The sequence below is a fragment of the Lactuca serriola genome, chromosome 1, assembly GCF_051521515.1.
Source record: "Lactuca serriola cultivar US96UC23 chromosome 1, Lser_US96UC23_V15, whole genome shotgun sequence".
Taxonomy (NCBI): Eukaryota; Viridiplantae; Streptophyta; class Magnoliopsida; order Asterales; family Asteraceae; genus Lactuca; species Lactuca serriola.
In genome coordinates this window covers 48894989-49037973 of record NC_136408.1, presented here as the reverse complement: position 1 = coordinate 49037973, position 142985 = coordinate 48894989, and the positions used below count along the sequence as shown (strand labels likewise).

Sequence of the window (142985 nt, the reverse complement as noted above, 5' to 3'; positions counted from 1 at the left end):
CCACAACCCATGCCCATACCAAAATTGTTTTCCATTTTCCAATTTCGGCCCATCCTTCACAAACCTTTTTCAACCACTCCGAAACTTACACTTTTAACCCCTAACTTTTAAAACTATAACAATTAACTCCTCGAGACCAACACCTTGCTATATTATTATTGATTTTAGGTCTACTATTTATTCGTTAATTTGTATATTTATTTATTTAATAAACGGGGTGTTACACCTTCGGATTGTTATCCTGGTTGATCGTATGATCGTGTATTGTGATGATCTGTTAGATTTGTATCCTGGTAAATAGGATGTTAGCATGTGGTATTGATCTGTAAATCTGTTTGTTTGTCTATTTCCTAGTTATATGTTTATTATTTATGTGTATGTCGACATGTTGTGGTTGGTTGGGTTGAGGCGGTCCTGCTTTGTGCTGAAGGTCGAGACACCCAGAGCAGACCAGATAGAATGTAGGCCATGCGAGGCGGTCCAGTCAGGCTGAAGGCCCGAAGGACGGTGCATATAGGCTGAAGGCCCAGTGCGGTAATCCAGTCATGCTGAAGGTCCTGTGAGTGGTCCAGATAGGCTGGAGGCCTGCGAGGCGGTCCAGTCATGTTGAAGGCTCTATATGCATATGTTGTTTGTTATTGTTATATGTATTGTGTGTTGGTACTTTGGAGGAAGCTCACTAAGCATTGGCTTATAGTTTTGGGTTATGTTTCAGGTACTTCAGAGGATTGCGGGAAGGTAAAGGCGTGACCGTACACATCCTCATGTTTTGGACTTATGATTTTGGGAAAAACTATGATGTAGAACGTGTTTTGAAAACTATATTGTGAAGAATTTATATTTTGTGTGGTTTTTAAAAGTTTAATTTTTTCATGATTTTATGGATGTTACTGGCACTCTTGCCTAACTCTATCCTGACTCATAGCATGCACATCATATAACAATAATTCGGTCATAACATATAAAGTAAGTATGGATATTTTGGGAAATCACTTTACGAGAACCAACTGACTGTACACATCACGTCTTCTATTTTCTTCTCCTGAAATGAATCTTTTCCAAAAATGCTTAGTAAAACTCTTAGTTCCATAGTTTGAGTATGGAATCCCACAAATGTTCATCCAAACCCCTCAACCCAGAGCTCTGGTACCAATTTGAAACATCCCTTAAACCCACGCTGAATTTTTTATTTTTAAAATAGTATGACATCATAAAATTACTTTCAGGATAAACCATTTGTTCATTAACCATTATTCATAAATCAAAGTTATAATGAAGACAATACGGAATCTCCAGTCATAAAAACTATTGATGTGTGTGTGTGTGTGCAATCCCACCTTCGCAACCTGATAAGTACTTGCAAATAGTTAATCCACAATTATGAGCACAAAGCTTACTAAGTTCCCCAAAATACCCCATACAACACAATATAATAATTAGCTAAGGGTCATTAGCTGCCCTGGGATTATTAGTAGTTGTAACATACACGTTCTGAAATTGTGTATTGTTATTATTAAAAGTGAATAAAATTGAGTGTTGAGTTCTAACAGCTAGTTTTTACTAGAAATGAAGTAAAACTATGTTTAGAATCACTCATAAAATGTTGGAAGTCTTATGAGATTCCAATTAATAGTCAAATCATGAAAATTTAGCGAAAATATAAAATTTGAAATAAGTAAAATTTTATTATTGAAAGTTGTAGATAATCTCGTTAGAAACATTTAGGCGAAAACCTCATCGAATTCCGAGTTATAACGAAGAAGTTATGACCAAACGAAGATCCGTGATAAATCCGGAAAATACCTTGTCTCGTAAAAATTTAGTTTTCGATAAACTAATTTTTAGCCTTAGTAATGTAAATGAAAGTTGTAGAACTCGTGAAAATAATCAACTTTCATATAAAGACCGTTTGAATCTGACTTCGTATGAGTAAGTTATAATTTTTCGAAGTTTCAGCTTAACAGTAGACAGCTAAAAACTCGAATTTTAGATCGAGTGATTTTTAGCCGACACAACCTAAACGAGAATTGAAGGTCTCGTCATTAGTAGTGCAACGGTAAAAAGTCTGACGAAAACGGACGTCGGATGAAGAAGTTATGAATTTTTAACGGATTTTCCTGTCCCGGTCTGTTAAAAATAATAATATTAAAATTAAAATCAAAATTAGCCGACGAAGTCTAAACGAAAGTTGTAGAGCATAATTCTAGCTTCGCGTGCATATAAAGAACGTCAAAAACGGAGCTCGTATACGAAAGTTATGGATTTTAGAAGTTTTTGCACATTTTTCGAGAAAATTCGTATGAATAGTGAAATGTCACGTCACCCTCGTATGCGAGGCTTCCACGTGTCGGACAGATGTTCGCTTCTGATTAGACCGCAGCCTTGCGTGTTGCCTTCTGATTGGACCAAGCCGAGGACCACTAAGCCCGGAGCACCTTCGCATGAGACACCCCCTTGATCACCCTCGCATGCGAGACCCACGTGCGAGCCACCTGCTGTCCGAGCCGAAGACCCAGCCGAAGACCCAGCCGATGACGCGCCTGAAGCTGATGACTCCTCGCATCCGAGCCTCGTTGGAGCCCTGCGAAGCTGCCATCTGGTCCAAACCTCGCAGCCACCGTCTCCTTCCCTTCGCTTCGGATCCGAAGCTCAGCCCTATATAAGGGGTGCGAGCCCTCTCGGCTAGTTTTTAGAAATTTGGCATTTTCACCCCCTCTTTCAATATTTTTACGATCCCGACATCCCCCGAAGCCCCGGTACTGATTCTAAAGCCCGAAACACACCTCGAGACTCCCGAGAATCCCGAAAAATTTATCTTTTCGGTTTTGAAGCTCTACCTTTTTAGAGTCCGGTTTTTAGCTAATTCTCCCGGTTTTCAACAAATAAAGCCATATTTGGAGCCGATATGCTGCTCAAATTACTATTTTAACCCCCGATTATTTTAAGGTGAGTTATATGTGCTATGTGCTTTTCAGTGTTATTATTCCAGGTTATTTTCCCAGGTTATTTTTATTCGCTATTTTTAATAGCAAAGTTATACCTTTGACCATGTGATCAGTAAAAGGACTTAGATTCACGTTGGTACTGGTATGTAGCCTCTGGCCATGTAGAACATGTCTCGTAAGAGAATGACTTCTATTCTATGGCATTGGCAGAAGGTTAGATAGGACTGGTATGTAGCCTCTGACCATGTAGAGCATGACTCCGTAAGAGAATGAACTCTATTCTATGGTATTGGCAAATGGTTAGACAGGGCTTTAAGCCTGAAATCTACCAAAATGTTAATCCGAAGTTGTATATCTTCTGTGCCGTTTGGGCCAAAAAGCTTTATTCATGCATATCAAGCATGGAAATTGTTATGTCTCATTGATCGTAAATCTTTGAATCAAATCTTGAGTTGATATTGAAAGCGTGACATATGATACGCATATGCTATTGTTGTTCTTGTTCCCTTTTGCTTCTGTCATATTGATATATATATAAGGCATAAGATTATATTGTATCTATTTATTGAATTCACTAAGCATTATCGCTTATCCCTCTCAATATTTAACAATTGCAGGTGATGAGTATCCAATATAGTTTTATACTGCTGAAAGATTTAGAATAGTTAATACTATTTCTATGTATTTTAATGTTCATGTATGTATATGAATAGTAGATTCCTGGGTAGATATGAAATGTAATAAAACTTAGTCGGTTTGTATCCAATCCTTTGTAATCACTTTATCTATATAAAATATTGTTTTATAAATATGCATGTAGCATGTTTCGAGGAAGTAACTTAAGAATAATGTTGGAATAGTATGAAAGTTTGGGTCTTTCATAAATACGAAAGTTGGGGTCTTTCAGTAGTCCTGAACATCACATACAACACAACAATATAAACAACTATGGCTTATCAACAACCTTGGGGGCTATCAGCGGTCCCAATGGGCCAACAGCACACCTTGTAGATTAATAGCACACCTCACAGGTTATTAGCAACCCTGGGGACTATCAACAGTCCAGGAGTTATCAACAACTCAATTCACACATAACAACAATCAACAAATAAGACCTAGTTGGTCAGCATGCATATACTACCACACACGCAAGTATAGTGAGAAGACTTACCTCGCAAGCAACGACTAACACCATAGCTCTCACCCAACAAGGACTGATCCGAATTGGCACTTAACAACAATAAAGATTAACCTCTCAATCTACACACTAAAACCCTTAGTTTGACCAAAAGCCAAACCAATTCAACAAACCAATGGTCAAAGTCAAAGTCAACAACCATCAATGTCAACCAACGATCCTCACGTCGTGACCAGCCCTTGGTCACGTCGTGAGAGTACATTCGATCCGATTCCAACTCGACTTGCTCTAACTCAGCCAACTCAGTCACAAATAATCCTTTGGGCTGACCTCACGACGTGAACATCCTTTTTTCACGTTATGAGCCCCAAAAGACTCAGTGGAAACGGGATCTTTTGTGGTCACGTCGTGACACACCTTGTGTCACGTTGTGACTACAGTTTGAAGCATGAATCCAAAAAATTAAGACCTTAATCCATTAATTCTTTCACCCTAAATCTTCCAGAAGCGAAAGTGGACTCCAAAGGTCCATACTCGTGCATATCCTCTATCCATTCTAGGTCAAAATGAAGAAATTAAATCGAAACTCACATGCATGGATCCAATAATCAACCAACTTCTAGATCAAAACATTATCATACTCAAGGGACCCTTAGAATGCATAAAGTTGCCAACTTTATGTATTCCTTCCATTCAAACTTGCTTAAACATGAAAGACATGGGGCAACAACTTAGATCTAACCAATTTAAGTAATAAAGTTTGAGCCTTCAACACTTACATAGGTCCATAAACAATATGATATAATGATGTTATTGTTTCCTTGCAAGCTCCACCAATAGAACACCTTATTCTCTTATTCTTCAAGCCAACAAATGCTCCAAAAGGCCAAGAATCACCAATGTAATTAGGGTTAGGGTTTTTCTATGGTAAAAGAGTGTTGGAGGCTGGTAATGCACCCTAAAAAATGACTTAGAGGGGCTTAAATACGAATAAAACCAAAAAGATCAAGGGCTTGGGCAACAGCAGGTTTCACGTTGTGACACCTTGTGCCTCACGTCGTAAGAATGGTCCGAAACACGTTTCTCGTATTTTGTTTGTCATGTCATGACCACCCAATGGTCACGTCATGACACGTGATTTTCTAAAAAAATCAACCTTTGACTCCTTGAAATCCTAAATTGATCTATCCTGGAAACAGGTGTTAAATATAAAATTGTAAATAGGAAGTATTATAACAATAATTATAAAGGTGACTAGAGGAGAGTAATTATTAATGACGAAAATGAATATTAATATTATCTTGTAATATTATAGTGATGAATGAAGTAATAACTAGTTACAAAGATGAATAAAGAAGTGTAACTAAATGTAATGGCTTTAGAAGAAGAAAAATATTATTTGAGCAATATTGTGTTGGTTATATGATGTATTTGATGCCATGCCACATGAGTGTTGGAATGCATGTTTCTATGATGCTTTGTTTGAACTATTTGGGATATATACATTCCATAACACCATACTTATGATTGACCCGCTTAGCGTATGCTGGCAGTTGTTTATTTGATTCTTACTTTTACCTTGCATTGGTACATATAGCATGCTATGATGCATTGGAGAGGATGGGGGATTTTAGGTAGTTACACTTAGTATATCTTTAGTGATGATACCATTTTGGACTTGTGGATAGGTTTTCATCTACTTTTGGTTTTGAAAACTTGTTTGGTGATTTTAAAACTTTTGAAAGAGGTTGTTTTTGATATCAAAGTAACATTTATGATGTTTTTCAAACAAACTTTTAATAATACGTCCGTTGTATTATTCTTTTAAATGACGTTTTAAAAATAAAAAATAGGTGAAAATCACAATGTTACACCAACATTTGAAAGTCACACCCATCCTAGTATGAATATGCACACATAGGGTAATGAAAATATTTTTCCAAGATTTCAAGCTCTTTAGCTTCAATTATCAAAACAGCTCAAAAATAACATTTCATGGATGCATAATTAGGTCACTTAGCAATCAATAGGTACATAAAGTACCATGCAATGAAAATCAAGTAAAACTTATCAAATAAAAATGACTAAGTAGTGTTTTGGTAAAAAAAAAATTACACTAATAACTTTGCAACCAAATTAGTAAAAGATGGTGTGGTGTTTTAGGTGAAGATTTAAGAAGAAGATTTGTCAGGTGCTTAATATTTTGGAGGATGTTGAAAATATTGGACGTGCCCAACATCCTACAAATAAGACAATAATATTAAGATTTTTATATAAAGAAAATAAGTTAAAGAATGTTGACTTAATCGAAGATATGAGTATGTATATATTTGTAAATTGGGATAAAAACAATGGTAAATATGTAGAAAATGTTGAAAAGGATAATCATACATTCAAAAAGGTCAATATACTGTATACTATCCCAAGATAAATGTTGTACACCAAAGATGCAGTTAGATATAAATACGCTTAATAAATCGTATAAAAGCAATGAAAAATGAGAAAGATCAGTGTAAACCTAAATGTAAAAACAAAAACACAAGAATATACGAGGAAATCCCTTGATCACTCAAGATCTCCGACATAAAACCACGGGAGGTGATGTAATCACCTGCCTTAGAACTTAAATTAATAGAAAATGTTTACAAGTGCTAGCTGATCGTGATGTAAGTGTAAAAGAGCTTAAGTTTTATCAAAGAGTAAGTGAGAGCAAAAGAGAAAACGAGTGTGAGTATTGGATCAATTAGGATTTTATACATGTGTATATTAATAAACATGTCTAAATTACAGGGATCCTACTTGATCCATGCTTGAACCGGTTCTTTAGGATGACTTCAATGTTATTATGCTTTGACCACGCGTCTTTTAACCTGGTCTATTTCTTTTTTATAGAGTCTTCAATTTTAGCTTAAAAGATAACAAGAAACACGATGACAGTCCCGAAGATATTAACTAAATCCAAGATCTTATGCTACCATGGATGTTAGCATTAATTCAAGATGTTGGGCATAATAAAATAAATGTCAAAATTTTACCCACAACAAATAGGGGATGTATGTTCCTGGTAACTCACCTTAGCTCCCAACTTCTTACACCACTTTTCTTTAACGAGTAACCACCCTCAATCACTACCTATAGGAATTGAAATTACATTACTATTTTGTTCAAAGTAACTTAAGACTTAGAAGTACAAGTATCAAAAATCTAGATTATAAGTCACCAAAAACATAAGGAAGGTATAAAACTGGAATTAAGCTCAATAGAAGGACAAATCAACATCAAAACGAAGTTTGTTTGGCCGAGTGCACCGCGCTAGGGAGTGGCCACACGACACTTTATGTGCAGATAGATTCATGCCTCCAATTTTTATTTCATTCCTAAAGACAACTCCAATTACATTCAGTAATTAATTACATTAAGTACTTAATCACTCATCAACCAAAAATATCAATACCAATATGTAATCATTAACCCACATCTATAAATTTGACTTAATCCATAAGGCTTTCCCAATGATTTGGCATCAATTGGTCATTAAGCTCCAATTTATGGATGGGTACTCAATTGGATAAATGACTTAATAACATTAATAAGAACTTCCACCATGCACATTGATTCTAATACCACATCATAAACATGTATGGTAAGTTTCTCAACCATCCAAATTATAGAATCGATCCAAAATATATAAGACTATTATTATTTATGTCAAACACATAAGTAAGTTGGTCATGGTGCACTTTAAACATGTAAACAAATACTTTGTAAATGGGTATGGTCAGTTTCTCAACCATCCAAACTATAGAATTGACATCAAGAACATGATTTCTCTATTTTATTCTCATTTTACCCTTTTGTCTCAACAATCACTAGAACCACACTAGGGTGTGATGATTCTTCATGTTGACCTCCAATATATAAACCAAAACATAGAATCCGTGAATCTAATCTAAATACTCCTTATAACACCATTAATCGACATCAAAGTTCATAAACTCATTGTTTTGAGTTGTGATCTTCCATGAAGGATTTGCAATTAAACTTCTTCAATGGTTATGGAATTATATAAGGGTTAGATTATCACATCATCATTATCATTGGAAAATCTAGGGTTTATGGGGATTTAGAAATTCCAACATCAAATCTACATGAAATGGTGAATTTGAGTTCAAAACCAACATAATCCACTTAACTTTTCTTAAAACACAAAACCCTCGTCCTCAAATGAGATAAAAATCGGATTTAACTCCCAAACTAAATGTTAACTTCAGATTTTTACATAAAAAGGGAAAAAAAGTATACCTTGAACCACTATATTACTTGTTACCTTCAACCAAATGTGAAATTTGTTCATTGTGGTTTGTAAAAAACTTTGGATGGGGTGCAAAATCTTTTCGAATTGCATGGATAGTCCAAAACCAGAAACTTTATGTGGCTTTGGTCCTCTCAAACTCTATTATCTGTGAATTTGGTCCACATACAACCTAAAATGATTGATATACCCTTTCAATGATTCTTTTTAATTTCCTTTCCTTTTCTTTTTGTATATTTATGTTAATCCCTTCTCTCTCTCTCTCTCTCACAAATGTCGCATGCTTATGCAGGATTCCATGGACGAGTTCCAGTTTTATTGTCGACAGCTTCTCCAAATCGATCTACAATGAAGACTCATCATCACAATGAAGATTTTCTGATGATGACCTGTATGAGGATGAGCAGTTAATGTGAAAATGCTACCTCATCGACTAAATCCTCTTCCAAAATCGGTACTCCGCTAACCCTGTGAGTGATTCCTTACAAAGGGTATCATATTGTTTTACAATAGGGCTAAAATCAAGACTCACCCATCTTCACTAATAAGAACACTAGCATAAACAAAACTCGTCTGGAGGGGATTCAGCTATGAACATCAGTGTGGATGAATGAAGGTTAGCAAGAAATCAACCAACACCGTTTTCGATACCCCAAATCGGAAACAATAGCATCACTGCCTCTTCCTTATCCATTCAGTCGATCTAAACTCTGAATTGTTGGGTTTTGAGCAATCTAACACTTCCTAAGTGTGCATGAAACCCTAATAAACCTTGGATCTATGTTTGTCTAAATACATGCAAAATAATAATTTTCCAAGGTTCATAACCTATCTAACATGGCATGGGGGTACTTTTAAACATAAAAGAATTAGATGAGATTACATACCTTTTGATGATGAGTTCAATCCTAAGGAGTTTGAGGGCCAAGCACCAATAGTGTGAATGCCTCAAATGGAATCACAAATCACCACAAACTCTTGGAAAACTTTGAGAGAGTACACACACTTGTAATTTTCGGCCACACACAAAACTCACACAACTAGTGCCACTAGTGGCTATTTCATGCAACATAAGCATGCTTATATAGTGTACATGATTAGGGTGAAACCCTAATAACCCATGACCTTTCCTTTTCCAAGGATCCATGGGTTAAAAGCTCCATGGATCATCCATGGACTTCCATATAAGCCTAGCCCATTAACAAATGAATGTTAGTCCACACTATATAATACCAATAGCCCACAATCTAATTAGTCTTCCTTTTAATCTCTAAATTAATTCATAATTAATTTAAGACTAAGACTAATTAAATAACATGACTTCATATTAATATATTATAACTTATAATATATTAATAAACATATGTGTATAACTCTCATAAAATTATCCATAAATAGTTTGGATGAAATGCAACCCAAATGGAACATGCCGGGTCGGGTCAAGTATATACCAAATAAGTTATGGACTTAGACACCTTATCCAACAGACTCCCACTTGGATAAGTCTAATAACTATATTTGCGTATGTTACTTCAGGAACCAACCAACAATCGTAGCTCTTGAAAACTCTATTGAACTATGAAGCGCCATTTTAGATAAGTGATCATATAATCCTCTGTTCTCATGATATCAGTCGGACAAATACATGGAACAACGTCGTACTTATTGTCCAACAGTTTGTTTCCCGATTTTCGATTTGTTTGACAAAGAACTTAATCGAACACATCAATTTAGTTCTGACCAGCCGGTACATAGGTCACAACAAAATCATCGAGGGGCCCAGATATCGCTTCTATTTTTAGAAGGAACAGATAAACTTCGACTCATATGCTTGTTCTACTACTTGTTGAATTGTACACAAAGGCACGTTTTATAACATCAAGTTACTGATGCGTTTACGTGCAATCAATGCACAACCAACTCATAGGTAACAACTCATATCTCTAGGTTTGAAGATTTATATGATATTACCGTCTCACGATCACTCGAGATAAATTCCATGAAGTGATACAAGTGAGCGTGGGTTTATTCCAATACTCATAACTTATGAGCACTCATGAATGTTGTAACAACCATTGCTATGACTAAACCCATTTAGCCATCTACAAGATTCATGACAGTCTTGATTCATACCTACTTCCAACATATGAACGACTGTGGAGTGTTTAAATAACTTAGTCATTTGGAAAGAATAACCTAGCTATTTTGGAAGTCAAAACATGCAAAGTGAAACACAATAATAATCGAATCCAATATGGTCTCAGAACCCTTTTGAATATAAATAGAACCACCTTTTATTTATCACCATATTGATTACACATTATTAATTGTATAATGTTTCAAACAATCAACTTAAGACTTGAATAAAACAACAGTCGTCCCATGCTCCTAGCATGTACACTTTGTTTTTTCTAAACAATCGTTATGCCATACTCCAAGTATGCACACTATGTTTGTCTATGATCCTTACATTGTGATGTAGATCAACTGAACATGATTCCATTGATACTCATTTCACAATCCCAAATCCTTATTGTAAATGTGAGAATCCCCGATTCCTATCATTTACCAAAAAATTTGTTAGATTTTAAACTTTTATGCAATGTTCCTCTTGTAATGATTATGCACAAAGTCACCAAAACCTTGTCACCAGTCATTACAGAGTATTCCAAAGAAGGTCAACTTCTATGGAACGGAAGTCTCATATTCAAAGTACATTGCTTTGAACATCCTTCTTGCATTAAGGTTTTCTAATCTTACATAGATTGAATAACTTCCACCTATGGAGACATTTCCATAGTCCCATTTTGACTATCACTTCCGAATAAGAGTTACTTCTTTTCCGAACATGTCAATACGGTCCTTTCCGACAACTTACATCATACTTCCAACTTTCCCTGAGCAACCAATCTTTGGCGAACCTCATATTTGTCCTCGACAATTGCTTAATCACTTTAGTCATATCCAAATTCTATACTTTTCCCTTCTTAATGCCTTAAGCATTTGGAAAATTTAGAAAGGATGAATATTATAGCACATGCAATCGATCCTATATCCGAAGCATATGGGACACGATTCATGATGTTTGACATAAAGACATGATACTAGACCAGTCTTTTGCTACAATATTTTTATTAATTTGCCATGTTTTTAAAATTTAACTATAAAGAGGGATGCCGTAATCATAATCGAATTTTGAAAACGCAATATATATAGAATTTCTTCAAGTTGAACCATTCCAACATAAAATTCATATATATATATATATATATATATATATATATATATATTGACTAAAGATGATTAAAATCTCAATCTAAGCTTTAGAATTGAAATGAAGTATAATTTCCTCTCCCTTAATTATAGCAAAACAACTTTTCAACCCCTGCAACTTCACGAATTGAAACTTTGTTTTCTATAATTAACATTGCTAACTTGCAACACTAAACGTAATAATCATGCTCCCACTAACATGATGATTATCAGCATAACACTTATGCTCCCACTAGCTCTGACATATTTCCAGAAATCTGCTGGACTTCTGAAGTTTAGATTCATACACCCTTTCTTAGATAGCTCACATGTGTGTCTAAACAATTTTCAGAACTATGAAAAAGGATACCGTAATCATAGTCTCAATTTATTAGACGTTTGCCATTTCTCACAAGTCCATGTTAGTGTTCCGGTTAACCACACACGCTCCACTAACGACTTTTGAAAATGCAAATAACACAATTGATATCTACGTAAAATCTACTTAGTGAAAGCGTTTCCTCACCATCATTTTCATGAATCGGAGAGAAACCTTATGACACTTAGATTTTATAGTGTATGAGTTCCTATCCATGTGAATTTGTCAAAACCATAATCACAAGATAAGATTAGTTCCTATCCATGTGAATTTGTCAAAACCATAATCACAAGTTGAACTCTGATAACTCACATGCAAATTCAACTTATTTGAAGTAGGTACAAAAATAAGAATTATGTCAACACGATAGGTTGCAAACCTTAAGTCGTGTGCTAGTGATAAATTACAGGTTTTACTCTTGATTAAATCTTGAAACTCTTTCAGGATCTTTAAGGCTCCCACTGTCCCCTTGACATATAAGTTTCCCCAGTCAAGAACCATTCCTTGACAAAACAAATATTCAAGGGACAATGCGGATTCTTATCAAGACTAACACTTCACACAATTGGTCTTAGTTGGTCTTTGTCTCATCCAAGACATCACAACTTACCAATCTCAAATGTACAAGGGTAGAAACATTTTACTCTTACATTTGACTAGTGTTAATAAATCTTCCTTTATGTCACTCAATGTTACAATCTTGGAGTATGACTATAAGAATTGTTTTGGAACGAAGTATGACTCATCTTCTTGACTTTAACCAATCCAACAATTCATGACCTCTCTTCTTAGCCATAACAATGCACTAAGACGTCCTTAGAGTATGGATTTGTGATATGGTTTCATAATCATTAAGATGATCATGAAATACGATACTAAAGTACTCTCCCATCCTTTCAGATTTGAGAAACTTTTATCTTTCTGCCTAATTTGATTCTTCTCATTTGTTTTTCCATACATTGTAACCTTTCCAATGTTACAGAATTATACTTAACCTCATAAGTATAATCATATTTACTAATCTTTAGTAAATCATGACAAATCAATCTTTGTGGTGGACGTTGACCAGCAAACACCCAGTGTACCTAATTCCTTAGTCCTTCAATTGACTCACATATACATGTGATCAAAGAATTAGTCTTAATTTTCAAAGATGAAAATTCTCATTCATCATACAATACAACTTGTATGATTCCAAGTTTCTGTCCAATTGAAACTTGGGTGATGAAAAACTTTCTTCATTCGGTAAATTCAGACACTACCACAAATGAAGGAATCAAATCCACTTTCCAATATTGCTATTACTGGAAACATATAAGCAACAATTTTCCACAGATGCCATTGTAAGGATATTTTTAAAATAAATAAAATTAAAACCCTTTTTTCTTTTATTTCAAAACTTGGTGGAAAAACTTATCCTTACAATCCACATGAAAACCTTGTTGTTATCTATTCATAAGCAATATGTTATAACTCTTAAGCAACAGCTCAAAATTCTGATTGTCGAACCATGCGATCGAAACCCACCTTTGCAATCAGAATCAACATATACTTACTTTAAGCTTCCTATCTTTTCTTTGATTCTTAAAACATCAACAAGTGACCCATTCACATTATGTAATAAGAATCTCCAAATAGAAACTTAATAGAGTTAGTCAGTGGACTTTACCCGAAGTAGAGTCAAACCTCTTGACTTGATCAACCTTATGACCTTTCAGGTGAATAGGGCAGCTTTGCAACCAATGCCCCTTCCTTTGGCAACAAAACACATGGACCCTTTGGTAATGGCACATGAGACTATCTCAGACTTAGCCTTTCTCTTTACCATTTGGTCAACCGAGTTGACTATGGTCGATCCCTTTCCATTGGGAAGAGAAATCCTTTTCCAGATATCCAATGCTACCATTGTCAATGTCTATGTAGACTTGGGAAGTTGTTCTTTTAATCAAATTTGCTTTACTGGTGTTCCAAATCATTGCTGATTCCACAACACCAAGCAAATAGATAACATCATTAGGGTCATGTCATAGTCTGCCTCATAGTAGTCCCAAAGAGACTCACTATGTTTCTAAGAAAGTGATTGAACATCCAACTTTCACGAGACTTTTACACCCAACTCTCCCGGCTTGTCAATATGTGACTTTATCTCCAAGATGTGAGCACACATAGACTATGCTTGCCAATAGGGATTGATTGACTTTAAACATTTCAAGAACTTGTGGGTGAGGGAGAATAATTAGAGGAGGTGGAGGAAGTGAAGCATGATGTTGAGGGACACCATCTTCAAGAGATTTGGGAAGATCATAGTTGTCTGAACCAGGCATCTATAATGGGAGAAAATCAAGTTAGTTGATTCAAAGTCCTAAATATAACACCCAATATGAAATATTAAGGTTAGGACCCAACACAATATTTTATAATTTGGAAGAGGGATGTCGTAATCCAAGCTATAAAATATTTGAAGGTAGGCGAATGACGATTCACCAATTTCCACCATGAAAAACGAAATAATTTATTAGGTTTTAATTGGATTTGAAATTCCTAGATCTTTTGAGATTCATTGAACTTTTCAATGGCATGTTTCAATCTCGAGTGTGCCCTCTCAAATTTTGTGACTGGGATGCCGAGGATCACAAAACAAGGTGTGAATAACCATACCAATTCACTTGGTACCCTTAATATTATCACCTAATCAATGTGCCGGTTAACCACACACGCTCCGTTGATCTATGACAAACATTAAGTTACCCTTCGTGATCCTTACTAGTCCAAGTTAGTGTGCCGGTTAACCACACACGCTCCACCAACGACTTGGTAAGGTACAAAGTGTGAATTCCATGGGCTAGCACCAAATTCACATTTTTCCTAAAGTAACTAAGATTGGGAATTTAAATAAAAATATTTAGTTACTTTATAATAATCATTATACTTTTAATGAGAATTTAAAGTCATTGTCCTACCCGTTCGGCTAACGACCCTCCACCGATCAAGCAAGCGGTGGGTGAGACTGGACACCCATTAAGTCGCCATTTTATAGGCAACAACCTTATACCCACCTTATAGACCGGCTTCGTGAATGAGGCCTACTAACGGTAAAACGACTTGTTCTTATACATATATATAATCATTAACCATTAATCTTATAATAGTATAAGGGTAGAATTTTAGCTTTTAAAACTTCTAAGTGTTGGAATTAAAGTTTATTAAAGTGTGTGAAACTTTTCCAAATTCCAAAACTTAAGGGCAAGTTTTGTAACTCTTCAAAACTTTTCATTTCATAACTTATGAATTAAAGGTTCATAAAATGAAGACTCTTCATTTTATGTAACTTATGTGTTTTTAATGTGGGTTAAAGAAAAGTGACCTTTGGATATCCATAACTTGAGGACAAATTATGGACTCCATTAAAACACATAAATGATCAAGAATTAATCCTAAACAATTAAGCAAATAATTCCTATCATCTTCTAAATTCATAAGAACATGAACGTGATCATCAAAATTTCAAGAATTATATGAACACATAAAAAACATGGAATTTTGATATATGCTATTGTAAATGGATTAGAACAACCATTACACCAACTAAAACAAGTTTTAAAACACCAAAACAGTTTAGGGTAATGTTTCTAGTCCATTTCCAGCAGCAAAAGTCGAAATTCTGCATTCTGATCATTCTACTCGCCGAGTGCACGAACCTACTCGGCGAGTAGGATGAGTTTTGCCTTGGACTCGGCGAGTCCCCCCATGGACTCGGCGAGTCCATCATGCAGACAACAAAAATTTCAACTTTTTTCACTATTTTGCATCAAGTATCAAACAAGCAAGCCTAGGCTCTGATACCACTGTTGGGTTTTGAGCAATCTAACACTTCCTAAGTGTGCATGCAACCCTAATAAACCTTGGATCTATGTTTGTCTAAATACATGCAAAATAATAATTTTCCAAGGTTCATAACCTATCTAACATGGCATGGGGGTACTTTTAAACATAAAAGAATTAGATGAGATTACATACCTTTTGATGATGAGTTCAATCCTAAGGAGTTTGAGGGCCAAGCACCAATAGTGTGAATGCCTCAAATGGAATCACAAATCACCACAAACTCTTGGAAAACTTTGAGAGAGTACACACACTTGTAATTTTCGGCCACCCACAAAACTCACACAACTAGTGCCACTAGTGGCTATTTCATGCAACATAAGCATGCTTATATAGTGTACATGATTAGGGTGAAACCCTAATAACCCATGACCTTTCCTTTTCCAAGGATCCATGGGTTAAAAGCTCCATGGATCATCCATGGACTTCCATATAAGCCTAGCCCATTAACAAATGAATGTTAGTCCACACTATATAATACCAATAGCCCACAATCTAATTAGTCTTCCTTTTAATCTCTAAATTAATTCATAATTAATTTAAGACTAAGACTAATTAAATAACATGACTTCATATTAATATATTATAACTTATAATATATTAATAAACATATGTGTATAACTCTCATAAAATTATCCATAAATAGTTTGGATGAAATGCAACCCAAATGGACCATGTCGGGTCGGGTCAAGTATATACCAAATAAGTTATGGACTTAGACACCTTATCCAACATGAATCTCATATTATCCGTCGCATATCCCACAACACCTCTGTTTCCTGGCTCTCGGAAACAGTCCTGCTGCGTAACCCTACTTGTAGCCTCGTCGCATATCCCACAAAACCTTTGTTTCCTGGATCTCGGAAACAGTCCTGTTGCGTAACCTTACCTGTAGCCTAGTCGCATGTCCCATAACACCCCTATTTCATGGCTCTCGGAAATGGTCTTGCTATGAAACCCCAACTTATAGCCTCACTGCCTATCCCTCAACAATTCTATTGTCTGGCTATCGACAATAGTCTCACTACGTGACCCTCGCTAGCAACCTAATCTCCCAGCTCTTAGAATCTTTCCCACTTATATTATGGTCAGCAACCTTACGGTTTATTGGTTTGATGACATAGCCTGACGCGGCTACCTACGCTACCCACATCAGACTGGGGGGAATCCAGCTAGGTGTAGCCCAAGCAAGAAATACCTCTAAGGCGGTTATTAATGCAGACTATGTAGATGGTTATCGGTGATATTCCATTTACACGTACCTACAACAACAATCGTTTCGAATAACAATCTCAAAGACTGAATGGCGAGGTTACGCTTCTTAGCTACCCCGGTCCGACATTTTATCAACATCAGTGTCGCGCAACACTCTTTAGCAGCCCCGCTGCACATAACATTGCCAACAACAGTTATGCCGCATCTCACCGACGGATCACGCTCCTCTCAGTGAAGGAGCACCAAGCTAACTCAAACTGCATAAGCAATGTTTGGCTCATCACACAGCCCCACGACTCTCGTGGGCGAGGTTCGATCATTCTCTCTATTATTTAATGTATTGGTGCTTTATCTAGGCCGATCCGATTGTCAGCAACCCAATCGCATCAGACTAGGGGGACTTGACGACACACAGTTCATATGACTAGTTCCAGTCCGATGTCATTGGCCGCGTACCAATAACACTGGACTGGGGGGACTTGATGATATATGGTCCATTAGCATGGCCCAGACTGCTCTAGCGCGCCGACCTGGCCTGGCGCGCTCCTGCCAACCTTGCTGGGTACTCCCTTGCCAGCCTCGCTGGGGACTCTCCTGTTAGTTTATATGACTAGTTCCAGTCCGATGTCATTGGCCACATACCAATAACACCAGACTGGGGGGACTTGATGATATATGGTCCACTAGCATGGCCTAGACAACTCCGGCGCGCCAGCCTCGCCTGACGCTCCCTTGCCAGCCTTGTTGGGGACTCCCTTGCCAGCCTTGCTGGGGACTCTCCCGCCGGCCCGGCCTGACTCTCCCTTTCCAGCCCTGCAGGGGACTCTCCTGTCGGCCTAGCCTGGCGCTCCCTTTCCAGCCTTTCCTGGTGCACGATCGCCAGCCTTGCATGGTGCGCGCCCGCTAGCCCCGCCCGACACCTCCAGGCGGCCTCGCCCAGCTCCTTGCTAGTTGGGCCTGAATTGGGCTAGCCCAAGGCCTGACCTAATTGCCCTTATATAATGAATAGTATCTCCTCCATGGAGAGAAAGCTTTTCCATCAGGCTTCTCCTAGACCTTTTCCCTAGGACCTTTCCCATAGGACTCTTCCCCATGGCTCAGCCGCCACACTATACTCCGTCCGGGTGGCTCAGCCGCCACCCGCCGCCGTCAACCACCGTACACCACCACCAGCACCAAGATGGTTCTCTCCAGTTATGGAGGACCATCTCAGATCTTCTAGCTGATCTAATTTGACCGCCAGAGTCCGCTCTCGGGGCACAGTCCCTGGGACGGCTCTAACGCGTCTCTCTGATTGTGACTAGCAGATATCCATCGCAGCCGAAGACCAGAAGGATCGCCGAAGGTCGATGTCACATCACTAGCATTGCATAAGCCAAAGAAAATTTGTACCTACAACCATGTTTGTTCTTGATTGTGCATAAAACCCCCAAATTGGATGTCATAATTGCTAGGGTCGACAGTGATAAGAAGGTCGTTGGACCTGTTCTACCTAGAGATGCATCTTTGATAAAGAGGTCGTCGAATTTACAGCTAGAGGAAGAAGAAGATACAGGTAGAAGAAAATGATGATCTTAGAGAACCTATATAAAGTTCATGCTCATTAATCTGAAGCTACGACTGACGATGCGTCGATTGGAAGGACGGTGTAGGCAGCAATGCCGACGGTGGGGGTAGGCCGCAGGAAAATATAAAGATGAGGGTGGTGGAGATGGAGGGGTGTGGTGGTGGTGGTGGTGAATAAGTGAAATTAGGATGGGGTGGTTGCATGGTTAGTGTCGTTTGGGGAGAGAGAGAGAGAGAGAGATAAAGAGATAACGAGCTAGGGGGAGTAGTTGTCATACCCCCGAACCAGACGGCGGAAACGTCTGAGGGCTCGCGTGACTTAAATTGAATATCATCACAATGAATATACATGAGTCATAACATAAACATCACCATGCATCAATATATTACAACTGGAATTGTTCACATCAAGTACATTGTTTTAACATTACATATCTATACATAAATTATGTCACAACTAGGAAATTCGATGCCTTGTTAACATTTAACAATGATAACAAATGGGAACCAACAATGTGAAAGCAGGCATGATGCTTATTATATAACGACAAAACCTCATCAAATAATTCATTATAGCACTACAAATGGTCAGCAAAGAATTGGAAACCTTTGAAATCCCGGTTTAAGTCCATTTTGGACTAGGATTTCCTTATTGGGCCTAATGGACTAATAAATTTCCAATTTGTCTATCTTGAACCTAGAACTCTCTAATGGGCCCTAATTGGACTCATATACATGAAACATCATATTTTGGGCCTTAATGGGCTACAACCAACCAAACTTAGCCCTAATGAGTCATAAAGGTTACACCTTGATTTATTTGGGCCAAGCACTATCTAAATTATCTATAATGTGGGCTTAAGGGCAAAAAGCCCAAAACTTCTTCTTTTTTCTTCTCTCTCTCTCTCGGCCCAAACTTCAAACCCAAGAAGAAAGGGGTTGAGTTTAGGAGGTGCCACCTCCTTATTACACACCATGCACCCATGCATGGACTACCATGTATCTAAGCAAGTCATCTCATCTTTTCTCTTCCCCTCTCTTCTTCCTTCGGCCGAGAACACACCACACACCTTCACCTTCTTCCAAATTCTCTCAAACTCTCACTAGAACATCCTTACACTCCCCCTCAAAAATTTCGAGAATCACAAGGGCTGCAAGGAAATCTCTTCTTAATATCACAAATCTAAGGTAAGTTGTTGTTTGATCCATGCTTTAACTCACTCCTTTTCATCAAAAATCATCTCTTAATCCATTCAAATTCATGATCTTACATCTTAGAACCCACTAAGTTCGAGATCCATCCAAGGAACTTGCTAGGGCCGAAAATAACACCAAACTTCTCCAAATCTTCTTCAAAACCGAAACCACAACTCAAGGTGAGCTTCATACCCCTCTATTTTCGGTTTTCAAGTGTTTTATGGGGGAGAATACAAGAAAATGTGTATATCTATATGTATGTGTACGCTATGTGTGATTTTATGGATGTATGTGTGTGATTTCATGTATGTTTGTGATGAATATGTTACCAAAAGGGGTGTAAACCCGAGATCTATGACATAAGAAAGGAAACAAACATAATCTAAGCTATTTTACACTAAAAAAAGTCAAGAATAATAACTTATAAGGTTATGATGAACATATTCTAACATAAAACCCATTTTAGGGCTTAAATTGTCAAAAATACAAAACTTGGGTTACAAATCGACAAGTCACGTTTTCTTGAGGGTCAAAAGGGTCAAAACAGTTTCTATAATCATTTTTCTGAATAATAAAATTTTCAAGGGACTCAAAATGTAATTTTTTAGCTTATTGGGCTAATTTAGGGCTTTTCGGCCCAATAAACCTCAAAATGCGAAAAATGATAAATTTAAGGGGCTGAAATGAAACTTTCTTTAAAACAGGGGGTACTTAGCATAACAAAGTCATTTTAAGAGTCAAAAATGCTTTCACAACCAAAAAGGACCAAAAATGTAAAGTTTTTAGATTTTGGGCCAAAACTATAAAAGTTGTGAAAAATGGGTTTCTAACCGAGAATCACCATTCAAGAAGGACTGAAGCTGTCAACAAAATAAATTTTGGATTAAAACTGTGTTCTCATCAAATAAATGATACAAAAGTGTCAAGAAAATGTTTTAAGGACTAAAAATGAAATTCTTTTATACAAAGGACCAAGTGTTATTTTTATAAACAAATTAATTCATTAATACAAAAATACAAGATCCACGACTACCGACGAAACGGAAAACAAATACACTTTCAACAACAAATATCGTTACAAACAAAGTGATTCGGTCTCGAATCAATACAAAACAACAAGCGTTGAACCAAACCATCTAAATAAATACGCGATAACTATGATGAGCAAACTTGCAAACTTTGGGCTTGGAAGTTTCAAATCATGCTTGTTGGGCCTTGCAAGCCCATTAACATGATCTTTGGGCCTAAAGGGAATATGCTTATGTGCTATTGGGCCTCATATGACCCGATTTCATGTAAAAGGACTTTCAATGGCTCTAATGTGCTATTGGGCCCTAGTGGCCCATTAGTATTGCTAGTGAGGTCAAGAAATCAAATGCGAGTTGGGCCAACGTGCCTTTCGCATTCCAGACAGCCTAAAATAACTCATGGAAATAACGGGACTTTGTACTCCCCTTTTCCTCATTTGTTAGGCTTATGAGTAACAAAGGTAAACAGATTCAGGACATTAATCAAGAGTAATCATGGTTGTTGGATTAAGTGAGTAATAACGGGCGACGCCTTTAAGGATCGTTCGAAATCAGTAGTTATGAACTAGTCATTTTCTAATGCGTGATTATAACAACTCACAAACCCTGATTAATCCAACGCCACCCGAGTAATCAAAATCATTCGTCGTGACAGTATAACAATTAAGAAATCACTGTATTTTGTGTATTGGGAAAACATCGGGTTTTCCTAGGAAGTTCAACATCTTCACTAGCGCGATTAACACTAAAGTTCAACAATTATACATGTTTTGAAAATCAACAAGCATATATTCACGGATCTTCACACTTTTTATAAACAATTATCTTTTCAGAAAATATCGGATTTTATGGGTTTTACAAACTACATCAAATCGTTTTATCCCAACATTGCTTATGAACTCACCAACATTTCATATGTTGACGTTTTTCAAAATTAACTTGTATTCTCAGGTATCAGGTAAACCGAAGAATAAGTACCAAGTAACGTCAGGGTGTTTTGTTTATGATATCTATCAGACAATTATGTTATGAATTTGTAATGTTTAAAATAAAGTACTGGATGTAAACAATATCAGTTGTACTATTTTAATACATGGTGATGATTTTATGTTATGATTCATGTATATTCATTGTGATGATATTCAATTTAAGTCACAAGAGCCCTCGGACGTTTCCGCTGTTTGGTTCGGGGGTGTGACAAATTGTTTAATAGATATCATAAGCAAAACACCCTAACATACTTGGTACTTATTCCTAGGTTTACCTGTTACCTGAGAATACAAGTTATTTTGAAAAACGGTCAACATATGAAATGTTGGTGAGTTCATTAGTATGTTGTGTTAAAATGATTTGTGTAGTTTGTAAAACCCAGAAAATCCGATATTTTCTGAAAAGACCATTGTTTAAAAAAAAGTGTGAAGATCCGTACCATATGCATGATGATTTCAAAACATGTATAATTGAAGAACTTTAGTATTAATCGTACAAGTGAAAATGTTGAACTTCCTCGGAAAACCCGATGTTTTCCAAATACATAAAAATTTACATTTCAGGTCCTTTGAAAATTTTAATATACATAAAAACAATTTTTGAAACTGTTTTGACTCTTTTGACCCTTAAGAAACCGTGATTTGACAACTTTTAACCCAAATTTTTGTATATTTGACAATTTAAGCCCAAAAATGGGTTTTATGTTGAAGTACGTTTAACACAATCTTATAAGTTATTATTCCTGACTTGTTTGGTGTAAAATAACTTAGATCATGTTTGTTTACTTTCTCATGTCATAGATCTCGAGTTAACACCCCTTTTTAGTTACATGTTCATCACAAAAACACATAAAATCATACATACATGCATAAAATCACACATCGCATACACATACACATAGATCTACACATTTTCTTGTATTCTCCCCCATAAAACATATGAAAACTGAAAAGATAGGGGTATGAAGCTCACCTTGAGTTGTGGTTTTGGTTTTTGAAGGAAGAGATGAAGAAAGTTTCGATCCTAGCAAGTCTTCTTTGAGGATCTCGAACTTAGATGTTTCTAAGAGGGTGATCATGAGTTTGAATATATTAGGAAGAGATTTTTGATAAGCAAAAGAATCAAGATCATAGATCCAAGCAATAACTTACCTTAGATGATGAATTTGTGGAATAATCTCCTTGGAAAGCCTCCTAAATCTCGAAAATTTGGTGAAGAGTTAAGAGAGTTTCTTTGAGAGTGTTTGAGTGAAATGTGTGTGTGTGTGTGTTTGTGTTGGTTTCGGCCGAGAGAAAAATCGAGGAGGGAAGAGAGACTTTTGAGTTGACATGCATGAAAACATGAGATTTTTGCATTGGTTTCCAATGGTTAAATGTGAGGTGGCAACTTAAAGTCAACTCCTTCTCTTTTGGGTTGTTGGGCCGAGAAAAGGAGAGGGGAAAGAAGGATTTGGGCCCTTAAATGCTCAAGCCCAAATTGTAAACTCATTAGGTGATTTTTGGTCCAATTAAATCAAAGGATGATTTTTATGTTCCATTAGGGCTAATTAGATTTGTTATGGCCCAATAAGGCCCATTTAAGATAAATTAGTTCATTTTAGGTTTGTAAGGCCCAAAATATTAAGTTTCATGTATAGGGGTCCAATTAGAGCCCATTTAAGAGTTCTAAAACCCAAAAAAAATCAAATTGGAAACTTATTGGTCCATTAGGCCCAATAAGGAAATCCTAGTCCAAAATGGACTTAAACCGGGATTTTTAGGGTTTCCAACCTTTTGTTGACTATTTGATGCGCTCTTATAAAGTGTTTGATGGAAGTTTTGTTGTTATTGAATAAGCATCATACATGCTTTCATATTGTTGGTTCACATTTGTTATCATTGTTCAATGTTTACAAGACACCAAATTCCTAATTGTGACAGTAGTTGATTTTATTTTTTATTTTTTCATAATTATTAAAGAGGGTGATTTTTTTTACGATTATTTCAACACTAAAACAAATATAAAAAATGTAAAACAGAAATAATAAGGGCAAAAAAACCATTTTAACCTTTTTAGGACTAAAATCACGGAAAGTTTCTGATTTTAGATAGGGGTGGCAAATTGTGCTATCGTTTTGTGTTTCTGTCTGACACGACACGACGCGACAAAGTTTTTTGTAACACGAACACGACAAGACATGATGTCGTGTTTTTTTTAATTAACACGAAAACGAACGAATTAAAAAACGACAAACACGACACAACACGACAAATATACATATACTAAAAACTAGTTTATTTAATGAATATTTTATCAAATATAACACGATAGACACGAAAAACACGAAAAACACGATAAAGAATTGCTAAATTGTGTCAATTTTGTGTCGAATTTTGAACACGAACACGACACGACATCGTGTTTTTTTACAACCAACACGACACGAACACGAATTCAAATTTTAGTTTCGTCCCAATTTCGTTTCGTGTCATGTATTTTTGTCGTGTCGTTTCATAAATTGTCACCCCTAATTTTAGACTATTTATGCAAGCTGAAAAGCATTTGAACCTCATCCAAAGTTTTTTACAAACCACAAGGACCAAATTTGCAGTTTGTCCCAAAAATATCAATACCAATATGTAATCATTAACCCACATCTATAAATTTGACTTAATCCATAAGGTTTTCCCAATGATTTGGCATCAATTGGTCATTAAGCTCCAATTTATGGATGGGTACTCAATTAGCTAAATGACATAATGACATTAATAAGAACTTCCACCATGCACATTGATTCTAACACCACATCATCAAGAGGTATGGTAAGTTTCTCAACCATCCAAATTATAGAATCGATCCAAAATATATAAGACTACTATTATTTATGTCAAACGCATTAGTAAGTTGGCCTTGGTGCACTTTTAAACATGTAAACAAATACTTTGTAAATGGGTATGGTGAGTTTCTCAACCATCCAAACTATAGAATTGACATCAAGAACACGATTTCTCTATTTTATTCTCATTTTACCCTCTTGTCTCAACAATCACTAGAACCACACTAGGGTGTGATGATTCTTCATTTTGACCTCTTGTCTCAAAAGGATTCTTCATTTTGACATCCAATATATAAACCAAAACATAGAATCCATGACTCTATTAGTAAAACACTCCTAATAACACCATCAATCGCCATCAAAGTTCATAAACTCATTGCTTTGAGTTGTGCTTTTCCACGAAAGACTTGCAATCAAAGCTCTTCAATGGTCATGGAATCATATAAAGGGTTAGATTATTACATCATTATTATCATTGGAAAAATCTAAGGTTTATGGAGATTTAGCAATTCCAACACCAAATCTACATGAGATGATGGATTTGAGTTAAAAACCAACATAATCAACTTCACTTTGCTTAAAACACAAAACCCTTGTCCTCAAATAAGATAAACATCAGATTCAACTCCCAGACTAAATGTGAAATTCAAATTTTTACATAAAAAGGAAAAAAAAAGTATACCTTGAACCACAAGTAAACTATATTACTTGTTAGTTGTTACCTTCAACCAAATGAAACTAAGAAAGCTTGAGATTGTTTTCTTATAATGAAATGAGAAATCTCCAGAAAAGTCCTAATGTAACACCGTAAAATTTAAAACATTTTTTTGCTTTTTAAAACCATACAAATTCATTCATAATTACTTTTAAGAAAACATTGTATTAACATTATCTCATTACAAATCCCAAGGTCAAATCATAATAAACTCCACGAGTGTGTGTACAGATCATGTTGGCGCCTTCCCGAAATCATCGCTGGTACCTGAGACACATAACACAAAACACTGTAAGCACGAAGCTTAGTGAGTTCCCCAAAATACCACTCTAACACATATTAGCCACTCAAAGCTATAACTCTGCTGACCCTCTGGTCAGTGTCTCAGTGGGACCCTCCAGTCCCAACTCTTTGTGGGCCCTCTAGCCCTAACTCTATGGACCCACTGGTCCTATCTCTGGAAACTCTAAATCATACATATCACATATCACATATCACAATAACACATAAATAGCATACAGATACACTGGCACATAACTCAACAGTACACTAACACATAACTCTGTTACCACTCTAGGTAAAGTATAGTGAGAAGACTCACCTCAGCTGTCTCGGTAAATCTCTGACTCGGTAGAAATATGATATAGCCTCCACCTAATCACATAACGTAAATACTCTCATAAATATAACTCTCGAGACTAGACTCAACCCTCTCTTGGCACCCTCAGAAGGGTAAAAGACCATCTTACCCCTCACTCGACACAAAGGCCCCATTGTTGACCAAACCCTCAAAGTCAACAAAGTCAACGGTCAAACTTTGACCCGACTCGCCGAGTGCACTTGGCCGACTCGGCGAGTCTACGCGTGTCCAAAGACCCCCTAGACTTGCATGACACGTCGAGTCTTTCCCCCGCTCGACGGGTTACACCTGGCATGAATCGCGGGGCCACCCCGACTCAACTCGCCGAGTCCCATTATGAACTCGACGAGTTCCGCCTTGAACTCCAGTCCTCTAATCCCCTATGACTCACTGAGTCATTCCCCCGACTCGACAAGTACTCACTGAGTGAACTATGGGGAAACCCTAACCCTACTCATCAAGTCTGCTCTTGGTACTCGGTGAGTTCATGTCATGCTCGAACTCAAATGACCTCCTGAGGTCAGATACGTTCCTCTAACTCATAGATTTGGCCTCCTTAAGCAATATAAATACGTAAAGTTTGGATCTTGATGCCCATGCAAAGACCCAAGGGCTCTATTTGAAGAAATGGTCTCAATATGTCACCCTAAGCTCATATTACCCAATGTCACCCCATAAAAATCAAGGGGCTTAGGTCTCTGGACCTCTTTGGATCCAGATCCGAAGCCTCAACACAAGAAGGGACCAATTGTACCATCATTCATACTCTAAATGGGCTAGAAACCCTAACTCTTAAGGATTAACACCCAAAACTGAAGAATGATCGAATATATACCTCATAATGAAGTCCTTAGGCTCTGAAATCCACAGAATAGCACCCTCTTCAGTTCCCTCTTGCCTTGGTCACCTTCTTCTTGCAAAAACACCCACACAAGGATCAAAAATGGCCTCTTCCTCCTCACAAACGTTCTAGATCGCTAGGGTTTCACTCAGGGGTCTGGTAGCCGCAAATGGTGGCTATAAGCCCCTTTAAATAGGCCTCAAACCCCGAGGATTAGGGTTTCATTAAACAACATGGACTCGCCGAGTCCACTAATCGACTCGCCGAGTCCGGTCATTAACCCGGATGGAATTCGCGACTCTACTCTGCGAGTCTAAGCATCAACTCGCCGGGTCTCTCCAAAATCTACAAAATAAATGAATAAATAACGTACCTGGAAATCCGGATGTTGAAATTCTCCCCCACTAGAATCAGACTTCGCCCTCGAAGTCTCTTTCCATAAATAACTCTAGATACTGCTTGCACATCTCTAACTCCGACTCCCAGGTCATCTCGGAACCCTTCCGATGTTGCCTTTGGGCCTGAACCAATGGCACCTCCTTGTTTCTCAAAGTCTTGATCCTTCTATCCCGAATCGCGATCGGCCTCTCAACATAGTTCAAGCTCGCATCCACCTGAATGTCCTCTAATGGAACCACCGCCGACTCATCAGCGATGCAGTTCCTCAACTGAGACACGTGGAATGTATCGTGAATCTGACTCAACTTCGCAGGTAGCTCCAAACGGTACGCTACCCTACCCACCCTGGCGGTCACCCTGAAAGGACCAATATACCGAGGCCCCAACTTGCCTCTCTTCCTGAATCGGATTACTCCTTTCCTAGGAGATACCTTCAGGAGAATGAAGTCACCAACTTGGAACTCGAGCTCCGAGCGACGCCTGTCTGCGTAGCTCTTCTAACGACTATGAGCCGTCAGTAACCTCTGCCAGACCTGTTGAATCTGCACAGTCGTCTGAAGTACAATCTCGGTACTACCCATCACACGCTGACCGGCCTCACCCCAACAAATGGGAGTCCGACACTTCCTCCCATACAACAACTAAAAGGGTGGCATACCGATGCTCGAATGATGGATGTTGTTATAGGAAAACTCCGCCAAAGGCAAATATGTGTCCCAACTCCCTCCGAAGTCCAGTACACTTGTCCGAAGCATGTCCTCGAGCGTCTGAATCGTTCGCTCACTCTGCCCGTCGATCTGTGGGTGGTATGCAGTGCTAAAATGCAGCCTCGTACCCAACTCCTCATGAAATTTCTTCCAGAACCTGGAAGTGAAACACACATCTCGATCTGAGACGGTCGAGATCAGCACTCCATGCCGTGATACCACCTCCTTCACGTACAACTCTGCCAACCTCTCAGCGGAAGAGTTCTCACTGATAGCAAGAAAGTGAGCGCTCTTCGTCAACCGGTCCACAATCACCCAAATTGCATCGACGCCCCTAGAAGTCCTTGGCAATTTGGTGATAAAATCCATGGTAATTTGTTCCCACTTCCACTCGAGAACCTCCAACGGCTGCAACTTACCATGCGGTCTCTGGTGCTCTGCCTTAACCCCGCGACATGTCAGACACCTCTCAACAAACCATGCAACATCCCTCTTCATACATGGCCACCAATATTCTCTCTTCATGTCCAAATACATCTTAGTGGCCCCGGGATGGATCGAAAACCTCGATCTATGTGCCTCCTCCAACAAGATGGTACGCGTTACTCCCACAAACGGTACCCAAATCCAACCCTGAAAGGTCATAAGCCCTTGGTTATCGGTGACGAACTCCGATACCTTCCGATAACCCGCTCTCTCTTACGATTCTCCGGTCTCATGGCCTCAGCCTGGGCCCCTCGAATGGCGTCAAACACTGGGGTCATCACAATCAGCCTCATACAAACATCTCGTATCCGGGCACCCTCCGCCCTACGACTCAGGGCATCGGCTACAACGTTAGCCTTGCCCAGGTGGTATAGGATCTCACAATCGTAATCCTTCACCACATCCAACCATCTCCTCTGGTGCATGTTCAGGTTGGGCTGATCCATCAAATCGGTCTTTTCATGGCCAGAAAAGACTGATTTGTTTATGCTTTGTTTTTTTTTAAATCAGAGTAATCTTTTAAAGAAAACTGTTGCGGAATTTGTTCCCAAAACATGATAAAGATTTATCAAAGCATTTCTTTAAAGAAATGTATTTTCATTTTATAACAAAATCTTGGGATGTCATATTCAATACAGACCAAAAGCATAAACAGAACAAAATAGACCTTACAACATTTATTCATAACTACTGGCCTGTAATCCAAAATCTCTCGTTATGTCAGCCAACTTATGCTCTAGTGCCATAACCTGTAATACAAAGAAAACTAAGAGGGTCAGGCTTGGGAGCCAGGTGAGCATATAGGATTTTCAACCCACAATAATATAATTATTATATTTAATTATCAAATAATCAATCCAATTACCCACCCCCTTTATCTCCATTTATTTCTTAAATATTTATCCTAAGAACCGATTACTCTTCTCCCATTCATTCCTAAGGATTGCCCTAAGGAATTGGCACAAATTTTAGTGATGCAAAGGTTCTTAGATTACCTATAGTGAACTCGCAATTCCCGATAATTAATGAACACCTAGTTCAAAAACACCTAATGAACTCCTAGTTCAAATATCCCTGGTGAGCCCAATCATCGAAGGAACACAGAGTACGAAAGCTCTTAGTTCAAACAGTGATGATAATAATGTATATCTCGATCCTGAAAAACCACTAATATTATTAACGCATATAAACCATATTTCTAAAACGATCTATCCCATCCCGTCGATCCCCACATACTGACCCTATACAACGATCTTACGAGATCTAGCCTAAGGAAATCGATATGAACAATAACTGACGAAGCTGCTTCGGAAATTCCCTAGCAGCAAACGAGGATCAATAAAGACATCAAATGAGGGGAATGGAATAAGTTTCACCACGAACCTTTGTTCGTAAAAGAAAGAACCACAAGACATTTTAAGTCATGGGTAGTTATCTAGATAACAATGCCTAGGCGTGGTCCGACTATCATGAGGTATTATACCTCTAGACTCTCCCTATCCAGCATGGAACTTTGCCTAGCAGTGGCCTGAATACATGAGGTATTTCACCCCCAGACGCATCCTATCCAGCAATATAACACCAGACATACCTAGCAGTGGTCTATTACCGACACACTTTATTAGGCAGTCTACGAAGTCCCCTTAATTACTTCGTGAAAGAAAATGCTGACATATGAAGCTCGGTCGATCACTTCATAAAAGAAACGCTGACATATGAAGCTCGGTCGATCACTTCATAAAAGGAACGCTGACTCCAAAGCTCTCTCAAAATAAAAGTATGGGGAAATACTACTAGAGTACTCCCGTACGCTCTCGTAACCGACACACAAAATTGTCAAAAAGACTTTGTAAATGATAGTAGTTCCGGCACATTATAGTACTCTGGTATGCGAAAGTCTTGTACCCGAGAACATAATAGTACCCTGGCACAAGCAGCACCCAAGACACAGAGCTTTGAAAAGGACTTCGTACATAAAATGTACTTCTGTACGTAGGACGTACTCCACGATCATCAATCTCACCCCACATGTACTCTTAATAAGAGACTACCCAAAGTCCAATCTTAATTGAACTAAACATCCCTATTTAAGTCTTAACCCATCACTAGGCAAGCCTACAATGCCTATATTCAATTTTTGATACTATCCCCGTTTAGGCAACGCCAACTAGTGTATACTTAACACAAGGTTTTAAGTAATAATATCATATATACACATCTTAACACATATTGAACCATATCTGATTCGCACATTGTATATCATCAAATATATCTAACACGTATTTTGGATAATAACAAATACTGCACATACATATGTATATTTCATACTTTAATCAATACTCTTATTAAAATCACGTTCCTAAAAGGGACTATACACATGATACCTTATCGAATGAACACGTAGTTCAAAAATACATAATGCGTACTCCCGGATCTTAAATTTGCCTCATTACCTAATCATATTCTCGGACCTAAAACTAACCTCTTGATCTGATCCATACCCTTGGATCTAAAACTAACCTCCTGCTCTGATCCATACTCTCGGATCTAAAACAAGTTTATCTCTTTATCCTTTTATCTCATGGTCCTACCCACCTTTTATCAAATACCAACAACCTCATCTACTCATGTTCTACCCAACATATTTTTAGATACAAAATACATATATAGTTTAACTCATTAAAACTTATATAATTCATCCATTCCACAATCATCTCAAATAAGCAACAATATATTATACACATAGCACGTATTTCATAGCAAATACTTAATATTTATGTGTTAGAAGAAAGTGACCACACACTCACCTGATCAAAAGATGATCGGGCAGCACAAAGGATTGTAGAAGTAGTATTCTTCGGTAGATCTGGAAGATCTTCACACACCGGGTTTCTCGCGGACAGAGCTCCGGCTCGGAAACTCTTCACTTCTCGGGATCTTCGGCCTTTGAGACTTGATTCGGGTCTCGGGATGAAACCGGGGCTTCGGGGGTACTTCGGGATGGCAATAGATGGTATCGGGAGTGAGAGAGAGGAGCTGGAGCAACCCAAACTCATCTGAACCTCGATTTCTATTTATAGGGCCATTTTCAGGTCTCACGTCGTGAATCTCAAATATTCACGTCGTGAGTTCAGTCGTCGCTGCATGCGTCATCGCAAGTTGCATCTGTCAGGATCCAGAAGTCATAAATACTGAGTTCATGTCGTGAACACTGTATTCACGTCTTGAACTCTGACAGTTTTGGAGTTTCGCGCCCCGAACTTCAGAAATTAATAACTTTCGCATATGAACTCCGTTTTCGACGTTCTTTATATCCACGCGAATGTGAGATTATGCTCTACAACTCTAGTTTAGACTCCGTTGGCTAATTTTGACTTTAATTTTAATATATTATAAATATATTACTTTTATATTATTTTTAGCAAGCCGGGACAGGAAAACTCCGTTATAAATTCATAACTTCTTCATCTGACGTCCGTTTTCGCCTATCTTTTTATCGTTTCACTACTATCGATGAGATCTTCGATTCTCATTTAGATTGTTTCCGCTAAAAATCACTCGATCTCAAATCGAGGATTCGGGCTGCATATTGCTAAGTCGAAACTTCGAAAAATCATAACTTCCTCATACGAAGTCAGATTTAGACGTTCTTTTTATGCACGCTCTCGGTTTAACGTATTCTATGACTTTCATTTAGATCGATAAGGCCAAATATCACTCTAACGTAAATTCACTATTTACGTCGCGCTGTGTCGTGTCGGTTCTGTCGCGAAATTTCGACAAGTCATAACTTTTTCGTTATAACTCGGATTTCGGCGTTCTTTATATGCACGAAAACCTTGTGACATATACTACAACTTAGTTAAGATTAATCAGTCTAAATAATCTTCCATCAAAAAGTCATTTTTGATGCTTATCGTCTCTAATTGACTAGCCAGGATATACGGGTGTTACACGGTGTGACCCATCCTTTTTCTTGACAAAGAGGATAGGCGCTCCCGACGGCGAACTGCTCGGCTGAATAAACCCCTTCCCAGCAGCTCTTGAAGCTGCGAGGATAACATCTCTGGAGGTGCAAGGCGATAGGGCGCCTTGGCGATAGGTGCTGCCCCCGGAACCAAATCGATACGAAACTCCACTTGCCTCTCAGGTGGCACGCCCGGAAACTCCTCCGGGAAAACATTCGGAAACTCTTGCACTATCGGAACCTCATCAACTGACCTCAGCCTCCCTGAATCAACCCTCGTATCCATCACATATGCCACAAACCCACTACAGCCCTGCTGTAGACTCTGTCTCGCTCTAGCGGGCGAACAAAATGCTGACCCAGAACGTGTACCCTCGCCGTACACCGTAATAACTCCCCCACTAGGGTCTCGTATGGTCACCAGTTGTCTCTTGCAGTCGATAACCGCTCCAAATTTGATCAACCAGTCCATGCCCACAATGACACAGACATTTCCCATCGCAATAGGAACTAAATCAATCGGAAACTCAACGCCGAAAATCTCGAGTACACACCCTCAGATTACCTCGGTGTCATACACCGCCCTCTCGTCAGCTATGGAAACTCTCAGAGGTCGACTCAATGCCTCTCGACTAATACTGATGTGCTGACTGAAAGCCAAAGATACGAAAGACCGACTCGCACTCGAGTCAAATAACATCAAGGCAGGTATAGAACTCACAAGAAAAGTACCTACGCATAACATAATATAAAAAAAATATCTCAAACATCAAAATAAATACATGAAAGAATACACACCAGCCACGACATCGGGGGCTGCGCGGACCTCCTCTACTGTCAACTGGAAGGCTCTCCCTCGCGCCTTCGGTGCCTCGGCCTTTACGGGCCGACTGTCTGTAGCTCTCACTGCAGCAGGGGCAGACCCCTGAGATGCTCCCTGAGCTGTCCCTCGCAACTGTGGACACTCTGACTTCCGGTGTCCGGTCTGGTTGCAGTGAAAACATACTACAAACCCCTTGGGGCAATCCTTGGCCATATGCCCTCCTTGCCACATTTGTAGCAAGACCCTGCTCTGCACACCCCATCGTGGCTCTTGCCGCACTTGCCACAAGTGCGCCCCTTCTAACTCCCAGATCTCGAATAAGTAGGCTTGGCTCGCTTGGCTGCCGGATGAGACTGCGCCGGTCGCCGATCTCTCCCCTGAGACTCAGCCTCCTCCCTAGCCTGGGTCTCCAGCTCTATCTCCCTCTTCCGGGCATTTTCCTGAAGCTCAGCAAATGTCCGGTACGTCGAGTTCGCCACGAACTCTCATATATCCCTCCTCAAGATGCTCAGATATCGTCTCATACGTGCCTGCTCGAAGGACACGTGCTCTGGGCAGAACATCGCCCGCTCATGGAACATCCTCGTAATCACTGTAAGAGACTCAATACCCTGCTTGAGGGTCAGAAACTCCTGGGCCAAACGCTCCATCTCCACCTGGGGAACATACTCATTTCATAACATAGCAGTGAACCTCTCCCAGGTCACTACAACAAGCTCAGCAGGCGAATAATGCACTGTCACAAACTTCCACCAGTCCTTCGCTCCCAAGCGAAGCTGGTTCAACGCGAACCAGACTCTCAAATGCTCTGGAGATGAGCAAGTGAAGAAACACCCCTCGATATCTGAAATCCACCTCATCGCTGCAATCGGGTCCTGGGTCCCATCAAACTCCGGTGGTTTTGTGTTGCTGAACTCCCGAAACAGCAACGCATCACCACCCTGCGGCCTAGACGCAGCTATGGCTGCAATGGCCGCAGCAACCACAGCCTCAGAAAGAGCAGCATATCTCTCGTCAAATGTATCGATCAGGGTGGTCTTGATAGACCCTAACATCTCTGGTATCTCTGTCCTGATGGCCGCAGCCACCTCCTCATGAATGATCATACAAATCTCCTCATCCCTATCACTGCTACTCCCTGGTGTGTGGCGTGTCCCAACCATGGTCTCCCTCTGAAATACGACATAAGAATATTAAGGACTCGCTCGAGTATAACCACACTCGATGACTCCACCCTACTTGTTCCTTAGTACTCTAAGGATTCTTACTTGGGTTGCACACTGACCCGGTGCCTTCGGTAGTACGGGACCAATACTACCGTCCACACCGCATCAGCATTCATCCTAAGTCCTCCTGCCATAGTCCCAAATTCCAAGCACTCTACTCTCTTAAATCATATGCTACTCACTAGCAGATCTCTCATAAGCTCCTCGCTGCTATCTAAACACTCTCAAGCATCCATAGCAGCAAAACTCCCAGACTAAGGCATCATATATCAGGCCACTCTAGTCCTAATAAGAATACCTAGTCTACTCTAGCATGCATAGTATAGCTCAACATATAACATAACATAATATATCTCATAACACTTATTGCAAGGGTATTTTGGGAAATCACCGTTCGGGCGCTGGCTGATCGTACACACGGCTCTGCTCTGTTTGTATCAAAACTCTTTTTTACTCTTTTAAAAATGTTTTGTTATCAAAAATTTTCTCAAATCCTCAGTTTGAGTTCAGATGCGCCCGAATATGCATCCGAATCCCTCAAACCAAGGCTCTGATACCAACTTGTAACACCGTAAAATTTAAAACAATTTTTCGCTTTTTAAAACCATACAAATTCATTCATAATTACTTTTAAGAAAACATTGTATCAACATTATCTCATTACAAATCCCAAGGTCAAATCATAATAAACTCTGCGAGTGTGTGTACAGATCATGCCGGCGCCTTCCCGCGTTCATTGCAGGTACCTGAGACACATAACACAAAACACTGTAAGCACGAAGCTTAGTGAGTTCCCCAAAATACCACTCTAACACATATTAGCCACTCAAAGCTATAACTCTGCTGACCCTCTGGTCAGTATGTCTCAGTGGGACCCTCCAGTCCCAACTCTCTGTGGGCCCTCTAGCCTTAACTCTATGGACCCACTGGTCCTATCTCTGGAAACTCTAAATCATGCATATCACATATCACAATAATACATAAATAGCATACTGATACACTGGCACATAACTCAACAGTACACTAACACATAACTCTGTTACCACTCTAGGTAAAGTATAGTGAGAAGACTCACCTCAGCTGTCTCGGTAAATCCCTGACTCGGTAGAAATATGATATAGCCTCCGCCTAATCACATAAAGTAAATACTCTCATAAATGTAACTCTCGAGACTAGACTCAACCCTCTCTTGGCACCCGCAGAAGGGTAAAAGACCATCTTACCCCTCACTTGACACAAAGGACCTATTGTTGACCAAACCCTCAAAGTCAACAAAGTCAACGGTCAAACTTTGACCCGACTCGCCGAGTGCACTTGGGCGACTCGGCGAGTCTACGCGTGTCCAAAGACCCCCTAGACTTGCATGACATGTCGAGTCTTTCCCCCGCTCGATGGGTTACACCTGACATGAATCGCGGGGCCACCCCGACTCAACTCGCCGAGTCCCATTATGAACTCGGCGAGTTCCACCTTGAACTCCAGTCCTCTAATACCCTATGACTCACTGAGTCATTCCCCCGACTCGGCAGGTACTCACTAAGTGAACTATGGGGAAACCCTAACCCTACTCGTCGAGTCTGCTCTTGGTACTCGGTGACCTCCTGAGGTCAGATACGTTCCTCTAACTCATAGATCTCCTGAGGTCAAATACGTTCCTCTAACTCATAGATCTGGCCTCCTTAAGCAATATAAATACGTAAAGTTTGGATCTTGATGCCCATGCAAAGACCCAAGGGCTCTATTTGAAGAAATGGTCTCAATATGTCACCCTAAGCTCATATTACCCAATGTTACCCCATAAAGATCAAGGGGCTTAGGTCTCTGGACCTCTTTGGATCCAGATCCGAAGCCTCAACACAAGAAGGGACCAATTGCACCATCATTCATACTCTAAATGGGCTAGAAACCCTAACTCTCAAGGATTAACACCCAAAACTGAAGAAGGATCGAATATATACCTCATAATGAAGTCCTTAGGCTCTGAAATCCACATAATAGCACCCTCTTCAGTTCCATCTTGCCTTGGTCACCTTCTTCTTGCAAAAACACCCACACAAGGATAAAAAATGGCCTATTCTTCCTCACAAACGCTCTAGATCGCTAGGGTTTCACTCAGGGGTCTGGTAGCCGCAAATGGTGGCTATGTAGCACCTGGTTCCTGGTAAGTACTCCTTGTGATTAATATTTTAATTTTATGCATTTTTGCCTTGGACTCGGCGAGTTGAAGGACCAACTTGCCAAGTAGGAGCGGGATAAGGTGCGGGGTTTGAACCTTGTACTCGGCGAGTCGGTCCCCGGACTCGACGAGTAGACCCTGTTTGGACAAAAACCCTAATCTGGGCATTTGCACCCTATTTAAACGCTCTAACTTGGCCTCCTTAGTCCCTAACACTTCCAGAGAACCGTAGAGAGAAACCCTAGCCCCCATATTATTCTTGAGAGTGATTTTGGCTTTGTGGAGAAGGTTTGGAGCTTAGAGGAAGGAAGAGAAGGTTGAAGTGTGCAAGGAGGGGAGGTAGATCCGAAATCTACACTGTGAGAAGCTTCCATTAAGGTAGAAAAGTTCTTACCTTGATCATTAGTTCATTAGATCCCCTTTGTGTCCCAAATTAGTGGTTTCAAGCCCTAAAACCTCAAATTCCATGTATTTATGCTTTAAGTTCTGAAAGGACTTCAGATTGGGATCTTATGGACGTCCTAGAAGTATAAAGTCTCTGTTGTCACAGACCAAGTTTCTGGAAAATTCTACAATCGTCTAGAGAACTCCGGAACAATCAAGTATACTCGAGAAGTCTCCAAAGAGATCAGGAATCCTCTACGAGACCCTGGAAGATGCTAGAATATTTTAGATGTCCGTGGAACAAAGGAGAACGAATCGGAATATTCAAGAGGACGCTAGACGAAGCTAGAACGACTCGGAAGACTTTAGAAGGATCTAGAACATGCTAGATAATACAAGAATGATTTGGATAATGTCGGGACGACTTAGAGATTTCTAGAGCATCGTATACAAGTCTACCATATTCTAGAGTCTTGTAAAATCTATGTATATAACAGGAAGATTCTAGATTAGTCATGAATGATCGGGACCTAGAAACTTCCATTTGAGGAGGTGTAAGGTTCCTATAAACAGGGGAGGACTCATTTGTCCAAACCATCAAGAAGTTGCCTTGTAAAGAAGTTGAGTTATATAATAAAAGCTTTATTGAAGTGTCCCTTGTCGTAACTCTTGCTTCCTAAGTTCGTTAGTACATCTAGATCGTCGAAGTTAGCCTGACTTGGTCGGAGAAGCACTAAGTGGCACACGGTATTGACTAGTCTAAAAGAGTCATCCCGTGACACGTGGTATCAGAGCCAGGTTCGAGCAAGCAAGAGACCATTACGATGGAAGCAGCAAGTGAAGTATTCAACATTCCCCCTGTCGTCGAGGAGAAAGGAAGGAAGTCCAAGAAGGGGGATCAATCGGTAGATGCCTTGGCAAGCTTATAAAACAAGCTTACAAGGACATATATTAACGTCGGTGAGATCCTTGAATGAAAGGATACCGTCGATCAATTCGTTGCTGAGATAAGTGACACGAGCGATGGATTGAAGGAGACCATCGGTGTCATCAAGGAAGAAGTCCTTGGACTTATCAACACCCTGCGGAGTGAGTTCCGTGAGAAGGTAGACGCATTACAAGTCAAAGTAAACCTGTGGAAGGCAACAATCACTGGAGGGACCATTGCAAGAATGTTTCCGCACACAGAAGCACCCAAACCATTGAAGTATGGAGGTAAACGCGACCCCAAAGAACTTGACGAATTCTTTTGGTTGATGGAATGCTATTTCAATGCTAGTCAAGTGAAGGACGACAAGACGAAGGTAGATATAGCCGTACTTTATCTATGCGAGAGTGCAACTCTATGGTGGTGAAGGAAGCACGATGATATTGAAAAAGGATTGTATACCATAGACACATGGGAAGAATTCAAGAGGCAACTCAAGAGACAATTTTGCCCACATAATGTTGAAGATATAGCGATGAAGAAACTTCGTGGGCTAAAGCATACGGGATCCATCCGAGACTATATAGTCGAGTTCACAAGCTTGATGCTAGAGTTACCCGACATGCAGGAGAAGGACGCACTTTTATATTTCATGGATGGACTACAATCTTGGGCCTACAACGAGCTCAAGAGGAGAAATGTCAAAGACATTGACGAAGCTATTGTCGTGGCAGAAGATCCAATGGAATTTCGAAAAGAAAGCACGGTTAAGAAGAATAGTGGGGGAGAACAAACTATTACGGAACCGGAACCAAAACAAAACACACCCCAACCTTTAAATACGAAAGGAAAAGAAATCGAAGGAAGAAACCGAAGAGAAGAGCGAAAGGAGATCAAGTGCTACTTGTGTGATGGTCCTCACTTGATCCGAGACTGTCCGAAGAAAAAGACTTTCTATGCGATGGTTTTGCAAGAAGAAGAAAACGAAGCACAAATAAGCTCAATGCGTTTTCTGAACTCAATATCAAAAGATGAGATAAAATCTTCTAAGAAGGAAGAAAATAAAGGAGGGAGTCTCATGTTCGTCGAAGTTAAAGTGAATGCAAGGAACACTAAGGCGCTAGTAGATTCTTGAGCAACACATAGTTTCATCGCAGAGGAAGAAACAAGGAAGTTGGGTATTCATTATACAAAGGAGTTAGGTCGGTTGAAGGTTGTCAACTCTCCATCTAATCCGATCCTCGGAGTTTCTCGTGGAATACCCATGAAGATTGCACAATGGGAAAGGACCATCGACTTGATAGTGGTTCCGATGGACGACTATCACATGGTACTAGGAATGGATTTCCTGGATATGGTATGTCCTTGGTCGTTCGAAAGAGACAACACCCTGCGTATAACCAAGGGATCAACTATCCATATAATTCCCTTGGAAAGAAGAAAGACAGAAGCTCGATCCTTTTCAACTATGAAGATGTGTTATGACCAGAGCAATATAATAAAGAAGAATATGAAGCCAACAGGGGAAGTTCGAATAAGAGAGGCACGTTTGAAGGAACAGGGATCCATATCCCACATGAAGAGTTACTCAAGGTTTTACGAGGCTGAGAGAAGAAATAGGATTCAAAGTACATCAAGAAATAAAAGCACGCCTTACTCGAAGAGATACTTTAGAGAAAACGAAAAGACACGAAGTAGCCCCGTGACAAGATTGAAACATATGTATAGAAGACTTGACGAGGACGTCAAGGGTTTAAGTGGGGGAAGGTGTCACGGACCAAGTTTCTGGAAAATTCTACAATCGTCTAGAGAACTCCAGAACAATCAAGTATACTCAAGAAGTCTCCGAAGAGATCAAGAATGCTCTACGAGACCCTGGAAGATGCTAGATTATTGTAGATGTCCTTGGAACAAAGGAGAACGATCCGGAATAATCAAGAGGACGCTAGATGAAGCTAGAACGACCCGAAAGACTTTGGAAGGATCTAGAACACGCTAGATCATACAAGAATGATTTGGATAATGTCGGGACGACTTAGAGATTTCTAGAGCATCGTATACAAGTCTACCATATTCTAGAGTCTTGTAAAATCTATGTATATAACAGGAAGAGTCTAGATTAGTCATGAATGATCGGGACCTAAAAACTTCCATTTGAGGAGGTGTAAGGTTCCTATAAATAGGGGGAGGACTCATTTGTCCAAATCATCAAGAAGTTGCCTTATAAAGAAGTTGAGTTATATAATAGAAGCTTTATTGAAGTGTCCCTTGTCGTAACTCTTGCTTCCTAAGTTCGTTAGTACATCTAGATTGTCGAAGTTAGCCTGACTTAGTCGGAGAAGCACTAAGTGGCACACGGTATTGACTAGTCTAAAAGAGTCATCCCGTGGCACTGTGGTTGGGGTTATTGAGGTCCCTATTGAGTGTCTGACCCCTTAAAGAGCTTGGATTTGCCTTATTGAGCTCATAGGGCCATGCATGCACGCAAAGTTTGCAATTTTACGTGATAAGCATGCCATAGGAGCATAAATCTATGGGTTAGAAGCATTGCATGTCTCAGTTTTAGTCTGTATGGGAAGTGGGTCGAAGGGACTCGGCGAGTCCCAAAGTGGAACTCGGCGAGTTCTATGAAGATGGTCTTAGACTCGGCGAGTTGGATGAACAACTCGACGAGTCCTATGAAAATTGTCTGGAGCTCGCCGAGTTGTTCTTCAAACTCGACGAGTCATATGAACTTTCACTGAGTAAGAGGGGTTTAAGTGTTGAAGGTCCAACCCTTCGTATCTGCACGCAGAATTAGCAGTGTAACGTAGTCCCAAAACCCCAAATCCTCTTACGGGATGTTCCGGTGAGGATTGGAAGCGAGTAGGAGATCTACTCGTGGAACTCGGCGAGTTGCTCTCGGACTTAGCGAGTTGGATCACGAGTCGGTCCCATAGTCCCGAGTAGTGAGTCAAGGGTGACTCAGTGAGTGGAAAGAGAGTCTTGGCGAGTAGGACCGGGTTAGTAGGAGAAGGACCCGGCGAGTCTGTGCCACGACTCGGCGAGTCCAGTCAATTGGGAGTTGACCTTAACCAAGGAGTTGACCTTGACCAAGGAGTTGACCTTGGACCAGGGATGGGCCAGTCAATTGACCTAAGGATATTTATGAGTGGCTAATCTATGTTTATGGGTTTGTAGCCGGAGGATTACCGGTGCAGCAGCCAGACGTCTAGTAGTCGGACTTTTGGTAGCTACTCTTCGAGGTGAGTTTCCTTCCAGTAGTAACGGGTCTAAGGCACCAAGGCCGGCCCGATTAGATGATATGCTAGTGTCGGAGTGTGGGCAGAGCCCGTATCTCATAGCCGAGTTTGATTATGATATATGCCAGTATGATAGATTTGTCTACACTCGTTGTCTGTGTGATACTTGTATGTTATGGATTAGTAGCTGAGTGTGGGCGAGGCCCGTATCTCTCTTATAGTGGAGTGTGGGCGAGGCCCGTATCTCTCAGATAGCGGAGTGTGGGCGAGGCCCGTATCTCCCAGATAGCGGAGTGTGGGCGAGGACCGTATCTCCTAGCTAGCGGAGTGTGGGCGAGGCCCGTATCTCCCAGATGTTCATTGTATGTTTGTATGGTATGAGGTATTATGGGGAAACTCACTAAGCTTCGTGCTTACAGTTTTCAGTTTTGGTTTCAGGTACCTCTTCTTCGAAGGGGAAGGAGCTGGCGCGGTAGCGGCCCATCACACACATGCCTCGTATTCCGCACTATGAGATCTTCCTGGGGATTTGTACTCTGACATTATTATGTTATGAAAATGTTTTCCATACATGTGATATCTTTTATGAAATGTTATGATCGGTGAACACTTTTATTTCTAAATGCTTTAGTAAGTATATGTTTTAAAAATGAAATTTTTGGCTCGTATTTTTGGGACGTTACAGGCTGTAAGCCCCTTTAAATAGGCCTCAAACCCCGAGGATTAGAGTTTCATTAAACAGCGCGGACTCGCCGAGTCCGATCATTAACCCAGATGGAATTCGCGACTCTACTCGGCGAGTCTAAGCATCAACTCGCCGAGTCTCTCCAAAATCTCCAAAATAAATGAATAAATAATGTACCTGGAAATCCAGATGTTAAACCTAAAATTTTAGTCTAATTTATGAAAAAATCCCAAACTAAATTTTATTTATAGAAAAGCACAGAATACCGGTTAAAACTTCGAAAAAACCCTTTTTGGTCGGTTTCGCAGATTTTGTCGGTATTATGTCATTTTTCGTTAGTTTGCTTAAAATTTTGGGACTTTTCCAAAAATTACATAATAACCAAAATATTAGGACTTTTTTGAAAATTACCATGAAATTAATGGATATTATTATTAACAAATCATTTATAAACATCAAAAATATTTTTATTATAAAAAAAGAAAATATATTTGTTGCTAATTTCTAGGAATAAATTGGTGATCTAAGTACTCTATTGCTTCCTGACCACTCAAACTCTCTACGTTCTTCTTATGCATTGTTGTGGGTACGATGGTGAGATGAACTTAGTTAGCATTCCTCTAATGTTCGTGTTCCTCTTGTGTTGTTTAACCTAACTACCAACCAACATTCATACCTTACATGTTAATCACCATCGGCTAACATACATATATAAAATGTGAAAAGTGAACCGTGAATGATAATTTATCTGGAAACAATTGAAGGGTTATTATCTATTTAAAATGTCATTCAAAGTTTACTTTTCACTCTCGATAGATGTGTGTAATTTTATGGTTGTTACTGAGTAATGTTTGAAGGTTAGGTGGTAGTTAGGTTAAAGAACATAATGAAAAATCTATATGTTTGTGTAATGATATTTTCTGATAACACGTGATCATATAGCATCATGCCTAATAGCAAATATATATTTATTGATTATGTATTAAAAAATATTATCAACTCTTGTATTAGTCATGCCTAACAGAGTACTTCTCACTATGACACCCACAACGATACATAGTAAGAACATAGAGGCTTTGAAGTGGTCAACAAACAATAGAGAAGTACATAGTCGGCCATTCTATTCCTAAAAATTAGCAACAAATGTATTTCCTTTGTTTATAATAAAAAAAATTATGTTTATAAATGATTTGTTAATAATAATACCCGTTAATTCCATAGTAATTTTCAAAAAGATCCAAATATTTTGGTTATCGGGTAATTTTCAGAAAAGTCATAATATTTTCAGCAAACTAACGAAAATAAACAAAATACCGGCTAAATCTATAAAATCGGCAAAAAAAAGTTTTTTCGAAGTTTTAGCTGGTACTCTGTGCTTTTCTCCAAACAAAATAAATAATAAATTTTAGAACTTTTTGAAGATTTCTTTAATAAAATCGGCTTTTCACGACTTCCCATTTGCATGCCGATTTTAGCCTACGCGCTTTCCTAATTGGCGCATCTTAGCCGTCTTTCTTTTCGCTCAATATTACTAGTCAACAAAGCGCAATTAACACAATTGTGTTTGTAGTCTTTCTTTCTTTCTTGTTTATTACAAAAAAAAAAAAAAAAAAAAACTCAATTTTTTGAAGCAATATCGTTCACTGATTCAACCACTGCAAAAATCTTAGGTGGGTTCTTCCTTATTCTTCCCTGATAATCTTCTCTGGTCCTTCAATTTCATCAGACCCTTTTGAATTTACACGTTCTTTGAACTGTTTGCACTGCAATTTTCTTAACTTTTAGTCAATTTCCTAAACTGAATCTCCGATCTTTCTCTCTCTACATATGGTTTTAATTTACTCGATTGATCCATAGCTGGTTGAAGGTAGATCTGAATTCTGAAATTGGTTAGTCAATTCTAGTATTTAGGCATTTTTTGATTGCATAAAAGACCACATGCTTTTGTTGAACTTTGGGTCTTCTAAAGTGGGAACAACCCAACAAAAGCAATTATCTTCTCTACTATTCATTTACGAGCTTCTTTGTAGATTGTAATCGACCTAGAAAAAAAAAGTAAAAGCGAGACATGTTTCATGATTCTTAATCTTATAGAAGCTAGCTGCTGCTCGATTTGAAGTTTACCCTAATTTGGTATCTCTTTGATTGTAACCCAGCTTTGTCGCCAGAGGAAAGTAATCATGAGTTGCTTCAGCTGTTGCGGAGAAGATGACATGCATAAGTCTTACGACAATGGACCTTACATGGCAAATAACGCAGCAGGTAACTTTCTACTCTACCTTCTCCACATCTTTCTATCGGATCACAACTTAATGGGTAGAGTTTGTATTGCTTAAGGAAACAATGGAGGCTATCGCACGACTGAAGCCGCACCAAAGGACACACAGGCTGTAGCCATTCAGCCCATCGCTGTTCCTACTGTCCAGGTGGACGAATTGAAGGAAATTACTGATAATTTTGGTACAAAGTCATTAATTGGTGAGGGATCATATGGAAGAGTCTACCATGGTGTTTTAAGAAGCGGACAAGCTGCAGCTATTAAAAAGTTAGACTCTAGTAAGCAACCAGATCAGGAGTTTTTAGCTCAGGTTTGATTTACACTTGGCACTTGCTAATATCTTCTATATATAGTAAAAAAGTTAGTTTAAGTTGAATATTCTAAATTGAAATACGGATAACAGGTTTCTATGGTATCAAGGCTTAAACATGATCATGTCGTTGAGCTACTTGGATACTGTGTAGATGGTGGTTTGAGAGTACTTGCTTATGAGTACGCTTCAAATGGATCTCTTCATGATATTCTTCATGGCAAGTGTTAATCTTTTTTGACTTAACGCACTTAATATGGGCAGAATGAGTTATGGTGATGTTTGTGGGTGTAGGAAGGAAAGGTGTAAAAGGTGCACAACCAGGTCCAGTTTTATCATGGTCTCAGAGAGTTAAAATTGCAGTTGGGGCTGCAAAAGGACTCGAATACTTACATGAAAAAGCACAGCCTCATATTATTCATCGTGATATAAAGTCAAGTAATGTGCTTCTTTTTGATGAAGATGTTGCAAAGATTGCAGATTTTGACTTGTCAAACCAAGCTCCTGACATGGCAGCAAGACTTCATTCCACGCGTGTTCTTGGAACCTTTGGCTATCATGCACCTGAGTATGCCATGACTGGACAGCTCAGCTCAAAGAGTGATGTCTACAGCTTTGGAGTTGTTCTTTTGGAACTCTTGACTGGACGAAAACCCGTTGACCATACTTTGCCACGTGGTCAACAGAGTCTAGTCACTTGGGTACGTTTCATGATTCTGTTTCTTTTTTTTTTTTAAAAAAAAAGAAAAAAAAATCTAAATTTGTTTTTGAATGTGAAAATAATGTGATCAGGCAACACCAAAACTTAGTGAAGATAAGGTGAAACAGTGTGTTGACACTCGACTGAATGGAGAATACCCCCCAAAGGCAGTTGCCAAGGTGTGTAATGTTTCTTTAATGGACTGAATGAACTGTCTGAATGACCATTTTACCCTTACAACCCTGTATAGCTGTCCAGGTTAAGCTCTTAACCGGTTAAGTAATGTTTGTGTGATAATTTATTTGGTAATGACAGATGGCGGCAGTTGCAGCCTTGTGTGTGCAATATGAAGCTGATTTCAGGCCAAATATGAGCATTGTTGTTAAAGCATTGCAGCCATTGTTGAATGCTCGACATGGACCTCAAACAGAAGCACCACACTTGTGAATTCATCTTTCTATTTATGTTGAATATTATATATGTTTATTGTTTTTGAACGACATGCTGCCTAAAGGTAGCAGATATTTATGTATGATTTGTAGAATCATTCTTTTATTTGATGTTTGTCAGCAAGGTTTTAAATTTTTTAATCTTTCCAAATGTGTAAGATTTCGTGGAAACTTTCAAGGATTATTTGCAAGGGTGGAGCCAGATGAGTGCTGCTTTTCTTTGAGATTACAGAGATGTCTTGATCTTTTATTAACAAGAAGAAATGGGAAAAATTAGAAAATACAGTTTTAGTCCACAACTTTAAACAAAAACATATGACACCTTAGAGGTTTGGAAGAGTACAGAAGACTCTTTTTACAAGAACTTCTAAATGCAAACAACTCCCGTATATTTTGAACAGGGTTTTCATTCCAGACGCATGTCTCGTACATGTATTTCGGATTTCAGAATATGGTTGTCTTATCAGTCAAACATTTCCACCACAGTAATTCTTAATAACCAACATAATAATTACTATCATAGCCTAACTAATGAGAAACACTCAGGGTACTACGAAGCCAAACACTTTTCATTCCATACCAGTTCGTTGGATTCTAGACATGGGTTTCTGTTTTGAATTGAATTTTCTCATAAAAAAAATGTAAACAAGAGGTTTAAGCCAGAAGCAACATATCCAGTACACCAGAGTCTCTTCACAGACAAATTCCATTTTCTTTTGATTCAAGAGAATCCAAAATGACATTTTGAAATGTAATGGTACTACACTTCGGATTTCCTTTACAGAGGAAAGGACCACTTACACGGGTAGGCACCCATCAAATCTCGGACCCATAATGCCTCATTTTGGATTCGTAGGTCGGTTTTGTAAAATGTTATTTTCACGATTTCTAAATTAAGAAACTATCATTTTTGAAAATATCACCAACAAAAAAAAGTACAAAATCGTTTACCACAATTAAAGAGGGATGGTGTCATAATCATTTTTTGTTATCATTTATTAAGTTATTATTTATATTTTATATAATTCGGTTAGTATTTTTATATTTTCAACATAAAACATATTGGGCTTTGGAATATTATTTCAAGTTCAGGATATGTTTTTAACACTTGATATTGGATACATAAACCAATATTAATCCATCCATGACCAACGACTCCATGGAAAGTCGTTGCCCCACCCCCATAAAGCTAAATCCACCATTGAACAATCTGCACACACATAAATTGGTGGTGTTGCTTATAGGGACCAACTACATATTCCTTGCTGTAAAGCTTCCCGATTAATTGATCTTCAAAGGTAAATCACTGTTCTATCGTAATTTATACATGTATTCATTTCTCGATGTAGATAATCGCTTTTACTTTCAACAGTTTCAGGTTTCATTAGAATTTACATTACTTTACTATAGATTTAATCATATAAAGCAATTGTTTGTTCCATATTTTTCTATGAACTTCGCTATCTGCTTATGCTAGAATTAATTACTGCCTTCTACTAATAACTCCAGAGATCGAGAGCGACAGAGCGTAGTTCCTACTTCCTTGGAATCGCATCGCTATTCTACTAGGGCGGGTTGTTCCGACATTGGCAGATTTAACCAAGGCTCACAAGTACTTGTCAAAAAACTAATATTGAACATGACCCTCATTAGGATCACGTCACGAGTCACTATCATGAGTGATACTTGATAAAAGGAATTTTTTTTTGTATCCTTAATACATGAGATGCATATAAGGACTTTAGTGTAGGGAATGTTATACTTTGATGTGGTTATAAAGACTATTATCAGGTGTGGTATGAACTATACAAGAGACTTATGTAGTTAATATGAGATTTGTTCCTCTTATGTGTTGGGAACTAGACATCTAATACACATTACCCAAGTTGAACATCAAATGAGATTGATTGCGATCTAAGTCACATGTTCAACCAGATGCCTGTAACAAATGGATAATTTATAAACTTACATTATATATTAATTGTAGCTTTGAGCTTCTGGGAATTAAATGTTGATATAACGACACAAAGTCATATATTACTAGGGGCAATGAAATGTTGATAGACGTTCACCACTATTTATACCAATCTATTATAGTATTGTGCAATTGGAAGATTGAAAGATCTTTATGCTCAAGAAACATTATATGATGATATTTGCTTAGATAATAGAATTTGATCATTGATAAATATTTACATTTCTTGTATTTAATTGGAAAATATTATTTTATGAAAATAATATTTTTACCGGCATAACGATAATTATTGTTTTTATAAAATAATAATTATAGAGAACAAACTAATCATAATTCATGTGGTATGAATTTTTAAGTTATGTACAATTATTTGGACAGTTTGAGTATTTATCTAAGTGTGACATATAACTAGCTAATTAAGAAGTAAGAAGAAATGACAATCTAATATGGAATTTAAAAATATGGAACGGTACGCGGTACTCTAAAATCACGAAATTGATGGTACCAATATTAGTACCGAAAATTGGTACCATTCTCTGTATCAGTACCGATAATGTTAATTCGGTTCGGTACTCAGAATTCAATTTTGATGAAATTCGGTTTTCAAGAAATCAGGAACAATATCGGTTAATACCGGTTCAGTCCCATGCTCATCCCTATAATAAGCTACCCCTATAATAAGTTATTTTTTATAAGTTGGTTTCCTTTACTTACACCTTGTTCCCAAGTTCAATTTAACGAGAAAAAATAAAGAAAACAAATGGAAATAAAAAGAAAGTAAAAAGAAAATGATGTTCATGAAAAAAAAATTATTTTTATTTTTTTAATTTTCCTTTTAACTTCTATCAAACTCGGAGATTAAAAAAAAAAAAAAAAAAAAAAAACTCCATATTGCAACGTTTTGACGAATTGACCGATATAACCCTTTAACCTAATACACATTACACGATACAAACAGCGCCTGTAACAAAAGACGCCTCATTTGTGCTGCTTCTCTCCATCGCCTCTCTCCTGTGAAGCCACCGGCCGGAGCGCCGCACCCCACAGCTGCCGGAGACCTTCGACCTTCAACCCCACAGCTACAGGTTCGTTTCTTCCTGCATTCGTTCTATTTTTTTTCTTCTGCTGTAGCTCTTTCTTCTTATCGCCTGCTTTCTGTTACCTTCGAACCCCAGCCCATGAATTTCTCCATTGAAATCTGGACCATAAAAGTGAATTAGTGCATGCATCGTGTAAGGTGTATTATGTTAACCTTCATGGTTTTTCAGACTTTATTTCTGTGAATGCATATTCCAGAAAGGGTTTATTTCAAAATATAAGTTAATGCTTTAATTTTCTTCATTGGATATCATCTGTTGCTGTTCTTTCAATTTGCTTATTCTTCTTTCTTGGATTTTGTATTTATCGTAGTTTTCCCAACACTCAATGGGGAGAGGAAAACCTCTTCTTGTAAGCTCTGTAACAGAGCTGAAGAAAAAAGAAAAGAAAGAGAAGAAGGCAAAATCAGGTGGATTCGAATCCTTAAACCTAAGCTCCAATGTCTTCAGAGGCGTTAAACGCAAGGGATACCGAATTCCCACACCAATACAACGCAAAACAATGCCTCTAATTCTCTCTGGAGCCGATGTTGTTGCCATGGCAAGAACAGGGTCCGGTAAAACAGCAGCTTTTTTAGTCCCCATGCTTGAGAGACTGCAGCAACATGTCTCTCAGTCTGGTATCAGAGCCCTAATCTTATCACCAACACGCGATCTTGCTCTTCAAACACTTAAGTTCACTCAAGAACTTGGCAAATTCACAGACCTTCGTGTTAGTTTACTAGTTGGTGGTGATAGTATGGAAAGTCAATTTGAAGAATTGGCACAAAGCCCTGATATCATAATAGCAACTCCTGGAAGACTCATGCATCATTTAGAAGAAGTGGATGACATGTCATTAAGGTCAGTTGAATATGTAGTGTTTGATGAAGCCGATAGTCTTTTCAGCATGGGGTTTGCTGAACAGTTGCACAGAATCCTTCAACAGCTAGGTGACAATAGACAGACTTTACTCTTCAGTGCAACTTTACCAAGTGCTCTAGCCGAGTTTGCAAAAGCAGGGCTGAGGGACCCGCAACTTGTTAGGCTCGATTTGGAGACTAAAATAAGTCCTGATTTGAAACTTACTTTCTTTTCATTAAGACAAGAAGAAAAGCTAGCTGCTTTGTTGTATTTGATTAGAGAACATGTAAGATCAGATGAACAATCTTTAATATTTGTGTCTACAAAGCATCATGTCCAGTTTCTTGATCATTTGTTAAGAGAAGAAGGTATAGAACCTTCTGTTTGTTATGGTGACATGGATCAAGATGATAGAAAGATTAACGTGGCAAGATTTCGATCAAGAAAAACCATGTTTCTTATAGTGACAGATGTTGCTGCTAGAGGGATTGATATCCCACTTCTTGACAATGTTATAAACTGGGATTTCCCTCCAAAACCGAAGCTTTTCGTGCACCGGGTGGGCCGAGCTGCACGGGCGGGTCGAACGGGTACTGCTTTTTCCTTTGTGACATCTGAAGACATGGCTTATCTTCTTGATTTGCATCTTTTTCTTTCAAAACCAATCAAACCTGCACCTACTGAAGAAGAGGTTTTGAGAGACATGAAAGGGGTTATGGAGAGAATTGAGGAGGCGATGTTGAATGGTGAAACGGTTTTTGGGAGGTTTCCACAAACAGCTATTGATCTTGTTGCAGATAGGGTTCGTGAGATTCTTGATTCATCTACTGAATTGGATTGTTTGTTGAGGCCTTGTCAAAGGGCTTTTAGGTTGTATATGAAAACTAAAGAGAAGCCTTCTAGAGAGAGTATTAAAAGAGCTAAGAATATGCCACGTGAAGGCTTGCATCCCATGTTTATTAAACAATTGGGTGGCAATGAGTTATCTGCATTAGCATTTTCTGAGAGCCTAAAAGCGTACAGGTGAATTGTTTTGTTAAAGATGTGTAGTTGACTTTTTGACTTTTTGTTCCTTTTGACTCATAGCTTAACTAATTTCAGAGCAAAGCAAACTGTCTTGGAATCTGAAGGTCATGCTGCCAAAGCAAAGCATCTGCAGGTAATAACAGATTTATTCCTTGTTATATAAATTTTTAATACTAATAAGAGTTTGTTAGCATTTTCGGAGACATGAAGTTGTTTTGAAAGCATTTTGTTAGTATATTAATTTCAATTTTTGCATATATTTAATATTTTCAGGGACCTTCTAGCCAGTGGGTAGATGTAATGAAGATGAAAAGAGCTATTCATGAGAAGATCATTAATAAAGTAAATCAGCAGCACTCTAACACTCAAGCAGCAAAGGTGAATCCCATATTTATTTCTTTTCATTCAAACAAGATAGTTCAAATCATTGATTTAATTATTTTTCCAATTCTTTATTCTTTTATGTGATATGGCTTTGCAGGAAGTTGAAGATATAGATAATGCATCACTAAAGAAGGGAAAGAAAGGTTTGTGAATTGTGTATACTTGTTTTATGTACTTTTTTATATTAGAGAGCAGAGACATAGTAAAAGTTTACATTATCTAGAGTTGATAATTAATTGATATTTATGGCAGTTTCTGGTAGTAAAAGGAAGGCACAAAGCTTCAGGGATGAGGAGTTTTTTATAAGTTCAGTGCCAACAAATCAAGTAACTTTTCATTCCCCTTACTCTGTAACATTCTCTCTCTCTCTCTCTCTCTCTCTCTATATATATATATATATATATATATATATATATATATATATATATATATATATATATTTATCTTTAATAAAATTACAAGAATGATATTTTTATCCAATCTTGATATCTTTTTGCAGCATTTTGAGGCAGGTCTCTCAGTCAGAAATAACGGAGGCTTTGTTTCCAACAGGTAAATATCAATAAATAAATGCTTCTGATCATTTTTATAAAAAAAATTGGTATTATTTATGATATAAAGTTGAAAACTTGTATTGATTGATGAAATAGGTTGGAGTCTGCTGTTCTTGACTTAGCTGCAGATGATAGCAGCGGATTACAAAAACAGAAATCCTCCTTCCATTGGGATAAGGTTTGACTTTTTTTTTTTTTTTTTTTTTTCTAAATATTTATTCCACTTTTTTACTTATATCTAAACTGTTTATATGTGTGATTACAGAGGAGTAAAAAGTATGTCAAGTTGAACAATGGTGACCGTGTGTCAGCTAGTGGGAAGGTATTTTCAAATAAAAAATTATTTTTTATTTGAATTTTGGTTGTGAAAATATGTTTGTACTATTTTATTTACTTGTGTGTATGTACAGATAATAACAGAGAGTGGTAAAAAAGGGAAGGCGAATAAAACAGGAATATATAAAAGATGGAAAGAAAAGTCACACAGTAAGATATCTTTTCAAGGATCAAACAATGAAGGTAGTAGTAGTACTAGTGCTATGGAATCTACAAGTCTCAAAGGTATATCATATATAATATGCATACAGTTGACTTTTTAAAATATATATATATATATATATATATATATATATATATATATATATATATATATATATTTAAATTTTATAAAAAAATGCAGGAGGTGGAATGCAAAGGGGACGTAATAACAGAGGATTTAAAGGTCGTATGGTTCCTAATGCTCATGTGAGGTCAGAAGTTAAAAATCTTGAACAGGTTAGGAAAGATAGGCAAACAAAAGCAACTAAAGCTGCTTTTATGAAGAGTAATCCCAAAAAAGGGAAGAAAACGGGGAAATTTGGTAATAAAAGGGGAAAGGGAAGGAAGTGATTTGAAAATTTTCATGTGGTTGAGGTTTAGGAGTTTGATGTTTTGTTTGTTTGTTTGTGTCAGTTGAATGTTAATCGGGAATATTTTTTGAAATTTTTTATATAGGTAAAGTATAAGTATATTTTGCGATCACATGAAGAAAACATGTAGACTGTGAATGTTTTTGTGATGCATGCTTTACACAATTTTGTGATATTTATTTGTTAGGTGATGTTTGGTTACAATTTTTCTTGATTGTTTTTTGTAGCAATTTGAGAATTGTGGCTGAAGAATAAATTGTTAAATTATTGAAGCGTGTGATCTACAATTTGAACAAGAGTAATATTTATTTATAAAAAGAAAAGGAAAGGGTAGGGGTTGTTCAATGTTAACGAGTGAGGTTTTACTTTTTCGATTATAAAATTCAACAAGCCAACAAACGCCAGCAAAGATTATTCTACTACATTTCTTTTGTCTTCTTATATCAATTAAATATTTAAACCATTATATGAACAGGTCCATCATTTGATTCTGACAAAAAATGTTCAATTCTTTTTGGATAATCAAAATAAAAATTCAAAGTCCATTGCTTGAACAGGTCCATCATTGTATATACTACATATGTATGCAATAGTAATTAGCAATTTAACATGCAAATACTTATTATTGCTTGAGCGTAATATATTTTTTCTTAAAAGATTACATGTTTAAAATTTAAAAAAAGTTAAATTAAATAAAGGCATATAAATTATTTCTATATTTGTTAAACTTACAACTAGTTTGTCATGTTGTGAAATTATGTTCTTCAAAATCGTAGAAATCTACGTTTTATTTCATAATTAAAATATCGTATAACATTATTGAGCATAATATTCTTCCTCATTAGATTAGGTACCCATGATAGGTTGGCTAATTGGAAGTTGGAATATTATTATTTCCACCTAATAATATCCCATCTAGGGCATGTTCAATGTTCAAAACCCAAACTATTTACAAGCTTTCATATTTCATTTACAAATTTTGTAAACTCACTATCTTTTCATTATTCACAATATTTGATTATCTTATACCGATTATTCTCACATTAAAAAAAGTCATAAGTTACAACTGAATCTTTTTAGCATTTTTTTTTCTAACAATTATTAGTGATCGAATTATATTTTAGATTTTTTGAAAAGATCTTTTATGATTTATAAAATATCTATGTATATCTATATATAGTTATAGTCTACTCGATTTCCAACTTCCCATTTGCATCCCGATTTTAGCCTACGCGCTTTCCTAATTGGCTTATCTTAGCCGTCTGTCTTCTCGCTCGCTCAATATTACTAGCCAACAAAGCGTAATTAACACAATTGTGTTTGTAATCTTTCTTTCTTTCTTTCTTTTCTATTGCTTATTACAAAAAAAAAAACTCATTTTTTTTGAAGCAATATCGTTCACTGAGTCAACCACTGCAAAAATCTTAGGTAGGTTCTTCCTTATTCTTCCCTGATAATCTTCTCTGGTTCTTCAGTTTCATCAGACCCTTTTGATTTTACATGTTCTTTGAACTGTTTGCACTGCAATTTTCTTAAATTTTAGTCAATTTCCTAAACTGAATCTCCGATCTTTCTCTCTCTACATATGGTTTTAATTTACTCGATTGATCCATAGCTGGTTGAAGGTAGATCTGAATTCTGAAATTGGTTAGTCAATTCTAGTATTTAGGCATTTTTTGATTGCATAAAAGACCACATGCTTTTGTTGAACTTTGGGTCTTCTAAAGTGGGAACAACCCAACAAAAGCAATTATCTTCTCTACTATTCATTTACGAGCTTCTTTGTAGATTGTAATCGACCTAGAAAAAAAAAGTAAAAGCGAGACATGTTTCATGATTCTTAATCTTATAGAAGCTAGCTGCTGCTCGATTTGAAGTTTACCCTAATTTGGTATCTCTTTGATTGTAACCCAGCTTTGTCGCCAGAGGAAAGTAATCATGAGTTGCTTCAGCTGTTGCGGAGAAGATGACATGCATAAGTCTTACGACAATGGACCTTACATGGCAAATAACGCAGCAGGTAACTTTCTACTCTACCTTCTCCACATCTTTCTATCGGATCACAACTTAATGGGTAGAGTTTGTATTGCTTAAGGAAACAATGGAGGCTATCGCACGACTGAAGCCGCACCAAAGGACACACAGGCTGTAGCCATTCAGCCCATCGCTGTTCCTACTGTCCAGGTGGACGAATTGAAGGAAATTACTGATAATTTTGGTACAAAGTCATTAATTGGTGAGGGATCATATGGAAGAGTCTACCATGGTGTTTTAAGAAGCGGACAAGCTGCAGCTATTAAAAAGTTAGACTCTAGTAAGCAACCAGATCAGGAGTTTTTAGCTCAGGTTTGATTTACACTTGGCACTTGCTAATATCTTCTATATATAGTAAAAAAGTTAGTTTAAGTTGAATATTCTAAATTGAAATACGGATAACAGGTTTCTATGGTATCAAGGCTTAAACATGATCATGTCGTTGAGCTACTTGGATACTGTGTAGATGGTGGTTTGAGAGTACTTGCTTATGAGTACGCTTCAAATGGATCTCTTCATGATATTCTTCATGGCAAGTGTTAATCTTTTTTGACTTAACGCACTTAATATGGGCAGAATGAGTTATGGTGATGTTTGTGGGTGTAGGAAGGAAAGGTGTAAAAGGTGCACAACCAGGTCCAGTTTTATCATGGTCTCAGAGAGTTAAAATTGCAGTTGGGGCTGCAAAAGGACTCGAATACTTACATGAAAAAGCACAGCCTCATATTATTCATCGTGATATAAAGTCAAGTAATGTGCTTCTTTTTGATGAAGATGTTGCAAAGATTGCAGATTTTGACTTGTCAAACCAAGCTCCTGACATGGCAGCAAGACTTCATTCCACGCGTGTTCTTGGAACCTTTGGCTATCATGCACCTGAGTATGCCATGACTGGACAGCTCAGCTCAAAGAGTGATGTCTACAGCTTTGGAGTTGTTCTTTTGGAACTCTTGACTGGACGAAAACCCGTTGACCATACTTTGCCACGTGGTCAACAGAGTCTAGTCACTTGGGTACGTTTCATGATTCTGTTTCTTTTTTTTTTTTAAAAAAAAAGAAAAAAAAATCTAAATTTGTTTTTGAATGTGAAAATAATGTGATCAGGCAACACCAAAACTTAGTGAAGATAAGGTGAAACAGTGTGTTGACACTCGACTGAATGGAGAATACCCCCCAAAGGCAGTTGCCAAGGTGTGTAATGTTTCTTTAATGGACTGAATGAACTGTCTGAATGACCATTTTACCCTTACAACCCTGTATAGCTGTCCAGGTTAAGCTCTTAACCGGTTAAGTAATGTTTGTGTGATAATTTATTTGGTAATGACAGATGGCGGCAGTTGCAGCCTTGTGTGTGCAATATGAAGCTGATTTCAGGCCAAATATGAGCATTGTTGTTAAAGCATTGCAGCCATTGTTGAATGCTCGACATGGACCTCAAACAGAAGCACCACACTTGTGAATTCATCTTTCTATTTATGTTGAATATTATATATGTTTATTGTTTTTGAACGACATGCTGCCTAAAGGTAGCAGATATTTATGTATGATTTGTAGAATCATTCTTTTATTTGATGTTTGTCAGCAAGGTTTTAAATTTTTTAATCTTTCCAAATGTGTAAGATTTCGTGGAAACTTTCAAGGATTATTTGCAAGGGTGGAGCCAGATGAGTGCTGCTTTTCTTTGAGATTACAGAGATGTCTTGATCTTTTATTAACAAGAAGAAATGGGAAAAATTAGAAAATACAGTTTTAGTCCACAACTTTAAACAAAAACATATGACACCTTAGAGGTTTGGAAGAGTACAGAAGACTCTTTTTACAAGAACTTCTAAATGCAAACAACTCCCGTATATTTTGAACAGGGTTTTCATTCCAGACGCATGTCTCGTACATGTATTTCGGATTTCAGAATATGGTTGTCTTATCAGTCAAACATTTCCACCACAGTAATTCTTAATAACCAACATAATAATTACTATCATAGCCTAACTAATGAGAAACACTCAGGGTACTACGAAGCCAAACACTTTTCATTCCATACCAGTTCGTTGGATTCTAGACATGGGTTTCTGTTTTGAATTGAATTTTCTCATAAAAAAAATGTAAACAAGAGGTTTAAGCCAGAAGCAACATATCCAGTACACCAGAGTCTCTTCACAGACAAATTCCATTTTCTTTTGATTCAAGAGAATCCAAAATGACATTTTGAAATGTAATGGTACTACACTTCGGATTTCCTTTACAGAGGAAAGGACCACTTACACGGGTAGGCACCCATCAAATCTCGGACCCATAATGCCTCATTTTGGATTCGTAGGTCGGTTTTGTAAAATGTTATTTTCACGATTTCTAAATTAAGAAACTATCATTTTTGAAAATATCACCAACAAAAAAAAGTACAAAATCGTTTACCACAATTAAAGAGGGATGGTGTCATAATCATTTTTTGTTATCATTTATTAAGTTATTATTTATATTTTATATAATTCGGTTAGTATTTTTATATTTTCAACATAAAACATATTGGGCTTTGGAATATTATTTCAAGTTCAGGATATGTTTTTAACACTTGATATTGGATACATAAACCAATATTAATCCATCCATGACCAACGACTCCATGGAAAGTCGTTGCCCCACCCCCATAAAGCTAAATCCACCATTGAACAATCTGCACACACATAAATTGGTGGTGTTGCTTATAGGGACCAACTACATATTCCTTGCTGTAAAGCTTCCCGATTAATTGATCTTCAAAGGTAAATCACTGTTCTATCGTAATTTATACATGTATTCATTTCTCGATGTAGATAATCGCTTTTACTTTCAACAGTTTCAGGTTTCATTAGAATTTACATTACTTTACTATAGATTTAATCATATAAAGCAATTGTTTGTTCCATATTTTTCTATGAACTTCGCTATCTGCTTATGCTAGAATTAATTACTGCCTTCTACTAATAACTCCAGAGATCGAGAGCGACAGAGCGTAGTTCCTACTTCCTTGGAATCGCATCGCTATTCTACTAGGGCGGGTTGTTCCGACATTGGCAGATTTAACCAAGGCTCACAAGTACTTGTCAAAAAACTAATATTGAACATGACCCTCATTAGGATCACGTCACGAGTCACTATCATGAGTGATACTTGATAAAAGGAATTTTTTTTTGTATCCTTAATACATGAGATGCATATAAGGACTTTAGTGTAGGGAATGTTATACTTTGATGTGGTTATAAAGACTATTATCAGGTGTGGTATGAACTATACAAGAGACTTATGTAGTTAATATGAGATTTGTTCCTCTTATGTGTTGGGAACTAGACATCTAATACACATTACCCAAGTTGAACATCAAATGAGATTGATTGCGATCTAAGTCACATGTTCAACCAGATGCCTGTAACAAATGGATAATTTATAAACTTACATTATATATTAATTGTAGCTTTGAGCTTCTGGGAATTAAATGTTGATATAACGACACAAAGTCATATATTACTAGGGGCAATGAAATGTTGATAGACGTTCACCACTATTTATACCAATCTATTATAGTATTGTGCAATTGGAAGATTGAAAGATCTTTATGCTCAAGAAACATTATATGATGATATTTGCTTAGATAATAGAATTTGATCATTGATAAATATTTACATTTCTTGTATTTAATTGGAAAATATTATTTTATGAAAATAATATTTTTACCGGCATAACGATAATTATTGTTTTTATAAAATAATAATTATAGAGAACAAACTAATCATAATTCATGTGGTATGAATTTTTAAGTTATGTACAATTATTTGGACAGTTTGAGTATTTATCTAAGTGTGACATATAACTAGCTAATTAAGAAGTAAGAAGAAATGACAATCTAATATGGAATTTAAAAATATGGAACGGTACGCGGTACTCTAAAATCACGAAATTGATGGTACCAATATTAGTACCGAAAATTGGTACCATTCTCTGTATCAGTACCGATAATGTTAATTCGGTTCGGTACTCAGAATTCAATTTTGATGAAATTCGGTTTTCAAGAAATCAGGAACAATATCGGTTAATACCGGTTCAGTCCCATGCTCATCCCTATAATAAGCTACCCCTATAATAAGTTATTTTTTATAAGTTGGTTTCCTTTACTTACACCTTGTTCCCAAGTTCAATTTAACGAGAAAAAATAAAGAAAACAAATGGAAATAAAAAGAAAGTAAAAAGAAAATGATGTTCATGAAAAAAAAATTATTTTTATTTTTTTAATTTTCCTTTTAACTTCTATCAAACTCGGAGATTAAAAAAAAAAAAAAAAAAAAAAAACTCCATATTGCAACGTTTTGACGAATTGACCGATATAACCCTTTAACCTAATACACATTACACGATACAAACAGCGCCTGTAACAAAAGACGCCTCATTTGTGCTGCTTCTCTCCATCGCCTCTCTCCTGTGAAGCCACCGGCCGGAGCGCCGCACCCCACAGCTGCCGGAGACCTTCGACCTTCAACCCCACAGCTACAGGTTCGTTTCTTCCTGCATTCGTTCTATTTTTTTTCTTCTGCTGTAGCTCTTTCTTCTTATCGCCTGCTTTCTGTTACCTTCGAACCCCAGCCCATGAATTTCTCCATTGAAATCTGGACCATAAAAGTGAATTAGTGCATGCATCGTGTAAGGTGTATTATGTTAACCTTCATGGTTTTTCAGACTTTATTTCTGTGAATGCATATTCCAGAAAGGGTTTATTTCAAAATATAAGTTAATGCTTTAATTTTCTTCATTGGATATCATCTGTTGCTGTTCTTTCAATTTGCTTATTCTTCTTTCTTGGATTTTGTATTTATCGTAGTTTTCCCAACACTCAATGGGGAGAGGAAAACCTCTTCTTGTAAGCTCTGTAACAGAGCTGAAGAAAAAAGAAAAGAAAGAGAAGAAGGCAAAATCAGGTGGATTCGAATCCTTAAACCTAAGCTCCAATGTCTTCAGAGGCGTTAAACGCAAGGGATACCGAATTCCCACACCAATACAACGCAAAACAATGCCTCTAATTCTCTCTGGAGCCGATGTTGTTGCCATGGCAAGAACAGGGTCCGGTAAAACAGCAGCTTTTTTAGTCCCCATGCTTGAGAGACTGCAGCAACATGTCTCTCAGTCTGGTATCAGAGCCCTAATCTTATCACCAACACGCGATCTTGCTCTTCAAACACTTAAGTTCACTCAAGAACTTGGCAAATTCACAGACCTTCGTGTTAGTTTACTAGTTGGTGGTGATAGTATGGAAAGTCAATTTGAAGAATTGGCACAAAGCCCTGATATCATAATAGCAACTCCTGGAAGACTCATGCATCATTTAGAAGAAGTGGATGACATGTCATTAAGGTCAGTTGAATATGTAGTGTTTGATGAAGCCGATAGTCTTTTCAGCATGGGGTTTGCTGAACAGTTGCACAGAATCCTTCAACAGCTAGGTGACAATAGACAGACTTTACTCTTCAGTGCAACTTTACCAAGTGCTCTAGCCGAGTTTGCAAAAGCAGGGCTGAGGGACCCGCAACTTGTTAGGCTCGATTTGGAGACTAAAATAAGTCCTGATTTGAAACTTACTTTCTTTTCATTAAGACAAGAAGAAAAGCTAGCTGCTTTGTTGTATTTGATTAGAGAACATGTAAGATCAGATGAACAATCTTTAATATTTGTGTCTACAAAGCATCATGTCCAGTTTCTTGATCATTTGTTAAGAGAAGAAGGTATAGAACCTTCTGTTTGTTATGGTGACATGGATCAAGATGATAGAAAGATTAACGTGGCAAGATTTCGATCAAGAAAAACCATGTTTCTTATAGTGACAGATGTTGCTGCTAGAGGGATTGATATCCCACTTCTTGACAATGTTATAAACTGGGATTTCCCTCCAAAACCGAAGCTTTTCGTGCACCGGGTGGGCCGAGCTGCACGGGCGGGTCGAACGGGTACTGCTTTTTCCTTTGTGACATCTGAAGACATGGCTTATCTTCTTGATTTGCATCTTTTTCTTTCAAAACCAATCAAACCTGCACCTACTGAAGAAGAGGTTTTGAGAGACATGAAAGGGGTTATGGAGAGAATTGAGGAGGCGATGTTGAATGGTGAAACGGTTTTTGGGAGGTTTCCACAAACAGCTATTGATCTTGTTGCAGATAGGGTTCGTGAGATTCTTGATTCATCTACTGAATTGGATTGTTTGTTGAGGCCTTGTCAAAGGGCTTTTAGGTTGTATATGAAAACTAAAGAGAAGCCTTCTAGAGAGAGTATTAAAAGAGCTAAGAATATGCCACGTGAAGGCTTGCATCCCATGTTTATTAAACAATTGGGTGGCAATGAGTTATCTGCATTAGCATTTTCTGAGAGCCTAAAAGCGTACAGGTGAATTGTTTTGTTAAAGATGTGTAGTTGACTTTTTGACTTTTTGTTCCTTTTGACTCATAGCTTAACTAATTTCAGAGCAAAGCAAACTGTCTTGGAATCTGAAGGTCATGCTGCCAAAGCAAAGCATCTGCAGGTAATAACAGATTTATTCCTTGTTATATAAATTTTTAATACTAATAAGAGTTTGTTAGCATTTTCGGAGACATGAAGTTGTTTTGAAAGCATTTTGTTAGTATATTAATTTCAATTTTTGCATATATTTAATATTTTCAGGGACCTTCTAGCCAGTGGGTAGATGTAATGAAGATGAAAAGAGCTATTCATGAGAAGATCATTAATAAAGTAAATCAGCAGCACTCTAACACTCAAGCAGCAAAGGTGAATCCCATATTTATTTCTTTTCATTCAAACAAGATAGTTCAAATCATTGATTTAATTATTTTTCCAATTCTTTATTCTTTTATGTGATATGGCTTTGCAGGAAGTTGAAGATATAGATAATGCATCACTAAAGAAGGGAAAGAAAGGTTTGTGAATTGTGTATACTTGTTTTATGTACTTTTTTATATTAGAGAGCAGAGACATAGTAAAAGTTTACATTATCTAGAGTTGATAATTAATTGATATTTATGGCAGTTTCTGGTAGTAAAAGGAAGGCACAAAGCTTCAGGGATGAGGAGTTTTTTATAAGTTCAGTGCCAACAAATCAAGTAACTTTTCATTCCCCTTACTCTGTAACATTCTCTCTCTCTCTCTCTCTCTCTCTCTCTATATATATATATATATATATATATATATATATATATATATATATATATATATTATCTTTAATAAAATTACAAGAATGATATTTTTATCCAATCTTGATATCTTTTTGCAGCATTTTGAGGCAGGTCTCTCAGTCAGAAATAACGGAGGCTTTGTTTCCAACAGGTAAATATCAATAAATAAATGCTTCTGATCATTTTTATAAAAAAAATTGGTATTATTTATGATATAAAGTTGAAAACTTGTATTGATTGATGAAATAGGTTGGAGTCTGCTGTTCTTGACTTAGCTGCAGATGATAGCAGCGGATTACAAAAACAGAAATCCTCCTTCCATTGGGATAAGGTTTGACTTTTTTTTTTTTTTTTTTTTTTCTAAATATTTATTCCACTTTTTTACTTATATCTAAACTGTTTATATGTGTGATTACAGAGGAGTAAAAAGTATGTCAAGTTGAACAATGGTGACCGTGTGTCAGCTAGTGGGAAGGTATTTTCAAATAAAAAATTATTTTTTATTTGAATTTTGGTTGTGAAAATATGTTTGTACTATTTTATTTACTTGTGTGTATGTACAGATAATAACAGAGAGTGGTAAAAAAGGGAAGGCGAATAAAACAGGAATATATAAAAGATGGAAAGAAAAGTCACACAGTAAGATATCTTTTCAAGGATCAAACAATGAAGGTAGTAGTAGTACTAGTGCTATGGAATCTACAAGTCTCAAAGGTATATCATATATAATATGCATACAGTTGACTTTTTAAAATATATATATATATATATATATATATATATATATATATATATATATATATATATATTAAATTTTATAAAAAAATGCAGGAGGTGGAATGCAAAGGGGACGTAATAACAGAGGATTTAAAGGTCGTATGGTTCCTAATGCTCATGTGAGGTCAGAAGTTAAAAATCTTGAACAGGTTAGGAAAGATAGGCAAACAAAAGCAACTAAAGCTGCTTTTATGAAGAGTAATCCCAAAAAAGGGAAGAAAACGGGGAAATTTGGTAATAAAAGGGGAAAGGGAAGGAAGTGATTTGAAAATTTTCATGTGGTTGAGGTTTAGGAGTTTGATGTTTTGTTTGTTTGTTTGTGTCAGTTGAATGTTAATCGGGAATATTTTTTGAAATTTTTTATATAGGTAAAGTATAAGTATATTTTGCGATCACATGAAGAAAACATGTAGACTGTGAATGTTTTTGTGATGCATGCTTTACACAATTTTGTGATATTTATTTGTTAGGTGATGTTTGGTTACAATTTTTCTTGATTGTTTTTTGTAGCAATTTGAGAATTGTGGCTGAAGAATAAATTGTTAAATTATTGAAGCGTGTGATCTACAATTTGAACAAGAGTAATATTTATTTATAAAAAGAAAAGGAAAGGGTAGGGGTTGTTCAATGTTAACGAGTGAGGTTTTACTTTTTCGATTATAAAATTCAACAAGCCAACAAACGCCAGCAAAGATTATTCTACTACATTTCTTTTGTCTTCTTATATCAATTAAATATTTAAACCATTATATGAACAGGTCCATCATTTGATTCTGACAAAAAATGTTCAATTCTTTTTGGATAATCAAAATAAAAATTCAAAGTCCATTGCTTGAACAGGTCCATCATTGTATATACTACATATGTATGCAATAGTAATTAGCAATTTAACATGCAAATACTTATTATTGCTTGAGCGTAATATATTTTTTCTTAAAAGATTACATGTTTAAAATTTAAAAAAAGTTAAATTAAATAAAGGCATATAAATTATTTCTATATTTGTTAAACTTACAACTAGTTTGTCATGTTGTGAAATTATGTTCTTCAAAATCGTAGAAATCTACGTTTTATTTCATAATTAAAATATCGTATAACATTATTGAGCATAATATTCTTCCTCATTAGATTAGGTACCCATGATAGGTTGGCTAATTGGAAGTTGGAATATTATTATTTCCACCTAATAATATCCCATCTAGGGCATGTTCAATGTTCAAAACCCAAACTATTTACAAGCTTTCATATTTCATTTACAAATTTTGTAAACTCACTATCTTTTCATTATTCACAATATTTGATTATCTTATACCGATTATTCTCACATTAAAAAAAGTCATAAGTTACAACTGAATCTTTTTAGCATTTTTTTTTCTAACAATTATTAGTGATCGAATTATATTTTAGATTTTTTGAAAAGATCTTTTATGATTTATAAAATATCTATGTATATCTATATATAGTTATAGTCTACTCGATTTCCAACTTCCCATTTGCATCCCGATTTTAGCCTACGCGCTTTCCTAATTGGCTTATCTTAGCCGTCTGTCTTCTCGCTCGCTCAATATTACTAGCCAACAAAGCGTAATTAACACAATTGTGTTTGTAATCTTTCTTTCTTTCTTTCTTTTCTATTGCTTATTACAAAAAAAAAAACTCATTTTTTTTGAAGCAATATCGTTCACTGAGTCAACCACTGCAAAAATCTTAGGTAGGTTCTTCCTTATTCTTCCCTGATAATCTTCTCTGGTTCTTCAGTTTCATCAGACCCTTTTGATTTTACATGTTCTTTGAACTGTTTGCACTGCAATTTTCTTAAATTTTAGTCAATTTCCTAAACTGAATCTCCGATCTTTCTCTCTCTACATATGGTTTTAATTTACTCGATTGATCCATAGCTGGTTGAAGGTAGATCTGAATTCTGAAATTGGTTAGTCAATTCTAGTATTTAGGCATTTTTTGATTGCATAAAAGACCACATGCTTTTGTTGAACTTTGGGTCTTCTAAAGTGGGAACAACCCAACAAAAGCAATTATCTTCTCTACTATTCATTTACGAGCTTCTTTGTAGATTGTAATCGACCTAGAAAAAAAAAGTAAAAGCGAGACATGTTTCATGATTCTTAATCTTATAGAAGCTAGCTGCTGCTCGATTTGAAGTTTACCCTAATTTGGTATCTCTTTGATTGTAACCCAGCTTTGTCGCCAGAGGAAAGTAATCATGAGTTGCTTCAGCTGTTGCGGAGAAGATGACATGCATAAGTCTTACGACAATGGACCTTACATGGCAAATAACGCAGCAGGTAACTTTCTACTCTACCTTCTCCACATCTTTCTATCGGATCACAACTTAATGGGTAGAGTTTGTATTGCTTAAGGAAACAATGGAGGCTATCGCACGACTGAAGCCGCACCAAAGGACACACAGGCTGTAGCCATTCAGCCCATCGCTGTTCCTACTGTCCAGGTGGACGAATTGAAGGAAATTACTGATAATTTTGGTACAAAGTCATTAATTGGTGAGGGATCATATGGAAGAGTCTACCATGGTGTTTTAAGAAGCGGACAAGCTGCAGCTATTAAAAAGTTAGACTCTAGTAAGCAACCAGATCAGGAGTTTTTAGCTCAGGTTTGATTTACACTTGGCACTTGCTAATATCTTCTATATATAGTAAAAAAGTTAGTTTAAGTTGAATATTCTAAATTGAAATACGGATAACAGGTTTCTATGGTATCAAGGCTTAAACATGATCATGTCGTTGAGCTACTTGGATACTGTGTAGATGGTGGTTTGAGAGTACTTGCTTATGAGTACGCTTCAAATGGATCTCTTCATGATATTCTTCATGGCAAGTGTTAATCTTTTTTGACTTAACGCACTTAATATGGGCAGAATGAGTTATGGTGATGTTTGTGGGTGTAGGAAGGAAAGGTGTAAAAGGTGCACAACCAGGTCCAGTTTTATCATGGTCTCAGAGAGTTAAAATTGCAGTTGGGGCTGCAAAAGGACTCGAATACTTACATGAAAAAGCACAGCCTCATATTATTCATCGTGATATAAAGTCAAGTAATGTGCTTCTTTTTGATGAAGATGTTGCAAAGATTGCAGATTTTGACTTGTCAAACCAAGCTCCTGACATGGCAGCAAGACTTCATTCCACGCGTGTTCTTGGAACCTTTGGCTATCATGCACCTGAGTATGCCATGACTGGACAGCTCAGCTCAAAGAGTGATGTCTACAGCTTTGGAGTTGTTCTTTTGGAACTCTTGACTGGACGAAAACCCGTTGACCATACTTTGCCACGTGGTCAACAGAGTCTAGTCACTTGGGTACGTTTCATGATTCTGTTTCTTTTTTTTTTTTAAAAAAAAAGAAAAAAAAATCTAAATTTGTTTTTGAATGTGAAAATAATGTGATCAGGCAACACCAAAACTTAGTGAAGATAAGGTGAAACAGTGTGTTGACACTCGACTGAATGGAGAATACCCCCCAAAGGCAGTTGCCAAGGTGTGTAATGTTTCTTTAATGGACTGAATGAACTGTCTGAATGACCATTTTACCCTTACAACCCTGTATAGCTGTCCAGGTTAAGCTCTTAACCGGTTAAGTAATGTTTGTGTGATAATTTATTTGGTAATGACAGATGGCGGCAGTTGCAGCCTTGTGTGTGCAATATGAAGCTGATTTTAGGCCAAATATGAGCATTGTTGTGAAAGCATTGCAGCCATTGCTGAATGCTCGACATGGACCTCAAACAGAAGCACCACACTTGTGAATTCATCTCTTTATTTATGTTGAATATATGGAGTATATGTTTATTGTTTTTGAACAACAGGCCACCTAAACGTAGCATATATTTATGTATGATTTGTAGAATCATTCTTTTGTTTGATGTTTACCAGCAAGGTTTTAAATTTCTCAATCTTTACAAATGTGTAAGATTTCTTGGAAACTTTCAAGGATTGTTTGTAATGCAATTGTCTTGGGTTAAGATTATATTGAGATGTTTTTCATGCTAGAATGTGCTGCTTTTCTTTGAGATTACAGGTTTCTTTTATTAACAAGAAGAAATGGGAAAAATTGGAAAATATAATTTTAGTCCACAACTTTTAAACAAAAACATATTATGACACCTTCCATGTTTGGAAGAGGATAGAAGATTTTTTTTACTAGAACTTTTAAACATAAACAACTCCCGTATATATGGATGAAAAACATTAGCATTTGCATTTAGCACCCCTTCTGATTTGGGTAAATCTTAATGAATTTCCATCTAGATGAATCGATGCCAAGGAAGGTTCACACTTAACACACACGCTGAGTCACTTCTATGTAGATGAGTTGAACCGATTTGAGTTGAATTATAAAGATGAGGTTGTTTTAAGGGAGAACTAGAAGGAGACTCTTCATATAAAGAACTTGACCTTGATGATCGACTTATGAGATTGTATATCGGCTCTTGCCAAATCCTCCATGTTTATAGATAGCATCACATCTCAGTGGAAATGTTTCTTGATAAGTTTTGTCAAGCATGGATTATCAAATGGTTGAATGAGAACCGTTCTAAATCACAAACTTTGTCATCCATTCACGAACTAAATTATTGTTGATAGTCTGTGTTGCTTCTTTAAGAGTAATCTAGAAACAACATATCCGTTTATCAAAGTCTTAGTCTTTTCACCATTGATATTCCATTTACTATCGATTCAAGATAATCTGAAATGTAGTGGTACCACATTTTAGATTTCCTTTAGGTAGGTGACCACACCACTTATATCCAAAATGCCGATTTTGGATTTGTTGGTTATTTTTGTAAAAATACAAAATATTAGTTATTTTCACTATTTCCAAATGAGGAGTGATTATATAACTTTTTTCTATGCACAACGTATGTTTTATAGAATTATACAATACAATATAATATTTTACTCCACAAATTGTTATGTATATAAAAAAATTATTGTATACAAATCACTTTTCTTTCTAAATTTAGAAACTGTTATTTTTTATACTTTATATAGTTCGGTTAACATTTTTATATTTTCTGTTTATCTTTTTATGATTAAAAATTTAAAATAGATTGGGCTTTGGAATATTAATTCAATTTCAACTGGGCTTTTAACACTTGATATGGATACAGAAACCAGTATTAATCCATCCACGACCGACGACTCCATGGAAAGCCGTTGCCCCACCCCCGTAAAGCTAAATCCGCCATTGAACAGTGCACACTGCACACACACAAATTGGTGTTGCTGCTTCTAGGGGCCAGCTACATATTCCTTGCTGAAAAGCTTCTTAATTAATTGATCTTCAAAGGTAAATCACTGTTCTACCGAATATATACATGTATCCATTTCTCGATGTAGATCAGCACTTTTACTTTCAAACAGTTTCTGGTTTTCATTAGCATTTACATTGCTTTACTGTAGATTTAATCATATAAAACGATTGTTTGTTCCATATTCATCTATGAACTTCGCTATCTGCTTAATGCTAGAATTAATTACTGCCTCCGACTGATAACCCCAGAGATCGAGAGCGTAGTTCCTACTTCCTCGGAATCGCATCTCTATTCTATTAGGGTAGGTTATTCCGGCATTGACAGATTTAGCAACTTCCGATGAAAAATCGTGTCTGGATATAAACCCTGAAACTTGTCTAGTGTTCATATCCGATAGAGAAAGCCAACAAGTGATCTTTTAAGACAATTAGCTAGCTGTAATTTTATCAAAATTTTACTTCATCTAGCCACGGATTCAAGCAGTCCAGTGAGTTTAGTGTGAAATGATTTCAGATCAAGATTTTAGTTGCTGAATGTTGCTTTCTTTGACGTCTAGAAGTAGCAATTCACCATTCAAATCTTATCACTTTGTAGGGTACTACTTATGGTGCAGAAGGTGAGGTTTCCCCCTTGTTTTTGATGAGTGGGAGAGAACTCATTGTATGTTCTGAATCTGGGAACTAAAACATAAAGGGCGAAATCTTGTGAAGTAAGCAGCTACAATGATGATGAACAAGTCACTTTTCTTGACTTACCTTTACCTATTAATCTACATTTTGCTGTCATCTGGAGTTATTCTGTACAACAAGGTAATTCAACATTGTTTTCACTTGATGCCTCAACATCTAATTTTCCCTTACTTATCATCTATATATCTATTTGCAGTGGGTTCTCTCTCCAAAATACTTCAATTTTCCCTTTCCTATCACTCTCACTATGATCCATATGGGCTTTTCTGGAGCAGTAGCATTCTTTCTTGTTCGTGTTTTTAAGGTACAATTCATTTATATAATCATTAAAGAATCCCATTTAAAGCATGCCTCAAAATCAATGCCTATCTTCATGAATAAATTTAACAAGTGCTCTTTTCACTCATCTTCTTTCAATTATACTGCAGGTTGTTACTCCGGTTAAAATGACGTTTGAAATGTAAGATATCTACTTCATAATTCGATTAGTTTAGTTTCTAACAAACTTTAAGCCTCCATTAAGAATTCTTTTCTCATGGGCATTGACAGATATGCAACATGTGTAGTTCCCATAAGTGCTTTCTTCGCATCAAGTCTCTGGTAAGAATCATTTATATCATATAGACTTTTATTTTCCTCCATCTTTTATGTGAGTGTGAAGTTACTGTATATTTACATTGCAGGTTTGGCAACACTGCATACTTGCATATATCAGTGGCCTTCATTCAAATGCTGAAAGCATTAAGTATGCAAAACTGTTATCTATATATCTTATTTCTTTAAACTTTGTTTATAAATAATATAACTGAGTGAATGTTTTTTGGAATGGACACACACAGTGCCAGTAGCAACACTTATCATGGCAGTCCTATGTGGCACTGACAAGCTGAGGTGGGATGTGTTGTCGAACATGTTGCTGGTCAGTGTTGGAGTTGTGATTTCTTCATATGGAGAAATCCATTTCAATGTTATAGGGACACTTTACCAAGTAACAGGCATCTTTGCAGAAGCTTTGAGGCTAGTTTTAACTCAAGTCCTTCTACAAAAAAAGGGTTTAACCCTAAACCCTATTACAAGTTTATATTACATAGCTCCATGCAGGTATTAATTAATTATTCCATACAATGCTCACTACTACTTTTCTTGATTGATACCTTTTTTTTTTTTCATGTGTTTCCCTTTTTACCCCTGCAGTTTTGCTTTCTTGTTTGTGCCATGGTATTTGTTGGAGAAGAGTAACATGGAAGTTTCACAAATTCAATTCAACTTCTGGATTTTCTTCTCGAATGCTCTTTGTGCTTTAGCATTAAACCTGTCCATTTTCTTAGTAATTGGAAGAACAGGAGCAGTTACAATTCGTGTAGCAGGTGTCCTTAAAGATTGGATATTGATCGCTCTTTCAACTGTAATATTTCCAGAATCTGCCATCACCGGGCTCAATATTATCGGTTATGCCATTGGTATGCAAAAATGTCATCATTACCCTTGGGTTTAAATCTTTAATATCATTATTAAAATAGTAACTAAAAAGATTGATTAAACTTTGTTTGTAGCACTTTGTGGTGTGGTGATGTACAACTACATAAAGGTTAGAGATGTGAAAGCATCATCTCAAATTCCTCCTGAAAGTAGTATTATCCCAGAAAGAATGACTAATGATGATGATAATACAAGGAGTAGTAGTGCAGTAGATGAAGAGGCACCTTTAATGGCATCTTCAAGGCTCTCTCATATTGCACGTTCACAGCTTACTAGCCGAGATGCATGATGATGATGATGCATCATATGTATAAAACTAATCTCGTGAATTCATAGGGGACATACGTGTATTTGTTTTTTTTTTTTTACATGGTTTTGAGGATGGAAAATTGGATTATTGTATTGTATTTTTACTAGACAGATTTTGAAACAACACTCTGAGGATTGGTTTTGGATTTATGATTTACAATCTTAGTTTTGATCAATTAACTGATGTAAATGGGATCTGGAAAGAAGACGAAAGTATTATTTTTTGTTGTTAATGATTTAATATGATAAGATAAGAAAATGCAACAGTATGGACTAATAGATATTTTTATTTAAATATATATACTAAATAAGATATTTATGAGTCTTACTATTCATGTTCCCAACCATCAATATTTTTTGCTGACAATATTTTGCTGAATAAAGTATTATGGTCCCACTTGATTGGCTTGATCCTATCCATAAAACTAAAATCATATATTTTGGTTAGAAGTGTACTTAACATCCAAGTGTAGATTTAGAAAAAGGAGGAGATTTCACATGAGAAGCATTAATGTATGTTGGAAATTTAAGGTAAATTGCTATTTTTAGTATTTTGTCCATTATTTTGAAATATGAGAATTTTTAGGTAAATATTACTACATTACCTAATCTTAAAGATCTGCAATGTCATCGGTGGACAGTGGACACCCTTTTTATATTTGATTTATGAATTTAATTAAATGAGGAAAACATTTGTGAAGTGTTTTGCCTAATTTCATGGTTACTGCTTGCTGCATCAAAATTTATAACATATACATCAAAAAGGTTTTGAAAGTTTTAGTTTTCACATTTTAATAGCTTATGTTTTTTTTTTTTCATTGTCCATATATAATATATATAATCTAGGCCAGATTTGTTGTGGGCCGTTTAAATAATGTGGTTTACTATATACAATTTCACTTTTCCATTGATAAATTATTTTTATGATATATTATGCATAAAATACATTTTTTCCCAAAATTCCATATAAAATATTATTATTCTTTAAACCAGATCTATATAGAAAAGAAAAATACAATTTATTACTTAAAAGAAGTAAGTAATATTATAAAATTAGGCAACTATTTACATTGGACGGTCCATGCACGCACGCAAACTTCCATAAACTTTTTCCCTCATTTAAGAAAAATGTACTTTATAGCATTTTTTTAAAATAGATAATATCAATTGGTTTTGATCATAATCATATGAATAAAATGTTAATAATTATATTTTTCGCTTCGATATGCTCCAAAGTTAATGATATGTATTTATTTCTAAAAGTAACCTCTTTATATTTAGTAATTGTTAATCACAATTAGTAACTTTAACTCTTATTAAAAATATTGAAACCATAATTGAGTCTTTGTATTGAATCAAATATTGTAATGTCAATTATTTAAATTCAAGTATAGTTGGTTGAGACATTAGTGCCCCTTAATATAAGATTAAAAGAAAACCACAAACCAACACGTCCACACATGTCGTCACGAAATATACAAACAACATATAACAATTAAATAAATAACTATTAATAAGATGATTTCAATTATTAAGATGGATAACATATTAGGTTAATATAAAATCGGGATAATGTCGTTGAGACCATACAAAATTTCCGGATTCGTTTAAAAGGTCCTCCAGTGTTTTTTTTTTTTTTTTTTTTTTTTTTTTTTTTTTTTTTAATTAATTAATTAATTAATTAATTTAGGTGCTTAAACTCCAATGTTATGGTTTAAAACATCCTTCAACTCTACTATTATAGTTTAAAACGTCCATAAGCTCAATAAAGTTAATCCGGTTATCTCTACCCAATCACTAAAAGAAGCTAACAGTCACTTTTGTCAAAAATTTTATATCTTCATCGTTCCTCGATTTATGCCAAATCAATAAGTACTCAAAAAATCATGGCAGCAAACCAAACATCTTGGAAACCATCTTAATCACTGCAGACTTCCACCAATGCCCCTTTGTAAAATCTATCATTGTTGCAAAATCTTAAACTCCATAAACAAAGATGCATGCGGCGAAATATGTTTAACTATGCGTATCTTGTATCAATGTGCAAGAAACAAGCAATCTGATTCATGTCTGATTCAACACTTATTTGACATTAGCATTCCTAAAGTTGTTAAATTATGCCTCTTCAATCATTGAGATGAATACCTAATTTAAACTCTTAGAAGAAGATGTCACATGATGAAATTTTCTAAACGTAACCCCGTATCAATCTCATGGATTCCCTAATTCTTGGTCTCATTTTCGTTTTTAACATCCCATCAAAGAAATATCACATAAACTTCTATGACAAATCACAAATATTACGATTCATACACATGTATGTACATCTTGTTATTGTTTTCCAACTTGTGAAACCGATTTACCATCGATCCATTCCCTATGAAGTTTGAGTTCCAATTAATTGAATTCCAACTGTTCCCTATTGACTCTAAAGAAAATCGTGTATCGATTCCCGGGAAGGACGGCAATCATGACTCCCTCCCACCGATCATCGTTGTAGTAGGCGTTGACCTCATCAGGTCAACCGCTAAACACAAAATTACTATCGTGATTTTTGCAAAGGGAATGGGTCTTAACTAGACAACGTCAAGAGTTTTACAGAGGGGTTTAGTTATGGATCCGCCGACCTATAAAATAGTTGATTACGTGGTGTCCACCTGTAAAATAGTTGATTATGTAGTACAAACCACCAGTAACTTCAAGGTGCTATTTGTTTTTTCGAAGATAAAATTCATGAAGTCTGCAGACCACATCTACAATCCTTTATAACATAAGATGTGGAACAAACGGCTGCAGCCTATAATAAGAAGCATGTTTGTTTTTTAACATTTGCAGTAAGCTGAAATTTAAATAAACTAATTTTATAAACTGAAAATAGTTCTCAACACCGAATTTTTAATAATTTTAGCCTTAAAACATTGAAAGAATACTAAAAAGAACATGTAAAAAACAAAAATATAAAACTTAAAAAAAATATATAAAAGAAGCTAACAGTTTTATTCTAGAAAAAAACTAGCTGTAAAAAACATAAAAAATTAAGAAAGTATTGCAAACGATGTTTATAAAATTCGTAAAAATTACACATGTTAAAAAAGATGCAGCGGAAATTGAAAATATTATTAACAGAAAAGGTAAAAAAAAATTAAAAAAATCAAAGTTTTTTTTTTTTTTAAACTTTTTTTTAAATCAAGTTAAAAAAATTTGTGGAAACTATAAAAAGAAATTGTATCAAATCCGTAAATAAAAGTTTAAAAAAAATCAAAGTTTTTTTTTTTTTTAAAAAGTTTAAAAAAACTAAGTTATATCAAAATTCTAAAAAAAACACTTGGAAAAAATAAAAACTGAAAAGGCTTGAAGAGACAAGTCAAGTGCTGGGCCACGTAGCACAGATGCAGAGGTTTGGTCTGAAGCATTCCAAAAAAGAAACTGCTACGAGAGGGAAAATGTTGCACAACGCAGCAAAAAATGGTTTGAAAATGTTTTTTAGAAAAAACAAAAACACCTAAGTTAAGTGACCAAATCAATAGGTCGATATCGACTTTAATCACTTAGAAATAAATAAATAAAACCTTGGGAAAGTTTTAAACCAACAGAGAAAAGTTTGCGATACAAAATACAAATGCCAAATTAAATCATATTGGAAAGCATTAAAATTTACCCTACATTTAATAGACAGCCTATATATTACCATACACTAAGATCCAATGTCGATAAAATTACCTTAAATATATAAAGTTTAGTAGTTTACTCCAAAAAACTTTATTTTACTAGAATAGCAATAAAGGTCGCTACACCTATGCCATTGCCATAAGACACGGGCGGAGTCAAGTTACTTTGGGGAAAAATCTTGACAACCTTTCTTCTTCTTCCAGTCTCCCTCTCTCCCTCCTCTGTATTATCACATATCGACACACACACAAATTGATCTGCTGCTTCTAGGGGCTACCCTATATACATTAAGCTTTTGAATCAGTTGATCTTCAAAGGTAAATCATTGTTCTACCGTAATCTTACAAATGTATCCCATCTCTCGATGTAGATCAGCACTTTTAGTTTCTAAATTTCATCTCCTTCAAACGAATGCCTATTGACTTTAGTGTAGAATCGTAAGAAATATCTGTGTACTCCATGTGTATCTATGAACTTCATCATCTGCTTATGCTAGATGTACTAATATCCTAAGGTGTCAGGATTCCGATATGGTATTACTATTACTGCCTCCTACTAATAACCCCAGAGATCGACAGCGTAGTTTCTACTTCCTAGGAATCCATCGCTATTCTGCTAGGGTAGGTTGTTCTGGCATTGACAGATTTAACAACTTCTGATAAAAAGTCGTCTGGATATAAACCGTGAAACTACTTTACTGTTCAAATCCAACTATAAGAAAGTTAGGTAGTTGTGATTTTACCAAAATGTGGAATGATTTCACATATAGAAGTAATAGTAAACCATTTAGATCTTATTGCTTTGTAGGGTACTTATGGTGCAGAAAGTGAGTTTTCCTCCTTGCTTTTGACGAGTGCATCAGCTTTCTGGTTGGAAGAAGTCTGAAATCTGGTTATCCGTGTGGGAGAGAATCTCATTGTATGCTCTGAATCTGGGAACTAATACATACAAGGTGTAATCTTGTGAAGTAAACTGCTACAATGATGATCAACAAGTCACTTTTCTTGACTTACCTTTATCTCTTAATCTACATTTTGCTGTCATCTGGAGTTATTCTATACAACAAGGTAACTTAACATTGTTTCAAATTGACATCTCACCATCAAACATTCCCTTGCTTATCATCTGTATATCTATTTGCAGTGGGTTCTCTCTCCAAAGTACTTCAATTTTCCCTTTCCTATCACTCTTACTATGATCCATATGGGCTTTTCTGGTGCCGTAGCATTCTTTCTTGTTCGTGTTTTTAAGGTATTGTTCTTTATGAAATCTTAAAGATTCCTCATTTAGGTCATGCCTCAAAATCACAGGCTTAATTTTGCTTCCCCGCTTATATTTTTCCAATCGTACTGTGCAGGTTGTTGCTCCAGTTAAAATGACATTTGAAATGTAAGATATCTACTTCATAATTTAACTATTTTAGTTTCTAACAAATTTTAAGCTTCCATTAAGAATTCTCTTTTCATGGGCATTGATAGATATGCAACATGTGTAGTTCCCATTAGTGCTTTCTTCGCATCAAGTCTCTGGTAAGAATGATGAGTATCACATATATATATATATATATATATATATATATATATATATATATATATATATATATATTCATTTTCCTGCATCCTGTTGCATATGTGTGAAGTTACTATATATTTACATTGCAGGTTTGGCAACACTGCATACTTGCATATATCAGTGGCCTTCATTCAAATGCTGAAAGCATTAAGTATGCAAAACTGTTATCTATATATCTTATTTCTTTAAACTTTGTTTATAAATAATATAACTGAGTGAATGTATTTTGAAATGGACACACACAGTGCCAGTAGCAACACTTATCATGGCAGTCCTATGTGGCACTGACAAGCTGAGGTGGGATGTGTTACTGAACATGTTGCTGGTCAGTGTTGGAGTTGTGATTTCTTCATATGGAGAAATCCATTTCAATGTTATAGGGACACTTTATCAAGTAACAGGCATCTTTGCAGAAGCTTTGAGACTAGTTTTAACTCAAGTCCTTCTACAAAAAAAGGGTTTATCTCTAAACCCTATTACAAGCTTGTATTACATAGCTCCATGCAGGTATTATTTACTTTTTTCATTACTACATATGAATGTGATGAATACCTTTTTTTCATGTGTTTCCCTTTTGCCCCTGCAGTTTTGCTTTCTTGTTTGTGCCATGGTATTTGTTGGAGAAGAGTAACATGGAAGTTTCACAAATTCAATTCAACTTCTGGATTTTCTTCTCGAATGCTTTATGTGCTTTAGCATTAAACCTCTCAATTTTCTTAGTAATTGGAAGAACTGGAGCAGTTACAATTCGTGTAGCAGGTGTCCTTAAAGATTGGATATTGATCGCTCTTTCAACTGTAATATTTCCAGAGTCTGCCATTACCGGGCTCAATATTATCGGTTATGCCATTGGTATGCAAAATGTCATCATTACCCTTGGGTTTAAATCTTTCATATCATCAATAAAATAGCAACTAAAAAGATTGATTAAAATTTGTTTGTAGCACTTTGTGGTGTGGTGATGTACAACTACATAAAAGTTAGAGATGTGAAAGCATCTCAACTTCCTCCTGAAAGTATCCCAGAACGGTTGACTAAGGTCAGTCAAAGTGTTTTAATTTTTTTGTCAGATGTCTAGAATACCCTTCAATCTATATTTACTATGTTTCTTTAATCAGGAATGGAAGCTGGAAAAGAAGTCATCTGACAACAACATCAGTGATGAAGATAATACAAGGAGTAGCAGCAGATTTAGTTCAATGTCAGATAGTGCAGTAGATGAAGAGGCACCTTTAATGGCATCTTCAAGGCTTTCTTATATTGCACGTTCACAGCTTAATAGCCGAGATACATGATGATGATGATGCATTTAATGTATAAAACTAATCTGGTGAATTCATAGGGACATACATGTATGTGGTTCTTTTCCTTTTGGAAAGTAGTTGTGGTTGGTAGCTCCCTCTTTTGAGGTTATTTTTCTAGTTTTTACATGGTTTCAGGACACAACAATCGGTTATTGTATTATTGTATTGTATTTTTAACAAAGAGGTTTTGAATTTTGGAAGTGAATCAGTGAATGATGTTGACAAATTTCATTTGTTTTCAGCTATTCTTTATGGTTTCAAATCTTTTGGCCTCTTGTACACATGCGACACAAAAAAACTAGTCTTCTGGGATGTTATTATTGTGAACTAAGAGTGTACTTCTCATCTAGAATCCAGTGTATCATAGTAAGACGATAAACATCTGGACGATATATCACTTCATCATAGAACTTCTATAATCAGAATTGATATGTTGTCCTTGAGAAAAAAATCTTTGGTACAAAGAATCTAACGAGAATGTTTATAGAGGCATTAAACAATAGAGAAGTTGAAGTTTTGCATAGTTTCAACGAGTTTTTAGATGATTGATGTGAAGACATCATACTAGAGAGAGGAGGTTACACAGTCTTGGTTTACAAGAGGTACATACATCAGAAGGATGTTGGTTTGTTGATTGGCCTCCAGATCAGAGATTGTTGAGTTGTGGAGTCTGATGATTATCAAATGGACTTGAACGTTAGTCAACGACCAAAGAATGGGGTTCCTAATACGAAATTGATAGAATACCTCTAGTTTGGTTGCAGACATAGCACAATTATCATAATTGTGTGACTATTTACTTTTTAGTGTTATTTGCAAGTTATATTTTATGAGTTGATTGAAAACCTAACTTGCATTTATGCATTTTTATATGATTAACAAATTTAGTCGGACCTTATTTTCATGTTTATGTAACACGTGTAATTTGGGGATAGAAGTTTATATTTGTAAGTGAATTTCCATGTAAAATAAATTAATGTTTAATTTAAATTAAATAAAAATAACTGAATTAAAATTTTCAAATTTAGTTAAATAAAAATAATTTAATTAAGATTTAACTACTTGAGATGTGAAAGTTGAAGTTTAAAACTTTAAGATTATGTGTTTAGGAACGGAATTGGTGTAAATTTATTTAAATAGAATTTGAATTTGAATTGTAAAAGGTCTAACATCTAAGGTAAAGAGACATTGAAGGACTTGAAATGTTAAATAAAGGGTCATCTTAGGTTGAATGGAAAATTAGAATGTCAAGGGTCAATTTTGTCGGTTATACAAATTAAAGTGACTTTGAATTAACTTAATTAACTATATTTTGGACCAATATTGTTATAACACTAACTTTTCATGGTTAATATGAGAACTATTAAATTAGAAATGTTGGTTGAGTGTCAATTTGAGATTTTTTTTTAAATAACTTACCAACCATTCTACTCATAAATTTACGTCTTTCGTCAACAACGAGGCTTGAAATTAACATTTGGTTGAAAGACACATATCTGTCAACTTCTTATACCGCTAGACTAGATGTCATTTGGCTTAGTCCCCCCTTAGGTCAATTTGGAACTAGCTCTAAAATTAGCTAGTTGATGGGCTAATAATGCTAATTAGTGAGATATTAGAATTAAAGGCCTCTGTCCCTTAATTATCTTCATTTCAAATGTGGAAAAGCTAGAGAAAGAATATAGATGATTTGTAAGGAGGAAATGGAGAACTTGGAAGTATAATTGAAGAACCTTGGTGAATCTAGATCAAAATATTCAAAGGAAAGCTTGTAAGATAGTAAATTTCACTTCATCTTTTCATTTTAAACTTTTATGTCTAGAAATGCTTACCATATTTCAGTTTCAATGATAATTTATGGTTTAGATTGAAGATTTGTACAAAATCCCATGATTTTATCACAAATCTATAAACATAAGGTCTTTTCCAAGTTGAAATTGAGTTCATGAAATTTTAATGACCTACATTCATGATATATTGAATCGATCTAGTGTAATTTGTTTTTGATTAAAGAAAAAACTCAATGATATGATTTAGATGTAAGTTTTTCAACAATCCAATTAATGTGTTGAAACCTCTAAATGATTCAATGGTGGACTATAGGTCTCTTAATGGAGTTTTTTGAGAGAAATTTGATTTGATAACCATTGAATCCATTAAATGTCACTTGAGTTATATTTATAAGGTTAAAATATACTTTGAAGTTAAGTTTATCTATCCTAACTGCAAAGCATAAGTGAAAATCAAATATACTAGTCTTTTTTATAATTAGAAATTCTATCGAAGATGATGATGTTAATCTTTGTAATTGAGGTATTAATCATGTTTATGGTGTTAGTTAGGTTGTAATTAAGTGTTTGATAAAATTTTGAACTCTATTAATTCATATTAAGTCATCATAATTAGAATTACAAGTGTTGTCATTTTGGTCAAGTTTTTGAAGTAATTTTGGAACTTTTGCCTATAATGACATGATATGAAACATGTAGGTCGTATAAATCCTTTGTTATTTCTAGTAGAACGTGTGAAACCCTAAGAAATTTCCATGAGATTTTACTTGACCTTGGGACATTGAGTTATCCTTTAGTTGACTCTAGTGCTTCCATTGGCTCATGTGATGAGATAACATGTTCAATAACTAAATTGATATATTTACAAAATTTTAGGGTACAGTTTAACATAATTTAAATTTAATGGACTAAATATGACAAATCCAAAATTTTGATGGCAAATTTTATCAATAATCCAAACTTAAAACACAAACACATCTTTTATTTTCATAGTTCGCTAGGTAGTCGCCTCTGTCGTCGCGTATTCACATCCTCTGGCTGTGTATCGTCACTCGCTGCTCGTCGCCGCCTCTATCATCGGATATTGCTCTGCTGCTTACCTCTATCTTTCTTTCTCCCTTGAATCAGGTAACATCCCCGTTTCTCTGAGACTCTGTTTTTCACCTTCAATTCCCCATGATTTGCGAGCCTATTTCAATGTTGACAATCTACATAGCTCAACGCTTAAACCCTAGTTTCATCTATGATTTGCTGATTTAGACGAATTTATGATATTTTTTGCCATTTTGTAACCCTAGTTTCATCTTAGATTTGGCGTGATCTTTTGAATGCTACCAGGTTGCCAGTCTTGATACCCATTCATAACTGATTTTGTTTTTGTTATTTAATTTCTTTTAACACAGCCTGCAGAATCAGATACCCGAGTCTTTCGCGTAACATATTTATTTTGTTCAATTTTTTTCTACCCTTTATATCCGTTACTCTGCAAGACTGAAACCATGACACTGCTGTTATGTTTTTGTCACTTGGATTCCAGACACTAATTGCTACATTGTGGTGAACATTAACAGTTGTGTTTTTCTCATAGGAAAAACAGAATGCCTGAAGATAAGAAAATGATAGGCCTTTCATGGGAACCAAAGCTACCTTCTCTTTCATTTGGTACAAAAAATGGATCCAATCACAAATCTGAAAAGATATCAGAAACTAATCTGGTATATAGACCCAACTCAGAGCTCATTGACGGGCTGTTTGTTCCACCTAATGACCCAAAAAAGGTCAACAAGTTACTAAAGAAGCAAGTCAAAGACACAACAGGAAAGAGTTGGTATGTAGTATTTTCATTTTCTAAGTCAAATCATATAACCCAAGTTTTCTAAGATTCAGACATTGACTTAAAACATGTTTGAAATGTATGTAATGTAGGTTTGACATGCCTGCCCCTACTCTCACACCCGAGTTGAAAAAAGATCTTCAGCTCCTAAAGGTGCCATGACATCTCTTAATAAATAAGATTAAATTGCAAAAAACATAAATGATTCGACTAATTATGATTATGTTTATAGTTGAGAAATGTGATTGATCCCAAGAGGCATTACAAGAAGGGTGACTCCAAATTAAGCACATTCCCAAAGTATTTCCAGGTAATGTTTTGTGAGGCAGGTGGGGGTAGATTAGTCATTAGTGACATAATAATAAATTTAATAATTAAAATGGTGGTTAGGTTGGGACAGTGGTGGAGCCAGTATCAGAATATTTCACTTCTAGACTTACAAAGAGAGAACGGAAGGCAACTTTGGCTGATGAGTTACTTTCTGATCAATCACTCAAGGTTTACAGGTGAGATTAATTTGTTTGATGATATATAATACTATATGATTATGTATGATGTTGAGTGTTTTAGAAGGGGTTTTGTTAAAAGTTGTTGTGCATTAATTACAGGAAAAGGAAGGTTCGAGAGATTGAAGAGAAAAATCAACCTGGCGGGGTTGATAAATGGAAGATTAAAGGTAAAAGTTCATGGAAACGTGCAAAGCAAAGGAGGCATTGAATTGGGAATTATCAATTATGTAGTGAGTGAGAAGAGTATTTATGGAATTTAATCAATTGGTAGAATTATTATATGTTTTGTACTCTGTGGTATGTAATTTGATTAACTCCAATTAATCGTTGAAATATACGAAGTTTCTCCCAAATCTTCCATTGAGAAACACGTCTTAATATCATAACATATTTGTGACTCGATTTCAACTGATAGTTTGGCTTCTCGCTGTTCTTGAATTGATTCAACACCATATGGAGATCTATCTCTACTTTATTTATATTTCTCCATAAGGCTTTGTCCTTCCCTATCAACCACTACTTTCTTCGCCTCTCATTTCCCTCCGTGTATATAATATATAGGCACGTCTTCTCATAATGTAAATTAAATTGGGTGATAATTGGGCCAAATAAGAAGCATAATTAAATATGGTGGGAAACCATCCCTCTAAATATACAAACAATTCACATGATATTTACAGTTCCAAACTAACAAACCTATTTATTGCAAAGACTTAACTATTCATACACTTGTTATGTCCAACCTAAGAAGCTTCCAACAACTTTGTCGTCAATTGCTCCTGACTTGATGAAACCCCAAATTCCTTTAGCAACTTGTCACATAACTGCACACATATACTTCAATTAAGTAAGCATTCAACAAAGAGATTGTGTAAGTCTAGTTTTATGAGAAACAAAGAGTATTATACCTCTCTATATACACTCGCCTCACCACAACTTTTTCTTAGTTCAACCACATACAAACATGGACTTATTTCAAACACCTGTTGCAATCACAAATACGTACACAACAACTTAGACTCTAAAAAGATCTAAAAAAACGATCATAAGGACTTGAAGAGGGCTTACTTCTGCTGTGACTGATAAACGATCCGACTCTCTATTGCCTTTATGTTCTTCTATTACTTTCAACTGAACAAATTTAGTTCACAAAAACACAACTTCTTAATTTCTTCTAATTGTAAGCGGTGAATGTGCACATAGCTATATTCATACTAACCTTTCCATTCCGTTTTTCAACTTTAAATCCCATATGTGTTACTGTGTGCTCAATTCTCTCTAACAATTCCTTTGGTAAAAGAGTGGATGTAAATCTAACCTTCCTCTCTGATACATCCTGTAACAAACCAAACGGTGTTTGTAACTTTGTGTCAAGTATAATAATTTTTTCAAAACTTAGAACAAATTAAAAATCCAATCAAAATCTTTACTTCTTTCTCAAAGAAACCCGATAGATCAAGGCTCCAAGACATTCCAATGAGCTCAAAAGCATTGATATGGGTAGGTGATTCTTGATTTTCTACAGCCTGCAGCAAGAAAATTCAACAACTTGATAAAAAAAAATTAAACTTTTTTCATTAAAAGTAACATTTCATTTCTTACAGTCTCTTGTATCGACAAAACTTCATCTTCATTAGGTTTTGCAGGAGTATAATCTTGTTTAAACCATTCATCTACTTTAATATCTGCCATTGTTATCCTTGTTTTAGGGTTTGGATCAAGAATTCTCTTTATAAGACTCTTTGCTCCTGGACTCATCCATTTATGCATACGCACATCCCCTTTGCAAATCTAGAAATTACAACCCCAAATCATTACAACATTAAAGAATCAATAAAGATTACAACTTTATGCATTTTTACCTTCTGATAAATCACAGCTAGGTTTCTATCATCAAAAGGTAGATACCCTGTAAGCATTGCATACAAGATTACACCACAAGACCAAGTATCTGATGCGCCTCCATCATACCCTCTGTTAGATAACACCTCAGGAGCAACATAGTTAGGACTTCCACATGTTGTATGCAATAACCCATCCTCCTAATCATATATAAAAACCATAAAAAAAAAAAACATAATTATCGTATGTTTTTTATATTTGTTTCAATGTTGAAGTCATAAAGAAACATACCCTAAAATGTTGGGGCAATGCACTAAGGCCAAAGTCAGTTATCTTGATTTTTTCTTTAGCTTCCACAAGCACATTTTCCAGCTGTATTTTTCAAAACATATGTAAGGGTTTGACTAATGCAACATTTTTAGGGTTTGACCAATGTAGATTGGAGTTTGACCTTGAGGTCACGGTGGAAAACACCTTTGTCATGACAGTAACTAACACCATCAATAAGCTGTTGGAATAACTTTCTGGCAGTTGACTCGGGTAACTTTCCCTTTGATACCTATCAGAAAATAAAAATAAAAAAGACTGAAATTGTGACACAAAAGAAAAGAATAATGATTACAGCTTACAATTGTGTCAAATAATTCGCCTCCATTGACGTATTCCAAAACCATATAAATCTTGGTTTTACTGGCTAAAACCTGCATGTGAAAAAGTAAAAAAATGTAATTAATGGAGGTCAAGATTTTATCAGGGAAAAAAAACATAATTCTTTATTTCCATGTGTAATAACAACACACCAAACAATTTTGCACAATGATTCTTCACAATGTGACAACTTGTTTGCAATATAATTGTATATGTGAGGCCCCACTTTTTCTTGAATTATATAAGATGTCTCCTCATAGATGCACTTGGACCCTCTTATCACTTTGTATACTTTGAACTTGAAAATTAACTATACGTAAAGAAAATTTTGGATAACCTTAAAGTTGACATTTAATTATACATAATGTATTATGACATTAACATTCCTAAAACTGAAGTAGAATAAATCAATGGGAAGTACTTGGAGTTGAAATTTTAAACTAAAAAATGAACTTTATTTTGACAATGTGATAACTTACCTGAAAAACATGTTTGGGATCCTATAGTACTTAGACTTTATTTGTAATTGTAAGTTATAATAATTGACATTTGTAATCATTTAGAGCTATCAAAAGACCTAATCTTTTTTGGGTTGCGTAATTGCTCTAAATATGTGGCCCACTTGACCCCAGCTACATGAAGTTTTACGACTTGATTAATTATAAAAAGAAATAAAATGTTTTAGCATTATTTTAATGTATTGCTGAGTTTGAAAGATTAGAGTCTGGAAAAGAAAACCTCGTGTAATCTAACCACGTTAGGATGTTTAAGAAGCTTCAATGCAGAGATCTCCCTCTTTATCTGCATTAAGACAAATCAATGAGCATCGAAAATATCGTTTGACTATTTAAAATTTTTAAAATAATCAAAACATAGATTTTTGATATCGACTGTTGCAGAGCTTTTGATCTTCAGAGAGAATGAGAATGAGAGAGTTATTTTCCACAAAACAGAAAGTAGCATTATGTTGTATAAAGTTCAAACCCGCAATCAACAATGATAGATTAATTGATTGAAACCCATATGAAGATGATTTCAGTAGAACCGATCAAAGAGTGTGAAAACCTTGATGAATTCGGTGGTTTCTGTGAATGTGAAGAAATAGTAAGGGAAAGAATGATGACCTGATCCGATATTTTGAGGTTTATTATGCGGGTTTTATCAATGATCTTGATAGCAAAAGAGTGTTGGGTTTGAATGTCTTTAGCATATTTAACCTTGCCGAAATTCCCTTCACCAAGAGTTGCTCCAATCTCGTATTTCCCCAATCTCAGTTGCATTGCATCTTCTTCTTCTCGTGTATTCTTCTTGTTCTTCTTCTGATTCACAGCAAATACCATTCTTCTCTAATATGAAGTATGAAGAAGAGGGTTGGGATATGTTTACTTATATAGTTATAGTGAAACACGGAAGAGAACCACCCCTTCAGCCTTCCCTTCCCCTTTCTTAAATATATCCTTCTTTTTTCTTTTCTTTTTAAAAAAAGACGATTGCAATAACTTTGACTCTTTTTTTAAAAGATTTGTAAGATGATTATATTTTGATCCTTTTTAATAAGTATAATCTTTACAAAATATCTCTAAATATTATTAAAAGAAAACCTTTAATTCTAAACTAAAGAAATCATGACCATTGATTGCATTTCAATCATATTTTTTCCACCTTTGGATTATTTGATGACATCATCTTTGTCAACTCATTTATTTTTGTCAATAGATTTTATAAAACGTATATTACGTTTTAAATTAGAATTCCATTAATGACACTTAAATCTCACCAAAAATAAAATGAATTAAATTAGGAATTGTATTAATGATAATTAAATATCACCAAAAATAAAATGAATTAAATTAGGAATTCTATTAATGACAATTAAGTGTCACAACAAATAAATTACAAAAATACCCCGTCTCCCTCAATTCTTTACATAATATATCTAACTTAAGTTTTGTAGTGGAGAAGAAAATTGAGGAAAACAGATTGTTTTGATTTTTACTTAACGATTTAGATTTGTAGTTGAACGACTGAAATTATAAATACATCAGATAAATGTAAGAAAACAAGTAACTCAAATTCCACTTGACAACTTTTTAGTCATCTCATATATGCTTATTTCTTGATAACTAATATTTGTACTATTTATCGATATTTATGCTAAAGTTGTGACAACATTAAAATGATTGTTACTCAAGTTGCTTTATTTTTTTTTAGATTTCTTGTAGGTCGAAATTGGAGTTGACAAACAACAAGAATGGTCGAATTCATTTGGGTTCTTGTGAACGTAAGTAAAATATATTTTGATTTTTATGTTATGAGGGTGTCAAATTTTGTGGTAGAAAATTAATTGTCACAGTTGTGTTATTTAGAAATTTGAATCGGATCTTTCTATGAGATTCCCCATTTTTTTCATACTTTTGACGAATTGTTCAATAAGTTAAGCAATCAAATTATAAATGATAGACTCATACACAATGTACGTCATATCCTTTGCTTTTGGTTGTTAAAATCACAAATTTGTTTGTTTGTTTGTTTGTTTGTTTTTTTTTTTTGATGTGTTAGGATTTAAGACATTGATTTGGATACTTGGAAATTTTGTTTGGTCTACCTGTCTACTACATGTTTGATGAAATGCTTAAGGGAACAATATTGGGATAAACTTGTGGCCCGGTTTAAATTACTTTAAAAATATATTGGTTTAAATTACTTAAAAAATATACTTGTCGATTTTTGTTGTCCTTCACGGTTTAAATTTGTATGTTTCTTCTTAAAGTTTCATGTTTCATCCATAATAGTTCTTTGTTTATGTTTTAGTTATAATGTCTTCTTTGACCCTTGATCACATTGGTTAGTTTCTCATACTAAGTTTTATTTGAAAATTATATTTAATTGCAAGTTATTACACTATCTAATACCCTAATAATCTCTAACATTTGTATAAGATGATGACAATTATTATTTTTTATTGCAACTTCTCTTCATATTGATTATCGGATGTGGTTTGAGTTATGGAATGTTGCGACTGAGGGGATTCCACATTGTGGGGCGTTGGAATTCATTACAGAAGGAGGCATGATTTATATACTTTATTGGGTATTGATGGAAACGTTTAATTCTTGCTCATGTAAATCGATAAATATTTTACAATATGTTCTTTTAACCTTATATTAGGATCTTTTTTGGAAAAAAAATTGCTTTTAATATTAACCTTTGAAAAAAAGGTTCATATATAGCATCATACTCTTAAAAATGACTTTTTTTTTGATTATTTTTGGTTGATATGGAAAGTTATATTTTTTGTATATTGAAGCTCATTTAAACGATTGTTTTCTGGAATAAAAATCATTAATAGCATTAAACTTTGCAAAAAAGTTCATTAATAGCATCGTAGTTTCAAAAAATGACTTTTCCATATCTAGAACAATTTTTTTTCTACATTAAAGCTAATTAATAGGATTTTTTTGAAAACATTTTATTAATGGAAAGTACATTTTCATTTTCTTTTACGTAATAAACCATTTATGTAAAAAAAAACATTTCAAATATGGACCATTTGTGTACTTTTGTTCACATGTGAACCATTTATGTAATATATAAATTTAATTGTTAATTAGTAGGTCATTAATATGACAATTTTCTAGGGAAAATTTGTTTTTAGTATTAAAATTTGCAAAAAAAAAAAAAAAAAAAAGTAGAATGATAACAATATATTAATTTATTTTGTGTGTGTGTGTGTGTGTGTGTGTATATATATATATATATATATATATATATATATATATATATATATAACTTATGAGTTCAAATTGTATCCATCATTTATCTATCCTTTGAAAATCATCTTGATGATCAATCATATTTTCAAGATAAAGCTATTTTGGTCCCTACAAATGAAGAATTTGATGCTACCAATGACTACATTCTAGGATTGATGAAAGATGAAGGGAAAACATATGAGTTCAAATTCTTTATGTGATACAGAGTTACTAGGTTTTTTTTAGGAATCAATTTACTCTTCGGTTGTGTTGGACATCTAGAATTTTCAACCATAAACTTAGACTAAAAGTAGGTGTTCCTGTCATATTACTTTGTAATATCGACCAAACCAAAGGACTATGCAATTGTACTAGATTATAGATTGTTAGGCTTGGAAGAAACGTCATTGAAGCCTGAATCATATATGATAGATTCTTTATGGAGACTATTTATATACCTTGCATGAATTTAACTCCGTCCAATGAAAGAATCTTATTCTGTTTTCAGCGGAGGCAATTCCCTATAGTAGTTTATTTTGTTATCGCCACTAATAAAAATCAATGACAATAATTATCAAATGTTGGATTATACGTGCATAAGCTTGTCTTCACTCATTTTCAGTTATATATTTTTTGTTTCTCGCGTCACAAGTGAAAAGAGATTGAAGGTACTCATATATTACGAGGAAGGTTATCCAACTAATAAAACAAAAAGTTATGCTTACAAAGAGGTCCTTCAATTATTATAGATATTCAAGTGTTTCTTTGTTTTTTTTTTTCAAACATTTAAATGTTAGCAGTAATGCTAAGTCTGTTTATGTTACTTTATTTTTTTATAGTGTCAACTTTTTTATATATTTACATTTACATTTTTATATGTTCCCCGCGTTATACGCGGGGTCATAATCTAGTTTTATTTAATAAATCAGAGTACCATTGTTATAATATATTTTGTTCAAGTTTTTCGTACTAACTATGTATAAAATAATTTAAAAAAAGGCAATAATATTTTCGATCTGTTTGACATTAACTGAGGATTTGTTTCTTTTTTATAAGTTTTGTATGTACAAAATAACCAAATTGTGATAATGTATGTACAATGTCATATACACAAAGTTTTTTTTTCTTTGTAGATAGAATAAACTATCAAAAATAAAACTAAATTATTATTTTACCCTTATGGTTAATAAATTTTTTATAATATCTATCAATTTAGCAACTAAACAAAAAAAGACATCAAGTCACATAACATTTCAAATAAAAAAAAGTATTATAAAAGAAAAAGAAAAAAACTAATCGACCAACATCAAGACTTGCATTAGTAGTTGTGAATACTTCATTTGGTTAGCATCCTATAGCTAACTTATTTTTGGAACTATTTTAAGTTGTTATGTTTAAAAAACTAAATCAAAAAACTTCTAGCGGTATCAAATCTTGTCATTCCTCATTGAGGTTGCGGGTTAAAGTCCCGTCAGGTAAGTGGATTTATGAATAGTTTATAAGAATATAATAGATTTGTCATTAAAAAAAGTAGCTTATAAGCTAATTTTTTAAAAAGCTATTTAAACTAGCGTTTAAACAAGGTTATTAATTCTTTTTAATTCCCTCAAATATATCATTTGTTAATAATAATAAAAAAACTCAATTTTCTCCAATAATTTACAATAATGTATGCTTATTTAAACTCCAATCTTCCATTTATTTGAAATATCTTTCAGCCAAATCATTAGAATATTATCGTAAACGCAAACACACACATATGCAACATATAATCCAAAAGAAATCCAAACAAAAAACTAATGTATACTTTAAGAGTTCAAAATCCGAATAGAAGAGGGTTGGTGAATCAAGAACCGGGAAGAGGGATCACAAACAAAATAGAGGACCAATATGGCGAATCAGTAAACATAGGTGCTTCAATTACAAAATCGGGAGTAATGGCCTAGGAAAAATGTCGCTATATCACAATCAATTATTGTTATTTACCCGGTTTAGTCATTAAACTATTTTCTTTTGCCCTATCACTATACCTACAAGTTACATATTAATTAAGTCATTTTCATTAATTTTAACAGATTACAGTTATCGAGCCTATGTGGCTGGTTGACTTGTACCACTGTAACATCCCAAAATTCAAGACCAAAAATTTCATTTTAATTAAGTTATTATACAACCAACAGTATAAAAACATCCATAATAATATCTCATGTCAAAACCAAAGTGTTAGTAATCAAAACATATTATCATAAAATAATATCAGAGTGTAATCCCAAAGATCTCATGTGCGAAAAAACATAGTGTGATGCGTTGCGATCAAGCCGACTCCTTTCCTTTGAAAACGAGTACCTGAAACCAAAACTGTAAACCGTAATCACAAAGCTTAATGAGTTCCCCCATCATACCACATACCATACAATAACATACTGCCAGACGATTCTAGGGTGCCTAACCTACCCATGTCAAAGCATTATGGGGTGCTCGACCTACCCTGCCAGGAAATTCTAGGGTGCCTGACCTACCCATGTCATGTCATTTTGGGGTGCTCGACCTACCCTCCGGATCATCTGAACCGGATACGGGGACTATTTCACCCCTACTACTATTACCATATAATAATATATCATAAACATACTGTCAGGTAATTCCGGGGTGCCTAACCTACCCATCGATCCTTACAACCGAACACGGGGACTACTCCCCCTACTACCACTATCACACAACATCATATCATGCTAGCACATATAACATATCAGGTAGTAGCAAACCTAGATAATTATCATAAAGACAATCATCTAATCAAACAACTCCTACTAGTGGGCCGACATTGTGGCTATAGACCTACTTCTACTGGAAGGTAACTCACCTCACACTGCTGAAGTCCCGTAGACAAAACTCTAGCTAGTGGATTACAGGTTCTCGAACTATCAATCATCAAATAACACCCAATCAGCAATTAGGTACCAACACAAAAATCATAAGTCCATCATTGGGGTAAAAGACTGTTTTACCTATATCTTAGCTTGATTCAAGTTAAACTATGGATTAAAGCCCAACATATGGCCCAATTTTCCAAATTGAGCCCAAACCTTACATGGTCTTATTCTAAGGCCCAATCATTTATTCCATTCCAAACATTCGACATTCTAATGGCCCAATATTATATAATCGTGAAGGGCCAATTATGACCCACCTATGGCCTAATTTTCCAAATTGGGCGCAACCCCTCATATGGGCCTTACCCCAAAGCCCATCCAATTATTCTAGTCCATATGATTGTTCTTGAATGGCCCATTATTATCCTGGTCACCAAAGCCCAATGGAAAGGCCCAACACAAAGCCAAAGTGAAATTAGGGTTTTACATAAAATGACAATTAGGGTTAAGTGTTTCCCACTTAACCCATTAAGGAATTAATCTATTAAGTCCATCACTCTACTAGATAAGTCATATGGTGTGATTAGGTGTAATTCACAATTCCATTCCAATGGCCCAAATGTGGGTCCCGATAAGTCCAAGGCCCATATATCCAAAATTAGGGTTTTCTAAACCCTAATTAGGGTTTCCAACCCAATCATAGCCTAATGGGCCCAAAAGTTAAGTCCTTAGATCCATTAGGGTTCATTAGGCCTATTAGGGTTTCACTAGGCCCATTAGGGTTTCGCTAGTCGGGCACCACCCACTACCACCTCGGGTAGTGGTGGTCAATGACGGCTCATAGCGGCGGCCACCACCTCACGATGGTGGTTAGGGTTTCTAGTCCATTTTTGTCCAAGCATCCAAAAAGCAACTACATGCAAGCAAAAGCACACCGCCACCCAACACGACGGTTGTGTTGGGTTTTGAGCATTCTAACACTCCTAAGTGTACATGCAACCCTAAATACCTTGGATCTATGTTTTATCTATTATACATGCAAATAAGAACTTCCAAGGTATTATCCTAATCTAGCATACAAAACAATAACTATAGCAAGATAGAATACATACCTCTTTGATGTAGAAAGTCTTCATGAAGCTTGAGTGCCTAGTGCCCCAAGTGTGACACCTCAAATGGAATCACAATCATCAAAACACTTGGAATGACTTGAGAGAATTCTACACTCATCAAAATCGGCTAGCCCTTTCACTTCACACACTAGTCGCCGATTTGGTCAAGAATAAGATGCTTATATAGTTAGGGTTACACCATGTAAACCCTAATTGACATGGCCTTTCATTTCCATGATCCATGGGTACAAATACACCATGGAGTATCCATGGACCATCCTATGGGTTTTAGCCCAACTTGATTATCCATGGAGCATTAGCCCACTATACAAGTATGGATGATTTACACAATCAACCCATATATTTAATTAGTCTTCTTTTGATCACTTAATTAATCCTAGATTAATTCTTGATCAATACTAATTAAATAATTTTATTATTCTTATTATTAATATACTAGAACTTATAATATATTAATAACCATAAGTGTCTTATTTCTCTCATTATAGTCTATCCAAGTGCATGATGGTATGCAACCCAAATGGACCATGCCGGGTCGGGTCAAGTCTTACCAATTATAGTTATGGACTTAGACATTAATCCAACAGTCTCCCACTTGGATAAGTCTAAAACTATTATTGCGTATGACTTCATAAACCAACTGGCAATCGTAGCTCTCAAAAGCTTCTGTCGAACTCTGACCTTGTAGATGAACTCTGACCTTTGTCAATGACTTGTCCATTAGATAAGGGATCATATATTCCTCCATTCTAGATATCATATGGACTGAGACATGGATTATAATCATTCTCTCTGTCCATTTGTTGTTTCCCGATTTCCGATTTATGATGACTGACTAATTGAACAAATCAAATCAGTCCTGGCCCGGCCGAGCACTTCCATTTGTCATCATCAAATCATCGAGGGGCCCACAGATATCACTTTTATCCCGAAGGTAAAAGGAATGGATAAACTTCGACTCATATGGCTTGTTCTACTACTTGTTGAATCATACACAAAGGCACGTTTTATAGCACCGAGTTACCAAATGCGTTTTCGTGCTATCAATGTACTATCAACTCATAGTAACAACTCATATCACTAGGTTTGAAGAATATAAGATATTATCGTCTCATGATCACTCGTGATAAAATCCATGAAGTGATTCCAATGAGCGCGGGTTGAATCCAATACTCAGAACTTATGAACACTCATGATTGTTGTAGCCTTGTCCAACACCTTAGACCTCTACAACCCATCATGACAGTCTTAATTCATATCTACTTCCAACATATGACCGACTGTGGATAGTTTGAATAACTTAGTCATTCCAGAAGAATAACCCAGTTTATTCGGGAAGTCAAAACATGTAAAGTGAAACACAATAATAATAGAATCCAATATGGTATCAAAACCTATCACCATATGATTACACATTATTCATTGTATACTGTTTCAGCTATCAACTTTATTCTTGAATTTAAAACAATAGTTGTCCCATGCTCCAAGCATGTGCACTATGTTTTCTAAACACTAGTCATGCCACACACCAAGTATGCATACTATGTTTGTCTATGATCTTTACTTTGTGAACTAGATCAATTGAACATAACTTCACTGATTCTCTTTTCACACTCCCAAATCCTTACCGCAAATGCAAGAATTCCAAATTCATGCCATTTACTGAAATCTGTTAGATTCTAAACTTATATGCATTGATCCTCTTGTAATGATTATGCACAAAGTCATAAAGACTTGACAACAAACATTACAGAGCATTCCAAAGGAGATCAACTTCTTGGAAACATCCTTCTTGCATTAAGTTTCCTTAATCTTACACAGATTTGAAAATCCTAACTTTGAAACATTTCCAGATTCCATTTTGACCATCACTTCTGAACAAGAGTTGCCTCTTTACAGACTATGTCAATATGGTCCTTCCAGAATTATCACTATACTTCCAACTGTCCTTGAGCAAGCAATCTTTGGTAAACCTTAGATTGTCCTCGACAATTGTTTAATCCTTTTAGTCATATCCAGTTCTAAACCTTTTCCCTTCTTAATGCCCCAGGCATTTGGAAAATTTTAGAAAGGATGATTATAGCACATGTAATCGATCCTATATCCGAAGCGTATGGGACACGATTCATGATGTCTCACATAAAGACTAAACCGGTCTTTTGCTATAATATGTCCATTTTTATTTGCCAAGTTCTCATAATTCAGATTATGAAAAGGGATGCCGTAATCATAATCGAATTTCAGAACGCAAATAATGGACTCATATACAAAATTTCCTTATGTTGAGCCATTCCAACATGAAATTCATATATATCCTTGACTAAATGATTAAAACCTCACGATCTAAGCTTATAGATTTGAGATGAAGTATAATTTCCTCTCCCTTAATTATAGCAAAACAACTCTTTCCCAATTGAAACTTTTGTTTTCTATAATTAACATTGCTAACTTGCAATACTTATCATAATTATCATGCTCCCACTAACATGATGATTATTAGCATATCACTTATGCTCCCACTAGCTTTGACATGTACTCAGAAATCAGCTGGACTTCTAGAAATCAATACTTCATTGACTTTCTTACCAAAGTTCATATTTCTGATGCTAGATTGTTTTGATAAAGTTGTATCAAAATCATACACCTTCCCTTAGATAGCACACTTGTGAGTCTAAACAATTATGAAGAGGTATGCCGTAATCATAATGGTTAGACCTTTTTGCCACTTCTCACAAGTCCATATTAGTGTGCCGGTTAACCACACGCGCTCCACTAACGACTTTGAGAATGCAAATATCACAATTGCTATCTAGCTAAAATCTACTTAGTGAAAGTGTTTCCTCACCATCATTTTCATGAATCGGAGAGAAACCTTATGACACTTAGATTTACTGGTGTATGTGTTCTTATCCATGTGAATTGTCAAAATCATAGTCACAAGACAAGGATAATGACAAATCCAAACTCATATGGACTGAACTCAATCTTAATTTCTTGCCACCTGGCAGCTCAAGGGCCTACCATTGCTTCCAAGTTGTTGTGCAACCAATTGAGAACTCTAAGAACTCATATGCATAGCCAACTTACTGGAATGGGCACAGAATATGTCGACACGATAGATTGTAAACCTCAAATCGTGTGCTAGTGAAGAACTTCAGGTTTTATTCTTGATTAGTTCTTGAGACTTTCAAGACCTTTAAGACTCCCACTGTCCTCTTGACCTATAAGACTCCCTTGTCAAATATCCAAGAGATAGTGTGGATTCTAATCAAGACAAACACTTCACACAATTGGCCTAAGTTGGTCTTTGTTTTATCCAAAATATCACAACTTACCAATTTCAAATGTACAAGAGTAGAAAACTTTTACTCTTACATTTTGACAAGTGTTTTAAACCTTCTTTAAGACATGTCACTCAAATTACAATCTTGGAGTATGACTCTAAGACTTGCAGTATGACTCATCTTCTTGATTTAACCATTTCAACAATTCAAGATCCCTCTTCTTAGTCATAAGAATGCACTAAGACTTCCTTAGAGAACTAATTGTGCTATGGTTTCTTAATCATTAAGATGATCACAAAAACTGATACTAAAGTACTCTCCCATCTTTCCAGATTTGAGAAACTTTTATCCTTCTGCCTAATTTGATTCTTCTTATTCGCTCTGTCATACATTGGAACCTTTTTCCCAATGTCTCAGAGTTACACTTAAGCTTGTAAGTATAATCATATTTACTGAACTTTAGTAAACTATGACGAATAGTCTTATCAATCTTTTGTGGTGGACTTAACCAGTGCACAAGACTATGTACTCGATCCCTTAGTCCATTACTTGACTCACACATCCATGTGAATAAGTAATTAGTCTTAATTTTCCAAAACTTGAAAGTTCTCATTCATCATGCTATACAACTTGCATGATTCCAAGTTCCGGTCCAATTGAAACTTGGGTGATGAGAATCTTTCCTTATTTGGTAAATCTAGACATTACCACAAATGAAAGAATCAATTTCATATTTCCACTCTTGCTCTTAATGGAATCATATAAGCAACAATTTTTCCTCAAATGCCATTGTAAGGATATTTTAAAATAAATAAAATCAAAAATTTTCTTTTATTTTAAAACTTTGCGGAAAAAAACTTATCCTTACAATCCATATGAAAACTTGTTGTTATCTATTCCTAAGCAATATCTCATAACTCCTGAGAAGTAGCTCAAGAATCCGATCTTCAAACTATGCGATAGAAATCCATCTACGCCATCAGATTCAACATATTCTTTCTTTAAGTTTCTTCACTTTTCTTTCATTCTTAAAACATCACCATGTGACCCAGTCACATCATGTATCAAGAATCTCAGAATAGAAACTTAACAGAGTTAGATAGTGGAATTTACCTGAAGTAGAGTCAAACTTATTGACTTTAACATCCTTAGGTAAATTTTGGCAGCTTCGCAACCAATGCCCCTTTCTTTGGCAATACAAACATATGGACCCTTTGATAATGGTACACAGGACTATCACAGACTTAGTTTTTCTCTTTACCATTTGGTCAACCGAGTTGACTATGGCCGATCCCTTTCCATTGGGAAGAGAATGCTTTTCTGGATTTCCTGTGTCACTATTGTCAATGTCCATAAAGTTTTTAGGAAGTTGATCTTAGCAAACAGATAAGATCATTAAGGGTCTTGTCATAGTCTGTTTCATAGGTGTCCTAAAGGAACTCACTATGTGACTTAGAAAGTGATTGAACCACCAACTTTCTCAAGACTTTGACACCCAACTCTCTCGGCTTGTCAATATGTGACTACATCTCCAAGATGTGATCACACCTAGACCTTGCCTTGCCAATAGGGCTTGAGTGACCTTAAACTTTTCAAGAACTTGTGGGTTAGGGAGAATAATTGGAGGAGGAGAAAGAAGTATGATATCCATGGGACATCATCCTCATTAGGAAACCTTGTTTCAAGAGATTTGGGAAGATCATAGGTGTCTAAACTAGACATCTTTTGGGAGATATTCAAGATAGTTGATTTTAAGTCCTTAATATGACACCCAATATGAAATATTAAGGCTAGAACCCAACAAACTATTTTATAACTTAGAAGAGGTATGCCGTAATCCAAGCTATAAAATATTTGAAGGTAAGTGAATGACGATTCACCAATTTCCACCAAGATAAACGAAATGTATTATTAGGTTTTAATTGGTTTTGAAACTCCTAGATCTTTGAGATTCATTGAACTTTTCAAAGGCATGTTTCAATCTCGAGTGTGCCCTCCAAGTTTTGTGACTGGGATGACGAGGATCACAAAACGAGGTGTGAAGTAACCATGCAAATCACTTGGTACCCTTAATAAATTACCCCTCAATCGATGTGCCGGTTAACCACACACGCTCCATCGATACTATGATAAATATTAAGTCACCCTTTACCTACCTTGTTAAGTCCAAGTTAGTATGCCGGTTAACCACACACGCTCCACTAACGACTTAAACAAAGTGCAAAGTGTAATTTCATGGATTAGCACCTTATTCACATTTTTCCTAAGTAACTAAGATTGGGTATTATTAAGAGTTTAGTTACTTAGTATTATCATTAATACTTTTAATGAAGGGAGAATTCTAGTCCTGTCAAACCCGTTCGGCTAACGACCCTCCACCAGTCAAGCAAGCGGTGGGTGAGAGTGGACACCCATTAAGTTGCCATTTTATAGGCAACAACCTTATACCCACCTTATAGACCGGCTTCGTGAATGAGGCGTACTAGTGGTAAGACTGACTTTACTCTTATACATATATATATTATTAACTTATAATATTATAAAGTATAAGGGTTGAATTTTAACTTTTAAAATTCTAAGGGCTAACTTGGAATTAAAGTATTCATACTTGAAAACTTTTCAAATTCCAAAACTTGAGGGCAAGTTTTGAAACTATTCAAAACTAATTAATTCCATAACTTATGTGTTTAAAGTAGTTTTAATCCAAAAACTCTTCAAGTTCCATAACTTGAGGACAAGTTATGGAAGACTTTAAACTAATAAAAGAACTAACTTTTTCTTTATTTTATAACTTATGGATTTAATTATGGTTACATATTTTTCTTTAATGAAGTGACTCTTGAACTTCCATAACTTGAGGACAAGTTATGGAGTCATAAAAAGTTATTCAATGACACAAGACTCTTCATTTTGTAACCATTGCCAACTATTATGAGTTTTATGAGTCTTTAATGTGACTCTTCATGTAACTTGAGGACAAGTTACACAAACACATTTTATACTCAACTCTTAGATTAAAATGGATTGAAAACAACTATTTCAATTAACTTTTCTATTAATCTAAGCAACTCATAAGAACAAGATAATTCAAATTAAACTTTTTCATGTAATTAGTCTAAACCTTAAACTAATACAAAACATGAATCTATTGACAATTATCTTTGAAAATGGATTAGCATGAACATTACCACAACAAAAAACAAGTTTCTAAGTTCAAAAACAACTTAGGGTAATGTTCCTAGTCCATTTCTAGCCAAAAACGTCGAATATATGCTGTCTGGGGCTCCTACTCGGTGAGTGCATGAACCTACTCGGCGAGTAGGATGATTTTACTCATGGACTCGGCGAGTTCATCAGTGGACTCGGCGAGTCCAGTGCCCAGAAAGCCAGAAAATCGAGTGTTTCAGCATTTTTCAGCAATTTGCATCAAGTATAAGAGAAAGCAAGCCTAGGCTCTGATACCACTGTTGGGTTTTGAGCATTCTAACACTCCTAAGTGTACATGCAACCCTAAATACCTTGGATCTATGTTTTATCTATTATACATGCAAATAAGAACTTCCAAGGTATTATCCTAATCTAGCATACAAAACAATAACTATAGCAAGATAGAATACATACCTCTTTGATGTAGAAAGTCTTCATGAAGCTTGAGTGCCTAGTGCCCCAAGTGTGACACCTCAAATGGAATCACAATCATCAAAACACTTGGAATGACTTGAGAGAATTCTACACTCATCAAAATCGGCTAGCCCTTTCACTTCACACACTAGTCGCCGATTTGGTCAAGAATAAGATGCTTATATAGTTAGGGTTACACCATGTAAACCCTAATTGACATGGCCTTTCATTTCCATGATCCATGGGTACAAATACACCATGGAGCATCCATGGACCATCCTATGGGTTTTAGCCCAACTTGATTATCCATGGAGCATTAGCCCACTATACAAGTATGGATGATTTACACAATCAACCCATATATTTAATTAGTCTTCTTTTGATCACTTAATTAATCCTAGATTAATTCTTGATCAATACTAATTAAATAATCTTATTATTCTTATTATTAATATACTAGAACTTATAATATATTAATAACCATAAGTGTCTTATTTCTCTCATTATAGTCTATCCAAGTGCATGATGGTATGCAACCCAAATGGACCATGCCGGGTCGGGTCAAGTCTTACCAATTATAGTTATGGACTTAGACATTAATCCAACAGGTTGGTGGTGGTAGGAGGCGGCAGCCACCACCCTACGGTGGTGGTTTCGAATTTCTTTTCATTATTCTACTTTCTAATTACATTTTACAAAGCTTTAATCCCAAAAATAAACACACACATAGCAACCTTGTGGTGGCCGGCGGTGGCGCATGGTGGCAGCCACCACCTCACGGTGGTGGTGGTGGCTTTTCTTGTGAACTCCGGCCAAGCCACACTACCCACGACGTATGATATTCACTCTAGTGGCAGAAACACACATACACATCCTTTTGCTCGGACAAATAAAACCAACACCCACTGTTGGTGGGTGGCGACGACAATAATCACGAGATGACAACAACAGCAACGACAGTTAAAGGCGGTTGTGCGATGGTAGCCACCACCTCAAGGTGGTGGCGGTGGTTTCATTTGGTTCCCGGTCAGACAACCACGATAGGAATGACGACAACAACATATCCCGGTGGTTTTTCTGACTTTGGCATCGATGGCGGCGGCTGGAGGTCACTAGCAACGACAGCATAAAACAGAAGAAGAAGAAGAAGGCCTCCGATCTTGGTCCTCGTCATCTCCGGCCACGAAAGGGACGAGGCATTACTCGCAACAGTGGCATGGCCTCGGCTGCTAATGGTGGTTGGCTAGAGAACGGAAGTAAATGGGTGATGCGGCGGCTGGAAGAGGGAGGCATAAGTAGGGGTGCAAACAAGCCGAGCCAAGCCCGCGCCTGGTCAGGCTCGGCTCGGGCTCGTTTAAGTTATACGAGGCTCGAGCTCGAGCTCGGCTCGATTCGCGATTCTTGTATTGAGCTCGACTCGGGCTCGGGCTCGACTCGTTTTTTGTCTGACGTGTCTAAGTAAGCTTAAGCTCGGCTTGAGCTCGTTAAGAAGCTCGTTTACTAATACCCTAAATCCCTAATCCCTAAATATGTTTTTATTTTAATATATAAAAATAATAATAAATTATATTATATAAAGGCTCGTTTAGGCTCGCGAGCCTAATCGAGCTTAGTGACATGGGCTCGAGCTCGAGCTCGTTTAATAGACGAGCTTAATATTAAGCTCGAGCTCGGCTCGGGCTCGGTTAAAATCGATTTCGAGTCGAGCTTTTAACGATCCAATCCCGGGTAGCTCACGAGTAGCTTGGCTCGTTTGCACCCCTAGGCATAAGGGTGGCGGTTGTCTCTTTTTAGGGTTAGGGTTTACCGGGGTGACGGGTTATATACCCCGATCCCCATAAACTTGTTGCCATAATGACGCAAATGACCCCTCCCTTCAAAAATATTTTCGAAACTAACCCAGAATTTACCATTTAAACCCTCAACATTAAAATCCATTACAATTTAGGTACAAAATTTACCAATTACATCCCTGCTTCCATAATTCCTCTCAAATTCGATCCCTAATTTATCAAATAGCCCCTTAGCCTCCAAAAATCTCTTCAAATGAAGTCTCATAAATTACCATTTAGTCCTTGCCTTTAATAATACTTACAAATTAAGTCCAGATTTTTCATTTTAATCCCTGCCTTCTAAAATTAAGACATTTAACTCCTCGAGACCAACACCATGCTATATAATTATTAATTTTTAGGGCTACTATTCATTCATTAATTTGTTTATTTATTTATTAAATAAACGGGGTGTTACAACCACTATGGCCATATCATATTTTTTTTTCTTTGGAAAAGTATCATTGTAGCACAATCAACTATTGTCATTTAAGCGATTTGATGACTACTTTTTTTTGCGCAATAGGTCATTAAACTTAGTAGTTACTTATCAGTTAAGTCACTATTGTTAATTTTTAATGGATCACCAGTTACCGAGCATGCATGGAAATATGACATGCCGATGGAGCTTATGTGGCAGTGGACCACACCGTTTTTATATCATTAAACAAAAATATATGTTACATATTCAACCCATCATTATATACATTACCATATTCCAGAAATGTTCAAAATCAATTTTTGGAAAAACAAGTTCTGCAAACCGGAACCTAAGTCTCACAATCAGATCACGACAATAATATCAATGTTGAGAGGAATCGGGTTTTGGCTTACACCTTTGACGTAGACGATGTCGGAGCTGAATCGTCCCTTTGGCTATTAAATCAGAGCTGAAATTGACATGTACAAGGGTTTCTACAAAGGGCAACAATGTATTTCTAGAGAAGGAAGAAGAGAGAAAGACATCTTCGGTTATGTTGGTAAAGGCGACAACGTACTTCTTTCCTGCAAATGACAAGAAAGATGTCTCCATTTTTGTACCACCAGTTAGAAGGGAATAATAGACAAAATGAACTAGGGAAGTGTTGTTGGTCCAAATCCTATTGAATGCCTCGTTCATGAGAAAGAGAAGAATATTAGGATTATGTGGGCGGAGCCTGGTCTAATGAATATTATTAAAAAAATAAAACATAAAAAAGGGAGGAAAATTGAAAATGTCAGTATAGCACAATCAATTATTGTTATTTATCTAATTTGGTCACAAAATTATTATTTTACGTAATAGATCATTAAACTTTCTCGACACGTCACACTTCCACGTAGGCTAGTAACCGGGTATCCGCTGGAAATTAATGAAAGTGAATTAATTTATAGGTAACTTCTAAGTTTAATGATCTATCATGCAAAAAAAAAATTTAGTTAAAAAATCACGTACATTACAATAATTGATTGTGTTACACAGATATTTTCCCAAAAATATAAGTGACTTTTATGTGCACATGTATGGAAATTGAGAAAGGACAAATATGGCAACGCGAAAGGATCATCGAGATAGGCGACGGAAGGGAACATTGATAGGATTAAGGTAACAAAATGAGGGGGTTAGATAAAAAAAAAAGTTGAATCATGTTTTCTTAAAACATCTATATTTGATTTTTTTTAGTATGAAAAATATAGTCAATCACACTTTGTTATAGAAATAATAATCTATTTGCTTTTTGAAATAAAATGATTTTGAAAACCATACATACCAAAACCGGTCAAAATGTAACCTAAAAGTTACGGGTCACATAGTAAGGGGGTTTGATTTAGCTTTTGAATGACCAAAAGTCATTTAAAAAAAAATCATAGGCAAAAGACTTTTAAAAAATATTTTTGGATTTTGCAAAGAAGGAAAATCAACATTTTTGAAAAATCAGAAAAACCTGACTATTTATAATTTTTCCAAAAAGATCTTTTGGCTTCTAAAAATCTAAACCAAACACCCCCTTAGAGTTATTATATGACATCTTTCCACCCACTAAAATATAATTATACGCTTAAAATAAAAATACTAATAAATAAATATTGTTTTGAAAATTGGTTTGAATTGACTGGTCAAACCGGTTGGACCGGGAACCTGAACGGTTCAACTAACAACGATTTTATGTCCATTTCTTAACCGCGATGAACCGGTCGGTTTTTATAAAAACTCAATTAAACCGGTTAATTAAAATAAAAACACATAGAAATGAATCATTTTGCATAACAAACTTTGATTTTTTTTTTTCACGTCTATTTAGATTTTTTGAATAAAAATATATGGTAAATGTTATGAAGTTTTTTAATGCGTTTGTATTCATTTAAAACTATATTTGTTTCCGTATTATACTTTATTTTTATTTTGATGTACGTAAATTAATGTAAAACTTATTTTTAAATTTATTTGGATTCATCTACAATTTGTATTTATATGTATTTTTAATGTGTAAATTTATGGAAGTCTATGTGTATAGGAAAATAGAAAAAAAAAATATGAAAATTATAAATAATCAAATAAAACGGTTGAACCGACAGTCGAACCGGTTGAATCGGAAACTAGTGACCATATTCGTTCAACCAAAAAACCGGTTTTAAAACATTGAGTATATGTACTTCTTACTCAAACGAGTAACTCATTACTCATCTTTTTGTGGCTTTTTTGTCGTGAGAATTAAAATTAATGATATTTGTAATTATTTATTCCTTAGCTCTTACTTAGTCCAATCATGTAGCGTGTCTTTACCCAAAGCCCAAAGGGGTTGGAGTAACGTTTAGTGTTTCGTTGACAAATCATATGATGCTTATTTTGTATAACATAAAGCAATTTGCATTCAATTGCTTTTAGCAAGTAAATTAAGGTTTTGAATAAAGTGTTTTCATAAAAGATTATAGAGATAAATGATGTTAAAAGGTAATTGAAAACATGACAGACAAACTATTGAAATAGAAGCAAATTATCAATGAAGGTAAAAATATAAAAGTTTGGACTTCACCTCAGAAAGTTTCGTTTATCATACAAAAAATGTGAAAAAAGCTACTACATATCCAACCATCTTATCTGAAAAGGTGCTTTTTTCTTTTTTGAGAAAAGTCATATCAAAAAGTTTCCAGAAAAATCATATGAAACCATTTTAAAAAGTATCATTACTATGTATATTTAATTTCAAATAATGAACATTTAAAAAAACATCATTATTATATATATTTAATTTCAAATAACAAATGGACAATAGAATATGTGAGTTTTAAATTTTGGGCCTAATAGTTTTTTTATTTGTAGTTTTGGTCCCTAAAATTTTTAGATTTCAAAATTTAGCCACAACATTTTTTGTATTTACAATTTTGGTCCCATTCTATCCCTCACCGGGTCAAAATAGCCTAAGAATAGGGGATAAGAGATTTGACTTTTTCAATTGTTGACCATATGTACTCTACTCTTTTTGTAATGCATAAATTGATTGTACAAATGCATTGTATGTTTGTACGACTTAAAATTCAGCATTTGACCAAAAATGCATTATATATATATATATATATATATATATATATATATATATATATATATATATATATATATATATACTAGTCGTTCACCCGCACAAAGCGGCGGTAACAAATAATTTCATATGATATTTAGTTATATTCGAAATATGTTATATTTGAAGGAACACAAAATAAATACATATTGTTATCAATCGGTTTAACGACGGAGAATAGTTGTAACCCTCACAATAAATAAGGAAATGGATTTTTTGTGTGCATGGTATTTTGATAACCGATTAGTTTCTCTTTGACGGATATCAAAGAATATACTTTCAGATAGGTGTGACATTCATGTCATGTTTGGGTTGACGAGTCACGATTTGGCGAGTCAGAAAGTTCAACCCAGACACGACACATGTAACCATTTAATTATATGGGTTCGTTGCTCACTAAAATTATCAAATACTGAATTTATGACCATTAGCAAACCACAAGAGCATTTATGTTATTTTGTCTTAATTAAACACAAAAAGGTTTATTATAGTATCGTGGAAAGATATTATATTTTCGGGGTTTTAGTTGATAGTAGTATATGTATAACACAAAAAAATATTGTAAAACAATTTACAAAAAGGTTGATAATTATGGTTTTGGGTTTTTTTTGTTGTATATTCTTATTAGCTTTTTAACTCACTACAAATAAATAATTAGAAAACTTAATAAACTTTCGTAATATTTAACTAATATAAGATACATTATCATACACACATTATTAAGCATGATGCTTAAACACATTTGAATATCATTTATTACGTTATAATTAAATAACTTTAAATAAATAAGATTTAAATATCAAGTAAAATATACATTTAGTCATGTTGTGAGAGGGTAATTGTTGATAGCAACATAACAACACCTTTTAAAAACAAAAAAAACTTTCAACCAAGTAAGCTATAAATCACCAGATAGTCTAAATGTTCTTTACACTTGATTTAGAGAACCATCTTCTCATTAAATACGGACATAGTTTGTAACATTTTAAATTAATAGGAACACTTGGTGAAAAGCGGTAACATTACATAACGTGAGCATTTGATAGATTGAAGCTGCAACCACTTAGTTAGGAAGTGAAGAACCACTGATATTTTGATTTGGAACATTTGATAAAGTGCAGCAGTAGGGTCCTTTAATGAAACATTATCAATTTGAAACCACCATATAAAATACAATAACATAACATAAAAATATATAAAATATATTGTTGGAGTATATAAAATTAGAGTAGATGTTTATAATAAATAAACATACAAAAATATGTTCGTTATATTTTGGAATTAGCAGTAAAGGGAATGTCCTTTTTCAAAATAATTGATGACATCTTACGTTCAACCCATTAATGCATAGCTATTTCTTAAATAGATGTACCTTGGTATTGAATAGATGACTTTAGAAATTGTCCATGAGTCCACCAACAACATGATGAAGATCCAACTGAAGTCCACCAACAATATGATGAAGATCCCATTGAAGTTCATCAAGAGCTTTCGGATTGCAATTTCTTGCATCATGTTTCTTAGCACGATTTTTAATGCAATCAAACCTCACCACCTTCATTGCATTTGTCTTGTACACATTGTGGTACTTCACATAGATTCTCTTTATACCACAAACCTACAAATGTTATGCAGTTTTGAACACGATAGAATGAAAATGGATGCAAAAAGGATCGAGAATTCTGAAAACATAATTGACACGAACAGTTGATGCCCCCAAGGACTCAGGAGAGGAGATCTTGAATCTGGAACTTAAACGTTAGGTTACTTTTATGTGTTGCTTATGAAAAAAAAACATCATTTTGCCTGTATTAAGAATAAATCAGGGTTTGTAAATGTATTTCATTTGCCTCTGTTATTTAGCCAAAACACACAGACACACAATATGCACAAATCAAATATGCTCAGATCAAACAAAAAGAGCAATGAGGATATAAGTGAGAGATACGGTATGGTCAAAATGTGTGCTGATGGGTATACTTTAATTGACTGTAATTAATGGAAAAGAAAATATAAACCCATGTTTATCAATCCATAGCCATATGTTTTTTATTAAAACACCATAAATGACCTTTTTGCCCCTATCTTGTTCATTTCTTCATCTTCCTCTTTACAGACCCTGCATTCAAATACCCACAAAGCTTTAAAATTTTACAAAATCCTCCCAAGAACAAATAAATCAAAATAAGAAATACAAAAGATAATGGGGAATTGGAACTTCAAGAAGTAATGCAAAACCAATAAAATCACAGTAAGTAATTAACCATATTAATCACAAAAGGAACAAAAAAAACAACTTCAACTTCATTTCGTTTTACAAAGTTATTTTCATAATAAGAGCCAGAAGAATATGGAACAAAATCAAAGAAAGTAATCAACCTTCTTGTTAGGTGTTTGTTCTTCCACCCTTCATTTGCTGGATAAAACTCTAAGAATACCAACATAGCTATGCAACATCAATGTTCTTGGTATTCACATCTTATTGCACTGATATTATGATCTAACTTATAAATACAAAAACAAAATGTAAAATGTAAAGAAATTGAAGAAAATAAAAGATCAGAGAAAGAGAAAAACAGATCTTTAGCCATACATTTTCATCCGACTTCATCTTGGGGGTCTGCTATTTCAATAGCTTCTCACTTTAACAACTGTAAACACACACATACACACACAGTTAAAGTCTTTCTTAGAGATTATCAAAGAGTGAGGGAAGAGCACATAGATTAGGAAATACATTACAAAAAAACAATTTAGTAGAAAATTTTCATAAAAGGTAGAAAATATCAAGTGTTCTTCTACCGGAGTACTCACTGTATCGACAATAGAGGTAAGATCATGATGGTGGTGTCATGAATTTTTCTTTTTTAGATAGACAAAGATGGAGGAAGAGAGAAGTTAGTGGTTTGTGGTAGTTAGAGATGGTGGTTTAGGTTTTGTTATACCTGATGATATGTTTGGGTTTTATGTTTTTGAAGATCGAAAGAGACGCGAGAGGAAGTCGTGCAAAATAAGAGGTATTTGCAGAAATCAGAGGGATTAAAGGGGTCGGGTCAAAACCAGGCAAGAATTAAGAGTAAAATTAGGGAATTAAAGGGCTAGGTCAAATTAGACGAGATATAAGGGTAAGTATGTTTTGGTTAATTGTATTTTAAGCTTAAACACTTGGACGTCTTAAAATATATTAATATTTTATTAGTTTATTTTTCTTTTATATATATATATATATATATATATATATATATATATATATATATATATATATATATATATATATTTTGGTTACCGATTAGGTTGTTGGACTGGTTGTCAGCGGAGAAACCTTGGGAAAGTGACATCTTACTAGAGCATTGGTGATTGAAAATTTTATTTATCAGACAATCTATCCTTAACCTAAAGGCAAATTTGAGGTTAGGATTTAATTTCAATTTCAGGTTTTGATTTTAGTTTTAGGTTTTGTTCGATGGTAGTCGTGGCGGGCCGATGGCGATGGTGGTGATCGGTGGAATTGATGATGGAGGTGGTCGATGGCAATGGTAGTGGTGGTGATGGTTGATGGCAGTGATAATCAAGGGTGTGGGGTGATGAGACCACATATTTTATTAAGCAATTTCTTCTAATGAGATCAATAATAAACTAGTAAAATGGCCCATGCGTTGTACAAGTCAGATTTTTTTTACCCATAGCAACAATGTACTTACATTTCTATACACATAATTGCAACATCCTTGCAATACTTTTCTCATAATAGCAGCATACTTGTATTTCTTTAAATAATATACACTGTCGTTATTGCTAGCTAAATATAATTACGTTGCTATAAAGCCATGACATCGGTAGTAAATTTAGTCATTGCATGAGTTGATATAGGGAATGCATTGATGGCTTTATACATATGATCTGCAACAATAAACAAATGTTACCTATAAATAAAAAGTTAATTCATTGTGAAGAAATTTGAGAACCTGTGATCTGTAATTGTGAGAATGCCTAAGGGGTTGCTAATGCATTAGTTCCTTTATCCATTCATTCCAAATAAATATAACAAATAAATAAACATACCACCATCGGTAAATATGTAGTTTTTAGCTTGGATTGTTGGAAGAAATGGAAATCAGAGATGAATATTGTACTTATGTCTGAAATATTGAACCACAAAGTTTTAGAAAAACAATCAATGAATCGTTAAAAAAATGTAACAAAATGAGTAGTTGATACTTACGCCAATTAATTTGTTGAGATTTCGAAAACATATCCATTTATAGCTTCGTACTTTGATTCATAATGTAAGTACAATGCTATAAATGGATAGATTTTTTTAAAAGCATATTGTTGTAATAGAAATAGAAGGAACATAAAATCTACCCGCGTCACTTTGATGAAAACACACATCTTGAAATTAATAAAACAAATTAATACACAAAAAAATCTTAACATTAAATATATGTCTACATTATCATAATATCATATATATATATATCTATATATCTATATATATATATATATATATATATATATATATATATATATATATATATGGGCCTGTTAAAAACAGTTAATACACAATGACATGCAGATGATAACTTGCATTCATAAATGGACCTGTATTCCCAAGATTAGGCATTTGATATATTTAGGAAAAAAACATGAAAACCTACTTAAGAAAAAATAAATACATATCTTACCAGGAGCATATTATTTATATTATCAAGTCTCTACATCTCACATTCTTCCTAGTAATTAGAGCATATGAAGTGTTTGTTTTTTGAAGCTCTTGATCAATTATTGAATTTTTATTCAGGCACTGAAGTATTACCATTAACCGGGGTAGAGGCTTTGGAAAAAGTCAAAAAAAAAAGGTTGGAATGATCTTCAACCTCGATGTTGTCATAATATGCCTTGAAATATATTTTTAAGTCGTATCTTTAACATCCGAAAAATTTCAACAAATTTTTAAACTTTTCAAAACAACCAATTTACTAATAAAAGTGTTTACAAAACCATTGTTTCCAAAACATGATTTAAAATCAGAGTCTCCCAAGATCCAATCAGTAGTAAAACCAAGGATGTATACGATCACATCTTCGCCTTGCCACGATCCTATAAAGTACCTGAAACCATAAATAAAACTGTAAACACGAAGCGTAGTGAGTTCCCCCAAAGTACCAACACGAACATATAACATAAACAAATAACATGTATTAGCTCCACAGCTAAAAGACTTGATTACCCCTAAGCCCACAGTATGAGTTTGGCTTGCCTATCGGGCCTACATCTCATATTTGGCTTGCTCCTAAGCCTACAACATAAGTCTGGTTTGCCCTCGGGGCCCATAAATTATGGTTGGTTTGCTCCCTAGTCCAATCAGTCCTCAGACTGGAATACAAATGTTCAGCCCTCAGTACGAGTGTTCATGGATTCATTATCTTCATGATGAGTCTTCTAATCGAAGGAATATATAATCCTTTTTTTTCAAGTGAAAAGTTTTCGGCAGTAGCGCAGGGTCTGTGATTATGTTTTCCAAGTGAGAACATCAAGTAATCAGAAGTTGGGTAGTCCGCTTGGAACTCAAGTGGACTTGATTTAGCAGTGGTTCAGTATGGGATGTTCGTTCATTGTCAAGATTTGGGAACCCTACTAAGTTTGGGTTCAGTTGCATCTTTGGAAGGCTGTTGTATGCCTAGGTTTACTTTTAGATCCGCATCAGGGATGTGGTTGAATTGCTCAAGTTGTCCAGCGTGCTTGGGACGGTAAGGAATGATTTCGAGGACGAAATATAATTTAAGTGGGGGATATTTGTAACACTTGGTTCAAAGTACTTTTCAGTTTAGACCCCCTGGTGTGTAATGTTTTGCAGAATTGGTCCCTAGGGGGTAAAATTTCCAACTTCAGGAAAGTTGGAGTACGTGGGCGTACTCTTGTATGTTGGGCGTACTGGTGCATGTTGGATCGTGGGTTCAATCCACGTACGTTGGGCATACATGGAGTACGTGAAGGTTAATGAAACCCTAATTTTAGGAATTGTACCATATATAAACCATATGATAGCCTCATTTGGCCTTGTTTAACCAACCTCCATACCTTTGAAAACCCTAACTCGTCCCTTTTACTTGTGCCATGCTCTTGAGCCTTGGTTTTGAACTTTGGTGGGTTTTATGTATCTTATAGTTGTAGAAGAAGAAGTTGGAAGACTCATTCCTTGGAGGAGAGCTTAGAGATCCAAATTTTGCTCCATCTTTTGGTGACTATTGAGGTATAAAGTACATACCTTGTCTACTCTTTGCATTGATCTACCCTTTAGCTTGTTTTTTGTCATTGGTCCCTTTTTTGTTGGTCTTGATGAGCTAAGGTCGTTGTAGAAGCTAAACCTTGTAGATATGGACGTTTTAAGGGTCCCTTATGCATAAAAATGCAAACTTTATGGTATTTATGGACTCATGCATGGGGTAAGTCATTTTAAGCTATTTTGAGCTCTAAGAGCCCCATTAATCCATGAATGCACGTAAAGTTGCCAACTTTACGTGATAAATCACCTTAATGAAGTCAGATCTGCGTTTAGGTTGAAGTCTTAATTGATTAAGAGCTGAATAATGGAAGTTGGCCAAGTTGGGGGATTACGTTGGGCGTACAAGCAGGTACGTTGCGTGCACCGACCCTAAAGCAAGTACGCTCAGCATACAAGCTGAGTATGCCCTGCGTACTTAGTAGTGGGTTTCAGAATTGTGGGCTTCTCGGAAATGGGCCCATGTTGGACCTTAGTAGTTTTGGGCCTTGTTGGGCCATTAGAACTCTATTGTTGGGTTGTTGATATTTTATTAGACTCTTTGGTTGGAGGCCCATGAACGGGATTTTGGTCTAATTTGAAAAATTGGGCCATATTTGGGCTTTGGGAGATTATTTTGGAATTTGGACTTTTGGACAATTGGAATGGGCCTTGGCCTTGGGCCAAGTTGGGTAAAGGGTAAAAAGGTCTTTTATCCTAGTTTGGAATCTTAGTGTGATTCGGGATCCAATTATTAATTGGATGTTATTTGTGATTGATAGTGTGGGGATTTTAGAGGGCCAGCAGCCAGAGATTTATCTGTGAGATTCAGTAGTCTGAGTTGAGTTTCCTTATTGTATTTAGTGGGTCGAATGCACCAATGTCGGCCCATAATTATTATGATAGGATGCTAGATGCCTATGTGGTTCTTGCATGTGTTATTTGTTGGTATGTATACCGAGCAAGGCTCGATGTCGGGCGAGGCCCGATGACTATATTGTATGCAATTGGTTTGTGGTTATCGCATGTGCTAGAATGATTATATGTTTGTATGTTTATATGTTTATTATGTGTACCGGGCGGAGCCCAAGGCCGAGTGGGACTCGATACCAGGCGAGGCCCAATGTGGGGCGGGGGCCCAATATGTGTTATTTATGTATGGTATGTGGTAGGTTGGGGGAACTCGCTAAGCTTTGGGCTTACGGTTTTAAGTTTATGTTTCAGGTACTTCATGATTGAAAGGGAAGAGCCCAGATTGATTGCAGATCACACACCATCTTTTTTTTGCATTTGAGATTTACTCTGATATGATATGATGTTGTGACATACTTTGGTCTTTCTGGGTTGTATGACAATTTTTGAATTACAGTTTTATAAAATAAAAAATGAAAATTTTGGGTCTTATTTTTGGGACGTTACATGCTGATAACTCATGGGGCATGCTGTTTGCTCATTGAGGCTCCAAGTAGTCTCCAGGGTTGTTGATAACACATAGTTGTTATATGTGTTGTGTTGTATGTGATATCTCAGGGAACTCACTAAGCTTTGGGCTTACAGTTGTTGATTAAATGTGTTTCATGTACTTCTAATGATCGCGGGAAAGCGAAGGTTTGATTATACACATTCGCTTGGAGATTTTGTTACTGGATATTTTAGGACACTCTGATACTTTATATGGATTTGTATTTTGACCTTATGGTTTTCTTGTGATGGTTTTTATGATACATGTTTCATTATGAGGTTAAAAGTGAAAATTTTGGGTTGAAAAATTGGATGTTACAAATTGGAGTATAAATTGGGCTCAAACAAATGACATGAACAGTAACGAATCATGAGAATTTGGCTAAAAAATAAGGATAATATGAACAGTAGTAGATTGAACTTTTGATTTTGGACTAGATCAATTGAAAGAAACGTATTGGATCATAACAGTTGGGTTCGAAACAAATTTAATCCAATGTGTCAAGAAGATCAAAAATCAATAACAAAAGCACAATTTTAAAAAATTCTGAGAGATTAAGAGAGACTCACCATTGATCGTTCACATTGTGTTGATTGTTGTCAAATCGAGAACCGTTTCTTCAAAAATCACTTCGATCTTCAAGACCCGCTCTGATACCAATTGTAGAGTTATGAACATTTGATTTGACTTGCGAAAGTGTAAAGAACACAATGAAAATGGTGATTTGGGTGTCTAAGAGATGTATTTGATTATAAAAGGTTTTACAAAAAAGTATAAGCTAGATCTAGAGGTGTTAACAAGTCTTTCTCTCTCTCTCTCTCTCTCTCTCTCACATGTCACAAGGCTCCAACCCCACATGTGCAAGTGGGTCATCTCAAGTCAAGTCATCACAAAGTCAATCCATGAATAACTTTGTACCCTAACAAAGTACATGGTGGCGAAGGAAAGAAATGAGATAGTTAACAAGGAAGTGTAACACTCCAGAATGTGAAGGTAAATTTTCATTTAAAAAAACAAAACACATATTTATCATATACTAAGACACTTAAAGGTATCTTATAATAAAAACAGTTTTCAGAGTACAATCCCAAATCTCAAGGTTGTGGAAAATATATGTGTATGCGCTGCGATAAAGTCGGGCCCTTCCCTTTCGAATCCAGAAGTACCTGAAACCATAAACAATAACTGTATGCACAAAACTTAGTGATTCCCCCAAATACCATGTGACATCCCCTAATTTCTCGGCCAGAAAAGACCGATTTAATTTATGTTTTTTAAAATAAAATCAGAGAAATCTTTTTAAAAGATGTTGCGGAATTGGTCCCCAAAACAAAACATGATAAAAGTTTATCAAAACCTTCTTTAAGAAATGTATAGTTTCATTTCATATCAAAAACTCGGGATGTCATGTTCGGATGTTCCGATATAGATCAAAAGCATAAACAAGACATTATAAGCCTTTCAACAGTTATTTACAACTACTGGCCTATAATCCAAAAACTCTCATCGTCCTCCGACTATGCTCGGGGTCCACTACCTGTAACATAAAAAGTTGAGTGGGTCAGGCTTGGGAGCCTGGTGAGCATATATGGTTTTCAACCCACAGTAATAATAAACTTATTAAGTTCACCAATCAACAATAACCCTGATTACCCGTTCCCGTTATCCTCACTTTACGTCCCTAAACACTTATCACAAGGGACCTAGCCTAAAGAATATTCTCAGGATGGACACTACTGCTAAGGGGTTTCCTCAGCCATACATGTCCTAAAGGCAACCATGAGGGGGATGAAGTACAACGAATGAACACTCTTAGTTCATGACACCTACAGGTTGCGGGCCTGCCAGTGTTCCACTGGACTGTCTAGAAAGTCTGTGGTCGTCATCCAAACTCCGCTAGATGACTGGATCTCAAATCACATCGAGGCCTCTCATCACTTTTATTTTATCACACATCACTATCTACCCATGTTTTACCCAACATATTTGTAGATAAAAAATACATATACAGTTTAAAACTTGTATAAAACATCAATTCAACAGTCACCTTAGTTAAACAATTAATATAATTACATGTAGCTTGTATTTCATATAAAATACTTCATATCTAGGTGTAAGATGAAGGTGACTATACACTCACTTGATTTGATGATAATCGGACAGCAATTCGTTTCCTAAAACGATCGTTTCTAATAAAACCGGGAATTTTATTAAGAAACCGGGCTCTGCAAAGGTCGGCTTCGAAACCGAAAAGATAAATTTTTTGGGCTTCTCGGGCACTTCGTGGAGTATTCCGGGGGTTATAATCGATACCGGGGCTTTGGGGGATGTTAAGATGAAAGAAATATATGTTTAGGGGCTAAAAGTGACAAGTTTCCAGAATATACCCAGGAGGTCTCGCACCCTTCTATTTATAGGGGCGAGGCTTTTGATCCAACGGCTAGAAAGAAGCCACGCGTCGCAGATCCGAAGGGCTCGCAGCACCTGCTCGCACGTGGGCTCGCACATGGCTGCACATGCGAAGGGCTCGTTGTCGCCTCCTGATTGGACCACGGTCTAGTCCGAGGCTTCGGACGTGGCACTCCCTGCGAGGCTCGGACATGTGATAAAGGGCACGCGTCGGACCCCCATTGGACCGGACTTCGGATGCGAGGGTAGGCGACACGTCTCGCCAGCTGGCTTCGGTGACTCAGCAGATTTCGGATACGTGGCGCGTTTTGAGCGAGGGTGACGTGGCCGAAGTCCACGTGTGCAAAATTCCTCGGTTTTGGGGATTTTTCTCGTTTTTTGCGCCAAAACTTCTAAAATTCATAACTTTCGCATACGAGCTCCGTTTTTGACGTTCTTTATATGCACGCGTAGGTAAAATTACGCTCTACAACTTTTGTTTAGAGTTCGTTGGCTAATTTTGACTTTAATTTTTATATTATTATTTTTAACAGACCGGGACAGGAAATCCGTTAAAAATTCATAACTTCTTCATCTGACGTCCGTTTTCGTCAGACTTTTTACCGTTGTGCTACTAATGACGAGACCTTCGATTCCCGTTTAGGTCGTGTCGGCTAAAAATCACTCGATCTAAAATGCGAGTTTTTAGCTGTCTACTGCTAAGCTGAAACTTCAAAAAATCATAACTTCCTCATACGAAGTCAGATTTGGGCGTTCTTTTTATACATACTCTCAATTTAACGAGCACTACGACTTTCGTTTAGATCACTAAGGCTAAAAAGTAGTTTATCGAAAACTCACTTTTTACGACATTCGGCTTCGTGCCGGTTTTTGTCGCGAAACTTCGACATGTCATAACTTCTTCGTTATAACTCGGATTTTGGTATTCTTTATATATCTGTAATCCTTGTCATTCCCACTACAAGTTTCTTAATAGATATCGGCTTTATCTAAAATTTAATTTTGACACTCATTTTTATTCTTAATTAATTAAACCCTAATAATTAAGCATAAAACACATAATTCACATAATTTCTTTTCATTTCTTCAAAATGAGTTACAAAGGTTAACCTAGACTATAACGACAATATTAATGACTAGCCTAAAAACACAGGCATTACATACCACATACCATATATAAGACACGAGTCAAACATATCATACATATCCAACATTTAATAGAAGGTATTATGTGCCAACCATAGTCTTTTCATTATGCCACGAGTCGTATCGTGGTCTTCTTTACAAGGACGGGGACCAAAACTTTGGTTCTTACAGACAAGTGCCAGGAGCCACCTTCTGGTCTTCCATGCAAGCATCATAAAGACAACTAGTATACAATCTACCATTACTTATTTACTTAACAACCAGAGTCCAAACTCTGGTCTTGCATACAGATTTTCCAAGAGCCACCTCTTGGTCTTTCATACAAATGCCAAGGGCCGCCCATGGTCTTCCTATAATACATAAACCAATAAGGTCGGCGTTGGTTCCTTCGACCCATAGTATAGTGAGGAGACTAAACTCGCACTGCTGAATCGCACTGATATTCCCTGGCTGCTGGTCCGACAATACCCCGAACTATCAATATCAAATAACATCCAATTAAAATTGGATTCCAATCCATATTCATCAGTCCATATATAGGGTAAAAAGACCATTTTACCCCTTACCTAGTTCGGTCCAAGACTAAAGCCTAAACCTATAATCTAAAAGGCCTAAACATGGCCCAAAATATCCCATGGTCAACTCTGATCAAAATTCTGGTCAAATTGAAAGTCAACACTCCATGTTGACCAAACACATTGTGTTGCTCCTTGGCCACGCCGTGTTCCGAAAACATCTAAACAGTCGGGAAAACCCCAACCAACACGTCGTGTTGACTTAGAAACACTCCGTGTTTGCCGAAGTTCCACCAACTTAATACATTAAGTTGTTTCCTTCGATTCCAAGAGCTCCAAAGCTCAGATCTAGTTCATAATGTGGTCCAGATGGATAAAGTTTCCAACTTTATCCATTGTTACTACTCAAAAGGTTTAAAACTCAATCCATAAAGCTTAATAATGCAAGGGCTTAACCAAAAAGCACTTAATCCTCAAAGTCCAAAGTCTATCCTTTCCAGAAGTGATTCAAACACCAAAACCATACCAAGGTTGGTGCTTTATAGACATACATCCCCAATGCATGTATTGAACCCGTATTAGGCCAAAATGGAGATTTATGACCTAATTTTTATGCATGACATCAAAACTCGATTATAATCCAGATCCAAAACACTACAAACTCCTCTTGACCTGAAGATTCATAAAGTTGCCAACTTAATGAGGTCTAACCATTCCATCATTCAAGAATAAGAAGCTAAAGGAACAAAACTCAAGATCTAATAACTTGGAATGGTAAAAAAATCAAGTCTTGTATACTTACAAATGTCCAGAAGAGTGCCAAGGTGGAGAATGGGCCGTGCTTGCTTGATCTTTGCTTCCTTCCTTCTCCTTCTTCCTTCTTAGCTTCAAAAAGTACCAAACTAGCTCTAAAATTGGAGGAAGATGATTAGGTTTTCTTTCAAGGCTTGAGGGGTTAAGGATGAACAAATCGTAGCCTCCCTATTCCTTTAAATAGGGAGCAAAACCCCGGAAGAATAGGGTTTTAATTCTAGCTGTCAACATGGTGTGTTCCAAGAGGCAACACGTCGTGTTGACCTTAATGAAAGTAGCGGTTCTTCTTATCTAGACACGCTGTGTTGGTTCCTCCAGCACACTGTGTCCGATCCTCAAAAGGGGATTTATTCCCAACAATTGTTCCTCAAGATTCCAGGTGTTACAGGAAGTGAAAGACCTAGTAGCGACAGGGGTTATGAGAGTTACGTAGTTTCCAAAATGGATAGTAAACCTAGTATTTGTAAAGAAAAGAGAAGACGCTATTCGAATGTGCGTTGACTTCATTTACCTTAATAAGGCATGCCTGAAATACAACTACCCTCTTCTAGAAATAGAACAAAATATTGAATCGTTTGGAGGATCCAAATGGAAGTCCTTTTTAGACACTTACAAGGGGTACCATCGGGTGAAAATGGCAATACTGGATGAAGATAAAACATCTTTCCATACAGAAAAAGGAACGTTTATTTACACAAAGATGTCATTTTGGTTGAGGAATGTAGGAGCCACATACCAGTGATTGGTAGACAAAGTGTTCAAGCAACAAATAGGAAGAAATATAGAAGTCTATTTTGATGGGATGGTGATCAAAACTAAGTGAGACATTACTTTCTTGGAATACATAGAAGAAACCTTGAAGAAGATGAGACGAACTAATATGAAACTCAATCCCAAGAAGTGTGAATTTAGAGCACAAAAAGGAAAGTTCTTCAGTCATGTCATAACCACGACGAGAATATAAGTGAATCCAGAGAAGGTGGAGGCATTGTTAAAAGTATAAACACCCAAGACATCCAAATCTTGAACAAAAGCTATCAGCACTAGGAAGATTCTTGGCAAATACAATCGAACAAACCTTGCCTTTCTTCCAGGCATTGAAGACACACACAGGGAAAAATAACATCACATGGTCGAGTAACGTCGAGGAGGCTTTCCTAAAGTTAAATCAACACCTCTAATGTCTACTAACAATAGCAAGCCCAGTCACAACTGAACCATTAACAATGTATATGTCAGCAAGTCAATAAGTGATTAGTGCAGTACTAGTAGCAGAAAGAGACAAGAAATTGATGCCAGTGTATGTTGTTAGCAGAGTACTACAAGGAGCTGAACGAAATTATTCGATCGTCGAGAAAGTAGTTGTAACGCTCAAAAATTTCAACCAAGTTAAAACATTTTAATTCATTCAAAAACCGTTACGATCATACATCTTGTTTTCAAAATAGTTTAAACATCAGAGTATTTTCCCCAGAATCATATTACATAAAGCATAAACATGAGGAGCGGTACGATCACGCCTTTGCCTTTCCACGATCCCCTGAAGCACCTGAAACAATAAACCACAACTGTAAGCCCGAAAGCTTAGTGAGTTTCCCCTAAAGTACTCATACACACATAAACATACGCATACAGCAAGAACAACATACTTCGGGTCCAATCAACCTTCCGGTTGGAATACCCATGGCCCTCAACCATCGCGTTGGAATGCCTAAATAACACTAGCCCAATCATCCTACTGGGATGGAATACTCTCGGACCACAACCATCGGGTTGGAATGCCCAAACACCTATACGTACAACAATAGTTACTATGGGTCCAATCATCCCTTAGGATGGAATACCCCAGGCCCCTCAACCATCGGGTTGGAATGCCAACTACTATGAGTCCAATCATCCTACCTGGATGGAATACTCCTGGCCCACAACCATCGGGTTGGAATGCCCCACTTCCTAGACATACAGTAACTACTACTACTGTTACTATGGGTCCAATCATCCCTCGGGATGGAATACCCCAGGCCCCTCAACCATCGGTTTGGAATGCCAAACTACTGTGAGTCCAATCATCCTACTGGGATGGAGTACTCCTGGCCCACAACCATCGGGTTGGAATGCCAATCTACACTAGCAGACATACACACATAACAAGCATACATAAGACACTCTACAGAACCAACACACTAGGGCACTATCATCCTACCGGGATGGAATACCCTCTGCTAATGCTCAGCATACATAACTTGCACGTACCTCCTACCAGTGCACGTAGTGGAAGCCCAACTACCGGTCTATAAATAATCACTACCCAACTATTAGGGCGCTGATCCAATGGAAATAGATATCATACAACTATCCATTTCTCAAGGATACTGAGCTAACAAAGCATATTCTCATATCACTATCTCATCTACTAGGATACTAGCAGACATATCATCACATAACATAACAGGCTCTAACAACAATTCAAAGGGCCAACTTTGGTTCCTTAGACCCTTGAGTACAGTGAGGAAAACTCACCTTGCAACTGTCGGAATCCTGCAACTCTCTGACTGCTAACTCGTCGGGAATCCTAACTATCATAAGAAAACCATCACATAAGAAACCATCACAACTTTCTAGACCAAGGGCCCACAACACTCATTAAGCCCATCATCCTCTTATTGGGCCAAGACCTAAAGTCAAGTTCTCATGCAAAGCCTAATATTGGCCTAATTTACTAAATTGGGCCCACCTCACCAAATGGGCCTAAATCCAAGGTCCATAATAATTATTGGGTCTACATTACTCCATTCATAATGCTCAGTCACGGCCCAAGCCCCACTAGCCCAATAACAGCCCAATCACTTAAGGACCAAAATCAAAACCCAACAGAAGGAGTACATGGGACGTACCCCTCTTGGTACGCTGGGCGTACATCGATGCTCGCGGATTGGAGTCGGGACATAGACCCACTACGCTGGGCGTACATCCATTTACGCGGGGCGTAATCTCGCTGAACTAAAATCCCACATAAGTTCTTAATGGCTTAAGCTCTTAAGCCCAAACTTCAGATCCATAGACCAAATATGCCTAGGATTCATAAAATCTCAAACTTTATTACTTGGGACGTCCACAAAGCTCTTAAATCAAGGTCTTAATCCATTAAGACCTACCTATCTCACACATGAGACAACCAAAGCCATTGGGACCTCATTTTTCTCACTCAAGACCTCTCCTAAGGTCTGAAAGGACAACTAATCTCAACCAACTCGCATCATGCATCACTTTGGGGTTTTTGGGACAAGAATGGTGTCTAAAACTTCATAACACATAGATCTACACAATATGATTGTCAAGCAAGAGACTTTATACCTCAAAAGGGCTCTAAAAGATGATGCCTTTCCAGATCTACGAGCTCCAGCCACACCACTCCTTCTTTGACAACTTCCTATTTCTTCTTCTAGGCTCTCCCTTGCCAAACCAAGCTCTCAAAGGTCAAATACCCACAACAATGGAAGAAGAACGGCTACTTAGGGTTTCTGAGGGTAAGAGGGCAGATATGGAGGCTGGGGTTGGAACCATAATGTTCCTTATATAGTGGCTGGGACTAAAATTAGGGTTTCTGGACACTGGACGCACGCTGGGCGTAATTCCAGTACGATGGGCGTACGTCGAGGGACCCCGCGTTTCATTAACTCCATTACACTAGGCGTAACCTAGCCTTACGCTGGCCGTACCCACGCGTGTCCCATGCATGCATGGCCTTACTTTGTAAACTTTTTCCATCAAGTGTCATAAGTGACAATGTCTTCAAAGTGCCATAACTCCTTTATTCTAAGTCCATTTCCGACGAACTTTATATCCACGAAAAGGTGGCGAGAAGCCCTACGCTTCTAGCAACACACCCCGACCTGAAACCTTCTCAAATAAAAACCCATTGCCTATAAAAGACCGAAACGCCCTTACTCTTGATCCCGGGGAAACATAAATAGCTACTCTTAGAACGGGGCATTACATTAGTTTTTGTCTTTGGTGTACGCATGAAGGCGATTACGTTGGTATTTATAGTCTCACCCTATTTTGGTACAGACGAACCAACCAATCAAGAAAATTCTGGCACAACCGGAGAGGTCGGGGCGATTGACCATATGAGCAATTGAATCGGGGGAGCACGAGATCAATTATAAACCAAGGGTCAGCATCAAAGGCCAAGCCTTGGTAGATTTCATTAGAGAAATGCCTCATGACCAAGTTCGGTTAACGGTACGTACTGAGAACACTCCTAATAAACTAACAATATTGAACCATAATATTGATGAGTGGGGACTACATATTGATGGAGCCTCTATCAAAGATAGTTCAGGAGCTGGGATCATTCTTGTAAATCCACAGGGACACAAGTCGACTTATGTGTTGAGATTTAAATTCTCATGTTCACACAATGAAACAGAATATGAAGCTTTGCTCGCCGGTCTACGACTAGCACGAAGCGTGAATATCTCAAATATAAATGTATTTTGCGACTCCATGTTAGTTGATAACCAAATTAAAGGATATTATGAGGAGAGGGAGGCACACATACTAAAATACTTGACCCAAGCGAAAGAATCGGTAAAAAAGTTTCAAGAGTTTGAAATCACCCAAATACCTCGGTTGAAGAACAAAGAGATAAACTCCTTAAGTAAGTTGGCATCGATAGTGTTCAATCATCTCTCAAAGAAAGTATTAGTAGAAAAACTACCAAGGAGGAGCATCAAAGATCCCATCATAGAAACTTTGGAGATAACAGAAGAATGGGAATCATGGATGACACCATACATCCTCTTCCTAAAAAAAAGGAATATGACCTACATATGACAAAGAAGCCCGGAAGATCTGGGTCAATGCAGCACGCTATACTATGTATGAAGACTGATTGTGTCAGAAGGGGTATTCCATTCCTTGGTTAAAGTGTATCACAAAAAGGGAGATAAAGCTTATCATCAGCGAAATACATTTAATATGTGGTGCACACGCAGGTTAGAGAGCAATCACTCAGAAAATACTCTGAACAGGGTATTTTTGGCCATCGATGACTAACAACACGAACAATTACATCCAAAAATGCCACGATTTCCAGATACACTCAAACGTTCCTACCCTCCCGTATATAGAGTAAACAAGAATCACCAGCCCATGACCTTTCTTTCAATGGGGGATTGACATCGTGGGACCTTTTCTTGAAGCACCAGGAAGGTTGAAGTTTATGATAGTAGATGTAGATTATTTCACCAAATGGATTGAAGAGGAAGCATTAGCAGTAATCTCATGAAGAAATATGGAAAAGTTCATTTGGAAACAAATGGTTTGTCGCTTCCGCCTCCCACACACGATCATCAGTGACAATGGAAAGCAATTCGTAGAGAATCCTTTCAAAAAATGGCGTCAGGGGAAAGGAATCAAACATAACTTCACTTTGGTGGCACACCCTTAAGCGAAAAAAGGTAGAGGTTACCAACAGAACTCTGGTGAAGGGGATCAAGAAAAGATTGGGACAAGCTAATGGAAATTTGGTCGATGAATTAGAAAGCATACTTGTAACATCCCAGAAATCAAGGCCAAAAATTTCATTTTAAGTTCAGAGGTTTATAAAATAACTTGTCAAGACATTGCCAAAATCACATCAATACATAAAACCGTAGTATCATGTCTCAAAAACCATATCATCTGAAAGTAATAAAATATCAGAGTACAATCCCAGAAAACTCTAAGTGGAATCATATGTGCGTGTGTGATGCGCTACTACATCGCCGACTCCTTCCCCTTAGACGAAGAGGTACCTGAAACCAAAACCAAAACTGTAAGCACAAAGATTAGTGAGTTCCCGCATCATACCACATACCATATATTCTCATAGCATACATACTGTCGGGCAATTCTGGGGCGCCCGTCCTACCCATATCAAGCCATTATGGGGTGCTGACCTACCCATGTCAAGCTATTCTGGGGTGCTGACCTACCCATGTCAAGCCATTTTGGGGTGCTAAACTACCCATATCAAGCCATTCCGGCGTGCTGACCTACCCATGTCAATCCATTCTGGGGTGCTGACCTACCCTCCGGTCTATCTCAACCGAACACGGGGACTATTTCACCCCTTACTACTAACACATAATATCATATCACAATCACGCTGTCAGACATAGTTGTTGGATTGATGTCTAAGTCCATAACTATAATTGGTAAGACTTGACCCGACCCGGCATGGTCCATTTAGGTTGCATACCATCATGCACTTGGATAGACTATAATGAGAGAAATAAGACACTTATGGTTATTAATATATTATAAGTTCTAGTATATTAATAATAAGAATAATAAGATTATTTAATTAGTATTGATCAAGAATTAATCTAGGATTAATTAAGTGATCAAAAGAAGACTAATTAAATATATGGGTTGATTGTGTACATCATCCATACTTGTATAGTGGGCTAATGCTCCATGGATAATCAAGTTGGGCTAAAACCCATAGATCATGGAAATGAAAGGCCATGTCAATTAGGGTTTACATGGTGTATTTGTACCCATGGATCATGGAAATGAAAGGCCATGTCAATTAGGGTTTACATGGTGTAACCCTAACTATATAAGCATCTTATTCTTGACCAAAATCGGCCACTAGAGTGTGAAGTGAAAGGGCTAGCCGATTTCATGAGTTGTAGAATTCTCTCAAGTTATTCTAAGTGTTTTGGTGATTGTGATTCCACTTGAGGCTTCCACACTATTGGGGCTAGGCACTCAAGCTTCGTGAAGACTTTCTACATCAAAGAGGTGTGTATTCTATCTTGTCACATTCATTGTTTTTGTATGCTAGATTAGGATAATACCTTGGAAGTTCTTATTTGCATGTATAATAGAGAAAACATAGATCCAAGGTATTTAGGGTTGCATGTACACTTAGGAGTGTTAGAATGCTCAAAACCCAACAATAGCTGGGGTGTCCGACCTACCCATTGGTCCTAATGACCGAATCGGGGACTAGTCCCCTCCTACTGATACTATCTCACATAACTTAGCAAACTAGCATAGTCACCTATCAAGCAAACTAGCATACTTGCATATCAAGCATCAACAACTAGACAATTATCAAAAAAACAATCATCACAACTATTCCTCTACTAGTGGGCCGACCTTGGTGTCTTAGACCCACTTCTACTTGAAGGTAACTCACCTCGATGTCGTGTAGTGTCTGATCTGCTCTCGGAGTGAAGGTCGGATCTCCTCGAATCCTCAATCCCTACACGACAATCCTCAAGTCATCAAACTTAACATGTAGCCCTAACCAGGGTCAATACCATAACCAGTCAAAGTCAACGTCTAGTTGACCTAACTCCCGAGTTGGTCTACCAACTCATCGAGTCCATGCTCTACTTAGCCCAATCCAACCCCGACTCCACTCGTCGAGTCTAGCAAGAACTCGTCGAGTTCTCCTTTATTTAACCATCGGGACGATCTTCATCCGACTCGCCGAGTTCTTCCTTAAACTCGGCAAGTTCGTCTCCCTCATAAGAACACGTCCAGTCTACGACTCACCGAGTTGTATGAACAACTCGTCGAGTCAGTCTTCAAAGGTTAGGAGATTGCCTTGGACTCGCCGAGTCTGTTCATACACTCATCGAGTCCCATGATCCTCAGGTCCTTTTCGCGTCTAAACATCTACGAGACTTCCCTCCCTAACAACCGGTCCATTTGTAGAATGGATTTTATGGTCATTACACCTCGACTCGTCGAGTCCCAAGAACAACTCGACGAGTCCATCCTTGACCACTACTATACAACCAATTTAAATGGGTCTAAACGCATCAAAACTATAGATCTGGCCTCCTAATGTCCTTTTTATACGTAAAGTTCCAAACTTGATGCACATGCATCGGGTTTTTGGCTCGGAAATCCATAAAAGGTTCTCTACAATGTGCATGGGGCTCTCATGGCCATAGAGTTGGCACCTTTATGCCATGAGACCCCACCAATGATTCAGGTCTTGAAGTAGAACCTCATGAATCACTTCACAAATCCGAAAATGGCTTAGAAAGCTCTAAATGCACCCAAAATCTAAGCCCTAAAGATGAACAACCAAAAAGGAAGACCAAAACAAGGGGCATTTACCTTGGGTTAGCTGAAGATGGAATAAGATCTCTGGATCTACAAGCCCCAACTCGAATTCCCAAGCTTCTCCCTTCCTTTCAAGCTTCATAACCACCTAAAAGCACCAAAAATGGCCATAGATCACTCAAAGCAGCTAGGGTTTTGATGAGAGGTGTTCTGGAAGTATAGGGGACAATGGAGGCTGCAATAAGGCGTTTAAATAGGGTGAAAACCCTCAAATTTAGGGTTTTACTCAAACAACACCTACTCGTCGAGTCAGTCTCCGACTCATCGAGTAGGTCACTTAAACTTCTCGCGGAACCCATCTCTACTCGACGAGTTGGGCCACCAAATCGTCGAGTCCCAGAGAAAAATACATAAAATTCTTGAATCAAAGACATACCAGGAATCGGTGTTACAATACTATAGGCTTACCAAACAACGACACACACGTTGACTAAAGAAACGCCATTTAGCTTCGTATATGGGATAGAAGCAGTTATTCCCATAGAAGTAACAATGTGAAGCACTCAAAATGGGAATCCTCAGGAAAGCACGAACAACACCGACCTGCAAGAAAACCTAGATCTTATGGATGAAAGACGAAATGATGCAGCTATATGGCAAGCAACCTACAAGGCAATGACAAAAATATGTTATAATGCAAGAGTAAAAGGTACAACATGCAAGGTATGAGATTTGGTTCTTCTCATAAACGAAGTAATTCAGAAAGAACATATCAGAAAGTTAAGTCCAAACTGGGAAGAACCATACCGAGTGATAGAAGCCAGAGGAAATGTTTAATACGTCCTGGAGAACATGGAAGGAATTCGATTGCCAAGAACATAGAATATACGTGTAACACCCATGTTCCTAGGTATTTTTGTTTTTGGCTAGATGTATTAATTTCCTTGCAAAATTAGTCCATACACATGGCATTCTTGATGTGTACGCAGGGCATACATCATTAAATATGGACGTGGACTTCGTTGAGTACACAGGGTGTACTCAAGATGAACCCAAAGCCAAATTTTTCTAGAGTTAAGACCCTATTTAAACACCTTAAGTCCCTTGAGGTCTCTTCATAACTAGCCTACACTCTCCCAAAATGGCCATTTCGAAACCCTAATCCCTGAGAGCTTGTTTTGGACCTTTAGATTGTTCTTGGTGTCTTGTTAAAGAAGAGGAAGTTCATCATTAAGGATTAGTTGGCTTGGAGCTTGAAGATCCAAAACTCTCATCAAATTTTCAAGCTTTTGGAGATATAAAGCTCTTACCTTCATGGTTCTATGGCTTAGATAGATACAAGCTTCAAGATTTGCATGCTTTTGGTCCCATGGTGTGGTTCTTGTGAGTAAAAGCTACTCCAAAGCTCAAGTTTGTCACTTTATGTTGTTTTTTAGGATCTTGTGTATGTTTCCATTTCTAACCCACGCAAGAGTTTGAGCTTATTAAAGAGTGTTATGGACCAAGGTTTGGTCGTGGGCTCTATTAAGCCATGAAAAAGCTTAAAATTGATTACCTAGGTTTGGTTTTGGATATGTCCACTGTGAGGAACCTTTGTAGAAATAACTCAAGTGTGTGATTTGTTTATCGTCAGATTGAGGTGAGTCTTCTCACTATACTATGTAGGATGCTAGTTGTCTTTGTGATACTTGCATGGAAGACCCTAAGGGTAGCTCATGGAATTTGTATGAAAGACCATGGGGGTAGCCCATGACAGTTGCATGAAATACCATGGGGGTAGCCCATGACACTTGGATGTTATACTATGGGGATACCCATGGAATTTCAAGGAAAAACCATGGGGGTAGCCCGTGACACTTGGTTGTAGGACCCTGGGGGTAGCCCATGACACTTGTATGCAAGACCATGGGGGTAGCCCATGAAAATGTATGTATGGTATGTGGTATTTTGGGTAACTCACTAAGATTTGTGCTTACGATTTATGTTTAAAATGTTTTTTATATACTTCTGGTTTAAAGGGGAAGGGCCCGACATGATCGCACAACATCCACCAGTGTTCTACATTTTATGAAATTAGATTGTACTCTAATAACTATTTTCTACATTGACATACCTTGATGCTTTTGAAATGAATGGTTGATGGTTTGGTTGATTTAAAAACAAAAAATTTTACTTAGTATTTTTGGGACGTTACAATACGAAACCTTCGCAAATTCCATTTCTAGGGCGGTAGTGGTCACGAATCAACCTGTAGTCTATCAAGAAATACATTAATAGCATTAGACAATTATCACCTTGAACACAATCTTTAGCTTTTGATTGATAAAATCTAACCCCATTTTCATGAAATATGATCCATAGGTCTTTATAGCTTATGGTTCGGTCACCATTATCCAACAAATCATGGTTCGACCTTATTTTCATTAAGTATGAACAAATAAGTACTTATAGCTTATGGTTCGGTCACCATGATCCACCAAATTTTCATTAGTACCTCTTCACGAAGATCCTTTTCCTCTACCTCTGGCTACTTATGAAGAATGCATGCCTCCTTCAAAGCCTAGAAAGCCTCCTCAAACTTCAGTTGCTTCCTAGCAATGATGCTAGCCCACTTACTAGTATGGCAAGAAACTTCGTTCAACCGGTGGATTCCTTCCATCAAACAAGCAAGCTAGCCTTGTTGATGCTCTATTCATCAGAAGTATTTGCATGTCCAGGGCTTTTAGGAATGGAGGTCATGGCGAAAGGTCGTTGAAATCTGGGCAACGAAGCGACAAAGTTAATATGCGTAGGCAGCAGAGCCTCCTTACCAGAATAGGGAATAACTAAAATATGGACAAAAGAAATAACATTACGTAAGAAAGAACACACAACAAAAAGAAAAACATAGTAAAACAGAAAAAGAAATATCAACAACTCACGAGTTTGTTCTGAAGTCCTCTGTGATACGTCAACCGATGGTTCGCCTTGAGAATCATCCTCGAACAAAGTATAAACATCAAGAATTTCAAAGGGGAGAACACTCTAACTAGCTGGAACACCAAGATACAGAAGAATAGGCATAGTCATCACAACCGTAGATTCGGTTTTTGACGACTAAAAAAGCCCAAATCCAGCTCCAAAATGTAATGTCCGCGTTTCCAGGCTAGGCATTATCATTAATGTAATAGTCTAGGTTAACCCTTGTAACTCTTTCTAGAGTATTAATGATGAAATATTTGAGTATTATGTGAATTATGTGTTTATTTTCTTAATTATTATAATTTAATGAATTAAGAATAAAATAAGCGTCAAATTTGAAGTGTGAGATAAGCCCGATATCTTTGCATAAAGATGTAGTGGTCGAAACAAGGATTCTGAAGATATAAAGAATGCCAAAATCCGAGTTATAACGAAGAAGTTATGACCTGTCGAAGTTTCGCGACAAAACTGACAACGCTAAATGACGTAAAAAGTGAAATTTACGTTATAGCAATATTTAGCCTTAGTGATCTAAACGAAAGTCGTAGAGTTCGTTAAACCGAGAGCGTGCATAAAAAGAACGCCCAAATCTGACTTCGTATGAGGAAGTTATGATTTTTCGAAGTTTCGACTTAGCAGTATGCAGCCCGAATACTCGATTTGAGATCGAGCGGTTTTTAGCCGAAACAATCTAAATGAGAATTGAAGATCTCGTTAATTGTAGTGAAACGATGAAAAGATAGGTGAAAACGGACGTCGGATGAAGAAGTTATGATTTTATAATGGAGTTTTCCTGTCCCGGCCTACTAAAAATAAATAATAAAAATAATGTCAAAATTAGCCAACGGAGTCTAAACGAAATTTGTAGAGCATAGTCTCACCTACGCGTGGATATCAAGAACGTCGAAAACGGAGTTCGTATGATGAAGATATGAATTTTTGAAGTTTATTAAATATTTTCGATATTTAATTTAAATATAAATTATCCGATATTATCCAAGGGGGGGAGTCAGCGAGCTGATCCTCATTACACCCAGTGTAATTTCAGATTACGCCCAGCGTAAATCGAAGTTCCAGCCCCCTATAAAAGGATGTTGAGGGCAGCCGAGTTCTTTGCTCATTTCTTCCCTTTCTCTCGCGTTTTTGCATTGTTTTTCGTGTAAGAATTATCCCGAAGCCCCGGTATCATTCCCGAGCCCGGAAACAAGTCTCGAAGCCCCGAAGATCCCGAGAAGTGCTATTCCCGGGCCGAAGCTCTGCCCGCGAGGAGTTCGGTTTTTGTGAAGATCTTTCGGATCTGCCGAAGAATACTACTTCTACAAGTCGTAGTGCTGTCCGATCATCTTCTAATCAAGTGAGTGTGTGGTTACTTTCTTCTAACGCATAATTATGAAATATTTTATATAAAATACGTGCTATGTGTATATTTTGTTGTTATAGGTGTGAATGTATATTTACTCTCTTCTATCTCATAGATCTGATTTATTCTCTATGAAATACGTGTTATGTGTATGTGCCTCATCTGTTATGTGGAATATGTATTGATTGAACATGCTATACTGGTTTTAAACTATGTATAAATATATATATATATATATATATATATATATATATATATATATATATTTGTCTACTAATATGTTGGGTAGAACATGGGTAGATAGTTGATGTGTGATAAACAGATGAGAGGCCTCGATGTTGTTTTTGATTCAGTCGTCTAGCGGAGTTTAGATGACGACCACAGACTTTTCTAGACAGTCCTATGGAACGCTAGCAGGTTCGCCACCTGTAGGTGTTAATGAACTCGGGTGTTCATTCGCTGTACTTCATCCCCCTCATGGTTGCCTTATTTGACATATATTGCCGAGAAACCCCCGAATGCATGTGTTGTCGCCCCGGTGAAATATTCTAAGACTAGGTCCCTTGTGTTAGTTGTTTTAGGGACGTAAAATGAGAATAGCGGGAATGGGTAATTGGGTTATTGTTGGTTGGTGGAATTAAATAAAATTATTTATTTTGGGTTGAAAACCCCATATGCTCACTAGGCTCCCAAGCCTGACCCACTCAGTTTTATTTGTATTACAGGAAGTGGCGCAAGGGCATAAGATGGATGAATCATCAAGTTGTTTTGTTTACAAGTTTGTATATGTATATATTTGTTGAATGACTTGTAATGTTATCGTTTATGCGTTATGGTCTGTATCGGAACATGACATCCCGAGTTTTGATTATATAATGAAAATAAATTTCTTGATGAAATGTTTTGGTAAATATTATTTTATCATACTTTGTTTTTGGGAACAAATTCCGCAACTCTTTCAAATCAAAAGGATTTACTCTGAAATTATTTTAAAAGCATAAATGAAAATCGGTTTTTTCTGGCTGAGATTTTGGGGATGTCACACAAAAAGTCTTTGTTGAAAGACAATAGTTGAGGACAAAGTGGCAGGAATGAATTTTTGACGACAGTTTGAGAGACTCAATAAGCGGGGTTTCCCCCGAAGTAGAAAAAAGAGCAAGCTCCGGGTTTGGAGCTATAGTATCGGAATAAGCCAATGTTTCTTTGGCATGTTTCTGTTCAGGATTAGTGGTAACCGGACACTCGTGGAGAGTAGTTGTTGTAGGTGGTTCCAAAGAAGGCTCTATATTTATGGGCTCAAATGAAGGTTCGTTGATAGAAGATGATAGACCACGACTTTTCGTTGCAACGCTTCGAGTGGTCCTTTGTCGTTTAGGAGAAGTTAAGTCAATCGGCTTGACAGGACGACTCATTACTCCTTCCAAAGAAAGGGTTTTCTCTATTCCAATTTTCCTTTTGGAAGAAGGACCTTTTAACACGACCCTACTCGAAGAAGTTGGGGGGGGGGGGGGTTGCACAATCGTGATCCATTTTCACAATCTTCTTGGTAAGAGAAGACACCACGGGCACAGTGTTATATGTACTAGAGGATTTGACAACATAATCCATACTAGACTCCGATTGAGAGGGGGGATTAGGGATGGTCGCTTTCTCTGTGACAAATGAATAACCAGCTAAGCGTTTCATGTGTAACCGCTCTAACAGAGTAACCTCACGACCCGCTAGGATTTCCATAGGTTTCTTCCCTAATTTGTTCCAGTAAGCACTAATCCCCGCCATACCTAGCCATTTTCCTCATGATCGACCCATTTGATGAAATTATCTAATATGCGACTCATAATACCCTGTTATTTAAGAGACAAATCAACATCCCTATCAGAAGTAGCACCATAAAACATACGCCGAGCGAAAGTAGAAGCACGAACAAAGAAAACTCTTCCTTCCACTACTTAATAGAAGTAGGAATGTCGTAAAAAATTTCCACCAAACCATGGCTAGGGGAGAAATATACCTAATCGCCATTCGACATAGTCACATAGAAATGACATAATAGAGTGATAGAAGGAGCAATGATTAGGGAGAAACATCACGAAACTAACGATTTTTCTAAAACCATTGGCGGTAACCTGAGCAATGTGTAGGTGATAACACCGACAAACCTTCTGTAGCATCAATAATGGCATCCCAGACTCAGGCAACCGTAGGTTGAATTCAGGATCAATATCATATTTTTTCCATGATACTAGAAAGGATCTTGGGGTAAGTTTGGATCTCATGGTATGAATGCTTGAAATTTCCTTGCTAGCCATAGGGAATAAAACGAAAAATAAAGAGAATAAGGGAGAAAGAAGAGTAATTTTCAAATTACAAGCATTGAAAAAAAGTAATAAACCAGGGGAAGTATTTATAGGGGACCAAGCAGAGTTATATTTATGAGACAGGCAATGTAGCAATTACACACTGTAGCTGCTTTAAATGGAAAAGAATTGAGGAGACGGTTATAGGCAATGATGAACACTAGAAACCGTCGAACAGTCACGTCAAAATTTAATTAAGGTGTCTATCCCTATCTAGTTACAACGGTTACTTTAAAATACTTTTTAAGTTTGAATCATTACTTCTGACAGAAGAGTAACGATCCAAACCGGGGGGACTTAATAGGGTATAGTCTAGCTCGAAGCTACGAATATACCCTCACTATACCGAACCAGGTATATACTGAACCAGACATATACCAAACTATATGCATACTAAACTATGTACGAGTACCAAACCATAGAGAATAACGACTAAGATACGAATTGACGTCACAAGAGTGTTGTAGAACGTTGAGACTCAAAGAAAACATCATGTATTATGATACGTGATTAATGGATCCTTTGACCAACGACAACAACTATTAAATGACTATCAAGTACATATAAGTGTACCTACGCCCTTTGGGCATATGGCCATTAACGTGATAAGATGGCAAACCTATTTGGTACAAGAAAAGGTTGCAACCTCCTAAAAACCGACTATAAATATGTGATGAAAGTCATGAAACAAGGTGTGCAAACGAATACACTATTGTATTAAACTTCACTCGATTTTCAACATACTCTTAGAGTCTCCTCCGACTTTATCATCGGAGCGTTGGTATGGGATCCCCTCCCCGCCAATCAGCTTATGAGTTGTTTGTTGTCTCTAAGTTAACTTAATCATGAAGAAGTCGATAACTCTCACAGACAATGGAAGGTGAACCTGGAGGCGCATCAACAAACAACCATTCACTCACCACCCACACAACAATTAATACAAAACATTGCCTAAATGCAAGCGAGAGGTAGTATGAGAGTAAGAGGGAAAGGGAAAGGGAAAGATGTTAAGAAAAATGAACAAATTTCAAAATAGTGGACACCTGAGGAGGAGTATGCTTTAGTAGTAGCGTGGTGTGGGACTTCAAAAAATGAATGTCACGGAAATGATATGAGGAAAGTTGCTTATTGGGAAGTGGTGCTCACAAAATTTTATGCTTTTTTGAAGAAAAACATGCCGCAATTCGGATATGCTTAGTAGTAAACAAACTTAAATTAGGAGGTGCGCCAAATTCAATGAGACCTAAAACAAACTTCATTCGGAAAAGCAAAGTGGTGTCAACGACTTTGATTTATTTAATGACATAAAAAAGCAATATTGCGTCAAAACGGGTCATGTGTTCAAGTCTGATAAATCATGGGAGATGTTGAGAGTAGATCCAAATGGACTAAAAATCCAACATCAACGGAGGTTCAATCGAAGAGGTCTCGAAATTCGAGTTCGGTCAACGTTTCCGACGTACGGACTCACATCGACCTCAACACCGACACCAATGAAATCTCGGATGGCATCAAAAAGATATCACATCCACGACGACTGGTAGGACGTGACACAATGAAGCGCTTTCAAAGACATGCGAATGAAGTTGAAAAAAGGGCAACATATAGCGGAAATCAAAGCGAAGTTCGTTGCACACGATTTACTAGCAAAAGAAAGAATTGATTTACAATGCAAGCACTTTGATTTCCCGTGCTTGCCTACAAGGAAAAAAATACGATAAATTTAAAAACATAAACAATAGTCCTCTATCTTTTATGTTTTTAAATTTATCGTATTTTTTTTCTTGTAATGTTTTTATATGATATGTTTAATTTAAAAATTATGATTTATTTAAATAGCATATTTTATTAAATTATATTGCTTTTATAATTATTAAAAAAATCAAAAAAATAAAATAAAAAAACAAATTAATGGGTGTTATAACATGATGACCATTTATGATGTGTTTTAACACCATGAATGATTTGATATAAAATGACATCTTTTTTATGTTATAGTATGTTGTACATACCTATTAGTCTTATATTTGAACGGATTGTTTAACTTGAGTTTTCATTTTTAAAATGAATAAATGTTTCCAAAATAAATAGTGATAAATTCTAGCACATATGAGGATTGTTTAGTATCTTGAGTTTAAGAGTCCCGTCATCTTAAAACATCTTGACGTTAGATTTGATTGTATATTTTTTTAAGGTATTCTCGTTCTTACGAATATCTTCTTATGCTCGTGGGTGTGGTGCCGAGACTGTCGAGACCACCACCCCCCTTCCATGTCATCTTCTTCTGTTGTCAAAGAGAGACTCGGTGAAGAGTCGTTGAGTTCCACCGAAAATCTCGACATGCCGAGGTGAGGGGGCAGTGTTCTTCAAGTTGCCGAGCTCCAAGGTCTTACCTAGCCATTCTTTCTTCCCACAATCACCGGTCTTATTTGCTTATCTTTGAGCTCATGGAAACATGATTGACACTTATATGACTTTAAACGCTAAAATAAATAATTTTTCTGCAAAAGTACCGCCAAGGCCAAATAAAACAATAATGGGTTGGATAAAATTCAAAGTGGTGGTCAGTGGACCGGAAACCATCGTTAGACTGGTATACGAATGGTGTGGACTGTGGAAGAATAATGGGTTACGCCGCACTTGGAGTTGGACTGCCGTTGGCCGCTGCTCATCTCGACGACCTGTATAATCAACAAACTCCTCCGGCTAACACTTACAAATGGCGTTTGGTTTTATCTTACGACGGCACTCGATTCTCAGGTTTCCATCCGCCTTTCTCGAATTCCCTGATTACTGTTATGATATCTCCTGTGTGAAACCAATTTCATTCTTCGTTTCTTTATACCCTAATTCTGCCCCAAACTGATTGAATTTCCCAATTACTCTATATATCTATTATCTTCTGCATCTCTTTCTGTCAATCTTCGATATCTTTTTCCCTTTTCAATTTTGATTGTTGATTATGGTTGTAATTGCTTTGTTCAGGTTGGCAGTATCAACCATCAACGCCAACCCTACAGTGCCTTTTGGAACAAGCCCTAACTCGAGTTACAAAGCTAGAACGTAAGGATCTGTGTGTAGTCGGTGCAAGTAGAACCGACGCCGGAGTTCATGCCCTCGGCCAGGTCTGTCTTCCATCATACGTTCGTTGATGAGGTTAGATTAAAAGCTTGAAACGTGATTTTAGTTTTTTTCAGGTGGCACAGTTTGTTACACCATTCAATTACAAGGATCTGCAGGACATGCACGCAGCACTGAATGGTCTTCTTCCTCCTGATGTTCGAATTCGAGAAATCAGCCCTGCACTCCCCGACTTCCATGCTCGTTTTTCAGTCACCGGAAAGATCTACCATTACAAGATTTATAACGACACTGTGATGGACCCATTCCATCGTCTCTATGCTTATCATAATCTTTCCAAACTCAATGTATCTGTCATGAAGGAAGCAGCCAAGTATTTTGTAGGGAAACATGATTTTTCTTCATTCGCAAATAAGCAACGCAATGATCGCATAGTCAACCCAGTCAAGAATATCTCTCGAGTGGATATAATCGAAAAGGTGTAAAGTGTTTTGACTTTTTTGATCGGGTGTCATTTTGACTATACAATTTTTTTTTTTCTTGTTTTCAGGGACCCATTTTGCAGGTTGAAGTTGAAGGGTCTGGATTTCTGTATAGGCAAGTCAGAAACATGGTACATAGTACATACAACAACCTTAAAATGATTTGGGTTTTAAGTTTTATGTTTAAGGATTGTTGTTTTTTTTGAATTTTATATTGATAGGTTGCTTTATTGATACAAATTGGGAGAGAAGCACTGCCGCCAGACATTGTTCCAAAGATCTTGGAAACATGTGATCGGAAGGAACTTGCAAAGGTGGCACTTGTGGCTCCACCTCATGGTCTGTTTCTAGTGGAAGTTAAGTATAATGAAGAACACCTCGGGCTTCCTGAAGATGGGCCTTCAACTAGTTTTGGTAGGCATCATAGTATTAGCAAATGTAAACTTCAATATTATTGAACAAGGTTTTCACTTTTAAGAGGATATTTAGGATTTTGCAGCTTATGTATGTTTGTTTGAGGCTTAATTGTGCATTTAGAAATAGCATCTAGATTCTAGCAGCAATATGATACTTTCCATAATGACAGCTCATAAATACTTCTTAACAATACCCATACAGCCCTTAAGTTAAAGAACTCAATTGAGGACAATAATTAACATATATGAATTAATGAATATGATATTCATGACTCAAAAAAACGAAGCTCAATCATGAACTCTTGCTGCCTTGGTGAATACCATGCTACCGCTTTTGCAGAAGCAAGAACTTGTAATGCATATTCAACTGCAAATACAGGATCCTTCACTTCCACAAAACTCTCACCATTTTCCATTCCCCATTTTATCCCTGAATCCACCCTGAAGCTAAAAGGGCCTACAAGCTACACAAAGTTCAAAATCATCATCATCATCATTCAATTACTACCATTCTAGAATCATAAACATAACAAGAAATGTGAGAAAGATTTGATTACCTGCTGCTGGAATGAAAGGGTGGTAACTGGAGAAATTTGTTGAAATGTTTTGAGATTTGGTGTTTGGGAATTGTATAAATCTTTTGCCAAATGAGTGGCGCCTGTAAGAAAAGTTGAACCAGATGGGAAATCAAGAAGGGCCTGAAAACGAGTTAGATCAAAGAACATCTTCTGGAAACTTCCAAGCTGTGCAGAGAGTGATACTGTTGCAAATGAATCGGCTAAAATGGCACAATTGCCCCTCCTCACACCAACACCAAAACCATCTCCTGTTGTTGCTCTTACTGAGTTATCTCCAAAACAAGCACTCATCACACCACCTACATGTATGTAATATGTGTATGTTTGTTTATTATCAGAAACAAGATTAAAAACAAGATATGGTAGAATGAGAAATTCTTACCAATGATTCCTGAAGCTGAAATATGAGGGTTTGAGAGGAATGCATCATATGGTTGAACTTTTTTCAGCTTTGGTGCTTCACTTCTCCATATGTCGATGCTGTTTTTTAAAGAAAAAGCAGTTGTAGCAGATAAACCGGGCTGTATAGAGGCAGGAGGAATTCCATCATTTTTATGGGTTCCGAAGCTTTTTGGTGAACCAGCATTATGGTTGACACATATATGGTAACTTGGGCCAATGTCAGAAGCTACAGATGCAAGATCGATTGCCATGTTCAAAGGAATATCCCAGAAACCACCATTTTTGTCAACAAAAAGTCCAGGAGAAGCTGCTTCTAAAGTTAGATTATGATGTGGGAACTGCAAGAAGCATACAATGATAGGTGATGATTATGTTAAAGCCCTGATCGGGAACAAAGTCTGGATTATTATATGCTTGCCTTGTGATGAAAAACTGCTTTCTTTCGAGGGGTTTTGTAGTCATCATCGCCATAAGATTCTAAGCTGAATTGAAGAGAATCATCAGGTGTAGGGAAGAACTCCGAGCAGAAATCAATGGCGTACAAAGACTTATCGCTGAGATGTCTCGCAATGTTTTTGAACCATGGAGATTCATCATTAGGTTGCCTGAACCCATTTCTCTTGATACTTGACGCCAATTTTTGTACATTCAACTGACCAAGCACAGTTCCAAACCTAAACAAAGATGCCAATTGTGATTCATGATTATGAATTAGTAAACAATTTGAGTAAATTTAGGAGAAAATTAAGAAAAGAGGAGAAACCAGTACCAGCGATCAAGGGCGAAAGGTAAGGAGAGAACGCGTTGAAGCGAGAAGCCGTTTCCATGAGCATGAGGACTAGCATTGGAGTAGGAAGGGATAAAGGGCATGAACATGAATCGCTGGAAGAAGTCGAGCTGTTTGGGTCTTGAAAGACGGATTCCTCTGGACAATCCGAGGACGGATGGGATTGGGTCACCGGGTGCGGGTCGGGCTATGCCGTTGAGGGTGGCCGGAGTGGAGACGTCTAAGTCCCAGAATCCATCGTCGTCCTTCACCCATCTCAACTTCCTCATTACAACTCTTCAACTTCTTTCCAAATTTCGCCTAATCGGAATCAATTTTGTAAGACACTCTGCTCTTCCTTTTCCCTAATCCTTTTTTCTTAATCCTTGTTTCCAGTATGCAGGTACGAATGAATGGATACTCCGCCGGAACTTCTGCTGAAACTAAATCCTTTTACAGTCCTACTATTGCTCTTTTTCCACGTTACCCCCTTCCCCCTCAAAACATAGCATTTTAGGCAACTAACTTTTTGTTTTTGGAAAATGACTCGTTAAAGTCTTTTTTTTTAAAGAATTTTACAAAAAATTGAAAATTGTTTACAGAAAACAACAATAAATCGAACAAGAAATCTGTAACTGGTTACACTTTTAAAATTTTATAGTAATCTTAGATCTTAGTTGGTAAATTTCATAAAACTTTATATTTTGGACTCCTTAACAATAAAATCATGATGTATTTTAATAGAACGTATAATCCTATTTTACTACGGTTTTCTTTCATTCTAATATAATATAATATATTATCTTCTGAATCATTGGGCTTGTTCGGCACGTAGCATTTGGAAGCTTCTAGCTTCTAGCTTTTAAAAAAACGCTAGTTAAAAAGAAAAAATCTCGTTCGGCGACAGGAGTATTTAGTTTTTAGCCTACACAAAACGTTCTAAAATCAAAAGCTACATGGAGTAGCTTTCAACTAAATGCTCCAAAATCAAAAGTTACCCGCTACCAGCTACTCGCTAACCGCTACCAGCTCACCGCTATCAGCTAGTTTTGCCTAACACGCCCATTGTATCTTACTGTAAGACTAAAACATAGATCAGAAAGTTACAAATATTTATTTTCAAAAGAAAAAAATTACCATTGGAAAATTTAAAAAAAAAAAAAAAGAAGTTTCTTAAAAAAAAAAAAAACCCCTCAAGAGTACACCAAGACAAAAGAAGAATATTGTAAGATTAAAAAAAAAAACTTTTTGTGTAACAAAGATAATATAATAACATTTCAATCAAAAAAATATTATGTTAGATAGAAAAATACAATAAGATTACAGTAAATCAATACTTTAATACTTTGATATTATTTCTTAATAAAAAAGTTTATCATTAATGGGTCATAATATAAGATCTTTTCTGAAAATTACATGCTAAAATCTCAAATGTGTAAACAATTGTTGGTTTCTTGTCCTAATATGTAAATATCTATTGTTTTTGGCCTATCCTTCTAAAAACATAAAGTATAAATGCAATATTTTATCATTAATAAACCTAAAAATATGGAGACTTTTATGAAAAATTCTTTTGTTTGTTACATAACATAATGACTAAACTGTACAAATGGTCCTTGTGGTTTGCTAAAAATTGTCACTTTGGTCCAAAAAAGTTTGGACTAGCATCAGGTGTCCAAAGTTTTCATTTTGTTGCGAGTTTGGTTCGATTTACTTTAAACTTTTTGAAATGATGATTTTACCCTTGTTTTTGCATTTTCAATTTATTTATTCATTTAAATATTTGTATGATTAAAAAAATAAAAAATATCTCTCTCTCTCTCTCTCTCTCTCTCTCTCTCTACCCCAAAGAACACTAAACTAGTGGAACACTACCATCACCTTCAATTGCAACGATTAAATCTGTAGCCCGTCATCTCCCACATTCCCCCCCCCCCCCCCCCCCCCCCCCCCCCAATTATGTAATCGGCTCTCTTGAGCCTATAAATAGGGCCTTCGCCCATATAAAATAAACAAGTTAAGTTTGAGTGTTTAAGACTTGAGTTGATCTCAAAGTTCTTCCTCTGTTGAAATAGTTTTGTCTATTTCTAAATAGCAGAGTTCTATCCAAACGGACAAAACTATTTCAACAGAGGAAGAACTTTGAGATCAACTCAAGTCTTAAACACTCAAACTTAACTTGTTTATTTCATGTGGGCGAAGGCCCTATTTATAGGCTCAAGAGAGTCGATTACATAATTGGGTTGCAATCCCCCCCCCCCCCCCCCCCCCCCCCCCGCTTACGTCTTGGGTACAGTTTGTTGGGTGGGTTGTGGCTGTGTGATAATTTGTTGAATTATAGCAAATGGGTTGAAAATGTTTTGTGGAAGGTTTATAATGAATTGTGGTGGTGGTGAGGCGGTATTGAAAAAGTTGTCTTGTGTGTTGAGAATGTTTGGTACATTTCGTATTGTGCAAAACCAAGAGGCGAAGATGTATTTTTGTTTGAAGGAGTGTTGGTGGCAAATTATAATGCAATAAAGGATGGATATTTTGTTGGATAAGGTGTCTAAGTCCATAACTTATTTGGTACATACTTGACCCGACCCGGCATGGTCCATTTGGGTTGCACTTCACCCAAACGATTTATGGATAATTTTATGAGAATTGTATACTTACGATTTATTAATATATTATAAGTTATAATATATTAATATGAAGTCATGTTATTTAATTAGTTTTAGTCTTAAATTAATTATGAATTAATTTAGAGATTAAAAAGAAGACTGATTAAATTATGGGATATTATATTTTATATAGTGTGGGCTGATACTCATTTGTTAATGGGCTAAGCTAATATGGAAGTCCATGGATGGTCCATGGAGCTTTTAACCCATGGATCCTTGGAAAGGAAAAGACATGGGTTATTAGGGTTTCACCCTAACCATGTACACTATATAAAGAAGCATATAATGCAAGAAATGTGACTAGAAGTGTGAGACTTAGTGGTGGCCGATTCCACAAGAAAGTATACTACTCTCTAAAAGTTTTCCAAGTGTTTGTGGTGATTTGTGATTCCATTTGAGGCATTCACACTATTGGTGCTTGGCTCTCAAACTCCAAACAATCAACCATCATCAAAAGGTATGTATTTCTACTAGTACTTTTATGATTCATAATCCTTATGCTATGCTAGTTAGGAAGAAACCTTGGAAGTTATTATTTGCATGTATTTTAGAAGAAAACATAGATCCAAGGTTTATTAGGGTTGCATGCACACTTAGGAAGTGTTAGATTGCTCAAAACCCAACAGTGGTATCAGAGCCTAGGCTTGTTTTCTTGAATACTTGATGCAGATTGCTGAAAATCGAAGTTTATGTGCTGTCTGCACAGCAGACTCGCCGAGTCCATGAAGGGACTCGACGAGTCCAAGACAAAATTCATCCAACTCGGCGAGTTGGTTCATGCACTCAACGAGTTGGACCCCCAGACAGCATATCTTCGAGTTTTGGTGCTGGAATTGGTCTAGAATCATTACCTTAAACTGTTTTGGACTCATAAAACCTGTTTTTGATGTGGTAATGATGATGGTGGACCAATTTCAAAGTTATAATCAAAATTTCAAGTTTATATGTGTTCATATGATTCTTGAAATTGTTGATGTGGATGTTCATGTTCATATGAGTTTTGTTAGATCATAGGAATTATTTGCAAATTTTTTGTTAGTTAACTCTTGATCTTAATGTGTTTTAATGAAATTCATAATTTGTCCTCAAGTTATGGAACTCCAAAAGTTTTTTCTTTTAAATATTTTTTTAAGAAGTCATAAGTTACACTTTAGAAGAGTTTTTCTAATAAATGCTTTTATGGACTTCATAACTTGTCCTCAAGTTATGGATTTCCAAGAGACTCTTCATTAAAAGTATTAAACACTTAATTAAAACTCATAAGTTATGAATATCCAAAAGTTTATGAATTGTTCAAAACTTGCCCTCAAGTTTTGGAATTTGTAAAGTCTCACACAAACTTTAATTCCATACCCTAGAAGTTTTAAAAGTTAAAATTCTACCCTTATACTATTATAAGATTAATGGTTAATTATTATATATATGTATAAGAACAAGTCGTTTTACCGTTAGTAGGCCTCATTCACGAAGCCAGTCTATAAGGTAGGTATAAGGTTGTTGCCTATAAAATGGCAACTTAATGGGTATCCACTCTCACCCACTGCTTGCTTGACTGGTGGAGGGTCGTTAGCCGAACGGGTAGGACAATGACTTTAAATTCTCATTAAAAGTATAATGATTATTATAAAGTAACTAAATGTTTTATTTAATTCCCAATCTTAGTTACTTTAGTCATATCCAGTTCTAGACTTTTCCTCAGATTTGTCCTCAACAATTGCTTAATCACTTTAGTCATATCCAGTTCTAGACTTTTCCCTTCTCAATGCCTTAAACATTTGGAAAATTTAGAAAATATGAATATTATAGCACATGCAATCGATCCTATATCCGAAGCATATGGGACACGATTCATGATGTTTGACATAAAGACATGATACTAGACCAGTCTTTTGCTACAATATTTTTTTATTTGCCATGTTTTTTCAAAATTTAACTATGAAGAGGGATGCCGTAGTCATAATTGAATTTTGAGAACGCAATATATATAGAATTTCCTTAAGTCGAACCATTCAGACATAAAATTCATATATATGTCCTTGACTAAAGATGATTAAAATCTCAATCTAAGCTTTAGAATTGAAATGAAGTATAATTTCCTCTCCCTTAATTATAGCAAAACAACTTTTCAACCCCTGCAACTTCACGAATTGAAACTTTGTTTTCTATAATTAACATTGCTAACTTGCAACACTAAACGTAATAATCATGCTCCCACTAACATGATGATTATCAGCATAACACTTATGCTCCCACTAGCTTTGACATGTATTCAGAAATCGGTTGGACTTCTAAAATTTAGATTCATACACCTTTCCGTAGATAGCTCACCTTTGTGTCTAAGCAATTTCAAGAACTATGAAAAGGGATGTCGTAATCATAGTCTCAATTTCTTAGACCTTTGCCATTTCTCACAAGTCCATGTGAGTGTGCCGGTTAACCACATACGCTCCACTAACGACTTTTGAAAATGCAAATAACACAATTGATATCTACTTAAAATCTACTTAGTGAAAGTGTTTCCTCACCATCATTTTCATGAATCGGAAAGAAACCTTATGACACTTAGATTTTATAGTGTATGAGTTCCTATCCATGTGAATTTGTCAAAACCATAATCACAAGATAAGGTTAGTGACAAATTCAGCCTTACATGGATTAAACTTGTTCAGTCTTAGTTTCTTGTCACCTTGGTAGCACAAGGCCCACCAATGCTTCCAAGTTGAACTCTGATAACTCACATGCAAATTCAACTTATTTGAAGTAGGTACAGAAATAAGAATTATGTCAACACGATAGGTTGCAAACCTTAAGTCGTGTGCTAGTGATAAATTACAGGTTTTACTCTTGATTAAATCTTGAAACTCTTTCAGGATCTTTAAGGCTCCCACTGTCCCCTTGACATATAAGTTTCCCCAGCCAAGAACCATTCCTTGACAAAACAAATATTCAAGGGACAGTGCGGATTCTTATCAAGACTAACACTTCACACAATTGGTCTTAGTTGGTCTTTGTCTCATCCAAGACATCACAACTTACCAATCTCAAATGTACAAGAGTAGAAAACATTTTACTCTTACATTTGACTAGTGTTAATAAATCTTCCTTTATGTCACTCAAAGTTACAATCTTGGAGTATGACTCTAAGAATTGTTTTGGAACGAAGTATGACTCATCTTCTTGATTTTAACCAATCCAACAATTCATGACCTCTCTTCTTAGCCATAACAATGCACTAAGACGTCCTTAGAGTATGAATTTGTGATATGGTTTCATAATCATTAAGATGATCATGAAATATGATACTAAAGTACTCTCTCATCCTTTCAGATTTGAGAAACTTTTATCTTTCTGCCTAATTTGATTCTTCTCATTTGTTTTGTCATACATTGTAACCTTTCCAATGTTACAGAATTATACTTAACCTTATAAGTATAATCATATTTACTAATCTTTAGTAAATCATGAACAATCAATCTTTGTGGTGGACCTTGACCAGCGCACACCCAGTGTACCTAATTCCTTAGTCCTTCACTTGACTCACATATACATGTGATCAAAGAATTAGTCTTAATTTTCAAAGATGAAAATTCTCATTCATCATACAATACAAATTGTATGATTCCAAGTTTCTGTCCAATTGAAACTTGGGTGATGAAAAACTTTCTTCATTCGATAAATTCAGACACTACCACAAATGAAGGAATCAAATCCACTTTCCAATATTGCTATTACTGGAAACATATAAGCAACAATTTTCCACAGATGCCATTGTAAGGATATTTTTAAAATAAATA

General features: G+C 36.3%; 11 protein-coding genes and 1 long non-coding RNA gene across 27 annotated transcripts; 9 read left to right on the top strand and 3 right to left on the bottom strand.

Moving 5' to 3' along the window:
- The first annotated feature begins 43471 nt into the window (after positions 1–43471).
- Positions 43472–45818, top strand: LOC145087575 (pto-interacting protein 1). 4 transcript variants are annotated; one of them, XM_079025545.1, is made up of 7 exons: positions 43472–43608; positions 44095–44200; positions 44276–44526; positions 44620–44746; positions 44821–45227; positions 45319–45405; positions 45542–45818. In XM_079025545.1, the coding sequence occupies exons 2-7, from the start codon at positions 44119–44121 to the stop codon at positions 45671–45673; spliced, it is 1086 nt and encodes a 361-aa protein (XP_078881671.1). In that variant the 5' UTR covers positions 43472–43608; positions 44095–44118; the 3' UTR covers positions 45674–45818. The 4 variants fall into 4 exon arrangements, with proteins under 4 accessions (XP_078881671.1, XP_078881697.1, XP_078881679.1 ...); XM_079025571.1 differs by having other exon boundaries at positions 44620–44750; positions 44825–45227; XM_079025553.1 differs by having other exon boundaries at positions 43600–43805.
- Positions 45819–48588: 2770 nt separating this feature from the next.
- LOC145087536 (putative DEAD-box ATP-dependent RNA helicase 29) lies at positions 48589–52666 on the top strand. Its single transcript, XM_079025506.1, has 11 exons — positions 48589–48735; positions 49061–50613; positions 50692–50749; positions 50890–50994; positions 51098–51143; positions 51253–51326; positions 51500–51552; positions 51651–51732; positions 51820–51876; positions 51965–52115; positions 52234–52666. The coding sequence occupies exons 2-11, from the start codon at positions 49076–49078 to the stop codon at positions 52440–52442; spliced, it is 2373 nt and encodes a 790-aa protein (XP_078881632.1). The 5' UTR covers positions 48589–48735; positions 49061–49075; the 3' UTR covers positions 52443–52666.
- A 1002-nt stretch (positions 52667–53668) lies between these two features.
- LOC145087549 (pto-interacting protein 1) lies at positions 53669–56100 on the top strand. 4 transcript variants are annotated; one of them, XM_079025534.1, is made up of 7 exons: positions 53669–53890; positions 54377–54482; positions 54558–54808; positions 54902–55032; positions 55107–55509; positions 55601–55687; positions 55824–56100. In XM_079025534.1, exons 2-7 carry the CDS (start codon positions 54401–54403, stop codon positions 55953–55955), a joined length of 1086 nt encoding a protein of 361 aa, XP_078881660.1. In that variant the 5' UTR covers positions 53669–53890; positions 54377–54400; the 3' UTR covers positions 55956–56100. The 4 variants fall into 4 exon arrangements, with proteins under 4 accessions (XP_078881660.1, XP_078881642.1, XP_078881645.1 ...); XM_079025516.1 differs by having other exon boundaries at positions 53670–53890; positions 54902–55028; positions 55103–55509; XM_079025519.1 differs by lacking the exon at positions 53669–53890 and adding an exon at positions 53938–54087 and having other exon boundaries at positions 54902–55028; positions 55103–55509.
- A 2770-nt stretch (positions 56101–58870) lies between these two features.
- LOC145087488 (putative DEAD-box ATP-dependent RNA helicase 29) lies at positions 58871–62944 on the top strand. The gene is made up of 11 exons (XM_079025447.1): positions 58871–59017; positions 59343–60895; positions 60974–61031; positions 61172–61276; positions 61380–61425; positions 61535–61608; positions 61779–61831; positions 61930–62011; positions 62099–62155; positions 62244–62394; positions 62512–62944. The coding sequence occupies exons 2-11, from the start codon at positions 59358–59360 to the stop codon at positions 62718–62720; spliced, it is 2373 nt and encodes a 790-aa protein (XP_078881573.1). The 5' UTR covers positions 58871–59017; positions 59343–59357; the 3' UTR covers positions 62721–62944.
- A 1001-nt stretch (positions 62945–63945) lies between these two features.
- LOC145087495 (pto-interacting protein 1) lies at positions 63946–66454 on the top strand. 4 transcript variants are annotated; one of them, XM_079025477.1, is made up of 7 exons: positions 63946–64168; positions 64655–64760; positions 64836–65086; positions 65180–65310; positions 65385–65787; positions 65879–65965; positions 66102–66454. In XM_079025477.1, exons 2-7 carry the CDS (start codon positions 64679–64681, stop codon positions 66231–66233), a joined length of 1086 nt encoding a protein of 361 aa, XP_078881603.1. In that variant the 5' UTR covers positions 63946–64168; positions 64655–64678; the 3' UTR covers positions 66234–66454. The 4 variants fall into 4 exon arrangements, with proteins under 4 accessions (XP_078881603.1, XP_078881584.1, XP_078881589.1 ...); XM_079025458.1 differs by having other exon boundaries at positions 63947–64168; positions 65180–65306; positions 65381–65787; XM_079025463.1 differs by lacking the exon at positions 63946–64168 and adding an exon at positions 64215–64365 and having other exon boundaries at positions 65180–65306; positions 65381–65787.
- A 1166-nt stretch (positions 66455–67620) lies between these two features.
- LOC145087520 (putative sugar phosphate/phosphate translocator At3g17430) lies at positions 67621–70395 on the top strand. 2 transcript variants are annotated; one of them, XM_079025489.1, is made up of 9 exons: positions 67621–67777; positions 68337–68551; positions 68628–68735; positions 68860–68891; positions 68981–69031; positions 69115–69176; positions 69271–69532; positions 69626–69891; positions 69985–70395. In XM_079025489.1, the coding sequence occupies exons 2-9, from the start codon at positions 68465–68467 to the stop codon at positions 70197–70199; spliced, it is 1083 nt and encodes a 360-aa protein (XP_078881615.1). In that variant the 5' UTR covers positions 67621–67777; positions 68337–68464; the 3' UTR covers positions 70200–70395. The 2 variants fall into 2 exon arrangements, with proteins under 2 accessions (XP_078881615.1, XP_078881623.1); XM_079025497.1 differs by lacking the exon at positions 67621–67777 and adding an exon at positions 67904–68043.
- Positions 70396–74018: 3623 nt separating this feature from the next.
- LOC145087478 (putative sugar phosphate/phosphate translocator At3g17430) lies at positions 74019–76990 on the top strand. The gene is made up of 10 exons (XM_079025435.1): positions 74019–74205; positions 74696–74955; positions 75032–75139; positions 75246–75277; positions 75367–75417; positions 75550–75611; positions 75706–75967; positions 76047–76312; positions 76405–76499; positions 76579–76990. Exons 2-10 carry the CDS (start codon positions 74869–74871, stop codon positions 76753–76755), a joined length of 1140 nt encoding a protein of 379 aa, XP_078881561.1. The 5' UTR covers positions 74019–74205; positions 74696–74868; the 3' UTR covers positions 76756–76990.
- A 2551-nt stretch (positions 76991–79541) lies between these two features.
- Positions 79542–81250, top strand: LOC145087465 (rRNA-processing protein fcf2-like). 2 transcript variants are annotated; one of them, XM_079025417.1, is made up of 6 exons: positions 79542–79682; positions 80143–80382; positions 80481–80541; positions 80621–80698; positions 80779–80894; positions 80997–81250. In XM_079025417.1, the coding sequence occupies exons 2-6, from the start codon at positions 80153–80155 to the stop codon at positions 81103–81105; spliced, it is 594 nt and encodes a 197-aa protein (XP_078881543.1). In that variant the 5' UTR covers positions 79542–79682; positions 80143–80152; the 3' UTR covers positions 81106–81250. The 2 variants fall into 2 exon arrangements, with proteins under 2 accessions (XP_078881543.1, XP_078881550.1); XM_079025424.1 differs by having other exon boundaries at positions 79545–79682; positions 80152–80382.
- Positions 81251–81496: 246 nt separating this feature from the next.
- LOC145087448 (CBL-interacting serine/threonine-protein kinase 1-like) lies at positions 81497–84805 on the bottom strand. 2 transcript variants are annotated; one of them, XM_079025399.1, is made up of 12 exons: positions 84512–84805; positions 84126–84188; positions 83369–83440; positions 83191–83298; positions 83031–83111; positions 82760–82939; positions 82500–82688; positions 82328–82423; positions 82117–82233; positions 81966–82028; positions 81806–81880; positions 81497–81721 (listed from the first exon to the last, which is right to left on the bottom strand). In XM_079025399.1, the coding sequence occupies exons 1-12, from the start codon at positions 84725–84727 to the stop codon at positions 81641–81643; spliced, it is 1341 nt and encodes a 446-aa protein (XP_078881525.1). In that variant the 5' UTR covers positions 84728–84805; the 3' UTR covers positions 81497–81640. The 2 variants fall into 2 exon arrangements, with proteins under 2 accessions (XP_078881525.1, XP_078881534.1); XM_079025408.1 differs by having other exon boundaries at positions 84141–84188.
- A 19547-nt stretch (positions 84806–104352) lies between these two features.
- LOC145087435 (uncharacterized) lies at positions 104353–106488 on the bottom strand. 4 transcript variants are annotated; one of them, XR_013700814.1, is made up of 4 exons: positions 106254–106488; positions 105819–106090; positions 104812–105558; positions 104353–104570 (listed from the first exon to the last, which is right to left on the bottom strand). It is a non-coding gene; the product is annotated as an uncharacterized LOC145087435 (long non-coding RNA). The 4 variants fall into 4 exon arrangements; XR_013700815.1 differs by having other exon boundaries at positions 104353–105558; positions 105819–105939; positions 106033–106090; positions 106254–106479; XR_013700812.1 differs by lacking the exon at positions 104353–104570 and having other exon boundaries at positions 105392–105558; positions 105819–105943; positions 106033–106090; positions 106254–106476.
- Positions 106489–133316: 26828 nt separating this feature from the next.
- Positions 133317–134888, top strand: LOC145087425 (Pseudouridine synthase family protein). Its single transcript, XM_079025375.1, has 5 exons — positions 133317–133560; positions 133786–133925; positions 133998–134360; positions 134432–134494; positions 134585–134888. The coding sequence occupies exons 1-5, from the start codon at positions 133425–133427 to the stop codon at positions 134819–134821; spliced, it is 939 nt and encodes a 312-aa protein (XP_078881501.1). The 5' UTR covers positions 133317–133424; the 3' UTR covers positions 134822–134888.
- A 26-nt stretch (positions 134889–134914) lies between these two features.
- Positions 134915–136970, bottom strand: PDE320 (pigment defective 320). Its single transcript, XM_079025365.1, has 5 exons — positions 136529–136970; positions 136178–136433; positions 135740–136097; positions 135337–135656; positions 134915–135243 (listed from the first exon to the last, which is right to left on the bottom strand). The coding sequence occupies exons 1-5, from the start codon at positions 136813–136815 to the stop codon at positions 135046–135048; spliced, it is 1419 nt and encodes a 472-aa protein (XP_078881491.1). The 5' UTR covers positions 136816–136970; the 3' UTR covers positions 134915–135045.
- Positions 136971–142985: the final 6015 nt, after the last annotated feature.

What these genes read in the sequence shown, in the direction of transcription:
- LOC145087465 (XM_079025417.1), top strand. Translation starts at nt 80,153, where the DNA reads ATGCCTGAAGATAAGAAAATGATAGGCCTTTCATGGGAACCAAAGCTA. An exon ending in AAGATCTTCAGCTCCTAAAG is followed by an intron (nt 80,542 to 80,620) that starts GTGCCATGACAT and finishes TTATGTTTATAG; the next exon opens with TTGAGAAATGTGATTGATCC. An exon ending in CAATCACTCAAGGTTTACAG is followed by an intron (nt 80,895 to 80,996) that starts GTGAGATTAATT and finishes CATTAATTACAG; the next exon opens with GAAAAGGAAGGTTCGAGAGA.
- LOC145087448 (XM_079025399.1), bottom strand. Translation starts at nt 84,727, where the DNA reads ATGGTATTTGCTGTGAATCAGAAGAAGAACAAGAAGAATACACGAGAA. An exon ending in TAGCTGTGATTTATCAGAAG is followed by an intron (nt 82,689 to 82,759) that starts GTAAAAATGCAT and finishes TGTAATTTCTAG; the next exon opens with ATTTGCAAAGGGGATGTGCG. An exon ending in TTGAAAAACGGAATGGAAAG is followed by an intron (nt 82,029 to 82,116) that starts GTTAGTATGAAT and finishes AAATTTGTTCAG; the next exon opens with TTGAAAGTAATAGAAGAACA.
- LOC145087425 (XM_079025375.1), top strand. Translation starts at nt 133,425, where the DNA reads ATGGGTTACGCCGCACTTGGAGTTGGACTGCCGTTGGCCGCTGCTCAT. An exon ending in GAGTTCATGCCCTCGGCCAG is followed by an intron (nt 133,926 to 133,997) that starts GTCTGTCTTCCA and finishes AGTTTTTTTCAG; the next exon opens with GTGGCACAGTTTGTTACACC. An exon ending in ATAGGCAAGTCAGAAACATG is followed by an intron (nt 134,495 to 134,584) that starts GTACATAGTACA and finishes TTATATTGATAG; the next exon opens with GTTGCTTTATTGATACAAAT.
- LOC145087520 (XM_079025489.1), top strand. Translation starts at nt 68,465, where the DNA reads ATGATGATGAACAAGTCACTTTTCTTGACTTACCTTTACCTATTAATC. An exon ending in TTCTTGTTCGTGTTTTTAAG is followed by an intron (nt 68,736 to 68,859) that starts GTACAATTCATT and finishes ATTATACTGCAG; the next exon opens with GTTGTTACTCCGGTTAAAAT. An exon ending in TCAAATGCTGAAAGCATTAA is followed by an intron (nt 69,177 to 69,270) that starts GTATGCAAAACT and finishes GGACACACACAG; the next exon opens with TGCCAGTAGCAACACTTATC.
- LOC145087575 (XM_079025545.1), top strand. Translation starts at nt 44,119, where the DNA reads ATGAGTTGCTTCAGCTGTTGCGGAGAAGATGACATGCATAAGTCTTAC. An exon ending in TCTTCATGATATTCTTCATG is followed by an intron (nt 44,747 to 44,820) that starts GCAAGTGTTAAT and finishes TTGTGGGTGTAG; the next exon opens with GAAGGAAAGGTGTAAAAGGT. An exon ending in CCCCAAAGGCAGTTGCCAAG is followed by an intron (nt 45,406 to 45,541) that starts GTGTGTAATGTT and finishes TGGTAATGACAG; the next exon opens with ATGGCGGCAGTTGCAGCCTT.
- LOC145087536 (XM_079025506.1), top strand. Translation starts at nt 49,076, where the DNA reads ATGGGGAGAGGAAAACCTCTTCTTGTAAGCTCTGTAACAGAGCTGAAG. An exon ending in CCTCCTTCCATTGGGATAAG is followed by an intron (nt 51,733 to 51,819) that starts GTTTGACTTTTT and finishes GTGTGATTACAG; the next exon opens with AGGAGTAAAAAGTATGTCAA. An exon ending in GTGTGTCAGCTAGTGGGAAG is followed by an intron (nt 51,877 to 51,964) that starts GTATTTTCAAAT and finishes GTGTATGTACAG; the next exon opens with ATAATAACAGAGAGTGGTAA.
- PDE320 (XM_079025365.1), bottom strand. Translation starts at nt 136,815, where the DNA reads ATGAGGAAGTTGAGATGGGTGAAGGACGACGATGGATTCTGGGACTTA. An exon ending in CCTTTCGCCCTTGATCGCTG is followed by an intron (nt 136,434 to 136,528) that starts GTACTGGTTTCT and finishes ATCTTTGTTTAG; the next exon opens with GTTTGGAACTGTGCTTGGTC. An exon ending in CCCTTTCATTCCAGCAGCAG is followed by an intron (nt 135,244 to 135,336) that starts GTAATCAAATCT and finishes AACTTTGTGTAG; the next exon opens with CTTGTAGGCCCTTTTAGCTT.
- LOC145087549 (XM_079025534.1), top strand. Translation starts at nt 54,401, where the DNA reads ATGAGTTGCTTCAGCTGTTGCGGAGAAGATGACATGCATAAGTCTTAC. An exon ending in CATGGCAAATAACGCAGCAG is followed by an intron (nt 54,483 to 54,557) that starts GTAACTTTCTAC and finishes GTATTGCTTAAG; the next exon opens with GAAACAATGGAGGCTATCGC. An exon ending in CCCCAAAGGCAGTTGCCAAG is followed by an intron (nt 55,688 to 55,823) that starts GTGTGTAATGTT and finishes TGGTAATGACAG; the next exon opens with ATGGCGGCAGTTGCAGCCTT.
- LOC145087488 (XM_079025447.1), top strand. Translation starts at nt 59,358, where the DNA reads ATGGGGAGAGGAAAACCTCTTCTTGTAAGCTCTGTAACAGAGCTGAAG. An exon ending in GAGAGCCTAAAAGCGTACAG is followed by an intron (nt 60,896 to 60,973) that starts GTGAATTGTTTT and finishes AACTAATTTCAG; the next exon opens with AGCAAAGCAAACTGTCTTGG. An exon ending in CCAAAGCAAAGCATCTGCAG is followed by an intron (nt 61,032 to 61,171) that starts GTAATAACAGAT and finishes TAATATTTTCAG; the next exon opens with GGACCTTCTAGCCAGTGGGT.
- LOC145087495 (XM_079025477.1), top strand. Translation starts at nt 64,679, where the DNA reads ATGAGTTGCTTCAGCTGTTGCGGAGAAGATGACATGCATAAGTCTTAC. An exon ending in CATGATATTCTTCATGGCAA is followed by an intron (nt 65,311 to 65,384) that starts GTGTTAATCTTT and finishes GGGTGTAGGAAG; the next exon opens with GAAAGGTGTAAAAGGTGCAC. An exon ending in AACAGAGTCTAGTCACTTGG is followed by an intron (nt 65,788 to 65,878) that starts GTACGTTTCATG and finishes TAATGTGATCAG; the next exon opens with GCAACACCAAAACTTAGTGA.
- LOC145087478 (XM_079025435.1), top strand. Translation starts at nt 74,869, where the DNA reads ATGATGATCAACAAGTCACTTTTCTTGACTTACCTTTATCTCTTAATC. An exon ending in TTCTTGTTCGTGTTTTTAAG is followed by an intron (nt 75,140 to 75,245) that starts GTATTGTTCTTT and finishes CGTACTGTGCAG; the next exon opens with GTTGTTGCTCCAGTTAAAAT. An exon ending in GTTAAAATGACATTTGAAAT is followed by an intron (nt 75,278 to 75,366) that starts GTAAGATATCTA and finishes GGGCATTGATAG; the next exon opens with ATATGCAACATGTGTAGTTC.